The 123,121-nt window shown below is 31.8% G+C and overlaps 2 protein-coding genes across 2 annotated transcripts; one reads left to right on the top strand and one right to left on the bottom strand.

Moving 5' to 3' along the window:
* Positions 1–20,370: 20,370 nt before the first annotated feature.
* On the top strand, positions 20,371–37,223 carry LOC134725413 (uncharacterized). The gene is made up of 6 exons (XM_063589216.1): positions 20,371–20,802; positions 23,023–23,049; positions 26,089–26,226; positions 28,613–28,748; positions 29,453–29,701; positions 36,198–37,223. The coding sequence occupies exons 1-6, from the start codon at positions 20,378–20,380 to the stop codon at positions 36,372–36,374; spliced, it is 1,152 nt and encodes a 383-aa protein (XP_063445286.1). The 5' UTR covers positions 20,371–20,377; the 3' UTR covers positions 36,375–37,223.
* A 13,415-nt stretch (positions 37,224–50,638) lies between these two features.
* LOC134725412 (uncharacterized) lies at positions 50,639–111,362 on the bottom strand. The gene is made up of 3 exons (XM_063589215.1): positions 111,028–111,362; positions 76,034–76,195; positions 50,639–53,488 (listed from the first exon to the last, which is right to left on the bottom strand). Exons 1-3 carry the CDS (start codon positions 111,083–111,085, stop codon positions 53,265–53,267), a joined length of 444 nt encoding a protein of 147 aa, XP_063445285.1. The 5' UTR covers positions 111,086–111,362; the 3' UTR covers positions 50,639–53,264.
* Positions 111,363–123,121: the final 11,759 nt, after the last annotated feature.

The raw sequence follows: 123,121 nt of genomic DNA, 5'->3' as shown, positions 1-123,121 counted from the left end.
AAAGGTGCATTACAATCAGTATATATGTAGGACTCGGAGGTGCGATGGGGACGCTGGAGTGCGATGGTCACGCTGAAGTGCAATGGACACGCTGACGTGTGATGGTCCTTTCGCTGAAGTGCAATGGTATTGCAAGACGTTCCAACATTGTGACTTTTTCGAATATAACTTTCAAATACAACATTGATTTTCATACAGGAGGATAGGGTTTTGTAGATGAGTGCATGTTTCATGCTCACACAGGAAATGAAAGGAAAAAGAAAGAAAGGAACGATTCGAGTCAATATTAACAGTTTTGAGCATTACATTTGGGAGTTAAAAAAATATTTTTAACCATGTCGGGCAGTAAAATATGGGGAGCAACGGGACTGAATAATGATTTTTGTCAGCAAATGGGCTATCCTATGTTAAGAATAATACTGCACGATAAATACAACAGAAATAAAGTATACTGATATAATTTTAAAGATTAAAGTTAATTTATCTGGGCGTATTGCTTTTCCGCTAATTTTTCAAAGTCCCAATACTACGTTTCCGCAAATTTGAAATATACGTTTCCGCAATTTGTATTTATTACTTTTCCGCAAATTTACCTGGTAAATTAAAAACATTTGAATGTACATGTATGATAAAAATTATTTATTTTTTCTTTCTAATAAAGAAAATGTTCTGATCTCAGTATAGCTACACTTTACTAGATATAACTACTGACTCGGGTAACGATGAGTTAAACTTCATTGAGAAATCTTTGGTTTGGCTTACTTGCCAACTGACATGATTGAAGAATGCTTTTTTGGATCAATTGCCGATGCTCAATCTGACGATAAATGCGTGAGGTCTGCCGATTATATATTGGAATTTTATATAAATGGCAATTGAGATTTTCACCAACCATTTGGGCATCACCCCTGACCTCGAGGAAAAGAGAACACCGAATGGTGTCGAGTCTTTTCGTACCTACCTGAAGGAGCAGTTTTACGCGAGCCATCCTACTATATTTGTCTTTGTCGATGTGTTATTGAAACTGAAGACAACATCTTACATAAAGATGAGAACTCTAACTGTAAAAGCACCCGTTCGAAAATATGAAAAGGTGAAGATGGCCTTCCTTCCTAAACAAAATACAAGATTTGTAAACGGTGAATGTGCTTATATGGACTTTTTACGACGTGTTGGCTACAAATATTCTGCCAGAACTAACTGTCATATCAAGATCTTTTTGAACATACGTGTTCATACATTTTATAGATGTATTTTACTTACATGTTATGATGACCTTTAACTTAATACATATTTTATTTTTTATTATAGCTTTGCTTTCGATCAATAGGTATTCCTTAATTATTTGCGGAAAAGTAATAATTTATTTTTTCCGGAATAGTTACTTTTTTTCCGGAAAAGAAAGATATTTTTTTGCGGAAACGTAAACTTTTTTTTCCGGAAACGTCATCTTTTTTTCGCGGAAAAGTAATGCCAATTTGCGGAAACGTAAAACGCCGATTTATCTTTTAGTAAGATTCTCGTGATTAAATGTTGACAATTTAATAAAAAAAAAATGTTAATGTTGTTTAAAATCGAGATAAATCCTGATTTCTAAAGACACCGTCGCTCTAGTATAATTGTATTGCGGTTACAGTGTAAATTGTCTGCAACATAGTAGTCCGAAATTAACCTGACTGCTCCCTACGCGTACTTCGTAAAAAAATAAATAGGAATAATTGTTGTGTTTGTCATAACATTTGATAAACTGATATGAACCCTGTTTAGTGTTATCGTATAGACATACAACCTTAATAACAAAAAATCACCTCTGAACACCCTTTATCTGACTCTATACTACTGCGCGCTAATCGGAAAATGACAAATTTGAATTTACATTAACAAAATCTCAAAAAGTCTTTGGTATGACTTGAACAGAAGTTACAAGATTTTTCAAACGTGAGCCTAGCAGCTTTGTAAAATCTAAATAATTTGATTTCATTTTAACAGCTCATGTACATTTTTCTTTTTACTCAACGTCGCAGATTGACCATTGCACTACAGCGTAACCATCGCGGTTCGGACAACCATCGCGATTCCGAATCCTACATATATATCACGTCTTGTTAAGGCTCTGTCCTCAAGGTTCAGTGACTTGAATGATAAACGTGTACTAACAAGTAGTTATTAATATTAATAATGTCCAATATATTAAGTTTTCTGTTGAGTTATTAGTTTGGCAAGAACTACTTGTGATAGATCAATATTTTCTGTAAAGAGCTACTTACACAGAATAGACAACAGTATTTTCTATTAAGTTACAGTACTGTCTGTCTGCACCCAAATTGTCTAAAGATGGACAACACCATTTCTAACTATCAGCATTGTTTCCGATACATCTTAGTTTTATAATAAAAAAATAGTATTTGGTATGATTGCCGTTGAGACAGTGAACTATTTAACTTGATTTAAGGTTGTAAACCTTAGTTAAGGAAAATAATTCTTAAAATTGTCAGTGTGTTTATGTCAACCATTTGCATAAGTATATTCTAAGCTTTTACAGGTTACATAGATTATTTCCAATCTGTTTCAGGTAAATGCTTATAATATATTGATAAAACTTGACTTAAACAAACGCATTACTGATTTAAAGAGTTATCTCTCTGTAATAAATTCGACACTTTTGTTTGGAATTATATCGGCAATCGTACGACCTCAAATAATGATATAAACGATACTATATACCAATAGACGTGTCAAAAAAGGCTCCGACATGAAAAATATATAACAATTCAAATCGAGAAAACCAATGGCATATTTGATACTATTAACAGATTTTTCTACGAATAACGAATATTACAGACATGAACAAATATCAATCACTGCATGAGTCCGTTCATTGGAATCTAAAACGTCACATTAAACATGGGCATAGCGAGCTAATGTAATACGATATATAAACTACCGCAAGACAGTGCCCTAGAAATATCACCGTACACTATACGAAAATGGAAACTTTAGCAATATCCTTGTTCATATACTTCGGGTGGCGAGATAAAATAAAGAATTTGTGTAATAAAATAAAATACATGAACAGTGTATGTAAAGTGCGGATCCTAAAATATCATTTTTACTGTATATGCCATAAATGTCTACTGTAGAATGATAAATAAACAGACGAACTTTTTTTAATTTTTGAAGAAAATGAAGAAAATAAGTTAAAATGTATATGTTCAGAAATACATAATACTAATAAAACAAAGTAAGAGATGCGAGCGGGGTTTTATCGCGCCTAAAGCCATCCAGCTGTGAAATATATACCAAAATAGGTGAATATTTAGAACATTTCACGAACAGATCGTGCAGGTGCTTTTTAACTAACAGGTGAGATGTTGTGGCAGTAAAAAATATTCATTTTAATACAATTATCAAAGTTGTATAACGTAGAATATGTTTTGTCATTCAGTTTCTTCATATTTGACTAAATTCCACTATGATGATTTCGTAATGCTAGTCATGTTTACTGTCGAATAATGATACTATTCTTTCATTTTCACTGTGGAGCGAATCATTATTATTGTATATGCGGTGCATTTTCATTGTATAATTTTTTTCTTTTTTATCTATTACAGCTCATTTCTTTAAGCATGAAGAGCAAGACTTTAGTTGATTTGCTTGCTTTTTTTTTATTGGATAATCATTATGATACATGTAACACCCAATTTAATTCAAATATTAAAAAAATACAGGTTAAACTATGCCTATTCATATTGTTTAAAAATGTCAATCTTATTTACAAAGTTTGTATAAACAATTATACAAACATAGCAAGCAAGCCAAACAAAATTTTGCTTTACATGCATTAGGAAATTAGCTGTAAAGCCTTAATTTAGCCGACTTGCTCAAATAATAGATAAAGTAAGAGAAAGATTTGATAAAATTTAACTTACGGAGGAAAGTTTGGTTTTAAAACACTAATAAATTACTTCTTATTTCAAATGTATTCCATTTAGTTTCTTGTAAAGCGTATAGGGATCTTTATCCTTATTTTTTTTTATCCATTTCCATGACACTTCACCACTAATTACGTACATCTTGATAAAGATAGCACCTTTGTTTTCCTGTTTAAAAGTGTTTACACTGGAGCCCTTTATAACTTGCTTTTCGGTGTGAGCCAAGACTCTGTTGAAGACCGTATTTTGACGTCTACTTTTATAAATTGTGACATGGATGGAGAGTTGTCTCATTGTTACATACGACATCTATATATGGCTCAAAAACGAAACGAGACGGGATAAAAAGGGATAAAAAAATCTACGCTACTTTTTAATATATTTATAATGGGCTTAACATAAGTCAAAATAGAGTAAAATAGTGGGTCGCATTCTGGTATAAGCGTCACGCCGGATTGCCGTTTTTTTGCAAGCGTGACAGGTGAAAGTCAAATGATTGTGTAGTGAAAAACGGGAAATGAAGTCTAGCGGGACACGGATAATTACAAAAAATTAGAACTGCATAGTATAAGCGGGATACGGGAATCTGACAAAACAATAAGCGGAATACGGGATCAGAACACCTCAATGAGACCCCAGAAGAAGATATTTTTGTATATTCATCCTATTGTTACAGTCATGCCTTCAATAACAAATGTGTACGATGCATGCATTTTTTTTATATTTTTGGTCCCTTTTTCAATTTTGTGGGGTCCAAATTCATAGACAAAAGTCCTTTAATATAGACATTTGGAATTCGTTGACATGCTGAATCTAACCGTGTATCTAGTTTGGGGATTTTTTGCCTAGTTGCTGAAATAGCCCACATAGAGTTCCAAAGGGTCTAAAATCAACAAAAATGAATTGTAGCATGCATTTCGTGTACAATAACCCAAATGTGCATGGTTTTACCTCTGCGGTAGTATCCATTCGCGGATCTGGAATTTTTCATAAGTAGGGGCCCACTGACTGCCTAAGAGGGTCCGTTGCTGTCACGCTCCAGTGACTCCCTATATAAGTTAAAATCAAGGAGAAACGTAATCTGAAGAATACAATATGACATTTTGAGAATCGCTTTTGTTAAAAGTTTGAAAAGCTATATATTTGATGAAGAATGAATGAGGAGTTTGTATTTCAATTTGAAAATACATGTATCATAAATCCTTTATTTTTTTTGCATTTGTTGCAAGTGCATTTATCACATAATTCTACAATAAAAATTCCTCGCATCTTCGAAAATTCTACATTAATAATGACTGCACTAACAGTGATAATTCATCGCATCTATAGTTAAAATGGTTCGCTTTCAATAATCGATATGCTATATTATGATGCCTTTATAACACTTATTTGAACTTTAATGCTTTGTTTGTATATTATAAAGGCATATCACAATGAAAATATGTTAAAACTTAACTTAAAATCCTTTAACTTGATATTTTCAAAACGTAAACAAATACAGTTTTCCCATGATCCTTTATTCTACAATAGACATATCCGCATATAACAGTAAAAATGAACTAGCTGGATTCGCACTTTATATACACTGATGAACAATACAACATGTAGCTACATGTATAGATATAATATATATAATAAGAAGATATGGTATATAAATTGCCAATAAAACAACTCTGAGTCTCCACCAGATACAAAATGATGTATACATATTAACAACTATATGTCACCGTACAGCCTTTCACGATGATCGAAACTCACGCTTTTAGAAAATGTCATCACTATTGATCTCATTTTGCATCTCAGATTTTAATAAAAACTAACAGATCTACTTTGTATTTAGTTCCCGTTAGTATATGCATGCAACACAAAAGAAAGACTAGTCCAAAGAATAGTGCCAGGTCTATTTGCCCGGCCAATGCAATGCGCATGTCATATAATGTGCGTTCGGAAGTGCATGTAATATTATCTTCAGTATCACCAAGCGTGTAAACCGATCACTGATTTTCAAATTTAAGATCATGGCTGAAAACGGCGATATCAATATTTGTGATAAAGTTTAAAGTCTTCGGAATTTGACAATGGAACACGATAGTATATGAACTTCAGAGAATGATATAATCTTATAAAAGGGACCCCAAATAGAATCATTTTCAAAACAGTGTGGTCCTGGCCATTGATTGACGACCTAAATTATCCCATTGACTGGACAGATTAGGTGAACGTTTGTCGGTAACAATCACTGCTCACTATGTACTTGTTAAAGACATTGAATCTGTGGGGTCACCAAAGGTTCTCAACACCTAAATAAAGCAATTCGAAAATCGAATCCGGAATAATACGATGTGTTGATTTATATCAATGATATAAATCAAAACATAAAGGTTATTCCTGAATAATTTTTCGAATTATTTTATTATTAAAGGCGTTAAGAACCTGTGGTGACCGCACAGTTTAAATTCTATAATAAGTAAGAAGTGAGCAATGGTCGTTACAGACAAACGTTCACCTAATCTGTCCCAGTCAACGGGATAATTTAGGTCGTCAATCAATGGCCAGGACCACACTGTTTTGAATATGATTCTAATTGAAGTCACAAGGAAAAATAAACAACTTTGATAATTGATCGGCGAACTTTAGTTTTACAAAATTATTCGGCTAACTATAGCTGTGCAAATGGTGGAAAAGACGTTCAAAGCAAGAGTAGTTGAGAAAGGCATTTATAAATGCATGTCTAACTGAATAAAAATTTAGCTTAGTTACATTCCGAAAATGAATCTTACAAGTAGCTCTCGAAATGGTATAATGGGTGGGGTGATTGAGGTTGCAAACTTGGAAGTGGGGATGTTGTATATATAGGATTATAAAAAGTGGGGTGACTTTATGTCAAGGGGTCTATGTCTCTTCGACAGCTTAAGACATATAATAATTATGTACCTTTTTCAGCTAGACAAAATCCTTTACGTTAACTTAAAATGCAGGAGTCAAACACTACCCAAGTTTAATTGTTTTATAAGTATTTTTTTCTCCTTCTTATATAAAAAAAAATATGGGATACTAGTATATATGATTTTTTTCTAATTATTCGTTATTCACATTGGACTATATAATAGTATGAAGAAAACAACAATTTTAAAGTACCAGTAACAAGATAAGGTCATAACAATACAGATTACAAACATTTACTTCCCTGGTGGTATTGAAGATTATATTACGAGCACACACAAATATACTTGACATTCGCATTGTATTGGCCGGACAAATAGTCCTAGTACTGTTTGTCCGGCTGGCCAATAAAATACGTCTTCAAAACACTTCTAACAGAATGACTTGATTGCACTTTAACTTGTACTCTGTGTACTACCTTTTGAGAAAAAATGAGTTAGAAATTGTACAGTATAGTGATGAAAAATGGGAGAGAAATTGATAAAAGTTGAAATTGACTTGTTTTCCAATTCTAATGAAACTGCCATTTTTGTAATATTGATGTAACAATTTTCACAATAAAATACTATTACAACTAAATAGGGGGCCCGGTTAAAGTTATCAGACAAAGAGGTACTTTCGACACTCTTCTTCTCAGTAACATTCAGGAATTTTATCTAAGAGTTTACAATGCGATATTCAATCTGTTTTTTTTGTAAAGTTGAACTACTGATCGTATATACATTTAATAAGTTCATACAGTTAGGGCCTATATCGTTTCATTTCGCTTTTGACTTCTCTTACTAGAAATTCACCATTCCTCTTAATTTGGATATGTGCATTTCTTTATCAACTAAAATTTGCATCATTCCTAAACTGTACTTTAATTGGCTAATTCCCATCAAAGTCCATCCATGTTTCCATATTTAGATTGAGATTATATTCCATCAAATGCCTTCAATGTTTACAATAGTACTAAATATTTATCTAACGGTTGTTACTAAAAAAAATCTTTGAAAACTTTGCTTAAGTATTTTTTTGTTTTTTTTGTTTTGTGTATACTGTTGTTTTTTTAATACCACTCTTGGTTATATCATGGAGGTAACTTTATATTAGTGGTGGAAGCCGAAATATTTAAAGGACCTCCGACCTTCGACAGGAAAAACAATTAAGATCGGAATCGAACATGAGAATCAGGCAAATTATGCTTAGAATTATTGCGTAGGTTCTTCTTATGTTTTCTGACTCATACTGCATGTGTACAATCCCCGTTCATTATCACAATATTAACATGGTTAAAAGGCAACATGAATCTCTCGGCACATGTGTATTGCTGCTTTTTATCTCAAAGTCACAATGAGGTCTTCAATACGGATAAGAACAACTCTTACCTCACTGGAAGTCTATAAACATTCATCAGAAACACATTAATTTCTGTTGTCCATCGATGCTGTATTTTCCTGAAGATCTTTCTTTAATATCAATGTATTTCGCTTAATAAATTGATGCATTACAGTTTGCAAACATGTAAGTGACGTTACGCGTGTTCATTATTCAGTTGCGTAATACGTCTAGCGTTTTGTACATTGGATTGCGTATATATGATTTAAAAAAGAATCAATGGAGACTGCTAAGATGTCGTTTTTGGTGCAAGCTTAAAAAAAATACCTTGTGGATATGACAATACGGTAACGATTCATATATATATACCTATTTCTTTCTTCCTATAGAACAGTTCCAGGGGCGGATCTAGCCATTTTAAAAAAAGGGGGGTTCTAACCCTGGGCAAAGGGAGTTCCGATTACATGTCCCCATTCAAATGCATTGATCGTCCAAAAAGGGGGTTCCAACCCCCGGAACCACCCCCCCCCCCCTTCTGGATCCGCGCCTGAGTTCCATGTCAATTAGCATTTGTCAAATAACAAAAGGCGAAACGCTTAAACGCAAAACCGAAAATGCGAGGTCGACAACATGAAAACGCAGAAGCGAGAAATCGTAAAGAAAAAATATTTCGCGTTTTTTTTACTAAGCGTTTTCGCCCTATTGAATATGTAGGGCGAAATTGCGAAATAGTATAAACCAGTCACCATACTGATCTTATCAAATTGATAAAACAGAAAAAGTGTCGTCACTTCAAATTTACCAGATGCAGTTACACTCACAGAAGATATTTTATAGCTTCGAATAATACTTTTATTGGATACATTTTCATATATAGGGGTGTGCATGAACCGTGTTACTGGAAAAATGTCATGATTACAATAAATATTGAGCAACGGCGTAATTTAATAAATGAATCCCCGAAACGCGCGCAAATGTAATTCGCCCTAAAACACACACACATAAAATACAAATATAAAAATTTTAATATATATATTTATCGCTATTTTGTGCATTTTTCCTTTGATCTTTTTTTGTGATAATTTTCATATCATGCTACTCGCTTGAGATGGAAAAAATATCGCTAGAAACTAAGGACGCCACGTGCGTTGTTAACGAAATTGACATTGAAATTGACAACGTCGTCATAGGTAAAATAGCGATAAACAGATTATCATCGGTCATCTCAACTCGATTGCTTTTCTCACTTTCGCTGTTCCAGCTCAAGCGAGAAAATTATTCTCGTTGAGATAATCAACGATAATCTATAAATATCAATAAAAGGGTCAAAGTTGTTTTGTAAAAATTGACAAAAACTATATTTTTTTTAGACAATGCTTTTATTTCAAGTCTAATATCGTTTTGGTGGTTGGTTTTCTTCTTGGATGAAAAAGTGACCTTCACGTACAATGAGCTCGACGAGACTGATAAGAACACTCACACTGTAAATATGAAATTAATGAAAAATCTGTGAGGTGTATCAAGATCTTACTAATCTTTCTGAGTGTGATAAAAATATATGTGGCGTCGACACTTCAAATTTAATAGCATCTCAAAATTTTGCGATCACATTAAAAATATGAAGTTATTCATTAATTTGGGAGTTTAATCGTGAACACTTAATTGTTACATTGTCTTTACAACTTGGCAGTACATTTTCCAATTTGACAATATTGCATAACTCCGCAATGTCGAATCAGAAATTTATATAAAAGGGATATTATTTCAATAGATACTGCATAAACAAATAACCAAATGATAACTAGTTTTTGTCCGAAATATTGGGAGAAAAAAAAACTTTCTTGTGAATTAAAAGTGTCAAAAAAATTATGATCAGGAGATTTCTTTTTAAATCGAAAGGGAACATAAACAATTCACTAAAGTTTCATGAAAATTGTTGAAAGCAAACCAGAAAACATGTAAATTCCCTCATTTTTATGAATAAAATCCTTACAACCAGGAAACATAAATCTAAAATTTATAAAAATCGAAAGGTATTTTACGTCAATAGATAAAAACAATTCACCACAGTTTAATGACAAAATATTGTTCGACATGACGGACAGACAGACCGACAGATAGGCGATCAACAATGTTATAATCATATAATAACATTTGATGTATGTTTCATTATAATACGTTATTATTATTGGCCATCTGCACCTCGGGGTGGGGGGGGGGGGGTAACTTCATTTTTTTTTGGGTAGGGGTGAGCAGCTGAGACATCAAGTACCCCACCCTTTTCATATATTTGGTTTATCAAAAATATATACCTTGTCATATATTAATGAATAAAAAACAGACCTATAGATATATTTGGATATTTTTCATCTTCTTGTACATTAGAGTTTACAAAAATTTTGAGTGAGGTCCCGCTCATTTTACGTTTTTGTTTAGATGCAACGCAGTCGCAATAATCACACCTTGCTTTTCCAATAAATTCTAAACTCTGCTATTTGCCCCTTTTATATCTTCAACGGCTTTAATTATGAAGAAATTTCAATTTTAAAAGACAATAAATATTGTTTTATCAGACAAATGTAGTAACACTTCAGAACGTATCACTTTTACTGAGTTTACATTAATTAAAAACTGATTTGACGTTGCCTCTTGAAGGACGCTAACACTATATGCTATGGAATTTCTTCAAATGTTTCATGTATGCAAACCTTTCAATGTTAATTAGGTGGAAATGTCAAAATGATTGGATTTATTGCATATATATCTAACATCAGTGGAAATACCACATTGAATAAATAGAGTTTAATTGGTTTGACAAATAGCTGATGCATTTACAACTGAGGTTTAACCGCATCAGAAATAAATATGAACATTTGATTAGTTTCAGATACTTATAATATATATCCAGCAAGTGATAATATCAACCTATTGATATATTTAATCTGAATTTCTCACCCTTTTCATATATCATGAAGGCTCATCCCTACCAGTCATTACATAGGAAGTAGCCCCCCGAGATCTGCACATCTCGCGTTATTCCTTTTAAAAGCAATTGCATAACACACTAAAATTTATCATTCATGATGACACGAGGTCCCACAATAAAGTGCAAAGGTGAATTAAACAAAAACTTGATAAAAATCTTGTTTTTATGATCCTAGCTAAATATTGTAATTATAAGTATTAAATGCTTCTTTTTGTAACTCCATAGGGTCGTAAAAGCGTTGACCGTGTGCACATTTTTAGAATGAAGGGCTTCCGCGCTTCGTACAAAATGTACTTCGGTCAACGCTTTTACACCCAATGAAGTTTATACAGAAAAAAGTATTCAATTCTTAAAATAATACACAAGTAAGTCTCGTAAACGGGCGTATACAAATAAAGAACACTAATTTAGGACTTTAAAATTACCACTAATGTAATTTTACAATATAAGAATATTTTATTTCTATCATCATGCAATTTATTCAAGAAAACCTAGAGGTATTTAAAAGTATTGCAATTGATATAAATAAATGTTTTAAGATGAGAAAACTATCATAATAATCAATAGAGTACAGATATTGTTTTAAATTTAAGACGTTGAGAATATTTGCCTGTTAATGATAGATATAAATGTTATGTCTTTTTTCCTTCTAATATGCGCGGGGCTCTGATTTGCAGGCTGTGGTTAACCGTTTAACATCTTATAATTCATATTTATATATGATTTATATCAACATCATTGTGTCAATTAACAAAATCATTGTAATGAATTACTTTGCTCTTCGTGGGCCCTTTAATTGGAATAAAAAAAGATATTTTTAAATAAATATTATCTGTTGTCCAAAATATTCAGATAAATACTGCATGCTTAGGATGTGTTTTGTTTCACCCGTGATATGATAAAGACAAATAATTACATTTGATGTATGTTTCATTATAATACTTTACTGCAGATCATTTGTTATTCCGTAAGCAATTGTATCAGTCAATGCAACGGCCTGTCCTGTGTGTAATCTATAACATTCAAATCGCTGCACGCCGATCATGCTAGTGCGATAAAACCTTGAACTTTAACAATTTGCGTGGGAGTGTAAACAATAAAGCTGTCATTTCACTATCAAGTATGTAATTACCACTTAACCAACGCTTCGTGCGTGATGTTAACACGCGCCTTATTGTCAGAATCCCTTTAATAAAATTTGTTGCTATAAAAGACTATAACTACGTTCTACTAAAAAACATGTCACAAGACACAGCATACATAAGTAATATGACACGAATTAAATCGAAATTAGGTGCAATTTCATTTTAACTGCATACGATATTATATAATGCTAATTTAATTAATTGAAAATTTACAAAGATAATCATATTATTCCAGTAAATAGTCCAGAGTCCCTCGTTCACAACTATAATGACTTGGTAATGTACATTATAAAAAAAATATTCCCTTACAAATCTATATGTTCTGTTCTTTAATTGTGAACTTAATTACAACATAACAGAAAAAACAGTCAGGACGGTGTTGTACGACAGGACCGACATGGACTTTCTACACTGTCCCTGTGTACGATTACCAATTAAAAAACTTTTCACAAAAACCATCATAATACGGGGTGCCGAATGGGACTCTTGTGATTTTGTACTCGAAATTCAATTTTGTACGGACAAAAGTGACTTTTGTTCAACAAAAATTAGTTCAGTTTAACAAAATTTGTAGAATACTACAAATTTAAAATTTTGTCATACAAAATTATCTTTTAGTGGAAAAAAGTCACTTTTGTCATGACAAAATTCATTTTTGTTACACAGACTTGACTTCTGTTACCAATTTTGAAAATTGGGTGACAAAAGTCAATTTTGTATGCAAATTAGTTTAGTTTGGATTATGTGAACTAATTAGCATACAAATTCAAAAAAACAAAGTTGAATCCTGTCTCACACAATTGACTTTTGTGTTTTTAATTTCCATATCAGGTAACAAGAGTCAACTGTGTATGCAAAACTTATTTGCACACCTTTTTGACAAAATTGAAGTTCTCATAAAACAAGTCTATCACATAGTTTTGTAAGACAAAAATGATTTTGTTATGTAATAATTAATTTTGTACAAAACCACAAGAGTCCCATTCGGCGCCCCGTACATAAAGCCTTCAACAAAGAGCGAAACACTGTGTAGTAACGAGGTAGTAACATATCGGTATAGTTAGTTAGAAAGCCTTGTCATATAACCATGAATCCTTTGACAGTCTTCAAACTAAGCCCTACACAGGGTAAATTTCATATCTTCTCTCAATTATAAAATGGTTAAGTAGATACATAAATCTGTCATCAACAACTGATTAGGGACAGATAATATTGCTTCAAAACAGATGTTTAAAACAAAAGCTAAGCGTGTAAATTTTTGATAACCACTCAAGTACAGAAATAACCAGATAAATGGATATATGTACATGCTGGTGTTAAATTTAAAACGAAGGTTACCTCAGGCATACAGTATATAAAGTATGTTCAAAATGCAGTTATAAAACCAATCCTTCGACAATTCCCAACAGCAGAAAGACTTATACTTTGTGAGGAAAAATATTCCTTTACACCAGATACCTTCAAGGCAGCTACACACCAACAGAGAACTTTAAAAAAACAAAAGCAACCATTGCTCATCTGAGAACATCCCATGAGATGATAAACCAGAATCAATTTCGAAAAGAAGATATTGTGACTACCAGAGAAGGAAAGACCATCATGAGTACTTATTTGGCTGCTAATGCGAATCAACTTGAAATAGGGGCTGATTTTATTTTATTGACAGTGAATTGAATATGAAGGTTGTTCCATGTGAACATAGTGTAGAATGCATATGTCAGAACTATACTATACCAATACAATGTTCATTCAAGAAAACGTGTCCTAAGCCAATTATACAAGATCTAAATGACATACACCAAAGAAAAGGTGAAGCTGAAATGTCTCAAGTTGACTGGTTGTGTATGTGCAAAGCATAGCTTTCTCCGTCAAAAGCAGCATGTAGCATCGTTACATCAGGAGATATAGATGCCATTCCGATTCATATGTTTGCACTTTCAGACAACTGGCCCTTTGCACAAGGGAAATATAGCCACCCAGTATTTGTCGTATTACAGAAACCAAACAAAAAGATTGATGTTTACAATATAATGTCTTTAATAGAATTCTTTCACAGCCATTTTGAAGATGTTGACATTGCAAAGAAAATTTCTATTCATATATGTATTGTACTCTGCATGGGTGGGAATGATTTTATTCCTAAATTTTATGAAAATGCTTAATTTGTTCCTTAATAATGATTTCTTCCGAACAAAATTACTTCAAAAGGGTAACAGAAACATCTACCAAATTGATACTCCAACCTATAAGATGTTTATGAAGAAGTTATATTGTCCAAAAACCATGAATTCAGAGAGAATTCCTTTGATGATGTGCGAAAAGCAACTATGATTAGTAAACACCAAAACCAGAACACTGACCCCGTATACAGCAAGTCTTTGAGGAGCGGACAGTTGTGGTTGCAACCGGAGTCAGCAATTGAAAGGATTGCAGATATAATCAACCTGCAAATTGAGTATCTGTCTACTGCTGGAAACCCTATGGATTTATTACCAAACTTCCTAGGAAAAGACTGTCTACGAAAGACCGAAGACAACGAAGTAGAATATTACTTTGGTCCAGATAGTAAAGGGAATGTAAGTGAAATAATTGGCCGAAAGAGGCGTATGGAAGACACTCCACAAAAAGGAAGAAGAAAAAAAAGAATGACCACATCTACGCCTGTTAAATCCAAGTAGTCAGTTGCTTTGAATGCTCTTTGTATAGATGAAGAATGGACCTTTCCTGAAAGGTTCCAATTATATGTGTTCATTTGCATAATGATAAAGCTATATTGTTTATTTACTTCAAATTGTCATTATATACTTATAGGATAATTGTTACAGGTATCAAAACTTTTTTTTGGATTAAGTGGATCTACATAGAAGAATTAAACTAAAACAACAAGTTAAAATGCAAGATCTTATGTTTTGCCTTTACATAGAATTATCAATATTATTACAATTTAAAAATTTGCATTTTTGTCAGCAATAGGGTATTCCTAAATCTTTGAAAACATTTTTAGTATTAGTTGGGTATTTATTTCAATTGTTCATTTACATTGTAAATGATGTTTTTATACTTAATATGAATGTAATATGTGTTGCTGGACAATAAGCACATTAAATTATGCAATCATTCAATTTTTCATTTTCACCTTGTTTTTATTCAAAGAAAAATATGGTTTATCATTGTTAACTTTTTATGCCATATATATATGATATATTTTTATTAGATTATGTATAATAATTCAATTTTATTGTTTGTTCATGTTGGTTATAATTTGCATGTACATTAAAGATATAAAAAATATTTCAAACATGAAAGTGGTTGTTAATTTCTCTGTTAAATGACTTTATTTTCTATTTCAGCTTCAAAATTCAAATTATACCTTTTTTGTAAATAAACTTAACACATAATTTATTAAAAAGGACACAATTAAGAATCATTGATGTGTATTTACTATTAATACATTTGGCCAACAATTATCACTTCAAAATCAGGTTAACAAAACATGTGGTTTCTGTCAACTTGCAAATTTTAATTGAAATGACAGTTTAATTTGTTTTAAGGTATTTTCTAAGTGATGCAGATGATAAGCCCAACATCATTTTGATGTGTTTTCTCGGGCATAGATGCTGGACTGTTGATATGGTAATACTAAATCATATCGATCTCACAATAGAAATTTGTTGTTTATTTGTCATCCGATTTGCAAGTTTACGTGGTGTTCCTGGTGAAATTAAAGTAAATTGAAGAGACCAAAATTGCGATTCAGATCTGTATAATTTATAAAGAATTATTTTTATTTGTTACGTCCTTCGTTTTACAATATGCTTGTTCAGTTTTATTTTTTGAAAATTTTCAGTAACAGAAATATCTGGCATGCTGATCGTTGAGATTACACACCATTATTCCGACAGCCCATTAGTCCGACAGTCCATTGGTCCGACAACCCATTAGTCCGACAACCCAATAGTCCGACAACCCATTGCTCCGATAGCCCAATACACCAACAACCCACAAGTCCGACACTTATCAAGCCAAGTATTAGGGTATCAGGGTAAAATAAAACTTGTCTGTCTGTATAATAACGTTTAGATATGTAATAATATATGTTAAGAAATAACTCCGTATAAACATAAGGCTGGGGTAGTTCGAATACTTTCTATACACTCAATTCGAAATCTGTATATAGAATATAACAGAAAATATTATTTCACTTTCAAATTAAAGGGTATATAAACAGTATATAACTCAAGAACAACCAGTGATGGTGCGTGCTACTGATGATGCTCCCGCACAAATACATGTACTTCGTTGTTGAGTTGTGAATCTGAAAAAAACTCACACCGTATAGTGACTTATGTAAACCTTGAAAAATCATTGTATTGTAGTTACTGCGAAAAATGTGACGAAAATTGTCAACTTGGCCGTCATGTGAAAAGTGTTCGGTAAACAGGAATTTGTTCAGTAATGATTCTGAAAACATATCACACGATACAGTCGACTTCAATAAACCTATCAGAAATCCTTGTAATGTCGTTCATGAAAAAAATGCAACGAAAATATCCATGGGACGGAAGGACGAACTGACGGACGAGTGGACGGACGAATGGACGGACAGACAGAGGTAAAACAGTATATTCCCACTTTTGCGAAGCGGCGGTATACTGATTGGGTCAACATTAAGACTTTACAATACTAATATATCATAGTAATAATATGATATAATTATCTTTATAACACCGTAAGCCTCAGTCACAATCAGAGGCAAAACAAAATAGAAAAAAAACTAGCACATTGATATCAAATAACAGTCAGTATCAAACCATGTACTATATAGTTCAAAAGAACTATCAATATAATCATCATTTGTTTCCTTTATTAGTAAAGTTTTCTTGTGTATACATCGAATATTTATCATATTTAGCATGGCTAACTTTTCAAAGTTCTGACATGTGCTAGACTAAATATGCTGAAAGCCTGAGTTCCTCCCTCAAATTTTGATAATGTGAGCATTCGATTGAAAAATGACGCTCATCCTAAACTTTATCAGCTGTACAATACGATTTTTTGAATATCTGGCATTTTCAATTCTTAATGTAATGGGTGAGCACCGATTCTTAATTAACATATGAACTTCCTGCCTTTAAATCAATGATACATTGTATCTCAATATTTCCCCCCTTGAAAACAATCTTTAAATGAAAAATAAGTGTCAAGTTTGCCACAAAACACATAATTTAGCAAGTTTTTACAATTAGACAATTTGAGAAAGACACAAGCAGGACAAGAATGTCACACATTGTCTTAGATTTCTTACTAGTTGTTATTGGCTTTTACACTGCACTCGTTCTATTTGAACAGTCAAAATACTTGACTGTATATTTCTATGTCATACACAGTCACCGACCCGATATCACTTTTCCTCGTGAATATTTTTAAAAGAAAAAGAAGTTACGGCAATGTTCATGTCCGTCATATTTGTTTTTCGTTTTGTTGTAAATCATCAGTCCTGCACTTCCTTCAAACATTATAAAAGAGGCATAGTTTTCTAGATTTTGAAATAAGCTCGGGATATAAAATTGATATAACTAAAATAAATTGAGTGTCATCTCTCAGGCTATGTCAGATGAGTGATACAAGGGGTAGAAAGTGTTGCGACCAAAGAGGACGGGTAGTGTTATCCAACATCGATATATTTCTTTATGTAGTTAAAAGTGATGAAACCTCACTCCCCTGATACGCGAAAGGGGGTAACCGACGATCTAGTGAAAGAAGGTAGATCAAGACACACACAAAAACACAGCGAACTAGAACAGCACCGACTGAGAGTGGACACACAAACAATGAAATGTAAAGAAAAATAAAATACCCAGACACGTAAAACGAAAGAGGGAACAGGGTAAGGACTGAGCAGTTGCAATAAGCATGTTTATCAATTCCAATGTACTGAGACTTATATCCCGCATGGAAAGAATAATTGGGATCAAAACGGACAACCACAAATATTACAGAGAACGGAGTTGGTCTTTTTTAGAGAAAATTTACCCATACACATAAGAAAAATGCAGTGTCGGAATAATGGGCTGTCGGAGTAATGGGTTGTCGGAATAATGGGCTGTCGGAGTAATGGGTTGTCGGAATAGTGGGCTGTCGGAGTAATGGGCTGTCGGAATAATGGTTGTCGGACTAATGGGATTTTTATTTAAGATGTTTTATTAATTCATGTATAAATTTTAATCAAGAACATCTTCGCGCATTGTTATGACATTTTATCGAAAAAAAATATTTTCAAATTTTGAAAGATAAAAATCATGAAAGTTGTACATGTATATAATGATATGTGTCCATGACCAATCTAATTAAAAACCAATCTCTCATCGCTCCCGTTTTCTGATATGTCGCGTCCGTTGGTCCATGGCTGACTGAATTGTAAATCAACTTAAACATTAAGCCAAAATAAGTTTGCTTATGCGTTTGTTGTTTTGAGGCTTTTTATTGTTTTTAATTTGTTTCTGATTTTTAATTTACCATTATATGTGGTCATATGCCTTTTCTTAATTTGAAAATGTGTGTATATCAATGTATCAAAATCTATTATACAGAGAGTGCTACATTAAGATTTCAAACTTGACTATGAGTAAAGGGAGATAACGCTTTCTAATCAACTATATTACAAATAACTGTAATATAAGCCACATTATTTTTGCATGTAATATTACTGATATGCGTTATATTACTTGGATAAATAATCGCCTGGACTGATAAAGGACATATTCTATTTTCTAGAGCTGTTTTGTTGTATCTTCCACGTTCAACAGCCAACATACTATTACTTATTCTTATTTTAGCATAATTTTTTGTAACATTTTTATCTAAATTCAATAAAAGGTACTTTTCTAGTTCATACTTAACTTTAAATTTTCTGTAGGTTCTTAGTTTATTTCCATTTATTGAATTTTCATCATTAAAGAGACAATTTTTCCAAAATATAATGTAATTTTCATTGAGCTTCTTCACGACGGCTAATAGTAATCGTTTTTTAGAGAAGGTACATTGATTTTCCCAAACATGAGTGAAATTTAATTTTGAAAGTAGCATTTTAACTTTTGAAGCAAATCCATCATTTAACTGCTTGTTAGCTTTATAAACATTATATAATAAAGACTCATTTTCATTTGACTTTAAAATATGTAACCAAAATCCTATAGAAGACTTAAGGGCCTGTATACCAATAGGGTACATTCCCAATTCAGCTAATACAGCTGTATTTACTGCCTTTGAATTAACATTTAGAAGACCTTTCGCAAATTTGATTTGGAGTTTTACTGATTCCATAGATAAATATTGAGATTCAAGAGTTTTGTTGTTCTTCACAATATTTAGCGACCATATCTCACTACAATACAGTAATATTGGACTAACACAAGAATTAAATAGTTTCATATGGGAAGAAACATCCATCTTATCTGAGTAGAGTATTTTTTTTAATACAAAACAATGCCTTAGAAGCTTTTTTACATAGGAGATTTACAGCATTAGTGAAAATTCCTGATGGCTTGAATAGTATACCTAAATATTTATATTCTGTGCAACATTCAATTAATTCATTATTCAATACAAACTGGTCTTTTGTAAGTTTTTTACCACTTTTATTAAATATCATTGTTTTTGTCTTGTCAAGATTGACAGTCAAGTTCCATTTTTCACAATAAGTATTTAACTTGTTTAGACAATTTTGTAAACCTTCTGAGGATTCTGAAATTAATACTAAGTCATCAGCATATAAAAGACTAGACAATTTTATGTCATGTAATGTTACAGGATCACATGTGTTATCAAACATTGAGGTTAAATCATTTATATAAAAAGAAAATAAGGTAGGACTTAGAATGCAGCCTTGTTTTACTCCAACTGAGGAAGGGAACATATTGGTAACGCCTTCAGTGACTTTAACAAAAGAAATGTATGTCACTTTACCTAGAGATCTCAATTCTAATCCGTGTTTGCGTGTAGTTCCGTTCCGAGCTTGATTCTCTTTTATGCAATGTTTGTTTACTTCCGTTATGGCTGAGCAGCGGAAAATACGAAAACGCGTTCGCAAAATATTAAAATTACAACGTAAATCGGACTCAGAGGATGACGACGAAGACTCCCAATATAAAGTCAAATGCAAAGGGGTATTACCCTCAAGTACATCGCAATGGGATATCACATGTCTTCAATGTATAGGCATTATTTACTGTGACCAGTCCATACCCCTGTCTGAGTTGCTGGACAGTGTATATAGTAATATCGGAATGTTTAAACCATTGAATGATAAAGAGAAAGAGTATACTGCATGTATACAGAACAGTTTAGATTTCTCGTTTTCAACACAGGAAGTGGTAGACTATTGCAGAAAATATAGGCTTTCTCCAAATGAAGTAAATATTGATGTGGCAGAAAAAGTAAGAAGCAATTTGGAAAGTGATGTGTTTATAAACACTAGGTGAGTATGCTCTAAACATATATCTATATATATACAGTGTGTAAAATATAACAATACACACATATAAACAGATAAAACTGATTTCCAGATAAAAATCATCCAATTGAGATTTAATGACTTTGACAACTGGCGGGAACATATCTCTTTGTGACGGTATCGGGATCGTTCACCCTAATAACATGTTCGCCCGGGGTACGTTCGCCCAGAGAGTCCGTTCGCCCTACTAAAAAATATTGATATTCAGGGCATTGAAGTTGAAAAAACTTATTCAGATTATGATATTTCTATGGTATATATTTTTGAAATTTATGGAAACAGGGAAATATTTAAAAGTTTATGACTTGTTTAGGATCGTAAATTGTTCAATGACAAAATAATTCAGATCACTGATTTGTGATACTTGTCTTTTGATGGATTATTAATAAAAATCAAACGTTTTGTTTTGATAAAATATTCAGCTTGAAACGCAATGATGTGCGAACTGTTAAATCATGAAACGGATTTACAAGTTCATTATTATACTCGGAGACAGTCCTAGTCTCAGTTATACTGCATGCATTCATGATTGACTGAATACAATTAAGTTGTTAACAAATATCAATAAAGAGAAATACATTGTATACCAGTATACCAATTATACTCTGTAAATCAAAGAGAAAATGATAAAATGATTGCATGCGGCAATATAAATATTCTGTCAATTTGTTAACAAACTTTAACATATTTTGTTCAAATACTTACAATTATTCGACTGGACAACAAATAGAAAAGAAAAAAAATCTGGGCGAACACGTAAAAAAATGTAGTATGGCGAACGTGAATCAGGGCGAACAGACCCAGATTCCTTTGTGACAGTCCAACTTCAGGTAAATCTCCAATGTAAACAACTAATGATAGAGTGAACTCATAAGTAGAAAACAGCCTTATTATATCCAGATGGGTTCCAACATGTACTTTCTGATAGTAAAGGCTTCACACTAGGAATTGCCTGCAAAGAAAATGGAATTCCCACTTGAAACCTGTTGAATATCAGGGGCGACAATCGAAGTACTCGTAGATTTTATCAAAAGTAGAATTAGAAAATCCATTAAAAGACATCAATACGTTGAATTCAAATAATTATGACGTCTTGGAAGGCTATTTTAATTTTTGCCTTGATGCCTTCCAGCAATGTACATGATGTAAGGTGTCAAAGAAAAAATATGTACATATGTAATAGCCTTTCAAGATGTCATGATTATTTGGACTACAACACGTTATAATTTATCTCTGGTCCAGCACATGTGACATCACCAAAAAATAATAATAAATGAACTTTTCATGATTTAGAATTTTTACATCAATGTTTTTTTATTAATTCCAAGCTGACGTTTTTTTTTATGATTAATCCATAAAAGACAAGAAGGAAGAACAAATTAAGGGCGAATGAACTCTATGGATGAAAAGTACAGACACAGGGCAAATGGACCCAATACTCATGATACTGGTCACCATTCACCCTTAAACAATGAGCAAAACTAGTACTGCATAATATTGTTGTAGCCAGCTGTATGAGAATTGTTTTTTTTTAATTCTTGTTAAATCTTTTTGATAGAATTTGAACTACAAAATGTACAATGTACATGTACATGCACATTGAATTGAGAGTTAATTCTTTTTAAAAAAAATACAAATAAAAGTATAACATTTTAAATCATGTAAATGTACATTTTTGTATGTACATGTATGTATTTTCTGCAGCACTGCAACATAAACCACATGGCAACTGTAGTTTAAATGTATGTCATGTACATGTACATGAATCTGTATCTGACATGTTTACTTTACATGTACAATGTACATGATGTTTGATGTATGCTTAGCTATAAATCAATACATTTGTAGTGTGAATAATATGTAGTCAACATGGTCAATAGAAAACAATCCAAATTCAAAAGCCTTTATGCTGATCAGACGAACAAATTCTCAAGGTTCATGTCCATTGTACTGGTACATTTGTACTTGGAATAACATGCATGTACATCCACAATTTTTTCAAGCAATACTTAGTGAACTTTTTTGGAAATATAAAACAGACTAACCATACTAACGAACTATATGAACTTTTATTAACATGTATGCTCATCTACAACATGTACATATACATTGTACATGTACATGTACATGTGTGTATTTTAAGATACATTGTATCATATATTCATATATTTTTTTCATTTTCAGGGAGACACTGAAGCCTTATACAGTGGGGTAAGTATAATATTGTGAATCAGTTCACGTGTTGTCAAAGAATTACTGGAACAGTGGCAGGAAGACCCTTGTGGGTTTTGCTTTGCTGGGCTATACAATTGTAATTCTAGGTATTATGATTTTTGTTTGAAGTCCAAAACCTGTTCAAAGTATGGCAATGTAGCAATTGTTGGGGCATGGGCAGACAGATAAAAGTGGGTACCTTACAGAATTTGTTACACTATATATCATCTCCTCTGACATTTTTTCAATCCAGATCCCTACAACTTCACAGTAAGATTGCACATACATGTAAATAAAATTGAGAATGGAAATAGGGAATGTGTCAAAGAGACAACAACCCGACCAAAGAAAAAAAAAAACCACAACAGCAGAAGGTCACCAACAGGTTTTCAATGTAATGAGAAATTCCTGCACCCGGAGGCGTCCCTCAGCTGGCCCCTAAACAAATATATACTAGTTCAGTGATAATGAACGCCATACTAATTTCCAAATTGTACACAAGAAACCAAAATTAAAATAATACAAGACTAACAAAGGCCAGAGGCTCCTGACTTGGGACAGGCGCAAAAATGTGGTGGGGTTAAACATGTTTGTGAGATCTCAACCCTCCCCTTATACCTCTAGCCAATGTAGAAAAGTAAACGCATAACAATACGCACATTAAAATTCAGTTCAAGAGAAGTCTTACAGAGTCTGATGTCAGAAGATGCAACCAAAGAAAATAAACAAAATGACAATAATACATAAACAACAACAGACTACTAGCAGTTAACTGACATGCCAGCTCCAGACTTCAATAAAACTGACTGAAAGATTATGATTTCATCATATGAACATCAGGCACAATCCTTCCAGTTAGGGGTTTAGTATCATACCATCATAACATATACATGTATGAGAAGAACATAACCCGTCACATGCATACAATGTTGAAGTTGTGTATGTGCTAGATGTACATGTACAATAGGTACAATGTATAATGGTATAAAAAAGAAGATGTGGTATGATTGCCAATGAGACAACTATCCACAAAAGACCAAAATGTCACAAAAACTAACAACTATAGGTCACCGTACGGCCTTCAACAATGAGCAAACCCATACCGCATAGTCAGCTGTAAAAGGCCCCGATAAGACAATGTAAAACAATTCAAACGAGAAAAGTAACGGCCTTATATGGAACTGTTTTGGGAATTTTAACATCTCCAATTTAAAGCATTTAAACATTTATTATAGAACATTCTCCGTTCAAGTTGTTTAAGAAACAATCTGTGCATCTCAGCCATAGGGTAGATCTATTTTCATTCATATACATGTATTTTCTGAATAAATACATGTATAAACATTTTTTTACAGATGAGCATTGATAGTCATTTTCAGAGGAACAAAAGTTTCATTTTTCCTTTTCTCTAAAAATTATATATACATATACTGAGTGCCAATGAAAACGCAACACTTTTGTTTTTCAAAAAAATCTTATAATTTTTATTCATTTATATAAGAACATGAAGAACTTTGTATAGTTGGTTTAAAATGACTTTTAAGACAATTGACGACAACTTTACGGTTGAGTGATTTTTGGATCAAATGCGAAGTAAGGGTTATTTTGAACGGACATAAACCGAGTTCACCGCTTTTCAACATATGCACCATCTTCACGATTTTGTCATTTAAAGCTTGGCTTATGTCATGAATTTTCCCGCCCTTATTGTATGGAAAATGCAATAAACATCTGAGTAAATGCCAGGACTTTCTGACAACCAGCAATATGCAGTATTGGGCATGATCCAATGAAGCCTTATACTGCATACAATTACGAGAAGACTGAAGTTGTAGCCTCTACAATAACCCAAATCATCCACAAATTCAACCAAAATGGATCATTTAATGATAAGCGACAGCCCGGGGAACAAAAAGCAAGAAACGCTCAGCCAGACCGATGCATTTGGTCTTAACCATATTCGATATTGATTCTGACGGGTGTACAAAGGTCACGAGAGTTCAATGGTGGTCACAGTAGATCATTTGGAGCAATTTCAGTAGAGCACCATTTGCGCAGAAATTGTTGAAGAGCACCAAAGTCTTTCTTTAGTGACATCTAAACGGCCATAAGGCGTAAATATTGAATTCTGTAGACCAAAAATCATTCATTGTGTACCAAAAACCGTCAGTGGTGTTAACATAGACATTTGGCACCCATCTTGGCCAAAAGTCACATGTTTCGCACGATTTTGGTCCGATCGAGCAAATTTTGCATCAGATTGTACATTGTTTAGACGATGAAAACCACCACCAATATCATGAAGTCAGCTTGAGTTTGATATGTGGGACAAGTGGAACAACATTCCTTGAGATCACATTAAACGTCCGGGATGATTAGTTCCACGGCGCTGTCGAGATTGCGCTGCACTAGGGGTTGTAACATGTTTTGTTAGGACTGTGAGTTGATGATTCGACATTGGATGTTTCGTTTACCTGTAGCGTCTGAAAGATGACAATGAGACATTTTTGTTTGATATCGATCTATTGTTAGAATTCTTAATTTTCAAGAACAATTTATTTTGAAAGATTATCATTTCTAATATAAATTTTAGTATTGAAAAACCAAGTTTTGCGTTTTCATTGGCACTCAGTATACATGTATGTATTGTACATGGTGTGATCAACACATTTTTCTAGCAACTCACATACAATTAAACATGTTAAAGCTTATTTTAATAATATAAATAATAAAAGTTGGTAATGATAAATAAATAAAATTTGTTCAGAGTCTGCATTAAACAAACAAGGGCATAACACCTAATTAGCATTAACATAACATCAAAATTGATATTATCCTCTATACATGTACATTGTTTATGCTTCAATATACATTTTGTAGTTTGATAATTCACTTCAAAACCTTCAAGGACAGATAAAGGTTATGTATCTTTCATAATTTTGAAAAATATCTTTCTGAATACCAATTAGCACAAATTTTATGCCTTTACTTTTCAGTGTAAAGTTGAAGTAATTCATATGACATTATATTTTTCAGACTGATAGAACAATTTATGAGAAATGTACACCATATAATACAGATTATGAGAAGTAAACAAGGCTTGTTGAATGTGCCACAAAGAGTATTTGTAAATTTATTTTGCACTTTTGTGAAGATGTGTAACCTGAACCCAAGGTACTTATAAGGTTAAGATTTTCTCCAATTCAATCCTTCTGTTCTGTGAATTATTATGACGGGGATACCTGTCTATGTGCTTAGAAAAAAAAAAGTTAAAAAATTACCTAAACCTCAATATTTAAGCCCAATTATATATGAAAGACGAACGAAAGATACCAGAGGGACAGGTAAACTCAAAAATCGAAAACAAACTGACAAATGAAAGTTAGAAACCATCATTTGGTGTCCATATCATAGTACAAAATGTATGTCTGGAAATAAGGACTTTTTTTAAGCAATCCATGAAACCTCGAATATTGTAATCACTACATAATGGTAACAGTTATTTGATATAATGTTTTAAGTCAACTCATATCTTGACTTACAACTTGAAATTGACAATGAGGGTCAATTGAAAACAAAACTTTTCAACAAATGAGATGATTTAAGCTTCCCAATTGTGAACTTTCCATTTCTATATAGCAATATTCCAGCAGCGCCTGCATATGAAGTATCTCCAAATTGATACAATTCCGTACTTGTATTGCCTATCATGATATCCTTGATAGAGGGTTGCTGTCCACCAGGAAGCTATTAAACCAAGAGTTCCAAATGGTGAAGTTGAAATCATCCCTTTGTAAATTTTACAGATGCCATCATGAGTTGGTTGACAGTTATTGAAAAACTGTTTCCCAGAAGATATCAGATATGTTTCACGGTCCACTGAACATAGAAAATGATTAGTACATATGGGGCATCCCTGTACTATGGACACATTCTTGTTTTATGTTTGTTTAGTTTAAAGTGGATGTTTTGTGCATACATATGGCCATTAATTTTTCTGTTTGAGGCCTTCTATAGCTATCGACATAATGTGGTATGGGTTTTGCTTATTGTTGAAGGTTGAACAGTGACCTATAGTTGTTAACATCTGTGTCATTTAGTCTCTTAATTGTCTTATTGGCAATCATACCACATCTTTTTATGTTTCTACGCAGCCTATAAAAATGAGTAAACTTCATACTGTATGCTGCAATGTATATAATGTCCTTGCATGACAAAATGGGAAACACTTTTAAAAAAAAGAAGACCAACAACATTATCTGATGCTAAAATCTAATATCAATTAACAAATAAAAACAGATATGGCACACTGCAACCAACCACAATTACTGTCAGTCTGTGCTACATTATATATGCACCTGACTTGGGAATAACACAATGTGACAAGGTAAAACATACTCAACTTTCTCCTGATCTGAGACAATGGTGTAATAGCAAAACATAAGGACATAGTAAAAATCAATTGAACAAGACTCATCATATTTTCACAAAATTGGGTAAATGGCCACTATGACAGTCAAATTACATCATCAACCATTATAGGATTTTTACATTTAAACAACTGTCTGTATATTAAGAGGCTTCAAATTAACCAAAGGTGACATATTTAAATTTTTAATTAATAACAGAGCTCAGGGGCAGATCCAGCCATTTTAAAAAGGGGGGGGGGTCTAACTATATGAACCCATTCAAATGCATTGGTTGTCCCAAAAAAAAGGGGGTGTCCAACCCACAAAACCCCACCCCTGGATCGGCCACTGGAGCTAAATGAGCCTTGAACTGTACTTTCTATTGAAGAATTCTGACTATCAAAATCTGACATTGTTCAAAAACATTTGAAAACAACTTATGCTGAATTACCTTTCATGTACCTAGGGACATACTGGTATGTGAGTGTGTTAATTGGTTTTATCAGCTTTTTGTTCTTACAGCCTCAGTAGATGCTGTTAATTCCCGGAAGTATCAGAGGCAATTTGGTTCAACATTATTTTAAACATTGTCAATAAGTTTATAAAGGCAAAATAGAATTATTTAATTTAAATAACAAATCTTAAACTGGCTAGCTTTATGGTGAATACTTTAAAAAGTTGTCAGTGAAAGAACTCTTCTTTTAGCATATTCAATATGTATTCATAATAAAACTTTATTTTGTTATAAATATAAGTTTTGGTTATTGATGATATCCTGCTGTATATGTTTTGGTACATTTGTACTACAAACTATCTGTTCATTGGCAAAGATTACTCTGGATCAAGTGGTCAGCTTTTTGCTACCATTTTAGAGTGCTCTATTATTTCTGTCCTTCTTTTCTGAAAAGTGTACTAGATTTGGCATATATTATCTGTACATAGTTCAATAACTTTTATAGAGCTATATTAGCTCCTTGAAGCAGTACTAAATGTTATAAAATTTTTTATATTTCCAATTCAGTATAAGAATATACATGTACATGTATTGTGTGATTTGTTTTTAAACATCTACTTTCTGTTTGATGAAATGACACAACATAATTTCTTCATTCTAAGAATTAGAAGCATAAATTCTAATCAATCTTTTACAGTGAGGGATCACTCTGGAAAACAGATCAAAATGTTCTTCAACAAAATATATCCTCAGAGGCAGATGTTGTTATATTACCCTGTAACCTAATGGAAGCTAGTGATTATCATGCTGTAAATATAGTTTCAGTTGTGGATGTAAGTAGCAATAAAAATATTAATAAGTGCATCATAAATTCAACATTATAACAATGAATACATGTAATGAATTTTATTAGATTGTTTGAATACCAAATCCTGTATTGAGTGTAATCATATACTCGTATATGCCTTTTGTGTAGAAGTATTAAAGCTGATAAAAGATATAAACAAGAACAGAAAGACTAGACAGAGTGCCATCACAACTATATTTGTTATTGAAATGCACGAGGCTACCTTTATGCTTATATCTAAATATACACTTGTTTTTAACTATAAAAAAATGTATTATAGATGTGCTTAGGACAGCAAACTAATTACTTATTACTGTATTGCAAAACACTATGAAATTTTATTAAATAATGAAGTTTTTTAACCAACCACAGTCTATTACAATTGAACACATTCTGCATAATTATTTTAGGCATGTAAGTAGAGTATAACTGGTTTGTGAGTGCCTAATATTCCTTTAGGACTATAATGGACAGTTATCAATTATAATAGAATAATTTGAAAAAAAGTCATTTTCTGTTATCCAAATTTGATTCATAAATGAATATCTACTGACTAACCCTACACAACGTAAGTATTGATCTTAGGTTCTGTCAGTTTCACAGTAATCTTGTGAAGGTTATGATTGTACAATAAAGTTTATAATAAAGGCTTAACTGAATCATATAATTAATATTAACTTATTTTTAAAGATAAAAAAGTTGTCAACTGAGAATTTAGATACTTCAGAGGGTCTTTCATCATCATCATTGTCAGAATCATCAGATATGAATCAAGACCATGAAAACAGTACTGACCAACCATCAATTTATAGTAGAGTTTGTAAAAAGCTTCTTGGACAACATGGTGCTGAACTGGTTGTGCACCATGAGTTATTTGGAGAAAAATGTATCAAGAATGGAAAAATATACCTTAGTGGCATGATTGTTGTTGGAACACAGGTAATGTTTTATACAGCACTCAAATTTTTATCAGGAGAAAAACTCACAAATATCCTAAAAACTTTTATTTTAGCATTACATATAAAAAAGAATAAATGCACCAAAAACCATTTATGAACAAAATTTTTGGGCCCTTTTTATAGCTTGCTGTTTGGTGGGAGCCAAGGCTCCGTATTGAAGGCAGTACCTTGACCTATAATGGTTTACTTTTATACATTGTGACTTGGATAGAGAGTTGTCACAATGGCACTTATACCACATCTTCCTATATCTATTATCTGATATTAGAAAATTATGATACAAAAAGGAATTAAAAACATTTGTACATGCACTAATTAATCTCCAATTCATTATGCCCAAAATTTAAACATGACTAACTAAAATCCAAGGACAGTTGTTGGTTTCTAACAGTCATAACTGTTTTGTTTATTGTAGTTTAAATCTGGCCATTAGTTTTCTCTTTTGAATTGTTTTATATTTTGTCCTTTTATATGTTTTGCGCATTGCTGTACACATTGTAGTAAACTTGAATTGTTTACAACTTTGTCTGTTGGTCTTTAGTTTAAACATATTTATTTACAGTGGATTGGGAAACAAGTTTTGCAACTTATATTAATCCCTTTCCACTTTGCGGTTGCGAGTGCTGCCTTGTTGGTCTTTATCACATCTCCTTTTTTTAAGGAAGCTGGCTTGTCATGTTTTGGAATTTTGGTCAGATTTTCAGAATCCTGTGGTTTTATCCATTTAAATGCCTTAACATATTATGCCTGGTGACCCCCATTTTTAGCTCACCTGTCCCAAAGGGACAAGTGAGCTTATGCCATCACTTGGCGTCCTCCGTCGTCTGTCGTCCGTCGTCTGTTGTCGTAAACTATTTCAAGAATCTTCTCCTCTGAAACTACTGGGCCAAATACTTTCAAACTTTAACTGAATGTTCCTTAGGGTATCTAATTTATAAATTGTATCCGAAGTTTTGATCTATCAACAAACATGGTTGCCATTGCTAAAAATAGAACATAGGGGTCAAATGCAGTTTTTGGCTTATAACTCAAAAACCAAAGCATTTAGAGCAAATCTGACATGGGGTAATATTGTTTATCAGGTCAAGATCTATCTGCCCTGACATTTTCAGATGAATCAGACAACCTGTTGTTGGGTTGCTGCCCCTGAATTGGTAATTTTAAGGAAATTTTGCTGTTTTTGGTTATTATCTTGAATATTATTATAGATAGAGATAAACTGTAAACAGCAATAATGTTCAGCAAAGTAAGATTTACAAATAAGTCAACATGACGGAAATGGTCAGTTGACCCCTTTAGGAGTTATTGCCCTTTATAGTCAATTTTTAACCATTTTTCGTAAATCTTAGTAATCTTTTACAAAAATCTTCTCCTTGATCTGAAACTACTGGGCAAAATACTTTCAAACTTTAATTGATTGTTCCTTAGGGTATGTAGTTTGTAAATTGTATCGGAAGTTATGATCTATCAACAAACATGGTCGCCATTGCTAAAAATAGAACATAGGGGTCAAATGCAGTTTTTGGCTTATAACTCAAAAACCAAAGCATTTAGAGCAAATCTGACCGGGGTTATATTGTTTATCAGGTCAAGATCTATCTGCCCTGAAATTTTCAGATGAATCAGACAACCTGTTGTTGGGTTGCTGCCCCTGAATTGGTAATTTTAAGGAAATTTTGCTGTTTTTGTTTATTATCTTGAATATAATTATAGATAGAAATAAACTGTAAACAGCAATGATGTTCAGCAAAGTAAGATCTTCAATTAAGTCAATTTGACCAAAATTGTCAATTGACCCCTTAAGGAGTTATTGCCCTTTAAGGACTTTTTTCGTAATTTGTTCATCATGTTGACTTACTTTAAAAAATCTTCTCCTTTGAAACTGCTGTATCAATTTCAGCCAAACTTAGGCTAAATGAGTTTCAGAGTATTTAGTATAAATTTTATATTTTATTTCCTTGTATGTCAAGAAACATAGCTACTTTGGCTAAAATAGAACATAGGAGAAAATGATTATTTTTTTTGGCTTTTGAAGAAAATAGGACGATCCAAAAAACATTTAAATAAATTGAAAAGCCAAAATAATCATTGATGAGAGATTTAACCAAAAGAATTAAGGTGAGCGATTCAGGCTCTTGAGAGCCTCTTGTTTTATTTATAATTCTTTTATATGTATAATGATAAGTTGTCTGTTAAAGTCTTATAGAATTTTGATTATTTTTTAATAGTTTTTTGGGACTTACACTTGTCAATGATATAGCTATGAATAGTCAAGTGGGGACATTTTCCCGCCAAAATTTCAATGGCTAATATATCGAAAACAAGCAAGGTGACCAATATACCTTTTTTACTCTTTGGATTCCTTTTTTAATCCCCTTTCAATATAAACTAGTGTTTTGAAAAGTTAATTACTTTAAAACTGAGAAAGGAACTCCCTTAAAATGAAGATCTGCAAATTCATATCATTTGTATAACTGTAAAATATATAATGAGTCAAATATCCCCAAAAAAACAAAAGATTTAAAAAAATATCAAAATTGTTACCATATAATAAAGTAAGCTATAAAATGTTATTATATTCTTTAGGTGTAATTCCACCAAATCATGCTTGTACACAGGTAAAATAAGGGAAGATATTTGATTGGTTAACTTCCAGTGAAAGTTATTTTTATGGCCCCACAAAGAAGTTGTCGGTGCCATATAATTTTACCCTTGTCCGTAATTCCGAAATTTTGTAATTCCGTCATACCGCAACAAACCTTTATACAGAGTTTTTTTCTATACGCCTTCAGATATTGGGCTGATTTTTGGTATGTGAGTTAACCAGGATGAGTTACAGATCAAGTTTAAATTTATTCCGCTCTGCTAATTTTTGTCGAAATTATGGGCTTTTGACTTTGATAAATTGTTGAAAATCACAGTCATAGACTTTTTCTCTAAATTCTTTCAGATATTGGGATAATGTTTGGCATGTGAGTTAGTCAAGATGAGTTACAGATCAAGTTTGAGCTTGGTTCCGGTCTGCTAATTTTTGACGAAATTCAGAGCTATGGATTTTGATAAATTGTTGAAAATCATAGTTATACAGACTTTTTTTCCAAATGCTTTATATATTGGGCTGTTTTTTAGTATGTCAGTTACTCATGATGAGTTACAGATCAAGTTTAAGTTTCATTCTGCTCAGCTTATTTTTGCTGTAATTTCGAGGCTCTTGTCTTTGATAAAAAAAAAAAAATCCCAGTTTTAACGGCCCTTTTTTCTAAATGCCTTCAGAAATTGGGCTGATTTTTGGCATGTGAGCTAACCATGATAAGTTACAGATCAAGTTTAAGTTTCATTCCCCTCCGCTTATTTTTTGATGAAATTATGGGTTTACAACTTTGAAAATTTTTGAAAATCACAGTTATATGGACATTTTCTATACACTTTCAGATTTTGAGCTGATTTTTGATATGTGTCCACATGTATTATTGAAATTGCAGATTTTATAACTTTTTGAGAAGGGGCCATTCGTGTCGCTTTGACACATCTAGTCTTATATGCAATGAAATGTTAATTTAATGTTTTTCTATAGCGGACAGGATAAAAATTAACTCATGCCAAGTTTTTCTTTATTTAAAACAAAGATAAAGTCTGCATAATATTTAAAAAGGGAAAATTAAAGAAAAAACTAACAATTTGGAAAATTAATGGTTATATTTACACCTTAAGAAAAAATAATTTATATTTAAAAAATGTTTGTTACTTAAATTAGTTCTCATGAATTTTACATGGTGGAAAGTGTATCAATGACAGTGTCATCTGGTATTTTGAACCCCTAAAAATTGAACCCGGGGTCAAAATACCATGCGGTAAAATGACCCCGGGGTCATATTTCACATATGGTATTTTGAACCCCCCTGCGGTATATTGAACCCCCCTGTTTTTGAGAAATAGTATTGCAGATAATCTTATTTACAATTTATTGGCAATTTTTGTTTTAATTTGAGGTTTTGAGTAGGGGGGTTCAATATATCGCAGGGGGGTCAAAATACCATGGCTAAGTAAAATTTTCAAAATATCTTTTCCAGCTTGTTAAATACATACAAACTACTTTTTGGAGTATTATTACTATTTTAAGGAGTTAGAATAGCTAGAATTTTTTAAATTGAAGGTCTATAGTAGGGGGTTCAATATACCAAAGGGGGGTCAAAATACCATGGAAATTAAAAAATTTCCTAATATCTTTTCCAGCATTATAAATACATACAAACTACTTGTTAGAGTATTATAACTATGTTAAGAAGTTAGAATAGCTAGAATTTTTGAAATTTAAGGTCTATGGTAGGGGGTTCAATATACCGCAGGGGGGTCAAAATACCATGGCTAAGTAAAATTTTCAAAATATCTTTTCCAGCTTGTTAAATACATACAAACTACTTATTGGAGTATTATTACTATGTTAAGGAGTTAGAATAGCTAGAATTTTTTAAATTGAAGGTCTATAGTAGGGGGTTCAATATACCAAAGGGGGGTCAAAATACCATGGAATCATTTTTTTTCTTCAAAAGATCTTTTCCAGCATGTTTAATACATACAAACTACTTATTGGAGTAATATAACTATGTTAAAGATTGATAATAGCTGGAATTTTTTAAATTGAAGGTCTATGGTAGGGGGTTCAATATACCATTGTCAAAATACCATGGAAAATAAACTCATCATAGATACCAGGACTAAATTTAGTATATACGGCAGACGCGTTTTTATAGTTATAATACTCCAACTTGTAGTTTGAATGCATTTAAAAATGCTTGAAAAGATATTCTGAAGAAGAAAAAAAATCCATGGTATTTTGACCCCCCCACCTTTCCATGGTATATTGAACCCCCTCCTATAGACCTTGAATTTAAAAAATCCAAGTTTTTCTAACTCCTTAACATACTTTCAATACTCCAATAAGTACTTTGTATGTATTAAACATGCTGGAAAAGATATTTTGAAAATTTTACTTAGCCATGTTATTTTGACCCCACTACCATGTATATTGAACCCCCTATTATACATCTCCAGACCTTTAATGTTAAAAAAAACTTGCTAATTTAACTCCTTTACATATTTATTATACTCCAATAAGTAGTTTGCATTTATTTTATTAGCTTGAAAAGATGTTTTGACTAAAGTCTACTATTCTATATAAATATTTTAAATTTCAAAGAATTAATGTGTCCAAGCTACATGGTCTAGTTATAATGCTCTAAGAAGTTTTTTTCAATGAAATTTTGTTGGTTAAGACTTCAGAGCACTTATACCAAGCAAATATTTTTCTTTCAACCAATCATTGAAAATTGACCTCCCCTTCTTGTATTAATGAATTTTAATATTTGATTAGCTTTTATATAATGTTAATAAGATTAACGGTACCAATTTTCTTGCACCAGATGCGCATTTCGACAATACATGTCTCTTCAGTGATGCTCGTTGCCAAAATATTTGAAATCCAAAGCTTATATAAAAGATGAAGAGCTATAATCCAAAAGGTCCAAAAAGTATAGCCAAATCCGTGAAAAGAATCAGAGCTTTGCACGAGGGAGATACATTCCTTAATTTATAATAATTTCTATCATGTTAAATGTTTTATTAATCATCTAGTATGAAAAAAACAGGGGGGTTCAACTTTCCATACAGGGGGGGTTCAATTTACCATGGGGGGGTTCAATTTACCATAGCGGTATTTTGACCCCAGGGTCATTTTACCATGGGGTTCAAAATACCATATGACAACGGTCATTCCTTATCTTTTAAATGTATGAGGACTGATTCACACAAACTATTGTCATGCAGATACACATTAATTTCTGACGTGTCCCAAGACAAATTTCAAACTTATGCTGCTTTCTTGGCCATAACTTTAAGTGCTTCTTCCCATTTTTACAGGTAATTTTGGCGCTTGAATTATTTTTGCTATTTCTGTTTGAAATCTTCATTCCACTGACCAGGCTTTAATAGCTTACTGATCAGTGTAGGGATGCTATAACTGAGTTGTTGTTCAAGTGCAATGTGAGAGATGGTATATACAGATTACATCTGATTGTGGTAACCCTTACAATACATAAATGATACATCTTAGCATATAATTGTATAAATCCACTATAATTGAACTTTTGTTGCTAGCTGTCTTACCAATTGATATCATGCTTATTGGCAAACATGTTCCATCTCCTTATTGTTATAAAGAGATTTGACATGATTGCTAATGTGACAGCTATTCCTCAAAGACCAAAGTATAAAGATCAAATAAATAGGTGCCACCGAACAGGCTTCAATTATGTGCAATCTTATACCTTACAGAAAAATATATTTGTGCATGGGATGAAAAACATGAATCAATTTAAAAGACAACTCTAGTATTGCCAGAAATATCATACTTAAATATAACACTATTGCTTTTGTATAAAGTGTTTATATACATTGTATACATGTATTTTATGTTGTAGGTGACTTTTACCTTACTAGAGTGTAGTGTTGATCATATGGTAGATATTTTAAATGAAAAAGATGTTGGAAGGAAGACCAGTTTTATTTCATACTCAGAGCCAAAAGATTTGCTGATACAAAAGGAACGTGATGAATTGCTGGAGGCATTTTGGAGACTAAACAATACAACAGTTTGAGCAATAAATTTCTTCATTTCATGTCCATTTTTTTTTTTTGACTCTTTCATGTTAATAACATTTGTACCAACATTAGGTGACAATACTGATCACTGTCCATGATTAGTCTCTATAAAAATATGAAATGTTTTTCAATTGTTGTCTATATGTGTCTAAACAGAATTATTTTCTGATTGTATAATGGAAAAAAAAACTGATCAAAAAGCTATATTGACTTCATTAATGTATACATGTGTATTTATTAAGCATGCACACCATCCAGGCATTCCTGATTATGTTCATGCAAGAGAAATGAAAGACTTTTATCCAGATAAGTACAAAACGTTTCTGATTTGCTTGACAACTTGGTAGAATTTTAATTTAGGTCTCATTAAAGTGAATTCACCAGCAGTTATTTTACAGGATGCTGCAAACACTAAGAATCTAATGTATCCAAGCATTTAGCTTAGAATAGTTTACTTGTAATAATAATAAATTGAAAGTGTCAAACAAATAATAGGTATCTTGTTAATAAAAGAGATATTGACATAAAAAATATTGAAATCAGAGTAAGTTGTAAAGACTTTGGGATGTATTATTTCCATATAACTTCACACTATTGAATTGCACTTTTTGTCAGCATATGACCCATTTGTTTTACTGGTGAAAGCCAGATTATACTTGTGTAGTTTTGTCTCCATGAAAACCTAGAATTTTTTTTACAGTTAAATGTTTGAGCTGTACTGTATATTAAATATATGTATATATAAAGTATATAAAGCATCACTGAAGTGACATTTACTGTCAAAATGCTCATCTGGTGTAATACACTTGGTGCTGTTAATTTTTATTAAAGAATAGTCTTTTGAATCCTTCTTCCTTTTTATGCTGCCTTGTCCAGTTTGGTTGCTGTATCATTTATAATCGTTGGACAGAGTTTTTTTCAGCAGAAAATGAAAATATGCTGATTCCAAATTAGTTGAAGAGGTTCATTGACCTTTCTTCATTCAAGTGTTAATGATTTGTCTAGATCTATCATACTTTTCTGTCGTTAGTTATCTGATGTATTTTGACAGAAATAAATGTGATATCAGAAAAAGGCTATTATAAAACGTGGTTCTACACCTAATTGATTCTCAGCCCATATCTTATTTCATTGTATGTTACTTTGAATGTACTGATTGTTTTGGTTTAACCTTGTCTGACTGTCTTCTCAGATTAGATGTTTACTTTATATGGGACTTATTGACATCTTTATATTATGGATTCCATTCAATTATATTAATGTCAAAACATGTCTTCCTGACAAAACTGACATTTCTACATGATGGATTATGTTTCATTATAACTGGTATTTTTAGCAGAATTGCGACCTTGTCCAACGTTTGTTTGTGCATTTCAATGTCCAGACAAATTCTTTTGAGTCATAAAAAGTAGAATGACAAAAACACTGAACCCAAGAAAAATTCAAATCGGAAAGACCACTATTAATTGTCAAAAGCGAAAGCTCAACACACCAAAAATTGGATAACAACTGTTATATTCTTGATTTAGTACAGGCAATTCTTTTTATAGAAAATTGTGAATTCAACCTGTTTTTTTTATGATTACCTTAGCCGTATTTGGCACAACTTTTTGGAATTTTGGATCCTCAATGCTCTTCAACTTTGTACTTGTTTGGCTTTATAAATATTTTGATATGAGCGTCACCGACATGAGTCTTATATAGACGAAACGCGCATCTGGCGTACTAAATTATAATCCTGGTACCTTTGATAACTATTTGCCATAGTTGGTCTAAAAATGGCCAAGTTTGAAGAAGCACATCCCTTTTAGTTTTAAAATAATTTGGCCAAAAAGAAAAGTTTTGTCTTATATACAATTATATATAGTAAATTTTTATTTTGCTATTTTAAGACTGTGAAGTTTTGGGAGAAGGTGACCATGCCTGATGGCAGCTTTAAAAAAACACATTGTGAACAGATCATTGGAAAAAATATTAAATGATAATAAATTGTCGGAAAATAAGGTAAAAATATCAGTATATCCTGTAATGGCTTATTAAATTAATTAGATATTTGATAAAGTATTAACACAAGAAATTGAATTTCACTCAGGTTGAGCAGTTGTAATGAAAGTGGGAGCCCAAGACTATAGAAAAATAACTTGAAAAAAGAGAATTTCCTCATTGTTTAGTGCTTCACCTGATATTTTGTATTCTTAATTGCTTTATTATAATTCCAGGGTTATACCTAAATCAGTTATAAGGATATGTACAAGATGTATTCATACTTTGAATGACAGATTGACTTCGATTTTCTGTCCCTGTTGGAAAAATTTTATGAAGTTGTTGAATTTGAAGTTAGAAATTTGATAGAAAATAGTGGAAATTTATCAAGCCTCAGTGAACCAATATTGACCTGAAGCAGGGACGATGTATATATTGAGGTCACTTGGTCAAACGAGCAACTGATAGACCGAATTTGTGGCAACCTTTTTGTTTTTTTCAATATTTGACTGATGAACATCATCAAACCAAAGTTGTCAAAAACTAAAACAGACACACACAAAAAAATGTTCAACTACAAAATCCATTAAGCCCTACACTCGGATAATGCGCTCATGTTCTTTTTACTTGTATGTTTAATTTACTATGAAATATACGAGGTAGCTATGTTTGAATTTGAATCAACTTGTGCATGTTAAACACGCCACAAAATATTCGGGTATATTTAAAAAGTTTAGGAGCCTGTGCAGTTGTCGTTTGTTGATGTGTTTGTTAATTGTTTGCCGTTTCTCGCTCGACGAAGTCAAAAAGCGAGACTTACATGTAGGTGTGCTTTTTCCGTCGTCTGCTACCACTCAGACGACGGCGGAGGCGTCACTAATGTATAAGTTTGTGATTTGCTCTAGTTTATGGTGAACCACTAGTGGTAAGTCAAAGAAATTTGGTATGCATGCAGTTGTATTAGTATTGGCCCATCTTATTACCACATAGATTATATGGCCCCACTGCCTCAGTTATGGTCTACTGACTTTGAAACTTATGCTTATTTTTCATGTACTAGTTTGTGATTAAGTCAGTTTAATGTGAATCACTAGTGGTAAGTTAATGATAATTGGTATGCAGTTGTATTTATATAGCATTGGCAAGTCTCATTACCATGGAGATTTTTTACCCTGCCCCCTCAGTTATGGTTTATTGACTTTGAAATTTGCTTAGTTTACATGTTTTAGTTTGTGTTAAGAATTAGGTTTGTTGAAAGGAAACTAGTTAAGATAAGTCAATGGTACGAGGTATGCAGTTTTATAAGCATTGGCACACCTCACTCAAACATATACTAAATTTAGTCCTGGTATCTATGATGAGTTTATTTCGATGGAGATTGTTTAGCTATGTACCTTTAGCCATTGGTCACTGACTTTGAATATTTGCAAAACTTAGATGTTGAAGTATTGCTATTTTAATTTCAACATTTGCATTATCAAAATTATAAAAAAAAAGAGACATATCCCTGTGATTACAGTTTATTAAAAATATTAGACCGTTGATCTCGAATTCCTGTAAGTATTGTTATAGACTAGTCATTTAAGGGCCCTTTATAGCATGCCTTTCTGTCTAAGCGAAGGTCCCGTGTTAAGGTCGATCTTTGACCTATAATTGTTTTTACTTTACACAAAGTGTTTCGGTTTGAGTGTTTTCTCATTGGTACTCATACCACATATTCTTATTTCTATATAAAGTGCTTTCTTATCTGTAAATTTCTGAACCTGGGCTAATATGATAATCTATAAACAATTTGTTTCGAGTCCATCTGCATATTATATTACTTTTGCCCGCTGACACCAAGCTTTGAAATAGAAACAGAGAATTCTATTACCAAATATGAATTAAGTTTGAAGCAAAATAGCTAATAGCTAATGACGTTTCTCATTCATTTGAACTAGACATCAATGTAAATTAAGGTACAATTTAAAGATTGAAATATTATATTAGACAAGGGTTAATTGAACACACTAAAATTGAACATCAAACATATGACCGATCTTTAACAGAAGCATGATCAATGATTTATTTTTTTGGAATCAATATATATCCGACTAAAAGAAAACAAATGTATCGTTGTATATTACAAACCGATAAACACTGAACATAAAGTATCCATAAAAAGAAGTGTGTTGTTAAAATTTAACACGATTGTAACTCGTTGACATTTCGTTTAATCAATTTTAAAAGTCTAAGCAGGAAAACAAATTATTTTTAACCTATGTAAACGTAAAATTAATGTAGACTCGTGTTATCTTCATATTTTCTTAAAAGAAAATATAAAACCGATGGTCTTACATCCTGTCTATACAATTTACTTGTTTTTCAGTAGTGACCAAGGTCATGCTTTTCTGTGACGTCTTTTCGATCATTTCATTGGATGTGCACTGCTGGATTCTTAAGACTTGGAGAACATATTGAATTTATTAGTAGAAATTCGATTTTAACTCTTCAATTGATATGCCATGTTTTGCTTTATAGTAGTAAAATGTCGTAAGTTAGTTAAGACTAACTGAAAGACACATCGTATAGATTAACCACTTCGTGATTGTGTACATAAATTTACGAAGAATCCTATCTAATCTTTCCTTCTAATGATAAACTCGGTTGGAGCAGTTTCTGTATGAAATAAATATCAAAGGTACCAGGATTATAATTTAATACGCCAGACGCGCGTTTCGTCTACATAAGAATCATCAGTGACGCTCATATCAAAACAGTTAAAAAGCCAAACCAGTACAAAGTTGAAGAGCATTGAGAACCCCCCCCCCCCTAAAAAAAGACGTTGTGCCAAATACGGCTAAGGTAATCTGCTCCTGGGATATGAAATCCTTAATATTTCGAAAAATTCAAAGTTTGGTAAACAGTAAATTTTAAAGAATGACCATATAATTGATATTCATGTAAACAATGAAGTGCTGACGACTGGGCTGGTGATACCCTCGTAGACGAAATGTCCATCAGCAGTGGCATCGACCCAGTGGTGTAAAATAGTTATCAACTGTAATTCAGTTGTTGTCGTTTGTTTATGTGTTTCATATTTGTTTTTTGTTCATTTTTTTTATACAAATAAGGCCGTTAGTTTTCTCGTTTGAATTGTTCAATATTGTCATATCGGGGCCTTTTATAGCTGACTATGCGGTATGGGCTTAGTTCATTGTTGAAGGCCCTAATGTGACCTGTAGTTGTCAATGTCTGTGTCATTTTGGTCTCTTGTGGACAGTTGTCTCATTGGCAATCATACATCTTTTTTTTTTTTTATATCAAAGGTACTAGGATTATAATTTAATACGCCAGACGCGCATTTCGTCTACATAAGACTTATCAGTGACGCTCATATCAAAACAGATCAAAAGCCAAACAAGTACAAAGTTGAAGAGCATCGAGGACTAAAAAAAAAACACATTCTTTTCTATAAAGTCTGTATATTGTGAACACGCACGAGCATAGCGTTTCAATTGAGATGTGTAAACACCATACTATGGGAAAGAAATTATTAATGCTGAGAAATGAGAAGTTGAAATTATCCTTTGTCCTATCTTTAGGTATGAAGTCGAAAATTTGAAATATTAATAGACTGCTTGAATCTGTTTTATGAAATACGCATGGTATTCATCTGAAGGTTGAAAACCCAAACCTCCAGATTGCTTATTTTTGTCGTCTTCAGTCACATGTAGTCATGCTGTTCATGCTATTTCCATAGACCTCGATATCGTAAACAATTCAGAATATAGAGAGTTTATTCCCAAAATGCGAGAAGTATCAAATTCCCCAGCATATTAACTTCTGGTTATTGATAAACGTAGTTGACTATGCTTGAAAAGATAGATTCGCGCGAGCCAGACGTACCATAATCGAACAAGTTATACAAATGAATTCATACTGTCGTTTTATGCATCCAGAAAAGTACGATGTTTCCATGTAACAAGCACACATATATCTAACCCTTTCAAAAACATCAAGGATATGTATGGTTTATCCTGCTTTCACGACACATATATCTTGTTGTTTCAGTTTACTAACACTATGGCTTTAATATGTAAAAACTCACTATTTGAAATGCCTAACTTAACTACCTAGACTCACAGTAAATCGATAATATGACACAAACCACTACTTCATTTACGAAAACCGGAATTTTGAAAACACAAACCCGTTCTATTGGAAATCGACACTAAATTGGATGACACACATTTTTCGTCTTTTTACTGGAAACCTGAACTTCTAAACAGTAAAATAACTAGCATACCGACTCCCGAGTTTTTACTACCATTCTTTTTTTTTACAGCAGGTGATAGAACGAAATATTGCGATTCTGTATACTTAATCAGGTCTGGGATTAATATTCTAAAATTACTACCGTTCAACATTGAATATTTTTCGCCTTTCTTCTTCAATCACAACCATGACAATTTTACAATTATATGAAAACTTTTAATCTACGTTTAACACTTTTATTTCCCATACTCAAATAAAAACTTCTTTTCCTTAAACCGTGTTTTTTTTAACATGGAATTTTGAATTTATGTCATGAACAATCTTATTTACCAACAATAAATGCATCGCAGATTATAACATACTAATACTATATACTATTATCTTTTTGTCTAGTTGCTGAGTTCGTCTGATCGGTATCTAAACAAATAGTCAGTTTTCAAATACGTACTGATTGTATTCTGATTACCCCTAACCTACTACTCAATGTGTTTGTGTATTCCCTTATTATACACAGTTGACCTTCAGTGTGTTTGTCTATTCTTTTATATTCGGTTTTGTACATGTATGTTGCAATGTTCTCTCAGTTTTTTAATTACTCTTTGTAAAATATTGATGATATCATAATTCTCAACAACCTACATTACAGTGACTGCTTGCATCTCATATATTCCAGTGAACCTTAAATCAAAGATACCAACGAAACTTGTAGATCTGCTTAATATCCTGATATTTACATTTATACTGATACAGATGGACGAGTCAAACTTAAATGTATTATAAATCTGATTATTGAAGCTTTCCTATTGTCCACCTATGATTTCCTTGTAGTAACACGCCTTCTGTGTGGTGTATTCGTATCCCCATTGTGTCGTAGATCAAATTTATTAATTCAGTGTATGTTCACTTGTGTTATTATGTCTTTAGATTGAGTAAAGCTATTTCAATTGATTTTTTATAGTGTGTCTATTTTATGTTGTGATGTTACACTATTGTTTGAGATAGGGGCGAAGTTTTGTACCTTTTGAAACCATTAAATCCACTGTATTCTATTGTAATGTCCTTAGTCAGGAATCTGAAGTTCAGTACGTAGTTTTCATTTGTTGATGTGGTTCATAAGTCTTCTAGAATTTATATAGATTAAACCGTTAGTTTTCTTGTTTGAATGGATTTACACATGTATTTTTTGGGACCCTGTATAGCTTGCTGTTAGGTGTGAGCCAAAGCTCCATATTTAAGACCGTACTTGACCTATACGTACAATTGAGAATGGAAAAGGGGAATGTATCAAAGAGACAACAACCCGACCATAGAACGACAACAGCAAGTTGTACCTTGGATGAGAGAGTTGACTCATTGGCACTCAAACCACAAATCATTTAGCAGTGTGAATGTTAATAATAGGTAATTCTAGAAAAGCACTAAGAGCGCACGAAAGTGGTGAAGCTTTTTTTCTTTTTTAGTTTGTTCATTTTCATATAGAAAATCTGCATTACTGGTCTGAAGTTTGTATTGCATGGAAGTTTGAATGAAAAATATTTCATATCTTGCCAATATGTAGTATATATTGTGATATGTTCAAAAATATAATAAAAGGTTTAGTCACTGTAGTTTTTCAGCTATAACATAGAAATAAAAAATAATAATATGCAGATCCCTATAGTTATATAAAGTAACTTCCCTTTATACCGTTATTTAAAAAACTGAAATCAAACGAAATATCTTCCTTTATAAATTAATATTCGAAAATTGTTTTCAATCAAATGAAAATCCACATGCGGCACATATAACTGCGTGTTGGAAAATCTATACTCTTGTACTGATATTTTACAATCCAAAATAGCAAAACTCTACCTTAACTTACAACATTCAATAGTGTGGAAATAACCAGTTTATTGTAATAATTAAAATAAAAGTTATCGTTCTTATTGGATATATAAGATGGCAAAAGAAAGCTAACTCCATGATAAAACAGCGTTTATCTATTCTTCTAGAATGGCTTGGTATCTATGATGAATTTATTTACAACCACTGGGTTGTTATCACTCCTGGAGAAGTTTTTTATTCCCTCGGAGATATCACCAGCCCAGTAGTCAGCACTTCTCTGATATTGTCATCATTAAAAATTAACGGTTTACAAAACTTTGAGTTTTTTGTTTGTTTACAGTTTTTCGAAACGAGAAATTTAAGTTTGAATACGGATAGAAAAATTAATTTTTTTTATCTATACTGCCCTCCCACTCCCCTATCCTAAAAAACGAAATATTTGAATAAAGGCAACAGTAGTTTACCGATGATTGAAATTTATAAAGCGATGGAGAGAAAACAAATCCGGGTCACAAACAAAAACTGAGGGAAACACATCAAATATAAGAGGAAAACAACAAAAACAACAGAAAAACTGTAGTGCAACAAATAACAATGCAACTCACAGAGAAACCAACTGTAAAATAACAATTGCCATCTAATCGTATAGCTGCTTAGAACCTAGCCTGTAAAGATAAAGTAATTCCTCTTTAACAGACTTTGGGCATACCAGTTGGAACCAATGTGCCTCTCTTTTTGCAGACTTGTTTCTTAATTATTAAGAGGCTGATTTCATACAGGAACTTCTTAAGAAGAAAGATTAGAAGTTAACAATATGCTTTTACTTTACTCTCCGCTATATAGATGATGTTCTCTCACTAAATAATGCAAAATTTGGCGACTATGTTGAACGCATCTATCCAATCGAACTAGATATAAAAGTCTGCCTCATATATTGACTTACATCTAGAAATTGACAATGAGAGTCGGTTTAAAACAGAGCTTTACGACAAAAGAGTTTATTGCAGCTTCTCAAGTGTGAACTTTCCATTTCTATGTAGCAACATTCCAGCAGTACCTGCATACAGACTATATATCTCCCATTTGTTACAATATTCTCGGGCTTGTATGTATTTGAGCTGGCCTATCTAATAACTTAATGATGTCACCCGACTACAAACAACACATTCTATATTTCTCTTAATTGAACCATCCGCAAATCAGAAACCTTTTGAAATCTACATCAAAGAAGCCAATCAGTAGACCAAACGAAATAGCCATTCTCATAAATATAAGAAGATATGGTATGAATGCCAATGAGACAACTCTCCATCCAAGGCTCAGTTCGTAAAAGTAAACCATTGTTGGTCAAAGTATCTTAAGAATATATAGAGTGTCCTATGTTAACGCCACAATTTTGTCCGTACTGGATATAACATAGTGTATATCCGGTATTTGTTACACTATTGGATTGGGGATGTAAACCAATATGTCACATAAGTTGTCTTTCTTTTGCCGTCTTGCGTTCAATGTAATCGGCAGTCTGGATTGAATTGCAATACATACGTAGTTTTATTTAGACGTATATATGAAGAGGAGAGTGAGAATCATGTGCACTGAATTTTAAAGACCTCTTCCTTAGAGTGAGAAAGAAGGACAATAAGGAAGCAAAGATATCTAAGTACTTCAAAGAAAAATTAAATAAATTTTAGGTTGGGAAAGAAACACTCCTCCTTCATGAACCAACTTAGAAAAGGTCATCATTTCCTGCTCCAATTGTAGCTTAATATATGTTGCTTGAGGGAAGTTTCACCAATTTTATTTTATTTTGAAAGAAAAGTCAATTTTTGTTTCGGTTTAATGTGATGTTTTCCAAATGGTTTTTTTTATAAATGATATATATAATAGCTCATTTACCTTTTAAAAATTGTTCGTTTAATAGGTTCCTTGTGAGCAGTCACTCTTATATAGAACAAGCATTCATTTCGTTTGTTGATAATGTCTATCGTTTGCCTTGGAATATGGTATTTTTGTTTTTATGTATTTCATTCCAAGACACGATATCCAAATCCCGTTTACAGTAGTTTTCTTTTTTGTCTACGCAGGTGTTGCTGATATAGTATAGTTAGTTTTGAAATAGTTTTGTTATGGTAGGAAAACACATAAAAGGTATTTTATAAAAATGGTTATTGAAACATTGGAATGAAATTTGTATTGTTGTTGATGTCTGATCTATTTTTCTAACCAGCCTTCTCTTTCACCGATATATATACACGCAAAAGTTACATTCTAATTTAACTACGCAACGATTGCACTCTAATCTGTTAACAATAAAAGCTAATTACCAATACAAATGATCGGAACCACTTGTGAAGTGAGACGTTTTTGTATATATCGCTGCAATGATCATTATAATAATTAACAGATCTGTTTCGAATCATTAAAAAAGTATCCTGAAGCAGAATAGTACACGATCGCGTCAAATGATTACTATAATAGTGCGTCGGATGAAAATTGTAAATTAAATTTTCCCGTTTTAACAATTGTGCAGACACCATATTGTACGTTATTTGATACCTGTAACTTACAAGGAATATGTTATATTTGTCGAAATTATAATCTTGTCCTTCTTTCTGTTAGTTATATATACCCAAACTTCTTATTTACGTGCTTTCCCGTGCTTGCATTTCCTATCATGATTTTCTTGATAGAGGGTTACTGCTCACAAGGAAGCTATTGAACCAAGAGTTCCAAATTGTGAAGTTGAAATCATCCCTTCGTAAATTTTACGGACGCCATCACGAGTTGGTTGACCGTTATGAAATAACCGTTTCACAAATGATATCGGATATGTTCCTTACGTCGTAACTACAATCCCCTTCCCTTTCATGAATGTGACCTACCGAATTAGACTACCGGATTTGTAATCACATAAGTAACACGACGGGTGTCAAGTGTGGAGCAGGATCTGCTTACCCTTCCGGAGCACCTGAGATCACTCCTAGTTTTTGGTGGGGTTCGTGTTGTTTTTCTTTAGTTTTCTATGTTGTGTCATGTGTACTATTGTTTTTCTGTTTGTCTTTTTCATTTTTAGCCATGGCGTTGTCAGTCTGTTTTAGATTTATGAGCTTGACTGTCCCTTTGGTATCTTTCGTCCCTCTTCTTTTTCATTGTTGCACTCTAATCCGTAAACAATAAAAGCTAATTACCAATACAAATGATCGGAACCATTTGTGAAGTGAGACGTTTTTGTATATATCGCTGCAATGATCATTTATAACTAACAGATCTGTTTCGAATCATTTAAAAAGTATCCTGAAGCAGAATAGTACACGATCGCGTCCAATGATTACTATAATAGTGCGTCGGATGAAAATTTGAAATGTCCAACTTATTTGCATTAGATTTTCCCGTTTTAAAAATTGTACAGACACCATATTGTACGTTATTTGATACCTGTTACTTACAAGGAATATGTTATATTTAATGTACCGATTATCAGGTTATCTGCATGTTGATATCGTAAAATATCAGCTGCGAGACATAATATGAAGCTTTTTGTCGAGTGAGCGTAGCGAACGAGATCAAAAAGCCTTCATATAATGTCAAGCAGCTGATATTTTACAATATCAATATGCAGATAATCTGATAATTGATTTATCGGGCTTTATTTGCGTGTTTCAGAAGTGTTTTCTTTGTTTCACCAGCACACAAAAGATGACTTGATAAGTTCGGGTCAAAGTTATTAACGTCGGTTCAAACATTATGTCGTCGCTGATATGTCCGGGTAAAAGTTATTAAGGACGGGTCAATGTATTTAACGTCACAATGACATGATATGGAATAATATTCAGAGCTGAATAGAGTGATATAGACAGTGGGACGACCGATAATATGTTATATATGTCGAAGTTATAATCTTGTCCTTCTTTCTGTTAGTTATCTACCCCAAACTACTTATTTACGACCTTTTGATTGCCATGAAAAGTGCGACAGGGTTCATAAGAAGATCTTTAATTGCTCACTCTTCCAAAGATCACTGAGTTGTACATTTCAGTTTGTTGTTTTCTATGGGCCAGTTTATTTGTATCGGTCTAGGTCTTGTTTATATTCCATACAACAAATCTTCGTATTTACCTTTCAAATCTTTTTATCGGTCAAGTATAATTAGTTACATAATGTGCTAGTTGCCTTATTCGATAAATACAGGGTTAGTTAATTCCGAAAATGATTTGAAGTGTCCCATGTTAACGCCACAATTTTGTCCGTACTGGATATACCATAATAGTGTATATCCGGTATTAGTTACACTATTAAATATAGGATGTAAACCAATGTGTCACATAAGTTGTCTTTCTTCTGTCGTCGTGTGCTCAATGTTATCGGCTGTCTGTATTGAATTGCAATACATACGTAGTTGTATTTAAACGTACCTGTGAAGAGGAGAGTGAAGAATGCATGTGCAATGAATTTTAAAGACCTCATCCTTAGAGTACATGCAACAAATATTTACCTTTCAAATCTTTTTATCAGTCTAGTATAATTAATTACATAATGTGCTAGTTGCCTAATTCGATATATACAGGGTCAGTTTATTCAATATAGGTTACGATTGCAAAGCTCAAATCCCCATATTGAATTTACTGACCCCATATATATCGTATAAGGTCACTAGGAACGCTCTTGAAAACCTACTCATTAGCTAAAAGTGATGTATCAATACGAAGATACGCCAGGAGGCATATGACCGGAAGGGACCTTAAAAAAATAAACAAATCCATCCAAGATCTTGTAACTTACATATTGCATGGTGTTGATAAATATTTATAATATAGTTAATTGGTACAATATGATACAGGGGTTTATCTTTTTCAATTTGTGTTTGGGAAAACGCACAAAAATACAAAAATATTACTAATTACTCCAATAGTCATTGCTACATTTTGATATTTAATACATGTTTGGTCTTGTGACGTCACTTGCAATACAAATAAGATCAACACTGAACTATACTGCTAACATCCACTTCATTTGAACTATGGTGGAAAGTTATCTCATTAGCAATCATACTACGTCTCCTCATTTTCAAATTTATGCTAACCACATCAATTCTGATCGCAGAATCGGTGTTGAAAATATGTATTCATATGATAACAAATAGCAAAGAATATTGGTTCCTGAAAGCTGAAAAGGTGTTAACACGCGATTTTCTCTCAAGACCAATTTATCCACATACACTTTCTATCAGTTTAACAATGCGTGCATTGCATATTTTCATTGAAACTTTGTTTGAAAATATATAGATGTTAGGATAAATCAATAATCGTGTATTGTTCATAAACCACAACTTTGTTATGTATTATAATAAGTAACAGAAATAGTAATTTCTGATTTTGTAGTTCCGTTTTTTTTTTTTAGATTTCTTATAAAGTCGTGGCATAGAGTTTACTCATTGCTGCAGGCCGCATGATATCAGGCATATCTATACATGTATTTTGTCTTATTTTTTTTTTAATTTTCTCATTGGCAGTCATGTTTACATCTTCATGAATACAAACATAGAAAATGTATTAGGGATTAATAATTAAAAAGGAGTTACGGAGTGGATTCATATTCGATAACCACCTGTTGAAAACCTCTTTAGACGCACGGAATTGAAGGATATTTTCAGGAACTAGAACTGCAACCACAGATTAGACATCAACACCAATATAAAGGCTATTCCTCTTCGTTAGATCTATCTAATGCAAGTGCTTACCATAACAATACACTTCCAAAACGTACAATACTGGAAACAAAGAGACAAAATAAACACTTGTGTATTTGGAATTGGAAATTGTGTCTCTGTATGTTTGCAATATAATTTTTGGTGGATCCCTTGGGTATTATCAACTCAGTGCACAGTTCTTCGGTATTGATATGAGTTTAACATACTTTTTTTTAATTCTCAGTTGAAAAATTCTGAAAGTAATCAGGAACTAAATTTCCAAATTCCTCAAAGCCTTAGATATTCTTTAGTCTATTTTCAGTCATTTAGTTCGTCAATTGTTAAGGTTAATTACACTATTTACATCCTAATATTTGGGTTTGAACGTTTCTGAAAATCCGGAAAAGCTCTTTGGATGTTCGAAATAAATGAGTTATATTTTCATTAGTTTATAATCGTGGTTTCTGTTTCACAGGTACACCATAAATAATAAACAGTAACAAATTTAAAACCTTGACGCAATTTAATATCATAATAAGAATAACGGCAAGCAACAAGTGATATTAGACAAACAACTGGTGATAAAATATATTGATGATACATACAATAAAAATCTTTTACATATCATAAAGTGTCAACCTTCTTAAATTATGGCACTCCTTTAACATTGTCATGACTTCAAGCATGTAATCCAACCAAAACTAAAATATAACATGTTACAAGATATGCAAACAACAGAAAAACACAGGGGTCACACTGCATTATGGGTTATTCAGTAGGAAAAAAGTATATATATCTTTTATCAGACAAAAATTTGAAAATGTTCGTGTATTCATTAATTTATAACCAATAAGTCATAGTCTCACTTAAACAGCTTCCTCTGTAAGTTGGACTCCAAACATGTTTACCCATCAGACTTGTATCTCACAATTTCATTTAGATTACAAGTATCAGGTTCGGTCGACAGTAATGAATAGTTTCCCAGTGAACAGTAATACCATTTAAGATATCACAATGAGGAGTACATTTGTCAAAATGTGAGGACTTCGCATTATTGAAGCAATGTACCAGGTTCCATGATTTGACAACCACAGAAAAATGATCTAAAAAAATGGGGCGCATTTAACAATGAATTTTACCGACGTTTAAAATCAACCATTGTTTTGGTACGGGTTTCTATAGATAACATGTACATTTATCTAGATTTCGATTTTCGTAGTCATATATTATTTCATCGTTGTCTCGTGGATATTTTTCCTTACATGTGAATGGAGAAAAATATCGTGAAAAAGTTAAGCTATAATCATTTAACCTCTTTCAAAATTTATTAGAAAATCTTTGACCTAAACAAAAATCAACCTCACGCTAGTTGCAGAAGCACATGTCAAAATGAGACTCCAAAGGATAAAAAGATTTAAAAAAAATCAACTGGAAAAGAAACAAATAGGACGGTCATATATGCATATAAGAACGTGTAAATCTTTACTAGTCATTGCTTTTGCTTTGAAGAAAAGAACTCAAATCGTCGTCCTAAGAACGAAACAGTAGGAGTCATCAAATTCCCATTTTACTTTTCCGTAGAGTACATGTTAACAAAAACGAAGCCAAACTAAAATTCGATTAGAAGACTCAGTCTCTTACAAAAGACAGATGTCCGCATAAAATGGCAAGTTCACTATCGTCACAATAAAATGAAGTGAATATATTTAACAGACACCTGTCAAAGATAAGCAATGAACACATATTCTCTAAACACAAAAACACATCAAGATATGGCGGCATACGACAATAACTGATGAGGTAGTGCAGCAGTATGCAGAATAGATTAATATCTAACAGTATACATAGGTAGATAATCTCAATTTAAGCTCCAAACATTCCACGTCTTATCTCATCTGACATCGGAAAACTGTGTGAACATCAATTTTAGAAGTGTCCAGTGTATGATAGCTCAAGTTAAATCACTCATATTTATTATTAAAAAAAAAATATCAGAGCATGTCTCCTTCATCCGACAATGCCAAAATCACATTGCTGACAATCCATAAAAAAACCAGTTTCAACGAAGTTGTTCAAGTAAATTATAATTTGTTATATGTAACAAAGCTCACAAATGTAAATCCTTGCACCACTTTTGCGTCTATACGTCTATGATCGTGTCTTCCTATGGGAATTCTTTTGGTATGACAATAGAATAGTTATAGAAGGTACACGGTATCATTGCGTACAGAAAAGTCTTTGAAATATAATTGGAATCAAGTCTTGTAACCTGAGGTAGTATACCCTCTAGTGTATAAGTATCAAAGTCATTGCTGCAAGAGATCCACTAAAATAGTGCAAACCAAAATTACAAGATGAGGCGTCGTGGTTTGAACACCAGATACTGACGCCCTTCATTTGATCAGGCAAGTTCTTTGTTTTGCTATTGCAAACCCAAAAATTATTTGAATTTACAATGCGATAAAGGAGGTACACCGTTGCATTATGTCCTAAAGATGTTTTATCGTTCTGTCAAATTATAAAACATTTTTAGGAGGATTTGCAAATGTGAAGTGCAGATAAAAATCCCGATACACACGCTTTTATGAGCTAAGGGAGATTAACACACTATTGAACTTACATCGCAGCTGCTAGTCTAAGCACAGGGGAAGTAATAAGGCTAATAAACATAGAGTGTCGTTTCCCCTACTCTAAAATGTGCCGTTAGTAAATATGTTTACACTGATCTCTCGTTTTAAAGCTAATAGTTAACCAGGCATTATTCAGGTTGCAATCTCCATCAGTAAAGTGATTCAATAATTACAAATTACAAGGACGACAAATTTGTGTCAATGACAGTACACAACAACAAAATGCATAGATTATAAATATGATACATTTGAAAATTTCGGAAGATAAAAAAGTAAATTTCTCAGTCTGTTTCTGGCTTTTGACGTCTCTTCGATGCTTCGTTGTTTTTGCTGTTGACCTTCATCATACTTCGAATGTTAGCATAATTTGTACACACTCTTTGTTAACGACATGTTACAAATACTCTAATCCGTTTTTATAATACTGAGTTCAACCCTTGGATTATCTTCGAAACGTAATCCTGAAACAAGATTCACCTCTGTTTTTTTAAATGCACCAATAATTATCACAACCGAAATATGCCAAGCATTAATGAAGGAAGTAAAGTGAATATACATGTTTGAAATGTAAACATTTGGTTTGCAGTATTGCATCCATCATGGTCACATGTTTCTAAACATCCATTAATTCGCTCTGTACCCGAGTCGCCATTTGTATACATGATGTCACCACAATGGCTACCCCAATCATTGTCACCACACTGTCGAACTAATATTTCTGTTCCATCCTCTACAAAAGAAAATGTAAGATAAATCTATAGATTTATAAGAAAAATAATGAACAGAACAACATACAAATGCATGACTTAAATGGTCAAATTGAGTTGTGGTCAATTTCTTTTATTTCTTAAAACTAATGAAACTTGAATATAACAGAATCTATACTAGAAACATGAAAATAGCTTCTGCGTGCAGTTAAGTTCGTTTCTATGTGTGTTGCATTGTCGTTTGATTTTATGTTGACCTTCAGTGTTCTGTTGTTTCGTTGTTTCTTTTTATAGTTGATGTGTTTCAATCGGTTTAGTTTGCAACCCAATTTGTTTTCTATCAATTAATTTATGACTTTTGATCATATGTATCCTACTTTTGCTTATAACAAGAAAGAGTGTTTACTTACTTTTAACACAAGGTAAATTGTTCAAAATAAAGTACAAAGTTACAGAGAAATGAAGATCTACATTTCAGGATGGTTTGGTCAAATATAGCTAAGGTCATCTATTCCTGGGGTGGAAACTACTTTGTACATCGAAAACTCTTAGTTTTATTTATTGACAATAATTACCATTTCAGTGATTTTTTATGTCTACACAGAATTGCTGTTTACTAAGCTAGTGATATCACCAGATTTAAACATCAACAAGCAGTTACACTGACCCAGTCTTTGTTAATAAACTCATCATAGATACCAGACTTAAAATTATGTAACACAGACGCGCGTTTCGTCAACAAAAGACTACTCAGTGACGCTAGAATCAAAAGAATACAAATGCAAGATGAAGTAAAAAACCAAAAATACCACACTCCAAGAAAAATTCAAACTGGAAAGACTCTAATCAAATGGCAAAACGAAGTTGAAGAGCATTGAGGACTAAAAACTTCACAATGTTTTTGACAAATACAGCTAAAATATTCTATTTCTTCATAATTATAAATTTACTGTCAACATTTTTGAAAAACTAAGGTTTTCCTACCTCAGGAATAGATAACCGTAGCTGCATCTGTGAAAACCTCAATGCTTTTTAACTTCGTACTGTATTTGATTTTTAACATTTTTTTATTCGAGCGTCATTGATGAGTCTTTTATAGACTAAACGAGCGTCTGGCTTAAATAAAAAAAAATCAATCCTGATATCTATGATGAGTTTATCTATTCAAAATTAGCTTATCGAATCCGCTCTTTTTTGTATTTTTTAGTAGTTTCTTAATTTCCTTCCTTGTCCAATAGTTATCAAAGGTACTAGGATTATAATTTAGTACGACAAACGCGCGTATCGTCTACATAAGACTCATCAGTGACGCTCATCTCAAAATATTTATAAAGCCAAACAAGTGCAAAATTGAAAAGTATTGAGGATCCAAAATACCAAAAAGTTGTGCCAAATACGGCTACGGTAATCTATGCCAGGTATAAGAAAAAATCAAAGTATTGTAAACAGAAAACTTATAAAAATGACCACATATTTAATATTTGTTCAAAGACGTACTTGCCATAAACTTGTTTAACTCAGTCGTCTGTAATTGTAAAATATGTGTGCACTATCTTGAACGGAACAATATATCAGTGACATGTTCAAATGCAATGTTCTGACACCGAGGCTTACACTTTTGTAATTAATGATATATTAGTAAATTGACGATCAATCATTTATATTCTGCAATCCATATTAGGATTCTTATCGATCAATGAAATTGCCAAATTCTAACAGTAAACTATTGAATTATGTAACATGTTTTAATAATATAAGTTCTGACTCAGCTCCTATTTTATGCAAAATTAACAGTTTCTGAAAGAGATGTAAAAAATAGATAATCTTTCATTGTCATCGAAATGATCATTTAATAATGGTGCTGACGTGAGAATTATCCTAGGGAAAAGATAGACTGGTGCAAATTGTTTCTAAAGATGATCCATTTCCTGGATGAATATCAAAATCTAACATCCATTATATCAATAACAATAGGTGCTTTTATTATTCTCTTTCCGATTTTTAGACGCCTACTATATTTAATTTTACAAACTGACAACTTGAAATTAAGGCCTGTTATTGTCAATTTTCTAATTGGCTTAAACATACGAATCAATGGAGTTGACGTTTTAAAATTGATAACAGTTGGAGTTAAATTGAAATAAAAATTAAGTTAAAAAGTATCCTGTGGATGAACGTAATTATATTTTAAAAGAGGTCGTTGTTCCACACCGTTATTTCTAAAAGGAGAGTTGTCATCATAAAAGTGATCCAATTTGATAAAAAAGCATGCATTTTCTTTGATCACGAGTTTCCCAATATTTTCGCATTAATGTTTCATTAAATATCACGTATTTGTATATACGGATCTGTTTACAAATGTTTGATTTTTTTTAAATACTAAGGCTTTTCTACCTCAGGCATAGATTACCTTAGCTGTATTTGGCAACACTTTTAGGAATTTTGGTCCGCAAAGCTCTTCAACTTCGTACTTTATTTGGCCTTTTTAACCTTTTTGGATTCGAGCGTCACTGATGAGTCTTTTGTAGACGTAATGCGCGTCTGACATATATACTAAATTTAGTCCTGGTATCTTTGATGAGTTTATTCGTAATTTCGTGAATTTAAGTGTAGAGTTTCACGTGTAAAACTCAAATATCTAAATCTACGAAAGGAGAGTTCTCACCATTTATATTTGATATAATTAAAGTAAGTTTCGTAAAGTAAATTTGTTGTTGTTGAATTTATTCATCAAATACAATTAAGATGGGTCTTTAATGAGTTTGGTCATGCACTGTGATTCATAACAAAACAAAAAACACGTCTGCTATTTAAGGGGCGCAATTGGTACCCATAGGAATTCATATAAAAACCTGTCGATATACTTTATTGCCGAAACGTACATAAGTGTTATCAAGGAGAACTATTATATATTTAAGTAAGATTCCGACTTTGCGACATCTTAACTTACTCCATGATTCCCTCAAGCAACTGTAGGTTCAATACTAATTCAGTGTAAAGATAAAAACCCTTTGCAGATACTTTTGAAACGTAAAAATATAAAAACCTGTCGATATACTTTATTGCCGAAACGTACATAAGTGTTATCAAGGAGAACTATTATAAATTTAAGTAAGATTGAAGGACTTTTAAAAAATGACTCTGATGTTAAATACATTCAACGAAATTTGTCCGTCTTTGCGATATCTTAACTTACTCCAGAATTCCCTCAAGCAACTGTAGATTCAATACTAATTGAGTGTAAAGATAAAAAAAAAAATGCAGATACTTTTGGAACATAAAACCTTTTCTACTTGACAAACGATTACAACTTTATATCCTTAAGATTTAGACCAAACATCAAAGCCTTCCTAAATATAATATAGAAGCTGATAATTTTTATTGCCAACTCTTCATAAATGAATGAAAATAACTTTATATTGGGTTCAGCTCTATCAAAATAGGTAAAGAAATTATACCTTGTAACCAATTTATGTTTAAAATACAATGTCCAAATTTGACTAGCAACAGATACTTTCGAGACCCTAAAATCCTTTTAATAAAAGAAATGATTAATGACATAAAATAATCCCCTTTTGATGACGTTCAATACTTTTGTTCTTGACTAGATCTGTGGTAAAGGTTAAACCATTAAACAATTATATGATATTATTTCCCGGACCTTGTGCCTGCTTTGCTAGAATTTCTTAGCAAATCTTCATTTAAATCATTATCATTGGAGTTTTATCTGTTTATTATAAAGCAACACATTTTTATGACATATTAATAAAATTAAGTAGACATTTCTCTCGATAAGTACATAAGTAATGGTTCATCTAATATGTGAATATTTGCAACACAGTGGTCCCCAAAGGAACAGTAGTTACACAATGTTATTGTTAAGTATAAATGTAAACAGCAAATATACATTTTACGATGCCCAAGGGTAGCCTTAAAAATACTGCATATGTTACGTGCCGAATCTAATAATATTAACGATTAAGGAACACAACAAAACCACGGATGCATTATATGAGTAAGTCTGTTTAAAAAACATTTCATATAATCCTAGAAGGCATTTCAAGTAAAAAAGGGTCAAAGGTTTGATTAGTTTGTTTAGCACTTAATCCATCCAATTTTCATTTCGACCAATGAAATGACCATCAACTTAATAAACAACAAACAAAGAAAGGTGAGCGAAAAGATAACAAGGGATTTATATATTTTGTTGATAGATATCAGTATTGTCATGATTTTGTAAAATTTGACCGTCATACAGGAACATCGATGGCCAAGTTGCATAAGTTGTTCAACTAATGAACTCACTAGCCAGTCAACAATAAGGTTGATAATAATTCCAAATTAAATAAACTTTAAAATATGTGCTGTGTTATAAATCATCTACATCAGATACGCGACGAAATGTTTTTTTAGTCTTACCATTGCATATAGTTATCATTGACATTTCATCCCGTTTCTCAACCCGTTTATTTTAAGTTGTTATGATATATATTAGTTGAATATTTTATTTTACATCAATTTTACATGCACTTGTCTGTGAAAAATAACAGAAACAGGTATATGTGCCCATGTTCAGAATTATGAGGATATTACCTCGCACAGCAAATATATTGTTCAAATATACAGCCGTCTGGAGTTTAAGTTTTCTTTGTAAGGAAAATGGAATATTATTTTAGGGATGTCGTTAAGAGTTACTACTGCCAGTATTTATAAGTTATTATTAGCAGTCATTCTTCATTTTTTAATTAAACGATTTATTATCTCAATTTATTTGCAGATAAAGATATTGGATGATTGGGGCAATCATGAAGGCAAAATAATTCCGGGTTAATGAGAATATCCGTATTCAGTGTAGTTATTACTAGAATAGTTTTAGTCAATATAACGGCATTGATTGACTGATTTAGTTTTGGCTCGCGTGCATATACGCTTAACGTCTATAGAAGGTAATTTGAAGGGCTCGACAAGTGAAGTATTCCGTCTAGAAATGTATGAAAACTAAAGTGCCGCGTTCAAATGAATAAGGTCGTCTACAAACTGTTTGTAATAAGCTTTGCTAAATTGAAGAAATCTCGATTCTTTATAAATTTATGAATCGCTATATGGGGATGTAAGTAAACGTCTCGTCTTCATTTTATATAGCAATTTCGTTATTGAATATCACAAGCTTACAAAAAAAGCACTTATTTGACAAGAAGTTAAAGCGAACAATTACAATATACAGATGAAACTAGTATGAACTGCGAACTTCCTCCTGGGGTGAAAGGATGTACATCTATCACGAAAGTCAATTCAGTAATGCATTTCATTTTCACCACCTACTAACGATACCCAAGAGGTTTCCGAGTTCCTGTCGAGTCGGATATCTAATTTGACAAATATGAATACGATTACAGACAGATATGAAAGAGAATTCCGGACATGGTTAACAAAGCGTAATTAAGTACAGCCATTGACGAATTACAGCGCATTCTATTTATCTTTACAATATGTATTGACATAGGAGTGTGAAATGAAAGAGGTGATTGGGGATTTGGAATTCATTTTATCGAAATCATAACTCTTGTTACTGCAATAATATAATAAATAAACACCAGCTTGGTGACAGTATTATATTAACCATTATCTATCTGAAAAAAAAAGGATTCCATTTTTCATAAATACAATGCGAAAGGTAGACTCATTTTTCACTTTCCTAAGCTATAGAATAAAATAGACAAAAACAAAGAACTGTCACACTAGCTATGGAAAATATGTTTTTCTAACAAAAAACAGGAGGCTCTAATAGAAATGTGTCTTTCTAGCATATAAATGTACGATTCAATGAAAATAATACGGCTTTTTATCAAATACAAACAGGTATAACAAAAATACGGAACTTTAATGCAAAATTCAAAAAGGGAAGGTCCTTAAAAAAAACCTGACAAATTCATTCGCTGTCAATCAACAAAGAAAGCATAGAACTGTATATTCCAATAAAGCTTTGGGGAACGAAAGAAGTATGCAAAATAATCATGTTCATTCAACACACAACTTTAATGTATAATTAGTTATCACAGGTATCAGGATTATGATTTAATACGCAAGTCGCGCGTTTGGTCTACATAAGACTCATCAGTGACGCTCAGATCATAATAGTTATAAAGCCAAACAAGTACAATAGTTATCAAAGGTACCCGGATTATAATTTAGTACGCCAGACGCGCGTCTCGTCTCTATAAGAATAATCAGTGACGCTCATATCAAAATATTTATTAAGCCAAACAAGTACAAAGTTGAAGAGCATTGAGGACACAAAATATAAGGCAGATAAAGATAAAGAATCTGGCATGTTTTGCGGATTTTCGTGTAGACGTATGATTTGTCTGAATGTTTAGAGTTCTTTTACTAGCGTTCTTGTTTTAATTAATCTGTATGATTGTTAAATCAATATTAACAAATTGTTTTATGCTGGTGGAGATTTATTTCCCCGAGGGTATCAATAGTCCAGTAGTCAGCACGTGGACTGACATGAATTATCATTGATATTGTTACGTTTATAAATTAACAGTTTACAAAGTTTTGAATTTTTGAAATACATTTGTACTAAGGCATTCTACCTCAGGCATAGATTACGTGAGCTGTTTTTGGCAACACTTTCAGGAATTTTAGTTCTCAATGCTCTTCAACCTCGTACTTTGTTTGTTTTTTTAGAACTTTTTGGGATTCGGGTGTCGCTGGTGTGTATTTTTGGCGCGCGTCTGACGTGCATATATTAAGATTTAGTCCTGGTATCAATGATAAGTTTATTAACAACCACTGGGTCGATGCCACTGCCGGTGGAGATTTATTTCCCCGAGGGTATCACAATCCAAGTAGTCAGCACTTTTTGTGTTGACATGAATTATCATTGAAATTGTGACGTTAATAAAATAACTGTTTACAAAATTTTGATTTTTTTGAAATGCTAAGGCATTCTTCCTCAGGCATAGATTACCTTAGCTGTATTTGGCAACACTTTTAGGAATTTTAGGTCGCAATGCTCTCCAACCTCGTACTTTGTTTGCTTTTTTTTGTACTTTAAGGGATTCGGGCGTCGCTGGTGAGTCTTTTGTTGACGAGGCGCTCGTCTGGCGTGTATATATGGTTTTGTCCTGGTATCTTTGATGAGTTTATTTTATAGTAGAGATACAAGTTATAGTAGAAAAATAATTTTAAAACAATGCATTACGAGGTCAATATATTCATAATTTTTATAAACTAATAAGTTTCCATATAATCGACCATAGTCAAGAAAAGTCTTTTAGTTAATAAACTTAACCTTGAGCGTTCATGATGAAAGTATTCTAGAAAAGACCTTCGGAAGCACTCATTTCATTAAGGGTTATTTTCGTATTCATTAACGACGAATAGCAATGATCAAACATACCAGCGATTATCAAAGATCTGTAATAATAACAGGATTCTAAATGGACTTATTCACGAAGATTCAATAACGACAAAAACAAACCATGGATGTGATTAACCTGTGCTTTGTAAATTTTACACTGGTTAGAACTATAATACCGAATGATTCCCTACGTTAGTGATAATATTCGGATCAATTCTTCACAAATTTCATTTCTTTTTTTTTCATGAAAGCTTTTATAGTAATGACATCATTGCGTTAATATTGTTATTGTATTATCAACAATTACCTGATTTTGTTTTCTCCCAAACAATTTATGTCTTTTGAACAGCAGTATACTTATGTTGCCTTTATTTGACATTTTGATTTTGCCATCTCATTTGGAACTTTCTGTTTTGAATTTTCCTTGTTATTTGTAGGGTTGTGTTGGTCTTCATGTTGTTTTGTCTGACTGTGTGTGTAGGATGAAATTAATACATTCTCGTTAAGTTGAGGTTTGGAGAATGGTTCCTGTATCGTCTGGTTGGAGTGTATGATTTAGTACTAGTATGTTTAAACTTTGTGCAGGTAAATTTTAGTTGTAATCGACAAACAGTTATAGAAATAAATTGTTGCAACTTAAGATTAATATTGATACAGGGGTTATACTGTGGAAGTGAAACAACATTGTAAGTTTCTTTTCCATTTACGATATTTAGCACAAACTAAAATTATCCAGTTATCTTAATTTTATTCTAGTACTCTTTATTATTGCGCATTTTTATTCTGTTTTGCATGGCATTATTACAGTAAAAGCCATTATGTATCGTCTATCGAATCAATATTAAATCGGAATTAAGTGTTTTTTCTGCCCTAGGTTTCATTTTCTGTTCTTTTATGTGGCTTTTATCATTCCTCTGATAGAGGTTAAAAGAGAAATGCTTGAATATCCGAGTGATCGTCTTCGATTAAATCTTATTTTCTTTTAACAAATTTGGACTTGACGACATATATTTGTTAGTATTTGTTAAATTCATTCTCAACATGTGAGTCGGACTGATGAAGAACAAAAAATCAAATGGTATACTTGTGTTATATTGAAACATTTATTTACCTCTTTTTTTATATCCCATGGTTTTCTATTGTTGGGTTTTTAATTTGTATAGTTGACCTATACCCCTTATATTTTTTTATTTATATCCAAATAGTTTAGTGATTAGATTAATACTTGTTTAGGAACTGACACTGACGCCTGAAAGACTTGTCTCATCTTCAATCTTTACCTAAACACTTTGACTGTCCTGTTTTATTAGACGAACAGTAAACCTAAATTATTCTTTTGTCAGCTTTACATATTAACAAAATATCTTTCAGGAAAACAATTGAAGTCGGCAACCGCAATCTCGTTTTGATCAGTCTGATTGCTTTATACTGTTAACCTATTCAACTTCTATAAAATAATCTTCTTTTTTCCATATTGGAAAATGTCCATTATACGACTGCAATTCATCAAATGTTTACCATCCTGACTTAATTCCTACTAAAGGATATTTCCTGAAGATATATAGCAGACCAGTGACACGTGCTACAACCTTTCAATTTCTAATCAACCAATATTTGGCTGCCTTATAATATTGTAAAGAAATCTCATTATTTATGAAGAAAAGCCATTGTTATATGTAATTGCGGTAGATTCAGGAAAAATCAAGCACGAAAATCGATATCAAAATTGTTTTCAATCATCTCTGGCACAATGCAGATTTATTATGTGACCCGACAGCGTTAGTAAGCATCAGACCTAAAAGATCGCTACATTTGCAGCGTTATATTGCTTGATGGTTTATTAATACAGATATAGCGATGATGCACTTGCATGGACGTCACATGTATTATTCAAATTAAGTGAATAATACATATAAAAAGGTTCTTCGAGTGCATAGTAAACACAAATGTATATATATATATAATAGATGCCTTTTCTGTTAATATTTAGTTCATTTGTTTGTATGCCCCATTTATGGGCATTATGTTTTCTTGTTTGTGCGTCCGTTCGTCCGTCAGTTCGTTCGTTGAGCTTCAGGTTAAAGTTTTTGGTCGAGGAAGTTTTTGAAACTTAGTAAAGATGTTCCCTATTATATGATCTTTCTCATTGTAATGCCAAATTAAAGATTTTATTCCATTTTCACGGTCCACTGATTATAGAAAAATGATAGTGCGGAAGGGGCATTCGTGTACAGGGGACACCTTCTTGTTGTTTTTGTTTGTGTTTTATATGTTGTTATCCTGTGCCATTTTCATACCAAATAAACGATACATCAGTCAATCAATCATAGAACACATCAACTTAGTACTTGTTTAAGGATTCAATTCGGGAAAATGAGCAATAGTTAGGTTATCAGGAATACTCTTAAACTGAATATGTGCAAATGACTAAACATTTCTAGAGCATATATTTCCTGTACATTCTGAATATCGCCAAAGATTTGCCAGAGTAACATTCAAGAAATACGGTACGAGTGTGCTCTATGTTGAAGACTGTACGATACATATACACTGTTGCTTATAGTAGTCTATGATGGATTGTTGTCTTATTGGCAAATTAAACCACATCTCCTTTATGTTATAAGTATAAATAAAATAAAAATGAAGATGTGGTATGATTGCCAAAGAGAAAACTCTTCACAAGAGGCCAAATGACACAGAAATTAACAACTATAGCCTTCAACAATGAGCAAAGTTCATATTTGGTCTTTGCAGTGATTATGTTGTTTTTTTTGTTGTTTTTTTATTTCTATGCAATATAACTTTGAATTGCCTTTTAATTGATACAAGTAGCAAGTACTGTTCTACAACATGAGTTACAAATCATGTCTATTTTTTTTTCTCGAAAGTTAAAGGAACCACTTTCTCTTTTAAGAAGTAATAGATTTATATAGAGACAAAATTTCAGCGTACTTTTCTATACCAATTTCATGTATTTAGTTTTGTTGTTATATTGTAATTCTCATCGGATTTGTTTAATGCTTAGTTCGTTTCTGTGTGTGTTACATGTTAATGTTGTGTCGTTGTTCTCTTTTAATAATTAATGCGTTTCCTTCTTAGTTTGTAATCCGGATTTGTTGTTTTTTTCTCTCGATTTATTAGTTTCGAACAGCGGTATACTACTGTTGCCTTTATTTGACCAACTACATAGCTTCTTGAATATTTTTTGGAAATCAACTCCTATTTACGAAATATCTGCTACTTGAATAGGAAGTGAAGAGAGTAATATATTGAAATTTGAAACTTTACCTTTATAACGATTATTTCAATATATAATTTATCAAATATTCTTTTACACTTACACGAAATAAAGCGGCAACCTCATAGAACAATAGAATACAATAAAATTTTACACCGATTCGTGTTCTGTTTCACTATTCATCAACGTTTCATGTTTCCGCGGAGGGTGATTAAATGTTTAACCATCAGAAAATAATAAATGAAAATTTGTAACAATTTTTTTTAAAAGATCGTTATAAAACATATTGTCAGTTTTCATCTTATAACTTAATATTTATGAAGTGAAATGACACTTTTGAGATGTGAAAGCCGTCAAAAGAACGATTTCTATTGCGGATAAAGCTTTTGTATGGTTTCTCGAAACCAACATAAAACTTTTGCAGTGTTTATAACATTATTGAACAGTTTTCTATAGTTAAAATCAATACTATAGTTAGTAACTGATACATTGAAATAAATTGCGTATAAAACATAATTCGGCTCAATTTGCTGATTAATTCCACAGAATTGAAATTACAGTTGATGTATTCCTGAATTTGTTTTTGTCTAAAACTGTTTTAGAATCAATTCTTGGGTAGATCTGCCAAAATTTGTTCTAGATTATCTGACAGATCATTCTTCATGGTAGAACTTTCAAAACTATTTAGGAGCAAAGTTGTCAGATGTTTTTTAAGGTAAATTTTAATTTTTGATAACTCAAGTACTTGTACGTAGCTTTATTATCCCATTTTCTATCGTGAAGATATTATTACATAGTTTAATAATGCAGATTCTTAAATTAATTGCTTATAGGCTACAATTTTCTGTCTTTCGTCAATTTGGATAACAAGATAAGTGTATACGAAGACTGGATCATTATATCAGACGTCACGTTTGAACTTAATAGAAAGGCTCACTTTAGTTAAAAGGTTTTCCCTATAAACCTATTGCATATTATGAATGATCCATTAACTACTGCCATATATAGACTATTTAGAGAAAGGTCAAAGGTGATGAAGGATCTCCTACATTCATTAAGAGTTTTTATGATGTTTTTGATAATGAAAATAGTTATAAAATTAAAAAAAAAAAACTTTTAAAAGCTTTAAGGTGGTGTATGTTTTATGTCATAGATGAGAAAATCAATCGAATACCATTTTGATCAAAAACTTATTAATCTTATATTCCATCAAAAATATAACGTCGAGCTGAGGTTATTCAAAAGAAAAAGTTGAATGTCATTATAAATTGGAGTTCTCGGCATATTTTCAAATCTTTCGATATAGTATTCTATTCCGTCATATGAAGATATCATTAAAATATAAATGTGTATATAAACCGTCTATAAACTCGTCATTGATACCAGCACTAAAATATTGTATGCCAGTCGAACGTATTGCCTACACAAGGCTGATCACTGTCATCGTGCAGTGACGTGACACTCAAGTCAAAATAGTTGAAACGGGCAAATAAAGTACAAACTTGAAAACTATAGAAAACTTACAATTCCGAAAGACGAATAAACTCATTGCAAATATAAGAACTATAAGCCAGATGCGTGTTTCGTTTACAAAGGATTCAACAAAGGCCAAAGATTTTGATAAAATCCAGCTAATAAAATCCATTCCTGGAGTAGAAAATCCTTAGTTTTTTATAGTCTATGAGAGTGATAGCCCGATGAGCAACACTTAAATGAAACCTAGATATTATGGATAGTTCAATAGGATATGTTTCATAAACAGTCAATTCGGCAATTTAATCTTATTTTACGATAAACGGTGAAAAATGTTGAATATCAAATTCAATGTAATGCCACATTGATTTAAATGATAAAATATGTTTCTTTTAAACAGTTCAACATGTCTAATATAAAAATAATAAGTTATATGAATTGATAAAATATTGAATGAATGAAGTACTAAATTCTGATTATACTCAAAATATCCTTTAACTAAATGTATAAAAAAAAGTGATACTACTGAAAAATCCATCTGTCATTTCGATTCGCGAAAAGAAATTATCTAAAGCAGCTATATTGCATCTGGAGTATACATTGTTTTATCAATTTCAGTAATTATGCATTGGACTTTAAAACAGTTACACTACAGTGTAGTGTGCTAGAACGAATTTCAAACACATGTTATCTTGTATATTTTATTCTTTAACAAGTCATGAACGATACATTACGTTTATATAATATTTATACTAGCTGTACTTATCTCGCAGTATAAAAGCAACTTACTTTCCGTACCCGTGACAATTATTCTATTTATATTATGCTTCATCAGGCTTAGCAGAATGCATCGCTGACGCATAGTTTTTTTATTTCTAAACAGTGAAACAGTTTTTACTTAAAAGTTAGAGAAAGTCTATTACAACTCTTATCAACTATCAGAATGGATGTTATACAACTGTTATGTTCCTGGCTCAGTACAAACGTGAATTAACATATAATGTTAAAAAGGATAATCATTTAGCACAATCAATTTGGAGTTCAGTACATTTTTTTTACCAAGATTTTCTAATTCTAAATTACAATAAATAACATAATTATAGTATCTCGGATCTTGCACAACTTTTTACAGCAGAAATAAGTCTGATTTTAAACAACCACTCCTTGTTATATGTATTAGCGTGCTAGATCGCATTAATTTACTGATCCATACAAATGGGACGTCAGCTCATAAAATAAGATTTTTCTAAGTCTCTACGGAAGTGTTTCGGGAAAAGTGAGGACAAATATACCGTCAGCCACTTACTGAAACAATTTATTGTGTTTCAATTATAGAAGTCGGCAGCAATAGTATAATCTAATTGATAAAAGCCAACAAACAGCTCGTACGTCGAAAATAAAATTATTCTTAACTTAAAGAATGAGGACACATCTATAAAAAAAAACATTTGCTCAGAATAGCTTCACAATTCAGTAAGACTACCGTATCGTATTCATTTGCTCTCAATCAAGTATTTGTTATTATCATTCGCAATTTCATCGTTTTAAAAAAAAAAAAAATGTTATTGTGTTTTTCTTTCAACATATTACAACGGATGCAATTATGTACATTAAAAGATAAAGATTACAACATACAACTGGGAGATAAAACCTCCATATGCAGACGGTGCTGCTACGTTCATTTTCATAGAAATGGAAAGTTCCTATTTTAGGTCTTCAATGCTCGAGAACGTTTTCAGTTTATTTTCAATCTATGAGTTTGACTCCCCCTCTGGTATCTCTCGTCCCTCTTTTATGAGTCTTTTGTTCACGAAACACCCGCAAGGAGCATACAACTTTGAGCCTGGGTTCTATGTTGAGTTTATTATAAAAGGTTTCTTTGTCAGTAAAAACATCAAACTGTTAGCGGATGTAGTCTTAGTTTTATCCCATACGATGGACAAACAACGATCATGTAAAACAAATATAAAACATTTGAGTGTTACTGAAAACGTTTAATTGACGGGGTTAAACGTCATTTCTCCTTCGTACATATTTATCGCATGCTCGTAAATCAAGTTCGTTTTGCAACAATCTGAGCCCAACAAGATCTCAAAATATGACAATGGTAGGCTGAAGACATATTTATACAAATAGATGTTTGTAATAGACGTCAAAGTATTAATTATTTGACCACTTGACAATCGAGACCTTTCACTTGATTAGGATTTGGCAATTTTATAGTTTATTGCTTTTGACGTGTTCATTCTAGTGATCAATCTTTTTTTTTTGTATTCTAATCTCAGCAAATAACTGAAAGTTGAGATAAAATTTTGTGATCTGCCTGAAAACTGTTTTAATGAAAACCTACATTTTTACAATAATTTTGCACGTCCCCTATCCAATTTATCATTGACTGCAATATAATGTTATTTTTGAAGATTTAAAAGATTGTCTTTAGTGTGATTGACAACGATAATGGGATTTCTCAAAAGTGTTGACTTCAAATCAAGACAAATGATTATATTCTGAAATCAAAGATCAACGAATCAATACTTCAAACCGGAGTTACCGTCTATACTTCCAAACAAAAGACAGAAGATTACATGTTTGTATAACTAAATTTTAAATGTTTGAATGAAAGTATCATCCTCAAATGTGCAGGAATGTACAATTAACAACAAATGATTATGAAATATCTGAACGACGATCTGAACTAAAAAAAATAATGTCATCTACAAGTAATGTAGCGGACACATGATCGAGACGTTTTAAACCGCTTAAACAAGTAACACCATAAGGTTTTGTTTGGGACATTTTCAGTTAGGAAAATCAGGCGTAGGTCATTGAAAATTTACATGAAATTCAGCAACTACTCCAATGACACCAAAAAAAGCGAAAATCAATAACAATCAAAGGTCTGATTAAAGTTCCATCCAAATTTTGAAGAATTTTTATTATTTGATTTGCTGGACGACTTTCTCTTTGACGTCTATCCGACATCCATCTGTTATTCATAATAAAAACTGATTCAGAAATGAAGTCTTTTGTTGAGGGCATACGATACAGTTTCGAGCCAATATTGAATTGTATAAGAAAAATTGCATACAAGCTATTTTTCACCTAAATAATCCAATTATGTAATAAAAAACATAATCTTTATGTACTGCTTTAAGAGATAAAAAGAGGTCAACCTTTAAACATTTATTTCGAAATTTTACTTTGTGTTTCACATTTCTATCCTACGGATAGACACATCTTACTTTTTTACTTCAACAGCTAAACACAAGCGGATTTTTGTAGAAACACTATGAATATCTTCTTCACATAAACACGCTCTTAATATGTACAACATTTCTTCGGATATAATTATGTTTGAAACAAAGTTTCTGGTTTTTAGGTTGATAACGGCATTGTTTGCGCTATATTTATTAAATTTTTAAAAAATCAATGTTTCATTAAAATTGTTACTAATAATCTTCATATGTAATCAACTCTAATGATTTTTAAAAAGAAGGATTCATGTACTCGTTTTATCAGTTAAATCAGTTTAAATCATGAAAAATTACAAAAAACATGCATCTTTTGCCCATATGTCGTAGTTTGACGTCGCGAAAATAACATTACATGAGCAACGTCATTACATCCCCAGTAACTGTATCGTAATCCCTATAGTAGAGGTTTTGTCAACTTTGAATTGTCATTGGAAAAGGACACATTATACTAGAACTAGAAAAAATTGACAAGAACAAAAATATCCCGACACCGTCATCATCAAAGTTTCTTGATTTTATTTGATTATCACAAACATTTTCTGTTTAGAGAATAATTTTTCATCATATATTAGACTATAGGAAAACTGTTCTTGTCTGTTCAATGGTGTTCCCTATTTTTATGACTCATACTTTGTAAAAGGACAGCCGACAGAAAATAAAATAATCAGTGTTTTCCTTGAATAATCAATCACAATATAGAGGAAGCCCTCTAACTAAATAATTCAGAGTATCGTACTTTGTTGATAGCATGTCCAACTACATGTATACTTCGAATAAAAAATACAAAAGATACATTAAAATATATATATCAAGATATCGAATACATTGACATATGTTGTTAAAAGAAAAAGACAAAAAAAAAGACAAAAAAAAGAGTTCTGACAGACGTCGAGAGAGGTGGTGTATTTAAATGAAGAATGAATACCTTGATGGGTTTAAGCTGATAAAAAACATTGGTTTTTCATGTTATGTCAAAATCATAGAAATGTTTAAATGGTGATTAATTTCACGAAATCAATCTTAAAATGAAACAACAATCCTATTGCAATCGAAAATTACCTCATTGCATAACATCTAATTAAAATCTATCTGATATAGTAGAATCTGTTTTAATGGAGTGGTATTTATCATGCATACTGGAAATATTCAAATTACTAGATGGATATTTAGTTTTCCACCGAGATATCAAAACAGATATAATTGATAAGATATTTTACACATTTGTTTGGATTACTGTATAGTCTTATGAAATTTAAATTATGACTTCAATTAATTCAGTTTATTAATCAAATGACTGTTTTTATATGGGTGTATGTCTTTGACATGTGTGTAAGATAGTTAATCTTTGGTATACATTTTCTTATTTGTTGCCGAGCTATGTCGTTATCAAGATCATGGAAAGAGGTTACCTGATTAAAAACTCAACAAGCATTTACCTGTAGACGTTGCACGTTTGTCAAATACGGCTCTAATACTGTGAATGAAATTTTTACCACAGTTCGTAAAAGCTGTTATTTTAATTATGGGATATAATAAAATAAGATAACAGTACCGTAACATTGACTGTAGCTTTACACATTACATGTACATTTTCTGTTATATTTGGTATAATTCTATTTAAATGTTACGGTTTTACTTTGAAAAAAATGTTTGCAATCATTAAAATGAAAACCTGTAGAGATTTTTTCAATCTGATGATGCACCTGTATGACAACATCTGTGAATCAATATTCCTGGATTAACCATTTTTCCTGACACTGAACGGAGATGCGATATAACAGCACACCGCTTCATTGAAATCAAGTGATCGGATTCAAATTAAATGAGATTACTTTAACATACAGCCTGCCGTAAGACGTAATGCTCTAATGAATTGATTTAGTAGAACAATCGATAAACCTGCACAGAAATTCTTCAGGAAAAAAGATCTAGCTATACATTGATTTTCAATCGTGCTTGTTAGCTTAAAAGTTTATTTGCATCGGTTGTTCTTGGGAAATAATGAAAAATCCAAATGTCCGGAAAATGCAATGCTTAGAGAAGCATTCATTTATACCAATGAAATGAGTAGATGATCATTCCTGTACACTTATAAAATGCTTTATATGTTGTTGTAATCGTCATGTCTTTTCAATAACTACAAAAAGATAACATCTCTAGAAACAAACGCTGATTATCGTCAGTTGTAGTCGGCTTTGTCATTAATTTAGGGAGAAAGTACAGGTTCTAGTCTCAGTTGGAAATGTAATTCTCTTACATTTTTAGATTGATTTTCTAGGCGCTATATATATGTATGTGTGTTTTATATACACCTCCCTATTAATTTAGTTGTTCATGCGATTGTTTCATTGACGTATACTGCATACAATTTATTCTTATATATATATTAAGCAAATTTACAGATCTAACATTGTTGGGTTGATGTTTAGACGAGTTGTATATACATTATGTACACAGCCATGTATCACCATCATTGATGGCGATCCGATGGATACATCTGTTGTAGGGTTGTCACTGACTCAGACGTACTTATGAATATAATTATTTTCTGTGACTGTATCTTACATTAATTTGTAGGATCCTTTACTATAGATAATTTAGCTGATCTGTAACAATAACATCTTCATGCCTTATATATCATGTACTGTAGTACGCCGCTAGATTAAAACTGACGTGGAAAGGTAACACATGCCCACCGAAAGCTCTTTTTTTGAGAGCCCAGGTGGTCGTGTGGTCTAGCGGGACGGCTGCAGTGCAGGCGATTTGGTGTCACGATATCACAGAAGCATGGGTTCGAATCCCAGCGAGGGAAGAACCAGAAATTTGCGAAAGCAAATTTACAGATCTAACATTGTTGGGTTGATGTTTAGACGAGTTGTATATATATATATATATATATATAAACGAGTCTAAATTCGATTCCCGTTTGGGATGAAAATTTCAGGAACTCAATTTTCGGCTCTCCCTTGACACCATTCGCGAGTATGGTCTTGAGGAAACGATGATAGTCCGTCGGACGGGGACGATAAATGGCTGACCCGTGTTAAGAGAGAGCCATATCTCTTGCACGTTAAAGACACCCTTGTAGATTTCGAAAAAGAGTAGGCTAATGCCGCTACAAGGCAGCACTCGCACCCGCAAAGTGGAAAGGGATTAATATAAGTTGCAAAACTTGTTTCCCAATCCACTGTAAATAAATATGTTTAAACTAAACTAAATTAAAAACTACGTTCAAACCTATGATTGCGTTGGATAAAAACCGCAATTTTTATACGTGTGCATGTCAAACAAATTTCGTTGTAGAAGGATCTAAAAACAGCACAAACAACATTTTCCAAAAGACCAAAAACGTGAGAAAGTATATTTAAACAAAACGCATTTGACTAACAGGCCGAACAACTGATGTTCTTTAACCCTGCTGACTGCCATTGACGATTGCCAAATAAAATTGATCACAAGATGTAACAAAACGGATCTGAATATAAATTTAATACGTCACAGAAAAAAAAATGGTAACTAGTGGCTACGATGTTGTGCCACAAACATTCGGTGCCAATATTTCTTTAGTACACCAGATCTAGATTTCGACAATATATGTCTCTTCAGTGATGTTAGGGATCGAAACGGTATTTGGAAGGCCATATAATTTACTTTCAATTTAAGATTGACTCTTGAATTTTAAGAGACAATATAGGATGAACGGATCATATAAACCGGAGGGAAAATATGATACATGCCCAAACAAAAAATATAAACGAGTCTAAATTGAAAACTACGTTCAAACCTATGATTGCGTTGGATAAAAACCGCAATTTTTATACGTGTGCATGTCAAACAAATTTCGTTGTAGAAGGATCTAAAAACAGCACAAACAACATTTTCCAAAAGACCAAAAACGTGAGAAAGTATATTTAAACAAAACGCATTTGACTAACAGGCCGAACAACTGATGTTCTTTAACCCTGCTGACTGCCATTGACGATTGCCAAATAAAATTGATCACAAGATGTAACAAAATGGATCTGAATATAAATTTAATACGTCACAGAAAAAAAAATGGTAACTAATGGCTACGATGTTGTGCCACAAACATTCGGTGCCAATATTTCTTTAGTACACCAGATCTAGATTTCGACAATATATGTCTCTTCAGTGATGTTAGGGATCGAAACGGTATTTGGAAGGCCATATAATTTACTTTCAATTTAAGATTGACTCTTGAATTTTAAGAGACAATATAGGATGAACGGATCATATAAACCGGAGGGAAAATATGATACATGCCCAAACAAAAAATATAAACGAGTCTAAATTGAAAACTACGTTCAAACCTATGATTGCGTTGGATAAAAACCGCAATTTTTATACGTGTGCATGTCAAACAAATTTCGTTGTAGAAGGATCTAAAAACAGCACAAACAACATTTTCCAAAAGACCAAAAACGTGAAAAATTATATTTAAACAAAACGCATTTGACTAACAGGCCGAACAACTGATGTTCTTTAACCCTGCTGAATGCCATTGACGATTGCCAAATAAAATTGATCACAAGATGTAACAAAATGGATCTGAATATAAATTTAATACGTCACAGAAAAAAAAATGTTAACTAGTGGCTACGATGTTGTGCCACAAACATTCTGATATAATTGTTCTAAATATCAGCACAACAAAGTAAAATCTACAAATTTGCTGAAGCTTATTTTGGTTTTCTCTCGTCGAGATAGGAACTCGTGCTATTGATATCCAGCGCTATAGACCACTTGTCCAACTTGACTGAAATATATTTACACCATATTAACGATTTGGTATTAACTACGTTGTCTATCTTGGGTTTTTTTCTGAAGAAACTCTAAACAATAAATGAGAGATTACTATTCGCGAACTTTATATAGATGCATGTATATATATGCGTATAAAATTTATTAAATGTATAATTTCGATCAAAGACTTAAAGCGCAATGCAGACCTCAGATGTTTTTTTTTGTTTTGTTTTGTTTTGTTTTTGTTTGTTTTGTTTTTATTTGTATTTTAATTTTTATTATTTTCACGAATATACAACAAATACATCACATCAAACAAACAAACAGTTATATTAGCAATACATTTGACTATCTAATTTGACCTCAGATGTTTTTGACTTAAAAAAAAGTTAAGATGAAATTTAAGCTGTGCAGATATACATACTTTATGTTTAATTGTGTTTTCACTTTAATTCACAGAACAAAAAGAAAAATCAAAATCAGGAACAACTCAATCAAGTGCGATTATACTGGAATACCGTCCGTCAACACATAATATTGGTCTTGTTTATATTTGTATTTCAGTACTTAAGAGAGCCAATTTAAAATTGTTACCATACTGTAACCATATTAACGTTTACAAGTTTAAGTTTTATAACTCATTTAATTGCTTTTGTGACCACTGTTTGCGATGAGGTATAACGACAACACTAATTTAGACTTGAATAACTTCTTCCTTCATTAAGAAAGTTACTTTGCAAATCATAAAATCTGCCAGTAAACACATGTCTAATTAGTGACGTCATTTGTTCATTAAAGTGAAGATCGGTTTGGTATAGCACTTCTTCATGAAGAAGTTATATAACAGATATAAATCGGTTAAACAAGATGTTGATACCAGTGTGACTGATACGGATTAAATAATATCATTCCTTATATTTCATAAATCATTAACTTTCTTATTAATTATTTGACATTACTTTTGTTACTGTAAATGACAACATGATATCTTGATCGACAATGTTATGAGTTATGAAGCAAACCACTACACTGAATACAATCTATAAGGAACATAAAATAATTGGTTAGATTGTATAGATTTTCAAAGGAATAACAGGTCATTTGTTCTTTTCAAAACATGTTCTCTGCAATTATTGGTGAAATGCAAAATATCAAACTCTCATTAACAATTAGGAACTGAATTCCCTCTCAAAAGACATTAAAAATTGATAGTTGGTTTATCGGGTGGGGTGAAATTGGGGTCATTTTGGGAGGTTTTTTTTTTTTAATCTGTAAATGTAACTTGATTTTTACTCATTACATTTCGAATGAATGAAAACGAATAAAATGAGTACCATGTATTAAAATTACAATACTTAACCCATGTGGTTTCTTTTATTTAGCTGGTGGTATTATTTGATACGAAATATTGTTTGTATTGTGTTTTTTGTGGTTTTTTTTTGTTTTGTTTCCTAATATGCTGCTATTATTGATTCAATGGATTTTTTTACAGATATATTGTGTACTTTCATTTATGAACCCTATATTATTTCACTTATTCAGATTAAAAATAGTGAGAGCAACCAAATAGCTCAAACAAAAAATTAATCATATGTGTGTCCCCAGTCAGGAACCTTATCAATCAACCGCTCACATGACTTTTGGTATATTGTGTTGTTAATTGTTGTCTCATGAACGTAAGTGTTTGTATTTATCATTTTCTTTTATTTATTACAAATCTGCAATTTGCGATTTTAAGATAAAGTATTGTTATTTCCATTGTGTTTCTTCTGCAGTAACGTAACATGTATATTAAAAGAAAAAGTAAAAAAAAACGTCCATATTTATGTTTATTTTATATCTTATTCAGACCTAGAAACGTCAGGGAGAAAAATCTAAAATACGATGCATAATACAGCGAAGTTTTTATGCAAATTAAAGTAGTCTCGTTTTTAGTTAAATGCAAAGATGTAATAAATACACTTTCTGCTGTTAAATAACAGACCAAAAGCTTTCTCGTACAATGAATAAAACCATATTTATTAAATAGCGTGGCCATTTACCATTCAACCAACTACTTTTTTTATATTTGTTTATATCCTTATTTCAGTTTCGCTATGCATATGTTGAGCCATTAAAATATGTAATATCAAACCTTCATTTATCCCACGCTGTTTCTTCTTATTGAACAATAATGAGAGGTACCGTGATGCATTGCTGTTATGTCAATTCCTTACGGATATAATTTTGTTTTTATAATAATATAGTCAGTTTAGTAAATGGGTTGTAATGTTATTTGTCTTAATAAAGAAGGAAGTGGACGTTATACGCCTTAGACAGGAAAGCGAGTCTTCAACACTGGCCTTTTATAACGTAAATTCTCTTTCACTTGATGGGCATTGATCAAGTAAATTTGATCTTGAGAAATATAAATTATACAATTTCAATAATTTCAGTTTTTGCCTCAATTGGTAAAAAAAAAGTAAAATACCTCTCACTCCTTTGAGCTTTATACAGTGAGTAGCCTTGAAAAAATCGAAGTCACATTTTCGAGATATATAGATTGATGTTGCTAGATTCTTCTTAAATCCGTCCATGCATAGTTTATTATCTTTATCTAGCGATGTGCACACATAGCAGTCTATAGCATCAACTGAAAAAGATAAAAAAAAAATATCTTGAATCACATTACAGAAACTTATCAACACTTTGTGTGAATCGAAAATATATCATATGGTTTAAGTAAATGTGAGTTTATAGTCAAAATTATGTTCTCAATTTTAACCAGAAAGTGAATAAAATTATCTCAGAATGATAAAAACTTAACTGAATTTTGCTTTTCTTATATTTTTCATTCCTGCAAAAAAAATGTTTAAATGAACTGGGGAAAATGCTTATCAAATTCCAAGTGAACTTTAATTAACCATCACACAAATATTTTCTTTTCTTTCATTTCATTAACAGCGAATAGACCCCACGAACCAAAAGAATTATCAGTCAAAAACGACAATATGTCAGTATTGGTCTATGAATCATTCAGTCACTATACTCATGTACAGTTTTGCACTTGAAAAGGCCAATAAAAGTATTGTTTTAAAAACATTGTCAACTGCCAAAACAAGTACCTTTATTTTAAGCCTATTCAGAAGACGCTTTGATGTTGATACTTATAACCATAACAGTTATTAAACCGTACGAATATAAACAACAGGTCGATTTGTAAAACCTTTCAGTTGTCTTTGTGTTTGAAATAAACTGTGGAAGCGTTTAAACTTATGATCCCAGACTAAAATAATAAATACCTTTTATAACCTTCTAAGAATATCATAGAATATAATACGGGTTTCTATGATATGATAACATTTCATCCAGGTTTATTATAGATGATTGATTTCACCATTTATCGACAATTAAAATTATGACAAAGCTGCATCTCGAATTGCATATTTCTCATTTCAACTGCCTTAAAAGTCAATTTGTGTCCTTTATCTGTTGAAAAGATTCACTTAACTTTCTTTTTCAATGGTAGCAACCATACAATTTAAACCAATTCTTTTACGAATAAAGCTTTGGGTGTCTCTTATCATTGATAGAAATTTTAATTTTCTTTTTCAATAGAAGCAACCATACAAATTTAAACTAAACCCTGTATAAATAAAGCTTTGAGTTTCTCTTATCATTAATAAAAATTCTTCTAAAACTTTCACTTTGAATTATTTGAGACCATTTGTCTCCGTGTTTCATGCAGCCTATGTTTGTTTGATTTATATTGATGCTTAATAGGTTTGCGATGTTAAATAATGTTATATAATTATTATCCTTTTGAAGGTGATTTTACTAATATTTACATTCAACTACATGTAAATGTATAGTTGAGACATTTGAATAAAGAATCCATTACACGTTTAAAAGGTTTTCAAATAAAGGCAATAATAGTACACCGCTGTTCAGTTATCATAACTCGATTAAAATGAAACGCATCAGCTGCCATATTCATGACTTGGTACATGGCGGTTTAGGGCAAAATGGTGGCAACAAGTTTTGTGCTCAACGACATGACTTTTACTGCTCTTGAAATTTACTTTTACATTATACTACGGGCCAGAAATGCCTACTTCGTTGGTAGCATCTTTTTTATGCCCTTACTTAGAGAGATATATGGAAAGTACTGTTTCAAAATTATTTTTTACTCTTTCTGTACACAAAAAGTGTTTCGAATAGTTACTTTCCTAAATTATATCCATACGTTTCCTGAAAACATCTTCCTGCATTGTGTCATTTAACAATACCTTACTTAATAATCATACAATGCACTCTTTCTTTCATTCTAAATACACGGCTTACGTCTTCCGAAAATGTCCAAGAACCCCGATGAAATTGAATTATAAATTGTTTAAAACACTAATCAAGTAAGACAGACGATCGCAATCAGTGTTTAAGTAAACCAAGGTTTACTAAAATGACTGCCCCTCTACATATACTGTGTTTTGCTTTATAAATCGTTCATATTGTAATAATTGAAAAGAAAGGACATATCATGTGTTGCCAGTCAATATGCAGATTTAAACTATTGAATTACATAGAAGTACAAAAGATGCAGGGTACCCATCCATGCCACAAAATCAGCATGTGCACAGCAAACAAAATAATCATTTGCTTCAAGCATTCGACGTTTTCATAAATAACATACTTTTCCTTGAAAAATGCGATTTACATATACATTAAAGAGTATGTTAATAAAAGACCAATAAACTCAGGTCGTTTCAAGCAATGGAGAAACTTAATTCACACTAACAACATATTTTTGTCTTTGTATTATTATTGTTTAAGTGCTGTCCATGATAAACAGTGATCTTTGCCACTATTGTGCCGGCTTTAGCGTAGCCATGAGAATGCTTTTGTACGAAAAACCCAAACATTTTGTAACAAAATCTCAGATGAGAATAAAATTCGATTCCATAGGTGTTGCTTGTCCCATTTGTTACTTTAAACCAATACTTCGATGCGACAACTACTGTTTAGATACACTTAAAATAGTTACGTGATCTCCGGATAATTGTTTAAAGTTGTTAGGTATCGTCCATTAGGTTAAACTTGACACCTCCCTAGCATTAAACCAATATAATATAATGCCTAGACGCTACCACGGTTTATCTAATGTTCCGGATATTAATTAGTCTGGGTTCATTTGATAGTAAATTGTCTATGAATAGAATGAAAATATCCAATGTACATTTATCTTGTTCTGTCATCAGGCTAATGTTCCATATTTATCATAATTATGTATTTGTAAAGTTAAACTGATCCAATCCTCTTGGGATAAGTTGTAAAAGCAGATATAATTTTAAGTTAAGTTATTTCTAGACAGAAGATGTCAAAAGTTGTCTGCTGTTTATACTGGTGCATGACTTTGTTATCAGCTTTTCCGTTTTCTTGTTTTGTGTTGATTCTGTCTTGTGTTGTCCTTTGTATCTTGACATTTTGATTTTTTATTGAAGCGCACCTGCTGTTGAAACAACATAACATGATCAATACAGCCAGATCATACAGGTTGCATGATATCATAACTTACTTCAACTAGTCGCATTTCTTATTCAGTTCTTTAACCGCTTAACAATTTAAATACAAAACATGTTGTACCAAGACGTGTGCATGAAAAATATTTGTCAGCAAATATATAACTCATACGGGTATTGTCTTATTGGCACGCATAACACATCTTCCTATATTTATTAATATTCCTTCGTCATTTAAGTTAATTGTGTCACCTCGTTTTCAACATGCGCTGTTACATAGTTTATCAGGTGATTCTATGGTTAAGATTTCGAGAAATCGCGATGAAAAATATTGATTTCCAATTACCAGACTAAAGCATTCTTGGTTTTGTTTGGGAAAAGGTGACTTCAATCATCATCATGTATCCTACACGACATTATATCACAAGGAACAAGTTATTTGAATAACGGTAAAGCCATCATCAGTGGATGATTGTGTTAACAAGTTATATAAATAAAAAAATATTAATGAAGCTAGCGGTTCCGTTTTCATGTTTTCTAATGACCTCCATCGATAATAATTTCATCATTTACCTTCATAATGATCCAATAAATTTTACTTTTAAGCTAAAAATTTATATGAAAATACCGTGTCTTATTTCCGCTGACGTCAATTGGTGGACTATCTTTAGTAAGTCAGCTGTACTTGTGCTTAATAGGAATTAATTTTTTTATATTTAACAATAGGTTCAGATTAATGTCTGTCACGAAACGTAATCTGTTTACAGAAATGAAGTATGAAGATGGCCTATTAAAATGCCCACTATGAGATGAATGAAATGAGATGTGTTAACCAGACAGCAGTACAACAACAAAATACAACAAGAGAGCAACTTACAGTCTTTAACAACTGACAGCTGTCTTTATCAATATAAAGATATCTTAAGTACAGCTCTTCGTAAGAACCAGGCAGGGTGCCATATACATGTGATTTATGAGGGTTTCAGATTTTATCTTTAAATGGCCTAGAAGAAGCAGTAACTGAATACTGCTCAAAAAATAAATATGAGTGGGAAAATACAAGTGGTTGCCATGGTAACGGACACTCTATTTTTTGGTTGTGAAGCATGGTAAAATCTTCCAAAAATCAGCTAAATCAATATAATTCAGAGCCTGATTAGAAATAGAATCAAGCATTTTTCATTAATTTTTATATGTAACGTTGATACAACTTGGTTTTAACATCATTTTAGTTTAGATTGCATGTAAACCAAATTTGTAATTTTTTTGAAAAATTTTGCCAAAAAATGCATATTTTCAACTTTTCTGAATTTGGGATTTTTGCGAAATTATCAAATTTTCTGTGGTGATTTTCAGAAAAGAGCAACTGTGTATAGCATAGTTAGCACTTTAGTAATGAAGTTTGGATACTACTTTACCAAATTAAATAGAAAAAAGCTTGGGACTTTTCTTAGTTTTATCTCCATAGCAACCGATTTGTTCCTTGGAAACGGAGTTATTATTTCCAGAATTTTGCAGTTTTAGAGCTTAAATGTACTGAATTGGTCCATACTTGATAAAAAAATACATTAAAGCATAAGCTTACTCCAAATTACCATCGTTAATAGTTGCTGACCTAAATAGTTACCATGGAAATACATATTACCCATAGTAACATCTATTTTAAAATGTATCAATTGAAATTTATGTAAACAAATACATATATTATATATAGACGGTGTTTATATTCAAATTGGAATATGACTGCATGCTTTGCTTCACTCACAGTCTTGTCTGTATATAATATATAATGAAACATTGAGGTAAGAACCGAAGGTTAGGGAAAAAGGGGGGGGGGGAGGGGTAGGTTTATTTTGAAAAAAAAATCATACATGTAGATTCTTGAAAAGATAACGTTTGGTTTATGAATTATTATGGATTATGAATAGAATAATGATAATGAATAGAATCAATTTCATATACATATATGACATTGATATAACTTGGTTTTAGCTTCAGAGCTTAGTTAGTTTTGCAGTTCAACCCCAACGTGTAGATGTTTTGTTAAAAATACTTAAAAAACATTATTTTTTTTCGAAATCATGAAGTATTGTGAAATAATCAAATTTTCTCCTGTGTTTTCCCAAAAATTGAGAATATGTAAATCTTTCTAGCATTGTAGTATCAAAGTATGAATACTACCTGACAAAAATAAATAAAACATTGCGTGCGGCTCTCATGAATTTTATCACCATGTTAACGTATTTTCCCCTTGGAAACAGAGTTATTATTCATTTGAATTCTGCGGTATGGGGAATTCAATGTTCTCAATTAATTCCAAACCCTTATGAAAAGACATGCATTGAGGCATATATATCAGCTTTTAACTGCAATCGTGATGTATTATTACAACAGTTGCCATGGTGACAAATATCACCCATAACAGTCAATCAAATGATGTATAATATAGTTTATGTAAAAAATTACATATAATTATGTTAGTAAAGTTCATTTTTTCTAATGGGAATATAACTGCATGCTTTGCTTTGTTTCACTCTCAGTACTGTCATGACTGTCTTTGCTCATTGAAAAGACTTAACAAATTTTAATATATACACTGTTGCATTTTGGGGGAGGAGTGGAGGTTGGGTAGTTTTTGTTTGAATCTTTCATAAATCAGGATCATGCACAGCTAAGGTGTGCATTAACTACCTCAGGTATACTGCAAAGTTCAAATGTGCTCTTAACTGATCCTAAACTTTGAAAGGGTATAATTCCATAAAATTAAAATAAACAGTTGCGCCATGAGCACATGTTACGCCCGTCGCTTTTTCAAAGAATATTAAAAAAAAAAAAATATTTTCTCAATGTTATATCACAAATTCATGAAAAACTAATGGGAGGTTATGTTGATTAATGTAAACCTGGCGTCACCAAAGTTTTATAACTGCTCAAAGCATTGTCTGAAAACTGGCATATTCCCCCTTTTTATGATTAAAATCACATTTATCCGTGACCTCAAACGTATACAAATTAAAAGTGAACTCCCGTCAATATATATAAACAATTTATTGAACGAAAAATGGGGAGAGTTAAAGATTGCAAAGTGAAATTTTTTTTCGGTTTATTTAACTTTCTAAATTGAGGTACATTTCTCATTGGTTCATCTTTCTCTTAGCATATATCCTAAGGGACGAAAAGCAATACATCTATGTTTGGTTATGATTTTGCATACACCTTTTTGTAAGTACACCAAAATGGAACTAAAACTGTAGGAGATGTAGGTTAAACGTCAATTACACAGCAATCAAACGGAAAAAAAACCCCATTGAACTAATGACATTTAGCAGGCAACATAAAGATGTCAACAATATTAGAAGTTATAGGTGTCTACACATTATGTCAAATTCTTAATTATTACTGATTTATCTATATAAAGATTTTCTCGAGGATTAATTTATATAATATTCTTTTTATCCACGAACAATTATAAATTGGAACTATCTGCCACAACAAATAGTATCATGCAGTACAGTAGAGGGATTTAAGAGTATGATCACAGATTCTGCTCTCATCCCCATATTCTATCCCTAACTATTCTGTTATCAAATGTATATAGTTTTATCAAAATTTATTTTTTTGAATGTACATACGTTATTTTGTTTTTCTTGATATTGTTATTTTTAATTTTTTCCTGCTATATATAGATTCTTACATTGATACCAGTGGATTATCGGATTTATCCAATCGAGATAGTTAAATTATCAATTTTAAAGTTCGAGCCGCCTCGGCGAGTACTTTAAAATTTATAATTTAACTATCGAGATTGGATAAATCCGATAATCCACGAGTAACTATGTAAGAATCTGTTTCTCTAATGATTAAAAAGACACTTTCTTTTTTTGTTTACCGAAAATCCCCTTCGAGTGCCTTTCACATTGCACGAAGTTGTCAATTTCATTAACACCTGTTATCATATTTTGGTTCATCCAGTCAGCCAAAAAGGTCATGACCCTTAAAATCATCCAATGATCTTCTGAGATCACCAGCAACCACACGTTGATTAAAATTTTTTATACAATGGGTTCGAAAAGGGATAAATTTCCATAGAATTAGAGAAAATGTAATTTATAAATTTTATAGTCGACGCCCGGCAAATAATCTTCAATAATTGAAGGATCGCTAGAAACCTAAAGAAGAAGAAGATATATAGTTGGGATCCTGCTAACATATTTAACCCTGCCACCTTCTCCTTGTATGTGGCTGTCCCAAGTCAGAAGCCTGTAATTCAGTGGATTTTGTTTGTTTATGTGTTACATATTTGTTTTTCGTTCCTTGTTGGTTAATACATAGGTTTTCTTGTTTGAATTGATTTACATTGTCATTTCGGGACCTTTCATAGCTGACTATGGGGCATGGGCTTTGCCCAATGTTGAAGGCCGTATGATAACCTATAGTTGTTAATTTCTGTGTCATTTTGGTCTCTTGTGAAGATTTGTTTCAATTTGGCAATTATACCACATTTTTTTTTTTTATTTCAACCGAAATGATAAAAAAATAAATACATGAAAGTCGAAAAAATATTATATGGTATGTATGACAGAAAAAAGGGTTCAGAAAGGTTTTCTTAAATATCAACTGGTCATTTAGATATTTCTTCACCTAACCAGGTCATTTAAGGTAAACTATAATGTTTTACACTCAGTGGCAGATCCTGAACTTTGTGTAAAAAGGGAGGGTTGCTCCAGTTACACTTCAGTGATTACCTTTATGATCAACCATATGTTTCCCACGAAAAGGGGGGGGGGGGGTATCCACCCAGGATCCGCCTATGAAACTGATCTGGTTCTCAGTTTTAACAATTTTTAAAGTATAAAACAAAGAAAAGTAACGTGAAACGGGCATGACTCGGGAACAGTTACAGTGACGCCAGCTAAGTAAATTCAAACTTGATCTCTGTTTTGTGGTAATAAGTAATTTGTATATGTTTCATAGCATTTGGTTGAGGCAAACTAAAATTAGAAAATGGAAACCAACTTCGTGACGACTAAAGTACTAAAGTTTCAAACAAAGAAAAGTAATGCAAAACGGGCACTACTCGGGAACAGTTAAAGTGACGCCAACTAAATTCAAATTGATCTCTGTTTTGTAGTAATAAGCATTATGTACAAAATGATGTATATGTTTCATAACATTTGGTTGAGGCAAACTAAAATTAGAAAAGAAAAGGGTTGGTGTTGGTTGGGGTTGGGGTTCCGGAGGTTGGAAACCCCCCTTTTTTGACGATCAATGCATTTGAATGAGAGCATATAGTTGGAACCCCCCCCCCCCATTTTACTCTGGATTGGGCCCCCTTTTTAAGATGACTGGAACAGCCACTGTTGTTTAAGTGTATTATTTTAATAAAAATTTGATACACTATTTATTTGCAAACTGGTTTTTTTTCTATAAAGCGTACCTTAAAATAAAGAATAAGTCAGATAGACAGAGGTATACGTAATATATGATTAAAAAATCATTGAATTTGTTAATCTAAAATTAGAAATGCAGCATATATGATAATTTATCAACACAAACCACTGTTGTTTCCAATACACACAAAGTATCTGGAGAAAAGCACAAGGAGCAGGAATTAAGTTCTGGTATATGTCACTATACTGCCTTCAACAATAAGCAAATTACATACTGCATAGTCAGCTACAAAGGGCCCCGAAATCACAAATGAACAAACAAATATATTGTTTTGATGTAACACAACAACAAATGACAACCACTGTATTTCAGGCTCCTGACTTGGGAAATGTACACACATATGGAATGTGGCAAGGTGAAACATGTAAGTGGGATTCCAATCCTCCCTGTAAAACATAAACACAAAGTGGAAATGGCCTGCTACTTGTATATACCAACAACAAAAAGACACTAAGAACATATCCGGAGTACTTCAGTTACTGAAGCTAATTTAAAGCCAAAACAACAAATAAAAAAATTACACAACTAATTAGACTGCATACTCTTTACTGACTATGAAACAAAATACTGATGGGATCATTTCACAATACTGGGGCTGAGACTACACATCATCTAAAGGAATGGCAAAGCAAGTCAACGAAACATTCCAGAACTCGCGACCAAACATTTTAACAAATAAAACTACTGAAACATGAGGAATCTAGGCCTCAACCATGATTCACTATGCAGCATTAATGCCCCACCAAGAAGTAACAACAGTACAGTTTGGCGATGCAGCCACCTACCTTATTCACGTTGAATAGATAAATGAACTTTAATAGGCTAATATACTGTGGATTTCTGTGTGTGTGCTACAATGTGTGATTTGCTGTAGTGCTGTTTCTTGTATTGTTTGTTTCATATTATAATGCTTGCGTGACTTTACTTTTGAATTTGTGTTATAAAAGAAATATTAGACAATTTGCTTTATTTCTTTATTTCGATTGTTTAATGCTATATAGTCACGTTTTTGTCTCTTTCACTTATTCAGAATTTCCATTCTCAATTTCATTCTATTACTTTCATTTTTATTTGAATTAAAAACAAAAAATTCAGACATATAGAAAAATAACCTATTTCCTATCCCAAAAAACATTGGCCAATTAAAAGTTGATTAAGTGTAATCCTTTGTTTAGATAAGTTTTCCTCCCATTCCCACTTTTCTTGCCATATTTATAAAAAAAAAAAAAAGTGGGAATAGGAGGAACGAACCATTTTAACAATGTTGAACATCTATTTATTTAAGATTATTTTTCTACAAAATTAGATATCTATCTCTGCCATAATATGTAAAAGTAATATACATAACAGCACTCCTTCTAGTCCTTAGTGGCATTGTATAGGTCTTTAGTGCACAAAGGAGTCCTTAGCAGTGTTTAGACGTACCGTTTACTTTTACGATTATAGATCAAAATAAAATTTGAATTTGGAGATATTGAGAAAAATAAAGGAATACAATTTTTTGAGGAAACCATGTACCAAATTCAGCAGACCTATATAATTATTAACTCTGTCTCTCCATCTAAAATTTCTATACCGTACTTTGTTATTACAATAAACAAATGACCCTTTCATGAAATCAAGAGATATGAGTTGTAAATATAGAAAAATATAATTTTTGTTGATTATGGTTGAAAGAAGTCCATTTACAGGGCTGCAAAACAGATATTATAAGGTACATAATGGTTTGTATCAAATCTGAACTTTTTTGTTCCCATGGTAATCAAAAGCAGATCAAGTGTAAATTAACTATCTAACTGTTGAGTATATTATTCAAACTCCATTATTCATATGTATCCAATACCTAGAAAACCATGTATTTGATGCTGATTCTGAATTAATTTAGCAATTTCAGACCAGTTGCTAGGGCTTTCTTTTGGTTGCTATGGTCTTTCAGCCACTTATATTAAAGCTTATACATTTTTTTTATCATTTTCAAACAAATCATAAGTTTTATTGTCTGTTAAATTACATTAATACAAACAAAATAGCAAAAAGTTTGATAATGAACTAGTATTATTTTTTGTCATTTTTATGAATTTTACCAATTTTTGTTGCCATGGTAACAAAAAATTTCAAAATAACCCAGATGTTTTTTTCCTGTTTTTAATAATTCAATGTACAAACTTTAAGATGCAACCATAGTTTATAATGACCTTGTCTGCTCAATGTTATTTTTTCTTCATTTAAAGTATGATATTTAAGCTATTTTCAGAAAATGTCAAAATACAGATTTTTGCACCTTTTTAAATACCATTTTAGCCTAATATCAATTTTTTTTTTCACAAACTCAACATCAAAATATAAACTTCAAATAATGCCTAATTATATGTTGAAATTATTTCTTTTATTGAAATTGTCATTGTCATGAAATTGCTGCAACCAAAAAGTAGACATTTTCCAATTTCCATGCCTGATTTCATCATAAATTCCTCAAAAAAATGGCTGCATGTTTCCATAGCAACCGTTCAAGAAAATTAAAAAAAACAACTTGCAAACTTTATTTCAATCTTAACTGCCTATTATATAAAAGAATAACGCAGTTCTGAGACATATGATGAATCACCCCCTGCCTGGATCTTACAAATAGCTGTACTTAATAGTCCCGTGTCCATATATTATAAGAATTTAAGCTGAAACTATTAAAGCTCTGTTAAGAGGGCCAAATTCCCCAAGTATCAAGACCATTAAGATCTGACTGACAAAGTTTCTGGCTTTAAAACAGAAACGGGAATATATGACAGGATAACACGTAGCATTGACTCACACGAAGCTATTAAGGGTCCAAAAAATTACTTGTGTAAAACCACTCAAACAGGGAAACCAACGGTCTAATCTATTAGAAAAACAGAAACACTTTTAAACAATATCAACAAACGAAAATCACTGCACAACTGGTTCCTTAATTAGACAGATGAAAAACATGCAGCGTGTATTAAGATTTGAACAGACGCCAAACTTCACCCTTATTTGAATCAAGAGCACAATATTACAACATAGAAAGACACAATAAAATATAAAAACAATTATAAAAGATTTTTGATTTTGAGAATTCAAGTGGGCCTTAAGATTTTCGTCCGTTCTTTGTCATAAAGACACAGAGAAAGTCTGATATAAGCGTTTATTGTTTCATTTTGATGATATTTATAAAAAGTATGCATACAAGTTTTAGTTAAATAAATATTTGCTAATTTGTCTTTAGTTTTAAAGTTTGTCAGCATATTATAGGATCGTACAGATCATAGACGAATCCGGAAGTGTCTAATCATATTCTCTTAGCTTGATTTCACACCATACTTAATACCCTTGTCACATGAACTGTAATTGAATTGCAACGTTTCTGTCTGTTCTGGTTTTATCAATTTATTCCGCTAATTTTCGACGATTCTGTGACGTTTTATTTGTATGTATGAGGATACTGCTCCTGTATGCTATTGGTATAAACCTATAATTTGTTTTTCAGCATACATGTTTTTTCAATATTTTGGGTTGTTCGTCCTTCAACAGACATTCTTCTTTTACATTCTTTTTAAAATATATTCTTCTATTTTCTACATAAACAAATGCCTGTACCAAGTCAGGAATATGACAGTAATTTATTCGTTTGATGTGTTTCAGTTATCGATTTTACCATTTGATTAGGGACTTTTCTTTTTGAATTTTCCTCCGGGTTTAGTATTTTGGTGAATTTACTTTGCACTGAAATGATAAAAAACTATTTAATGTCTGTCTGCAGCCATATTAGACATTTAGGTCATCTACTAAATAAACAAAAGGGTTAAACCACCCGGTGAACATAAAGTCAAAGAGTCACAGATTTTATTAATATCAAATCCAAAATCTGGATTATCATCAACACACAAACAAATAACGATTCTATTATAAGTATACAAAACTATAGTATATATATTTAATATTTCAATACAAAGTAAAACATGAAAGAAAGTACGAAAAGATATACAGAATTTTTCAGTTTATTATTCTTTGTTTTCCCTTATATCTATTTAACTCAGAAGGTATCATTTTACATAATAGTTATACAAATTAAATCTCCAATACTTCAAGTTCTAGTAAAGATTGACTTTTTTGGGAAGGTATCTTTTTAGACGTTGATTAGAACTAATTATTTGTAACAATGAACATCAATTTTGTTTTTCAATCTGTATTGTTTTCAATCAAACAAGTGATAAAAGAATGTATAGTTTAAAAAGTAAAATAGATAAAAAAATACTGAACTCTGAGAAAACTTCAAAACGAAAAATTACTAATCAAATGGCAAAATCAAATGATAAAACTCATCAAACGAATGGACAACAACTGTCATATTAATGACTTGGTACAGGCATTTTCAAATGTAGAAAATGGTGCATGAATTTTTTTTACATGTCAATATTAAATATATAAGATTTATTTTCGACCATCTAGATCGCTTACAGATGAAAAACAACCGGCCTGGTTGTTAACAAAACAATGTGCAAAAGAATAAATACTTTGGGAACCAGGTAAATGTACTGTTATCACCACCACATTCCACGTCAAAGAACAACAAAAAAGCAGACTTCCAAAAACATTTCCACAATTCTATAACATCACTGTTCACTGAATCACTTTCTCGAATACAAATACCGAATTTGAAATGTTTAACGGGATTTTCCAAATATACACGATGAGGCATATTGGGATTATTAGCGTGCAGAACACTATAAGTCAGTTTGTTCTGCTCACAAAGTAATAGTCGGGGGAAATCAGAAGAGCAAAATTCATGTCTAATTGATTAAGTTGTATATCAAAAAGAAACTACGGTAAAAAGATTTTTACTCGAAATGTTCGGCTTGTGGGTAATTTCATTATTTGCATTCTAAAATAATAATTGGTAAACTATCAATGCTTCAGATTGGTATATTACCTAGAGTGATTCTATAATGAAGTAGTGAATTGACTATACATTATAATACAATTGTAAAAGGGTTTTATTTGTACTATGTATTTTTTGGAGACAATATACACGGATTGTATAAAACTTTTACGTCTTTAATGTTTGCAGTATATCCTTTCATATATATTGGATCATCTAGTCATAACGAAATTCCTTCACCTGTACACTTTGAAATACATATAGTATAACTATTGAGTATTTAAAGGTCTACAAAGGTTAGGGAAATATATATTTATTTAAGGTGACATTTTTTATATACTTTATCAAATGTTTTTGTCGAGCAGATTGTAAATTTCAAAGATAAAGACGAAAAAGAAAGTAGTGAAATCCCAATAATACCGAACGCCGAGAATATTCAAAACGGAAAGTCCCTAATCAAATGACAAAATCGAAAGCCCAAACACATCAAACGAATGGTAGCAACTGTCATATTCCTGATCGACTTGAAACGTTGTTTTCTTTTATAGAAACCGAGTAGTTCGTAGAGGAGGTGTCTAATGGCTTTTTACCTGATTTATCAGAATAAGAAACATAAATGCGCCTTATATACTCTAAGGTAGTTATCATCAATATTTAATATTTACAAATGCATTATCCTTCTACCAAATATGTTCATAGAACGTAATATATCATTATTAATGTTTGTATATAAATGATAATAATAAGGAGTATGCAGACAGAAAACTAAATAAAATTTAAAAAAAAAAAACATAATACCTTCTTATAAACAACAAACAGCTAAACTATAATGAAAGGTAAGTATACGTTATCATATAACAGTTTTGTAATAAACAACAGAAATGTTGTTAAAACTGTTTTAAATTTGCGTGTAGTGAATTTGCGTCATTATTGATTTTAATAAGCCATGTCTTTCCTTTTTTCCTTTTAATATTACTATTAAGAAGTTTCTCTCTCGGGCTGTGTGAGGATTAAAATAATCTATAGCTTGTGGTCTATGCTTTAATAAGTTTACGCTAATGTAGATCTTATTCCTGAAATAACCTCATTGTTTGCATGTTACTTTGTTTAAAATTTGTTGAACAGTTCATCCGTATTGTGTGTCTTACTCATACTACTTTCCTGCAAGGTATTTAAAAATGTATCGATGTTGTCAAATGTTTTGTATTGTTCAGTATTTTACAGGAAAACTATCGAACAATTTATAACAATATGTGTTTGAATTCAGTGTCAGATATAATTTATAATTGTTTATGTTATCCTGAAGCTATGTTAATCAATAAAAAATATCTAGCGTGGTCAACATCCAGCAAAAAACAGCCTTCCCGGTGTCTCCTTGAACAGTTTTGCTGTTTGTTGAAGACTTCGCAGTAACTTTGAAATGGAAAACAGGAATAAAAGAGCCGTGCCATATCTTCAGATTTTTTTTACCTTGAGCACGTATTGACTTTTTGTCATGAATTGATATACACATTTTCGCTGTTTTCCATTGAAATATTTCAACAATGAAAAACTGTTAGCAATCAATAAGATGCTTAAAGATAGAAAAAGAAAAAAACATCCAATGAGTCATTTTGAAAACAACCAACAAACAACCAAAAAATTTAACAACCCAACAAATAATTATATTATTCAATTGCTAAGCCATGATCATAGCTATTAAAACAGACTACAAACTAATGGACAGTGACTTTCTCTTAAAACTACAATGAAAAGCCATATTAAAAACACAACCAACAAACTGTTTTTCAAAAACAAACTAAACTTCAAAAACTGAACACATATTAAGCATTACTGAACATTATGAATAAACGACAAAACCATAATAAATAAAGAACACATATACTGACATTCGTTATGTTATGTTATGTTTCAGCACATGTCAGTTGAATATTTCTGAAATGTTTTTCATTTACAGTGAATATTTAAATTTTCTGTCATCCAATTTGCATTATTAGGCAAATGATATCATAATCAAATATGTCTAGACGCGTAATGAGAACTTTCGAACAATATATCCATGACATCTCTAAACAAATTTGACGAATGATTCGTGAATGATGTTGACAAACACTGTAAGTAGTCTGTAAAGGTGTTATCATCTCCAGTAAAATATAAATTGTACTTTTATAATTGGTTTTTAAACATTATGAAAGTTGAAGGCGAAATTAAGGAAATTGCGAAAGGATTATTGGTACGTAAACATCAAATTGAAAAACAGAATAAGCACTTCCGGAAGTCACAAATTAGAATTGCTAGTTGTATACAATACCGCTATTGGTTGTACAAGATAAAGATGCAGATAAAAAGCTTATCCTTAAAAACTAATGGCTTTTTATATCAATAAGGAGATGTGGTATGATTACCGATGAGACAATTATACACCAGAAAGGATATAAACAGCTATAGGGCACTACACAGCCTTTTAGACAATTTAAGTTGACGAATTGCTGAAACATTAAATGTTGACACTGATCATTCTTTCATTTCTTTTTTAATTATCATCGCATTTTTTTTAATTAAAAAAACAAGAAGATAACGATTAAGCAATAAAAAATCGAATGTCCAATAAAAACAAACAACATCATTTTCAAAAGGAAAAAGGACGAAGATACAAACAAAAAATTAAGAGGTTAGATCATATCTAATCAAGTTACTGGTGCAATCGGTCAATTACCGATATATGCCTCAGTAACCCCAAAATTTTTCCGTCGTTTAATATTTTTGAAATTTACACCAATGAATAGGTATGCCTCAATACATGTTCTGGACAAGTTTAAACAAAATTGACCGTTTAGTTCTATTTTATAGAATTGATTGAATATGGTCAATTTCGGCCATCATTTAAACCAGGCCAAAATACCAATAGGTAAATACAATGTATATTCGTTTATTCGAGAAAATGCACGGCCTAAATTATGACTGTTACTATTTGATTGTATTATGGCATCATATTCTAAAGTAAATATAACCTATAATTGGCATATGTGATATTTTTTAATGAAATGTAAGGTAGGAACTAACAGATACATGCAAAACTTGGGTATGTCTCATTTGACACTTTTTATATATAAATACATGTGGAAAAATATTTTGTCGTTTAATTTGCATATAAAATTACTGGAACACATATTAGTCATATATTTTTCATATGACAACTTTTTATAAATTTTCACCGTTTGAAATTTTACGAAAAATTTGATCCAAGTGACCTAATGGTCCCCCTAAAATAGGGTATTTTGAAGAAAATAACCAAAATTGACATCTATAAACCCCATAGCCATAATTTATGGTATAACAGTTCAAAATGTTGTTTACACAATGAATATATATATATGATAATTCCGTTGTTCATTTCAAATAGTATTTATCTTCAAGATGCGGACCCTGGACGAAGAAAAAAAGGGAGAGGGTGCCAAGAAAGAAACGTCTTGAGTGGGACTTTGATAAAGTCTATGCATTTACCGTATAAGTTACTCCGTAAGTGAGTGTTTGTTAGGTGACACATCCTTCTTCCACGTATGAATTAACTAAGTAACATTATTACATAGGCCCAAACATAAATAGTGTAAAATTTCGTTTCATTACAATGACATTGGTTTCATTCCCCTGGACTACAACCGCTCCGTCATATTTTTTACTTGTGTACACCAACAAGAACCCAATCCTTCACTTTCAAAATACTTTCTGTGTGCTAATGTGAGTAAATTGTTAGCTTTAGTATTTTGATAGTAGTTGAGATATTATCCCTAAGAGCACAACCTACAGTAGGCCGATAATTGCTAGATCTTGAATCTGAAGACTTCTGATTTTGATTCGACTTTTCAAGTTGCATCCACATGATGATCATAAAATTTTGGTAAGATTGCTGAATTTGTAATCCAATATATTTTATTTTTCAAGTCTGCATGTCCCTTTCTGCATTATTCAAATCTACAACCTGTCTGCTCAAGATGGGGTGGGTGGGGGGGGGGGGGGGGGGTAGGTAGGCTTTAAAACTCAATTGATAGGTGCCGCTGTGTTTCTTTTGCCCCATCCTTTTCATAAAATTTAGGTTTACAAAAATGTAAACCTTCATGTATTGCTTAGGTAAAATGTTACCTTTTCCCATATGGTTTGGGTATCCTGTGGTGTGTAATGTAGAACATATGTAGAAGTGGAATACCAAAAATGCCAAAAATTGGTTGATAACAACATGAACACCAATACAGACGAAGTTATGAAAACTTATATACCTTACCATATATTTCTGATAGTTTTCTCAACTTATTCACATATTTTCAGGCTTGAAAAGGTGACCTATTCCAGGGGCACGTCCTATCAATTTCCCTTTTGAATTGTTTTTCAGTAGTAATTTTGGGGGCCTTTATAACTTGTTGTTAAGTGTGAACCAAGGCTCTGTGTTGAATGCCGTACATTACTATGATGGTTTACTTTTTTAAAATTGTTTTTTCGATGGAGAGTTATCTCATTGGCACTCACACCACATCTTTCTTTATCAATTGTATATATAGGAAGTGAACCCAAGCCTGTCTGCATGAGATTTGATCTAAATGTGTCACTTACCAAGAGAAAAATAAAATATTTCTCTATTTTTTTTACATGCAGTTTGAAAGTTCTTATTGTCTCAGTAGAATTAGTATGTTTCAAATATAACAGTTTGTTATAATAACAATATACTCTTTAGTTCCAGCAGGGTGCAACAACTTGCCAATCATTGCCTATCACCATTCCTTCGATTTCATCCTCCACTTCCTCTTCAGCCCCGATATCGATGTAATTATGTTTTACATAAGTGTGGTCATTAGTGTTTTTTAAGTTTATAGACCTGTTTAAATTAAAGTTCGAGCGCTTGGATTTTATTTTCGATTGGAACAAACCTCTCATTGTTGTTAATCAGCGTTTTTCACAGTATCCAAGGTAAACGATCTGTGTACACAGATGCTTGAAATTAAGGGCCGTAATAAAACGCATCAATGACACCAAGTGTATGTGTACGAGTTATTCCTCTTACCCCAGGTCTACCACCTTACGTGCAGGAATATTAGTGAACCTAAAAGGAATATCAAATTATAACGATACCAATGTAACTATACAATATGCACATTTTGACAATGTTGAACATCTCTTCAGTGATCAGTCATCGATGACAAAACATTTGAAACTTCAAAACCTAACACAAACGTTGAAGAGCTGAAATAGCAAAAACACAACAAAGGAAAGTCAACCCAGGACAAGCAATCATAGCTTTGCATGAGGGGGATATATTGAGAAGTGTAACATAATACAAAATAAGGCACTTAAATGTCCCAAATACTTCAGAGTGCAATAACCATAACAAAAAACAACATCCGGCCTATCCGACAAAATATCAGTACAAACCAAAACACATTTTACAGAAATTAAGACACAAAGTCAATGTTTGCCGCAGATGTTTTGACCTTGGTAAATGAAATAATATGAGAATAAATGAATCCATTTCAACGATAACAAAATAAACGTTCATTACCAAATCTAATATAGGTTGTCTGTGGTGTTTATCTTTTCTGAAAATAATTAAATTACGGTTTGTTGTTTATTCTATTGTCACATCTGGTATAGTTACACAATTATAAGGAACCAAAACAGATAAACCATTAGAACGAACGTCAAATATTTTTAACCGTTTTGATATTGAATTATCTCTCAATTTGGAATTTTGACCAATGGCTGGTATACAATATGCAATACGATGAAGCTTTAATAAATTTGTACTTCATCTCAATACAGACAAAATATATCTTTCAGTTATTCTTTTTATAAAGTCAGTGAAAAACAAATCAATAAGGAATAAATAATTGAAAACAGCATGACAAAGCTGCTGACTCGCAGACACTCTTGTTTACTAGATATCAAGAAAGGTTTCATTTCAGAACACAATACAGAACATTGAGTTTTATTATTGAAGTGTAGACAAGTGTAGAAAAAAAGTTGTGTGGAAAATCTGCTGAAAAATTAATAGCCTTTTAATTCAAAAGTGTTGAAGTGCAGGTTGTTGTTATATGCAAAAAATAACGAATTTCCATTACGAAACAAACAGTTTCATCTTATTTATATGTGGATATAATGTGTGTTGATTCTTTTATTTCACAGTTGAAAAACTTTCTATAATTTTAATTGATATTAGCGTTATTTGTTCAATATGGAACAGTATGTAAGCAGGATATGAATTTGATGTCGGAAAAATCGTGTATCAACAGCTAGAAGTATTTCGGTACAATTGTATTTTAAATGTGAGGGTTTTCGTTAATAAAACTACAAATAAACAACATGCATGTCATTTTTGTTCTCAGTTTGATTTTATACACGTGTTGGTAGCCGATGCGTAGGTTTACTTATTAAAATACTGTTTCATACAATTGTTTCGTGCATTACAGTAAAACTAAAGGATAAGCATAACATAACATTATGAAAGCTGTAGGCCAAATTGAGGAAATTGCTCAAAAATTATCGGTACGTAACGACCAAATTAAAAAAATATGCATTTATGTCACAACTAGTTGTATGTAATAACCTAATGGTTGTAAAAGATAAAAATACAGGTAGGAAGTAACATTTTACCTAATGACTATGTATATAAAAATGAGAATATATGGTATGATTGCAATTGAGACAATTATCCACCAGAGTTCAAAGGATGAGAATGTAAACAGCTATAGATGACTATACGACCTTCAAGTCAACGTATGTTCGAGAATTGCTGAAACATATAATGTTGATTAACACTATTCTTTAATACCTAAAAAACTAGATATGATTGCCAATGAAAAAACTCCCCACAAGAGACCAAATGACACATGCCCATTTAGTTATCGTCACATGTCTTTTCAATAAAAACCTAAAAAGTGAAATCACAAAAATACTGAAATCTGATTGAAAAAAAGAAGAAAGTCCCGAATCAAATGGCAAAATCAAAAGCTCAAACACATCAAAAGAATTGATAACAACTGTCATATTCCTGACTGGGTATAAGCATTTTCTTATGTACAAAATGGTGAATTGAACCTGGTTTTATAGCTAGCTAAATCTCTCATATATATGACATTTGCATCAAATTCCTATTGATACAAAGGGACAATAAAACAAATCCTACAAACACAAACAATATCATTACCAAAACGGAAAAGGACAGAAATACTAACAAAACTTTAAGAGGTTGGATCATATCTTATGACATCAAGTTACTGGAGCAGTCATTCAATTATTAATATATGTGTTATGCTTAAGTGCAGGAATATTAGTGAACCTAAAAGGAATATTAAATTATAACGATACCATATTATTGAAGGAATATTACATCAACGGTACTAATTTAAAAAAAATACAATATGCACATTTTGACAATTCTAAATGTCTCTTCAATGATCAATCATCGATGACAAGACATTTGAAAATTAAATATCTTATACAAACGCTGACGAGCTGAAAACAAAAAAACACAAAACAGGAAAGCCAAACCAGGACAAGGGATCAGAGCTTCGCATGTAGGGATACATTCCTTTATTAGAGATCAGAAGTTTGTTGGAAAAAAAATACTTGACAGTTCAATTACCATAAGAACCAACTACACCCGACTTATAAAAAAAATAAACGTACAAACAAAAACACAGGATCTAGAAATTAAGACACAAAAAATATGTTTGCCTCAAGTGTTTTGACTATTGTAAACAAAATATTGTGTAAAAAAATAAAGCCATTGTAAGCAAAAAGGAAGAAAATTGTCATCCCTTAATCTAATATAGCTTGTCTGCGATGTTTATCTTTTCTGAAAATAATGAAATTATGGGTTGTTGTTTATTTTATTGTCTCATCTGGTACATTTATACAATTATAAGGAATCACAAAATATTTTAACCGTTTTGATATTTCGTTATCTCTTAATTTGGAAATTTGCCCAATGGCTGGTATACAATATGCAATACGTTGAAACTTTAAAATATTTGCACAAAATCTATTACAGACAAAAGATATCTTTCAGTAATCTTTTTATAAAGTCAGTGAAAAACAAATCAATAATGATAATTGAAAGCAGCATAACAAAGATGCTTATTCGCAGCAACTTTCGTATACTAGATATCAAGAAAGGTTTCATTTCAGATCACAATACAATATGCTTATAATATAGATTAAAATTGTTGAAGTGAAGACAATAACTAGGGTAACTATTACTTGAAAAAAAGTTGTGTGGAAAATCTACTGAAAATGAATAGCTCTGTAATTCCAAAATGTTGCAGATTTTTGTTAATTGCAGAGAAAATTGTAGTAACAAAAACGAAACAAACATTTTCAGCCTAATCATACTAGGATATTAAGAGTGTTTATTCTTTTCTGTCAGCGTTGAAAAACATTCTATGTTTCATAAATACCATCGTTATTTGTTCAATATGGAACAGTATGTAAGCAGGATATAGATATGATGTCGGAAAACATCAACAAAACGAATATCAACATCTAAAAGTATTTGCTCGGCACTGTCTTGATTTATAACATACCTGTCTTAAGGGGAGAAGAGGACGAAATATAACAGAGGAAAAGTCAAACACATCACTCGAAAATAAACAGACAACGCCATAGCTTACAATGAAAAAGACAAACATAAAAACAGACAAACAAAAGAACACAAAACACATAGAAACCTAAAGACACAACAACTGAAAAGTTTGATTTTTAGGTGGCAAATGTCAGCATACCCGATGAAGGAAAACCCAGAAAGGCACTTCGTACGCACTATTTAAAATTGTTTCTTGCATTTTTCTGGATTTTTTTTATTTTTTTTGCTGGTTATTTTTCTTGTTGCAATTATCATGGCGTTGTCAGTTTGTTTTAGATTTATGAGTTTGACTGTCCCTTTGGTATCTTTCGTCCCTTTTTTAAAGAGTTTATTTCCCACCTTTTCACCCAATAATTATAATATCATATTAAAATAATCAAACTGATTTATGCATGTGAACTTATGATTAAACAAATAATTATTGAATAACAAACAATACTTATTTAACATATTTGCATAATACAAGATTTTAGATTCTATACAAAAAAGTTCATTTATTCACACAAAATTGCAATTCTTATTTTAAATTAATTAATCCATTTCAGTTTAAAGCATTATCAATTATTTTATGAATCTCGGCGTTATTATGCAAATATATAACAGATGTGACAAAAATATCTTTTTTATTTGAATACATTGGTGTGCTTCTCATTTCTATTTTCTATACTATAAACATTCATAAGCTTGGTGGAAATTTTCCTATGGATTTTTCTCATGAAAATAGATTAAAACAATGTAAGGGTATACGTCAAAGAAGACTTATTATGATGATTATGACTGAGTTGTACAAAAATATGACAGAGTTCTGATCCCTTTTGCCATATTGTAAACATTTACATATGTATAAGTGATAATGTTAAAAGGATTTTTCCCAAAGAATATTATTACGCAAATATATGACAGAGGTGCAAAAACAAATATGACAGAGGTTGGAATTCATGGTAACATTGTCTACATTTATAAACCTTGCTGGTAATTTGCTCATAAAACTAATTTTGAAAATGTAAACGTTAACGTCCATGAAACTACAACTGGAGCAATTTTTGACTCCTCAAACAATATAAGTAAACCTTAAAATAATCTAACATTAATGGAACCAATTTTACCTCACAAGATTTGACAATTTATGCTGCAAAAGATGCATATTTTCAAGAGTTTAAATATCTCTTCTGTGATCGACGTTTGAGATCAAATATTTGAAAATCAAAAACATAATGCAAACGTTCAGGAGCTGCGGGAAACAAATCTCACAGGAAATCCAACTCAGAAAAAGGAATAAGATATATGCATTGTGGATATACATTTCTATACTAAGATTAAAAAGTTTTACATAATGCATAAAAAAAAACACAGAAGTTACGAAAATATTGTACAGTACATGTGATATAGCCCAGAGTTGTTTAAATTTGGTAAATGAAATAATATGCACACAAATAAATGTATTTAAACGAGATAAGGAAGAAAACGTCCATCATTAAATATAATATAGGTTGTCTGTGATGTTTTTCTTTCTGCAAATATTGAAATTATGGTTTGTTGTTTATTCTATTGTCGCATCTGGTACATTAACACAATTATAAGGAACCAAAACAGAGAAACCATTAGAACGAACGTCAAATATTTTCAACCGTTATGATATTTCATTATACAATATGCAGTACCTTGGAACTAATCTAAATTTCGCATGCACAAAATCTTCATAGAAACAAAAAATATCTATCGGTTATTCTTTTCCTACAGTCAGTCAGTTAAAAAACAAATCAATAGTCAATAAATAATTGAAAGCAGCATGACAAAGCTGCTGACTCGCAGCAACTCTTGCACTAAATATCAAGAACAATTTCATTTCAGATCACAATATATACTATAGAGTTTTATTATTGAAGTGTGAATAAGTTTGGAAAAAGAATTGTGTGGAAAATCTGCTAAAAATGAATACTTTTTTAATTTAAAACTGTTGCAGATTGTTATTAACTGCAGTAAAAATTGAAGTAACCAATACGAAACAAACTTTCAGCCTATCTATGTGTGGGTATTATGTGTGTTGATTATTTTTATGTCACATATTAACGACTTTCTTTGACTAGCATTTTAACTATCGTTATTTGTTCAGTAAAGAACAGGGTGTACGAAGGATTTAAATATGATGTCAGAAAACATCAAAGGAACAAGTATCACCAGCTAGAAAAATTTGCTTCCGCACAGACATGATTTGTAACATAGCAGACCTGTCTTATGGGAAGAATAGGAGCAAAAGACACCAGGGGAACATTCAAACTAATAAATCGAAAATAAACAAACAACACCATGGATAAAAAAAGACAAACAGACAATAGGACACAGAACACAAGAAAAAATGCCTAAGATGAACTACACCAATCCCACCGAAAATTTGAATTCTCCGCTAACAAAAAAAACTTATAAAAAACAAGAATGTGTCACCGGTACACGGATGCCTCACTCGCACTTCCTTTTTCTATAATCAGTGGACCGTGAAATTGGGGTATAAACTGTAATTTAGCATTTTGATTAGGAAAATTATTTCATAGAAAACATTTGTACAAAGTTTTTAGTTGATTGGAATTCAACTTAATAAAAAAAAAATACCTTGAACAAAAACTTTAACCAGAAGCGGGACAGACGAACGGACGAACTGACTTACAGACCAAAAAATACAAAATGCCCCTCTACTACCGTAGGTGGAGCATAAAAACATTTCCAATTACTTCATGCAGATCTTAGTTGTTTTGGTTCTTCATTTCAATTCCCTTCCGAAAAAAAAGACTTAGTATAATATTGAAGACTGAGATGTAAAAATAATATGACAGATGTGTGATACCTATTGCTATATTGTAAACATTTAAATATGTAAAACTTTGGTGGTAATGTCAAATACGATTTTCTGTATGAAAATTTATTATGCAAATATATGACGGAGGTGCGAAAAACAAATATGACAAAAATGGGAATTCATTGTTATATTGCCAACATTTAACACTTTGGTTGTAATTTTCGAGTGTATTTTTTTTTATGAAAATAATTTTTAAAATAAAGTAAACAATTTGCATGTCATTTGTTTTTGATTTTGTACACGTGTTGATAGCCGAGGCATATATGTTTACTAAATAGAAAGTTTGTAAAACTGAAGGATTGTCATAACATAACATTATGACAATTGTCGGCAAAATTGAGGAAATTGCTGAAAGATAATCGGTACGTTAACATCAAATTAAAAAAACAGAATAAGCACTTACGGAAGCCACAACTTAGAATTGCTAGTTGTAAATAATAAAGATTTCGGTTGTAAAAGATAAAGATATAGATAGAAGTTATTTTTTTCTCCAATAGCTATTTATATAGATATAGGGAGATATGGTATGATTGCAATTAAGACAATTAGTCGACAGACTTCAAATCAAGATGACGCAAACAGCTATAGGGTACTGCACGACCATCAAGTCAACTTTAGTTCAATAATTGGTGAAACATTAAATGTTGAATATTTGTTTTCCTTGATTCATATACATAAAAAGAAGACTTGGTATGATTGCCAAAAACATAACTCTCCAAAGGAGAACAAATAACATTATCTCATTTTATTATTATCATAAGTTCTTTTTTAATTTAAAAAACAAGAGGATACTGATAGTGCAATACAAACGTATGTCTGATAAAAGAAACAACATCATTACCAAAAGGGAAAAGGACAAACATGCAAATAAAACTTTAAGGGGTTAGAGTAAATCGTATAACTTGAGCAATTATTCAATTACTGATATATGTGTTTTGCATATGTGCTGGAATCGGTGACTTGTCAACCAATATAACTTTAACGGTAAAATAATTGCTACAAAAGATGCACATTTGAAAATATTAAATGTCTCTCACTCTCGATGTCAAATATATGAACAATCAAAATCTTAACACAAACGTTGATGAGCTGCGAAAACACAAAATAAATCCCACAGGAATGCCAAAGCAGGACAAGAAATCGGAGCTATGCATGAGGTTGATACATTCCTTTATTAGAAATCAGAAGTTTGATCAAAATACTGGACAGTGCAATAACCATAACAACCAACTACACCCGTCTTATCCAAAACATAAACGTTCAAACAAAAACACAGGATCTACCAGTAAGACACAAAATACATGTTAGCCACAAGTGTTTTGACTTTGGTAAACGAAATAAAGTGTTAAGAAATAAAGCAATTGTAAGCAAAAAGGAAGACAACGATCATGACTTAATCTTATATAGTTTGTCTGCGCTGTTTGTGTTTTCTGAAAATAATACAATTATGTGGTTTTTTTTTATTCTATTGTCGCATCTGGTACATTTACACAATTATAAAGAATCAAAACAGAAGAACCATTACATCGTACGTCAAATATATTAACCATTTCAATATTTTATTATCTCTCAATTTTGAATTTTTCCCAATGGTTGGAATACAATATGCAATACGTTGAAACTTTAATAAATTTTGCATGTACAGCATCTCAATTCAAACAAAGAATATATATCGGTTATTCTTTTCTGCAGTCAGTGAAAAACAAATCAATAATGAATAAATAATTGACAGCTGCATGACAAAGCAGCTGACTCGCAGCAACTCGTGTACTAGATATCAAGAAAAATGTCATTTCAGATCACACAACAATACATGTATGTTATAATATAGAGTATAATTTCTGAAGTGCAGACAATAACAAGGATAGTTTCTGCTTGAAAAAAGATGTTGTGTGGCTTATCTGCTATAAAAATTCATTTTTATTTTAAAACTTTTGAAGTCTATTGTTAACTTTAAAGAAAATGGAGGTTACCAATATGGGCAGATTTTTGTTGTTTCAGTTCTTTATTTTTAGTCACTTTGGGTCATAAACACCGAGGGTATCATTATCCCAGTAGTCAGCACTTCTGTGATGATATGAATTATCATTGATATGGTCATATTTATAAACTAACTGTTTACAAAACTTTTGATTTTATGAAACACTAAGGGTTTTCTACCTCATGAATATATTACCTTAGCTGTATTTGGCAATTTTTAGGAATTTTGGTCCTCTATGATCTTCAACTTTATACTTAATTTGGCCTTTAAATTTTTTTGGATTAGCGCGTCATTGATGAGTCGACGAAACGCGCGTTTGACCTAAATACAAAATGTTATATATGTTGGGTTTATATACAGCTCTATGCGTATTCATGCATTTATGTTTTTATATATATCATTGACTTTCAAATTGTTGTTTGTAAATACCAAATGAGGGTAAGTCAGGAAAAACGCTACAAACTTTTTAATTCATAAATTGTAACTAACATTATTTTATTTATTTATTTTTTATGTTGTGTAGAGGTTATTTCGATTGATGCTATTATCATGTTTGTTGGTTTGTTCCCAGCCTTTTCACCAAACAATAATGATATTGTATTAAAATAATTAAACTGATTTATGCACGCGAACATATGATTAAACAAATATTTAGTTAACAATAATACTTCTTTTATTTATTTACATAATACCAGATATTAGATTCTATATAAACAAATTCATTTATTCACACAAATTTGCAATTCTTGTTTAAAATTAATGAATAAATTTCAGTATAAAAGCCTTATCTAATATTTTATGAATCTAGGTGCTACGTTTTCCCGAAGAAATATTATTTTGCATTTATTAACTGAGGTGTAAAAAATTTAAAAAAATTAAAATAAACAAAAACATATACACACGGGTGGTTCTCATTTCTTTATTGCCAACATTCATTATCTTGGTGGTAATTTACCATTAGATTTTCTCATAAAAAAATAGTGTGACGTATAACGTCAAAGAAGTCTTAGTATGATTATATATGACGGAGATGTCAACAAAAACATGACAAAGGTGTGATTCCTATTGTCATATTGTAAATATTTTTAAAATATGAACAACCTTTGTGGTAATTTTCCATTGAATCTTTTTCTACGAAATCTTTTGTCTTTCCGTAGAAATCTATGACGGAGGTGCAAAAAGCAATATGATACAAGGTGTGACTCTCATTGTCAACATTTATAACCTTGCTTGAAGTTTTCCTGTGGATTTTTCTAAAGGAAATAGTTTGTTTATAAATCTGAGGGTTTACGTCAATGAATCTAGGCAACTTAACAACTTGCATGTCATTTGTTTTGCTCAGTTTGATATTTGCACGTGTTAATAGCGGCGCTTTATGTTAAATTGAAAAACAACCGGTTTAATAGTATCATGCCTTTTACTAAAAAATAAAATATTGCCATAACACAAATTGATCAAAATTTAGACTGAAATTTACCGAAAAATACATGGACATAGCATGGAAGTATATGAAAAAAGTTAAATCACAAAAATACTGAAATTAGACCGATATTAAATTGGTATAATTAGGGCATTATTTCAACATGAAGGTTAAAGGCACTTTTGATTGTACTGGTAATGATACAAAAAAATGTAAAAAGAAGTATCAAAATTTGCACAGTAAGCTTGCTATGCTACGGTTTTAAATCAGTTGTATTATTGATTAACTGTCAATATAAAATTAACATAATGAGGTATTAATGCCATTGAGATAACTTCATACCACAGAACAAGTGACGTAAAAAATGATAAGCAAACTACAGTTCAACGTACAACTTTCAGCGAGCTACACAAAAGCATCAAATTGACACGAATGAGAAAACTGACGGCCTGATCTATATACAAAACAATACACGAAAAACAAATATGGTATACAGTAACACACGACAACCACTGAATTATAGGCTCCTGACTTTGTAAAAGCACTTACAGAATGTTGCGGGGGTGAAAAGGGTTTGCAGGAAAGTGATGTAACAGCACAACATAGGAACAAGCTATAAAAATAGTTGATAAGAATCATCAAATAGATACACAGCACAAAAACAACTAACGTAAAGGCTGAATACACACAGTATTGACCTTCGCACCAAGAATTTCAGGTTTAAACATTTTGGAATATCAGTAATTATCATGTGTTTCTTAATTATTTTGTTTCTCTTAATGCTGTGTGTGTGGTGAATTAAAATTGTCTTAGATTTATTTATCTTCATCTATATTAATCTTCATCAATAATAAACACTTGGTCCGACCAACATATTTCTTCTTTAGTCTAGCAAATCAAATCAAATCAACAAAAAACATTCATGATAAAGATAATCCTAGTATGATAACATTTTATTTTTTCAAAAAATAATGCAGATTTGAGGTCCTGCGGTAAGTTTATTCAATCATGTCAACTCCTGTCACCATATAGAAAGTATAAAATAAAAATATAACCTGAATCTTTAACGGAAATTACCACACAAACATAAAAATTGATTTTATAATTATTTCCCCTACATACCAGATTTAAAACATTAATTTCAATATATATGCTAGATGTCTTATGGGTAATTGTGTCGATGATTTGATGCCTCGTTGACCTTTACCCTACATCTACATAGTACTCCTTGTACATGTATTAAAACTCTAAATTTATGCACCATATTAGACTTTAATAAGTGGGTTTTAAATTTTACTGGTATTTGAAATTTCATCTAAATAAGACTTTAAATAATGTTTTTATAATTATTTTATCAAAACGTATAAAATATAATCCTCGTGCATTTTTTATTTTCAAACTGTTTACCTGAATAATGTGGATTAAATGTTATTCAAGGGGAGTTGTGTAGTCTGTGAGACACATTTGACATACGCTTAATATGGAACTAGGTTTAATCTGCCATTTCCAACATAAGAAAAAGCCTGTACCAAGTCAGGAATATGACAGTTATTATCCATTCGTTTGATGTGTTTGAGCGTTTGATTTTTTCCATTTGATTAAGGACTTTTCGTTTTGAATTCTCCTCAGAGTTCAGTATTTTTGTGATGTTACGCATGATATATAAATCAGGACGGGTAGAATGCCATTGAACGAAAAAATCATACAGATATAATAAAGTTATATGTTTCTCTTGTATGCAAAAAGTCTTCGTGACACGAGTGCAACTGTTGTCAGTTTCAACAAGAAAATTGTTCTGTTGTTTAATCAAAATGATTTAAAGTGGTCTTTTTTAAATTCTCTTTCTTCATATTACTTAATTGAACAATCTTTATTGCCATGGAAACTAAGCATACTATTTTTGTAATTGGTGCTAATATAGTTGACTGTAACCATGCATAAGGCGCTATATACATGCTGATGTTGTTACAGTTTTGGCGTTATTTCTTTATCTAATGATAAGTGTTAAGTGACCACATGGGTTTACTTCCAATTATTTTTGCAGTAGTCCTTTTATAAAAAAAAATCCTTGCAAAATCTTACTGTACAGTTAGAATAAACAGTTTGTCGTTTTAGTTGTTTTACATTATCTTATCGGGGCCTTTTATAGCTGACTGTGCGGTATGGCTTTGCTCATTGTTGAAGGCCGTACGGTGACCTATAAATGTTAATGTCTTGGTCATTTTGGTCTCTTGTGGACAGTTGTCTCATTAGCAATCATACCAAATCTTCTTTTTTTATAGATTCTTCTTTTTACATCATGTTTGACCAGTATATGCCTCTACTCTGCGTTGGCATGTTAAATATTTGGAGGAATACTCAAACCAACCGGACTTTTTATATATGTGTAAATAACTAAAAGTATCGCTCACATTATTCTTAAGAAAATAAGCGGAAAATACCAATGAAACATTCTAACTCATCAATCGAAGATAAACTGGCAATGTCATTACAATAAACTACAAAAATAATATTTATTCCTTAAACTATCATGTAGAAAACTAAAGATCGATCAAAAGAACCCCGCAAAAATGGTGTGTGTGTGTGTGGGGGGGGGGGGGGGCTGGACTCATGTGCTCCTATGGGATTAGCATTTCCTGCTAATGTGACTTCTCCTATTAGGGCTTACATGTCATTTTAAATGCAACACATTAAGCGAGATATATGGCCGAAACACAGATTCGTACAATTCTGACATACCAATGAAGTTAATTCCTTGGTTTTTTTCTATAATTGAATTTTAAGTTGACCTTTATGACTGACACTGATTTAAGTCCGATCAATAAAAATCCACAGAAAAAAATAGAAATACCCACTTTCAACTGTGCAAAATATACATTTTAGTATGTAAATTCAATTATGTAAATTTGGTTGATCATTTCGTTAGTCCTTAATCATTTTATCTGATGTAAAAGATGTTTATTTCTAATGCAACAGATGATTAAATATACATCTTGTTTCTGGAATCTGCATCGTCAAAATGAAACATTCAGGTAGTAAAGATAAAACTTTCGCTCTTGTGTATCAAGTAAATTAGCCATGCTTTACAGCTTCATTTACATAGATTTTTTTTCGAGTTGTTTTTTTTAGGCCAGTGTAACTATGTCAACATATTTTTTTAACAATGATGAAACGAATTTTGTATAGAAATTATAACTTGAAAAAAGTCAAAGCTGAATTCAACAAGGCATACAGTTTTCTCAGATTATCAATAGAAAATCGATACGTATATGAACTGTTCACAGTCTAAAGGCTTTGGAAATTCTTACATTTAATTTTTTTAAGATCTCGTACTGCATAGAATAATAAATATGAAAATTGCATACATATGAACTATTGAATTTTTGATGATTTACCAAATTATATATTGCCTAATTCTATAGAATCAATAGTATTTTGTTTTAAATTTTATTGTTCATTAAAACTGGTGATAAATATTCATCATGAGATATAATTTTGAATGGGTTCAATTCAGTTTTTAAAATAAAGACTTTTTCTGAATATTTATTTGTTATATCGTTATTTCAATGGTATTAGCATTTATAGAGTGTGGTACCTCTAGAGGGGGAACACTTGACTTTTCATGCACTAATAGAGATAACTAAATGAGCACTAGATACGCATTGAAACATATGTCATAATAGTTGCCTAAACACCAATTGGCTACATACAACTATGGGAATTTTAATTGTGTCGGAAATGCACACCTTATATGTAATTGTATGTAGACAGTGGCAAGATGCCATGCATGCATGCAGAATCAAACGAACAGTGTTTTAAGAAATAAGTGAATAAATGAAATGAATGATAAAAGAGTGAATGAAAAATGTAGCTGCTTGTTTGGGTAACACATAAAGAAATAATGACATATTATTAAAATTTTTAGATTAAAAATTTAATTTGAAGGAACTTCATACGGAGTTTTTATGTAATCATTATATTCTAAACAAGTTATTGATTAAGAATATTGAAAATGTATCTTTAAAACAAAAAATAAGTAAGAAAAAAGGTATTACTTTTATAAATTGTTACTTGGATGGAAAGTTGTCTCAAAGGCAATCATACCACATCTTCGTATATCTATGAAAACATTATTTGAAATCATAAAAAAAAACCACGTTCATTTAGAATGCAGATAACCGCATTATTATTCTTAATCATAGTCTACGATATTTGACTTATATTTGTGTTATTTACAATTGTATTTTATTCTCTCAAAACTCTTTTATATATAGAGTGTTCTCCTTGTTGGTAACCTGTGTTTTCACGATGTTGTATCTTTAAAAAGTGGCCATCCTTAAATAAGTTTCACCACTTTCTATAAAGATTAAATAAAGTATTTGTCTTGTCTGATAATAATTGTACTTGAGTGAAAGTCTATGAATGTCATGGAAAAAGTGTAAACGACAACCGACACGAAAGAAACCTGTTGGTACTTCTTATTGTTTTGCGTACTGCTTTTATTAATTTCGTTACATTGTACCTGGCTGTTTTAAGATCTGTGTTAAAAAAAATATATAGCAGAAATCATCAAATCGCAGTTCATTTCATATTGGATTGAGATCGTTGCTATGATCACATGTCTCTTGTAATAATTGTTGTTCACTTATTGTAAGATGTATAAGGGGGTTCAGCATGCAGTTTGAAATAAAGAACTAAAATGTCTTGTATTTTTAGAGAAAAATTTTGAGTTCGCCTGTCATGATCGCTTATATTGTTTTCATTGTTTTTTGAAAAACGGAATATTGTCTATACTCTTGCAATCTTTCAAGTACAACCAACAAGTTGGTCACTATGATCTTTTGTGTTTGCTTTGCAGGGAACTTGCTTTTGGCTTATGCTCATACATTTTATTTTTTAAACAGAATTTCATACAGCATCTTATGGAATTTTATGAATGAGTAATCGTTTCTATGGGATTCCATTTCATTTAATGGCCATTTAGCTTAAACTTCGTATTTTCATAGTTAACCAGATTTACATAGCAAAGCAATATAATTCGCTTTTAAAATTTAAATTTAGCTATTCAACTGTATATGCAATGCATGATAAACAAATATTGTGTGAAAAAAAAGTTGGCATAATTCAATTGTTTGAAATGAATCATCCTGGGAAAACACATCTAGACCTTTGTCATAAAAAGGAATATATATCTATCAACTAACGATTGGAGTACTGACTAACGATGCATAACAAAAAGGATTATCGAATGTCAATTCACTTCTTAATTATATCAATAAAAATGTTCTAAGATTTGAAATATTGATCTATATCTTACAGTGTGTTGGAGTATGTATTGTAAAAAATCAAGGAGATATGGTCTGATTATCCATGCATCAAAATAAAAAAATAAACAGGTACAAAAAGATTGTTGCGATGTTTCACTTGTTTTGTTAGAGAAATAAAACAGAATAAAGGAAAAAACTATATGAATCAGCTAGAAACGGCTTGACTCAATAGAAGAACACGTAGCACCAAAAACAAATATCGAAGGGGAAAAAACACACAGTATTCATTTGATAGTTTTTTAGCTTCCCCAAAATAGTTAATTTTTCAAATTGTTTCATTTGTATGTTTTAAAGTTTAGTGTAGCGTCCATTTCGCTGAACTAGTATAAATTATTGTTTAAGGGCCAGCTAACGCCCGCCTCCGGGTGCATAATTCCTCACTTTACTGGAGATCCATTGGGGCCCTTGAGCTGTTTTCTGATCTCTAGTGTGGTTGTCTTTTTGACACATTCCACGTTTCAATTCACTATTCTAAACCTCTAAAACAATGATACAAAAGCTAGACATTGAGCAATAATTTATTACAAAATAAAAGTATCGACAAGATGTAGTAGAACCATAACAGGTCTTCATTACTGTATAACAACGCGTGTGCATTGGATCATATTTTCTGTATGAAGCGCGCACTACATTTGTGATGTTAAATATATTTTGTAGTTTTGAATTATTTTCCATAATATTAACTTTTCATGCACTCAATTAATAGTGAGACATCGAAGTCAGCAATTTGCTCTTCTTTGCAAATGGCCCTCACTCTTGAATCATTTTGTTATGACGTTATTGCTACCCGTATTGGAGAGTATATATGTTTATCATTAATTGTGAAAAATATACTGACAACAATCACAAGGATGTTCGAAACAAAATTAAAAAAAAAGAAAACCAATACAAATGTATTTATACTTGCAAAGAATTAAAACCACACGACATTACAATTCGAAATAGAGCCCGTTCTCTACTGGAATAACGTAGTAAAGAGACCACTTTCATCAAAACTTTTTTTTCTTCCTGTAAGTTTAACCTATAAGTTGGGGTAGAGTTGTTTTAAAAGTTTTCTTTTGAAGAATCATAACGAGAAAGATCAAAAAAGAAAATGCATACCATTAAGGTAAAAAATAGCGTTCAGCTGTTTTTGTCCAACAGTGAAGCAAATTATATATAAAAATACAGATTTGTGAACATAATGTCAATATTATTGATATTTTAACAACTATCAACAATAATATCGAATTTCAATGTAAATTCAAAACGGGGAAGTTTAGAAAATCAAACGTTCGACCATGTCATACAACGGAAGGAATTGAAAACAAGCGTCATATTCATGAAATAATTTTCATTATTCTAAATTGGTGGCCGACATTTTCTTTGAAAAAAAGAAATTATAATTATATGTTTTAACTTATATAGAGAACTTACCGGTGTCATAGAATAAAAATAATAAAATCTGAGCTAAGTAGCAGGAATAGACATTCATTCTGCATTGTCTAAGAAACAAACAATTATCCAATAGTCATAATACAGTTAATATGTACTAAACATAGTTCGTAATCTTTTTAATCCATATCACTATCATCTATATTCAGATACCAATTCCAGCACAGCAAGATCTAAAACAACACAAAAATTCAATTTATAGAACAGCATTAAAAAGTTGTCACATGACCAGAGACAATCAATCTGAGTTAAGAAATAACCCTGCGTTATTGATCCCTTTCTTGTCTTACTGTATCCACCACTCACCTGAACTGATGTTGCTTTTCACAATTTGCGTTTTATAATCAGAGTTATCGAAATAAATAATAAATCTTATCGAACCGAATCATTCATCAATGATAATTATATAACAATGAATTTGTCAGCTTGGTAACGAGAATATCACGAGACTTCATCAATGCACATTTAATCAATTGCAACCTACTAATAATGGTTGTCGCATGCCCTTAAATAAATTTATTGATATGAGTTCTATGATAATGTAACTTAAAAGTCAGTATTTCATTTTATTCCTATATCAAAATATCATTTTCGGTAGAAAACAGGCATTAATTTTTTATATATTGAACAATAATTACGTTTGTCAATATTAGCCTGACAGCGGAAAGGTCAAGAGGATGAACTTATCTACATGCTTGCATGTTATTATCAAACATTAATCAGAAGCTGAACAAATGAGAATATTATAGAAGTCATTTCAATAGGAGAATCAGCAGGTGCAACGATTCTACTTTATATTAAGACATGCCACTATTGTTTGCTTAGAAATGTCACATCGTGTTTAAGTCTGGATTTTGCAACATATGAGCTCAAAATAGAAAAGTCAAAAAGTAAATTATAACAGAGGGTTTATTGTGTAATATTGTTTGAATAAAATAAGGTGATGCAATATGATTGCCAATGAGACAACAATCCAACAAAGACCAGATGACGTAGATGATAGCAACTATACATGTATCATATAACATCATTGTTATAAAGGATGAAAGAAGTACGAAACTGTGGTGATTTTAAACCCATAACCATATATTACATAGACATTCCAAAAGGGTTTACCCAATCATGATGGCGTCCTATAACTTTTAAAAAGATGACGTCAGTGACAGGTTTATAGTAGTCTCAGGTTGTACCATATAGAAACCCTGTTTCAGTAGTTTCCTTAAAAACAGAAACATTAAATCAGGATCTTCCTATAAATATTCAGACACCGACTTTGACTGTTTTGTAAATGTTGCAACGTCCTCCTGGTAAGTAAGTTCGGAAATATGTTACTTGTTTGTTACGTTACAACATAGTTTATAGTAAACAATTTATAGATATAAGAAGATGTGATATGAGTGCCAATGAGACAATTATCCATCCAAGTCACAATTTGTGAAAAAAAAATCATACGTTCGGTCTTCAACTTGGAGGTTTGGCTTACACCAAACAGCAAGCTATAAAGGGCCCCAAAAATTACTTGTGTAAAACCATTCAAAACCAACGGTCTAACGAATCAATATAAAAAACGAGAAATAAGAAACACGTATGAACCACATCATCAAACGACAACTTATGAACCTCAGGTTCATGACTTAGGACAGGAGTAAACAAATGCAGCTGGTAGCAAATACGTAGTAGTGGTTGTACATCTAGCCCATTTAGTTGTACTTTAATGTGTATCTTATAATATTCAAATACAAGTCATAAGCTAAACAGCAGTCAACCTGACTAATAACTTCTTAAATGTAGCTAAGGTTATAATTATTTGTAAATATGATGATGCATTATCATTTGAAAAAAAATAGATACGAAACTCAAATAACCGTTATTTAAAGATTATAAGAGTTCAAAAGTTTTAACAATCTTTTTTTCTTTTTCAACCATCACGAAAACTTGTGAAAATTAACTTTTAAACCAGACTTCTGATATTGGCAACAATAAATATTTGATTTCTTTAAATCGTAGATACCTTTTTTGAAAATATTATCCCAAATTTGCAGCAATTAGTAAATTGAAAACAAAGTTTAAGCTTTAAAATGAGAGGTGACAGATACCATAAAGATGTCAAAAACAAAAAAACTGACTACACCATTGCTAAAGAAGAAAAGGACAGACAAACATTAGTACACAAAACACAAAGAAAACAAAAGACTGACCAACATCAACCCCACTTAATTAAAAATTGGGTTGATCTCGATCTCGATCGCGTGCTCCAGAAAGGTAAGCATGCAAATGTTGCATCCGTCGATTTGTTCATGTTAGTAAAACCCGCTAATAAGTCTAACTTAGAGTGGTTTGTTTTGTAATATTCGTCTTAAACTTTAATTTCTATTCAGAATATAATATATTCTTTATATTTGAGAAGTATCTGGTTCCAATTTGAACCTAACAATCACCTTTTCCAATCAGATATGTCTGAAAGATAAACAATCAGTGGCAAAAATATAACACAGAAAATAAATGTTTCACAAAACTACCAATCGTTGCTTGTTGACATCTACCAGACGTATCCAGGGGTTAGAAACGTAAATACCAAATGATAACAAATATCCTACTCACGAAATAAACTTACAGTTATTGTTGATACAGATGAACTGTAACATAAACATATAAAACACAACTGTTGCCTACAATAACTACGGCTATAGATATTGATATAACACACTATCTGTTAGCATTTGTTAATACCAAGTTTACAGTTTGTATTCTTATCTGTAAGGTCTTCTTTAATATAAAGTTTACAGTTTATATTAGTATCTGTTAGCTTTCTTTAATATAAAGTTTACAGTTTGTAGTGCGTATTATCTATACAGAACGTCTTGTAGGATCATTAGTAAAGTAAACCTTCTGCAACAAAATGGCACTGCCTATATACTGTAGAAACTAGGTTGTTCTTAGAAAAGAGAGGGAATATATACGAAGAGGGCAAGCAAAGGTTACTTTAAAGAATAGAATGACAAAAAAACGACGGAAGACAATCAAACCTACAAAGCTCTTTACAGATATATAAAGACTGAGAAACAAGAGCAATGTGTTTTGTTGAAAACAGTAGAAAGAACTATTCTATTACACCATTACAGCGTTAAAAACATACACTTCTAATTGCCCCTTCTACGTCATTGTGGTCTCTGATGGAGAGTTGTGCAATTCAACAAGATATTATTGTGACACAAAAGATTTAGTTAAAATCGGAATGACAACAGGTACACTGAAATGTATGAACTCAAAAAGACCTGTTGGTAAATATAAAGTGCTTTCAGTTGAGACACTTTCAAAAGACAACTAGAGTCTCTAAAGAGCCTGTGTCGCTCACCTTGGTCTATGTGAATATTAAACAAAGAATGCAGATGGATTCATGACAAAATTGTGTTTTGGTGATGGTGATGTGTTTGTAAATCTTACTTTACTGTACATTCTTGCGGCTAACAATTAACTATATCTATAATGAACTTGGCCCTGTAGTTTCAGAAGAGAAAAATTTTGTAAAAGATTACTAAGATTTACGAAAAATGGTTAAAAATTGACTATAAACGGCAATAACTCCTAAAGGGGTCAACTGACCATTTCGGTCATGTTGACTTATTTGTAAATCTTACTTTGCTGAACATTATTGCTGTTTACAATTTATCTCTATCTATAATAATATTGAAGATAATAACCAAAAACAGCAAAATTTCCTTAAAATTACCAATTCAGGGGCAGCAACCCAACAACGGGTTGTCCGATTCATCTGAAAATTTCAGGACAGATAGATCAGCACCTGATAAACAATTTTCTCTAGGTCAGATTTGTTCTTAATGCTTAAGTTTGGTTTTTGAGTTAGAAGCCAAAAACTGAATTTTACCCCTATGTTCTATTTTTAGCCGTGGCAGCCATCTTGGTTGGTTGGCCGGGTCACGCCACACATTTCTTAAACAAGATACCCCAATGATGATTGTGGCCAAGTTTGGTTCAATTTGGCCCTGTAGTTTCAGAGTAGAAGATTTTTGTAAAAGGTAACTAAGATTTACGAAAAATGGTTAAAAATTGGCTTTAAAGGGCAATAACTCCTAAAGGGGTCAACTTACCATTTCGATCATATTGACTTATTTGTAAATCTTACTTTGCTGAACATTATTGTGTTTACAGTTTAACTCTATCTATAATCATATTCCAGATAATAACCAAAAACAGCAAAATTTCCTTAAAATTACCAATTCAGGGGCAGCAACCCAACAACGGGTTGTCCGATTCATCTGAAAATTTCGGTCATGTTGACTTATTTGTAAATCTGACTTTGCTGAACATTATTGCTGTTTACAGTTTATCTCTATCTATATTAATATTCAAGATAATAACCAAAAACAGCAAAATTTCCTTAAAATTACTAATTCAGGGGCAGCAACCATACAATGGGTTGTCCGACTCATCTGAAAATTTTAGAGCAGATAGATCTTGACCTGATAAACATTTTAATCCCTGTCAGATTTGTCCTAAATGCTTTGGTTACGACGGACGACGACGAAGACGGACGACGGACGCCAAGTTATGAGAAAAGCTCACTTGGCCCTTTGGGCCAGGTGAGCTAAAAAAAACAAACATATTATGATATACAGAGGACAACCTACGGCTTTTATTATTTATACAATATCTCAGGCTCTAAATAAAAGTCAATGTAAAATTTAAGCATTCAATCTAAACTCGAAAACTCGTATGTTCTGGGTTGTCGCTTAACACGCTCTATCCAGCAAAACTGTAAGAGAAGACTAGTGGTTTTCATGTTGAATTGTTTTACATTGTCATATCGGGGACTTTCATAGCTGACTATGCGATATGGGCTTGCTCATTGTTGAAGGCCGTATGGTGACCTATATGTGTTAATACCTGTGTCATTTTTGTCTCTTGTGGACAGTTGTCTCATTGGTAATCCTACCACATATTCTTTTTAATAGTAAGCTAATATATTCGGATAGTGTGAAATGTCTTACTGTGGACTACTCTTGAAGCTATCTAACGTTAATATCCGTCTTTGTTTGGTGTCCGTCTTGTTTCATTTCTGTACAAAATTGACCAGAATAAATTTAAAATCATAGTAGCAGTTACCAAAAATAAGCGAGTAGTTAAAATTGAAGAAAGTATAGTCTTTTAACTGTTTGTTTGTAATTTAAGGGACCAAATCATAACCTCCACTTAAGCAAATTACTTGTATTCACTTTGATAAGAGTTTTATTGCACAATTTTAAAATTTTCATTCATGGTGTCAAAATAAAATACGTGGAAGTAATTTCAAAATGTGTGTTTTCCATAAGAAAATTCTAGATGATTGACTTACTGACAAAAACTGTCTCATTATTCTAACATTTGAACTTTAGAAATGGAAAACCACATCACACAAGTTGATGTGTAAAGACAGTAACATGATTGAGGCGTAGAAGTATCGAATTTAAATGAATCGTTTTACGGATTTAGAATGGTTGAGTTCGAAACATAGGCTGAGCTGATTGTTACAAAGTATAGAAGAGTAATTTTGTTTAAAATTATTTCCAAGCGAAAAAACATTCGGGATAAACGAACACTACATTAATGGCCTTATAATAATTATGATAATTATACATTCTTGAATGTCAAGTTTTGCATTTATTCCTGATTTTTTAAGAACAGGAATATATGCAAAACTCGTAAAATCACTTCCTCTGATATATAAAAAAAAAACGCGGGAGATGCCAAAAGGGAGAATCGAAACTCATAAATTGACGGGAAACCGACAAAGGCGAAAAGATTGATTGGTTGATTGTTTGTTGGTCAGCTTCCAGCAGCAAATATCATACATATTCAGGACGAGAACAAATAAACAATAAATGGAATAGGTAGGTCATGTTATTGATGTCACATGGGGTGAAGGTAGGAACAATTTGGAATGGCAACGAAATAGGAACGGTATATTAGATAGATTGCCTTGCAACAGGCCACCTACGGGCCCTCACATAGTTTGTGCAAAAGTTCACAACGTGCAGAAACAATGACACTCTCTCTCTTCGTAAGGCATCGTAGTGATCGTCTCTATTTTTTTCGGATTCGGCAGCTAACTTGTACATCTCCAAAGCCAAACGAACGACCCACTTTGGTAAAGGTTTTACTGATGGTCGGAAGAAGACATAAGTGACCATATTTTTATTCTTAAGTCATCCTTGAAGGTACACAGAAAACACAAACACAATTTAAACACTACATTAAAGATCGAACAATACCAATACGAGATAAGTATCCGGGTTGATAAGAAGATCCTGCTCCACACGCATCTTTTTTTAAAAACGTTAAAGAAAGTGTTCAATATAAAAAGTCGAGTAAATATGTTGTCAAATATATGTTTGACTTCCTTTAAAACTTTGGGTGTGAGAGACTTGCCAAATTGAAATCATATACTTTACAAGTTAATTTTTCGATCTCAAAATGTAAGTCACAATGTTTCCCAAAATATATGGTTGATAGGAGTTTTACAAAAAGACTTCAACGAAATTGACCTAAATTTGAATCATATCCATTTTAGGATTAAATTGTTTCTGTCATAGTTTGGGTCATACATATTCAACAAAATGTTTGCAAGAGTTTGTTTTCTCTGTCATAATTTCCTTAGTAAAGCATTGATTTTTTACGGGAAGCTATTGAAATAGCTGCTTTCGGCTGTTGTCTGCTCTATGGTCGGGTTGTAAAGTCTCTTTGACACATTCCCCATTTTCATACCTCTTAAAGTTCTCTGGACTCCATTACGATTACGTTGACTGTAATGGAGTATCTGTATCACAGACTACCTCGAATTTGCTTAAAATGTTGTAGCCACAATCCCGGCCTCATTTCCTCGATTGTGATGACAAACCATCGACTTCGTTCTTGTCGTGGGCGTCACTACGAATCCAATGAGTGGAACAAGAACTTGTTACCCTTCCGAAGCACCTGAGATATGTAGTTTTCTGTGTAGTGCTTTGTATAGTGTTGTTTATCTTTTCGTTTTTTGTTTCTTTTTAGACATAATAAGGTCTGGTGGGTTTTTTTCGATTTAATAATTTATTGTCTTTAGCATCGTCTGCTTTCGTTTTTAATGTGATTTTCTCATTTCACATTTTTTTTAATATTTATTTCTTCTTTTTTAGAAATTCATTCAAAAGTTGCCTTCGAGACTGTTCTTGTTAGATTTTATTTTTGTACTTTTTTATGAATTCATTTTAATCATTAGCCTGTTAAGATGTAACAATACTTTATATATGGAAACGGTCCTGAAATTGAGAGGCCATAATAAAGAATGTTGAATGTCAAGGTCCGTTATTTGGGGTTCCCATGTAAATTGCTCACAAATAAAAAATATGCGGGTAAACATCAATGGGACAGAATAGACCACTTTCGAGTTCATCCGTCACCGGCAAAAACTCGTCAATTATGCACGCCTTTATGACGTCATTTACCAGATAGAGGGGCTCGCCTGTATCCCTGCACTATTTACGTTCATCAAGCGTCTAAGTGATCGTTTTTGTGCAGGATAAACTAGAAATAATGGTTGCTCTGTAGGTACTTACTGACAATTCCCTAATGACAGCAGTGTTTATTGTCTATTTTCAGAATTCAATTTGCCGAATAATTCGTACAATATAGAATTATCATTTTCCAACCACTCGCTCAACATTGTAAGGAAGTGACGACGCCCCTAAACGCACAGATGACGGTGATAAAGGCGCGTATAATTGATGAGTTTTTTCCGGTGACGGATGAACTCGAAAGTGGTCTATTCCAACAATACAGTTATCCATAAGACATCACTAGTCCGTCATTTGAAGATCAATAAAGGATATAACATTCAACAATGAAGACTTTTACTACAGCTTAGTTTGCATTACATGAATTTGCCTCTGTTGTACCAGTCCACTATAGACATCAAGAATATAAACATCCCCACGTTCCTGGTGTATGGCAGTCGGTCAGGTAATAGCTTTGTTCGCGATTTAAGGTTCATGTGGACCCTATGGCTAAAATGGCCGTATTTTCACCTCAAAATTTTCTCTGAGTACAGGCAAACCTGTGCATCTGGAAAAGTTTTAAGGCATAGCATGCCCTAGATAAATGAATTTTAAGTATGATTTATGTTTTAGTAAAATAAAAACTTACCAGGATTTTGCCGTGCACTTTTTTTCATTCCTCCAGAAGGTGCCAAAATAAACTAAGTTGTGAAACAGGTTTGAGAACTTCCCCACAGGTAAAAATTAAAGTGAGCATTTTTAATTGACATGGACATTAAATGGACAATAGATACCTGATTATAATTGGTTATTTAAACTGTGTACCTGAGTGGACCATATCAAGGTAAACTCAACTGTTTGTTGATTTTATCATCTTCTGCAGAGACGAAAAAAAGTGTACGGCAAAATCAAGTTTAGTTATGAATTTTCTAAATCATACAATGCATTTGAATTCTATTTATCTAGGGCATGCTATGCCTTAAAACTTTCCCAGATGCACAGGTTTGCCTGTACTCAGAGAAAATTTTGAGGTGAAAATACGGCCATTTTAGCCATAGGGTCCACATGAACCTTAATTTATACTAGAACACACCCGTGATCTCACGGGTCCGTGACTGAATTAATTAAAAGAATATAACTATGCGCAAGCCTTATTTTAGTATTAGCATTGTCATCTGATAAAGTCATGCCGATTATAAGATACACAATTTTCTCTGTTTTCAAATCTTTCTGTTTGAACCCGTCGAACTGGAACTTATCAATTATTGGTAAAATTTATTATTTGGAAATCAATAGGTCCTGGAATGGAGTCAACAGCATTGTCCTATATAAGTTATAAATAAATTTGAATTCTTTGATTCGCTGTTTTACGTCATGCCTACTAACAAATTGAAAACTGTACCTATACGTCTAATTTTTAGTCCAGATTTTTAGTATTCGTATTGTTATCTTAGAAAGTCTTACTGATTAAAATACTACAATAGGTAGCAATTTGACAATTTAGTAGTTTCAACCCTGTGATTATGACCCGTGTATATAGCATATTAATCCTGAATACACCGTTTGGTGGTGCGCCTGTCAGATACGGAACGTACAGATAAGGCATTAGGTAACAGGTGAATATACTATTGGTATCGGTATCGGACTCGACCCGGAACTTCTTAATTATTGGCAATATTAATTTCGTGGAAAACAAAAGGGCCTGGAGTGGTGAAATTTTTAATCTACACCCCTGTCCTATATTAGTTATATATAAAGTTGAATTCTGTGATTCGTCGTTTTTACGTGATGACGGCTGACAAATTGGACCTCGTAATTTTAGTATTATAGATTTATTTTTATTTCCTCGTTCACTTTGATATCACCAGTTCAGTTGGTATTTGTATGACTTGCATGAAGCCATCTTCATTGCGTGAAAACTCTCCTTACATAAATATAGTTACCGACCTATTCAGCCGTCATCAGGATAATATTAATAATTAAACAGTAAAGTCTGATAATAAATGTATCGTACGTTGTCCACTATTCCTCTTTGTTTACCGTCACAATGCTACAAACGAACCATATGTGTCTCATTTATTGTTTAATTAGAAATAATACACGCAAAATGTCCATTCAAATAACCGTTATTGTCAGAGAACGAACAATCCTCACACGTCTTCTGCTGTAAACATATAACAACAATTCTACTAATAGTCGACGCTAATCAAATGTCCTTGAAAAGATCTATCATGATAGCTTTTTCAATCATCAGCTTTTAACTTCGTACTTTTTGTTTTGTTCTAGTAAACTTTTTAGTTCGAGCTGGTGAGTCTTTTGTAGACGAAAAGTCTGTCTGGTATACAAAATTTAAATCCTGCTATCTACATCTATGATAGGTTCGGGGTCATTCAAAGATACTGCGAAACTGTAAATGGAGCTGAAACAACTTTTTTGATTTCCTCTTAAATAAAATATAGGGCCCCTTACTGGTAAATCTCATAAAGCAACATCAAAATAATATAAGAAAAAAAATAAAACGATTCGATTTGCTCCTTATTAAAGGAGTAGGTCCAGTAAGACCCCTTTTTGGCCCCAAAATATATCAGTTTTACAAAATTGTTAAAATGTAAACATTTAGTTATTTATCGGACAGAAGAATGCTTCTGCTTCATAATTATGGGCTGTTTTTGACAATGCAATGGACATACATCGGGTAGTAGCACCATTAAGTCATGCTACATTACTGAAATCTTCACAATTTTAGCATTTTAGTTAAATTTTAGACAGTTTCCGTGTAAAACGAAAGTGGCCGCATTTGTGTTCATCCTTAATTTTGAAATGTAAGTGTACTTGATGATAGAAAATAAGATATATAAAGGTTGAGGATGAACACGGATGCGGCCACTTTCATTTTTGACAAAAACCACTAGAAAAGTGACATTTTTCGGCATATTTGGTAGATATTTTATATTTGAGATTGAATCGCACCGTTTTTAATGACTAAATCAGATAAACTCTTTTATATAAACTAATTGAATCAAATAAAATAGGCACTTAAGTGTTTAAAAAGTGGTCAAAATCTTTCGTCGGATGAACCTGAAATTTGAGGCCAAAATCGGGCCTTACCGGACCTACTACTGTGAAAGTACTTTTATTCGTGGGGTACCAATTTTCGTGGTTTTCGTGGATGACTTTATCCACGAATTTAAATGTCCAACGAAATGAAACAACCTTTGATCGAATCAAGACATGGGAAGATCCCCATCGGTAGGTTTGATTACTGATATGATCTAGAGAATATATTGAATAACGCCAAATCTAAGAATTCTTGAAAAGCAGTCATAGAACTACAACCGCATGCATAATTATATCCATTTAATCTTTAATACCTAAACTGTACAACTTTTGATTTTTTACTTCTCTCAAAAATATATTTGATCGAATGGATGAAAGTCAGATGTCCAGTATTAATATGCTAGTATGATAAAGTGTTCATTTTATATCCTCGTAGTTCTCGTACATATGGGAAATTATAATTTCATGCTGGGTTTGATTTTGATAAGAATTATTTGACAATTCAAGATACGTTTATAGCATTTGTTTATGTTACTGTTTTCTTTAGGTGACATGTTTATGGCCTAATTAACACCTTCAATGGTCTGTAATCTGTTGATCACTTTATCATGGGTTAATTAGTGTTATCACTACGATTTACACGGATCAATGTTTACTTTGCAATTTCCTCAATCCAGATTATTTGTAACCTGGCTTTAATTTTTTTTTTAGAAAACTAAAATCCACGAATTTAAAAACCCACGAACATGTAAATTTTCCTCAAACCACGAAAATTGATACCCACGAATTAAAGTACTTTCACAGTATTAAAACTGTGTATCGTTGCTAGCTAGCTGCAATATAAGTCCATGGAAAAACTAATGAACGAATAAGAGATAAATTGAAGCTTGAACTGAAAACAAAAACATCAGCAGGACAAGTATCTTACGCCATGCTTGGCCTCGAGCATCACTGAAAAGACATTAATTCTCGAAAAGCGCATCTGTGTAGTAACATTCGTACCGTTAATGTAATTACACAACCTATTTTGCGATTACAATATCATATAAATGTCAAGTGCCAATACAAAAAACATGAAAAGCTGGTTATGTCTAGATGCCTTTAAGCTTTGTGTAGTTGATTTGCTTACTTCACCGTGACACATCACTTGTATAATAACTGACAAAGAACTGAAATGGTTATGTAGAAATTGACACGGAGATAATGTCTTCGGTAAAAATGTCAATCATCTAATAGATGTTGTTGTACCAAGTGTATCAGAAAAAATCCTAATTCACCGAAAAGCTGTACAGAAGCTTAAAAGACCTTCAAGCTGCAACACTGTGGCTTTTATCGTAACCTTATAACGTAATCACTTAGACTTATTATAGAGAGAACTGAGTAATGATTTAGGGTTACGTTTAAGAGTAGCTATTTAGACTTACCTGAAAGAGAAATCATTTAGACTTACCTAAAAGAGTTATTTATACTAACCTTTTAGAGAAATCATTTAG

Source organism: Mytilus trossulus, chromosome 7, assembly GCF_036588685.1.
Source record: "Mytilus trossulus isolate FHL-02 chromosome 7, PNRI_Mtr1.1.1.hap1, whole genome shotgun sequence".
NCBI lineage: Eukaryota > Metazoa > Mollusca > Bivalvia > Mytilida > Mytilidae > Mytilus > Mytilus trossulus.
Note: the sequence above shows the minus strand (reverse complement) of the source record. Positions and strands in the feature narration are given on the sequence as shown.

Bases quoted from the DNA above. Each gene is read 5' to 3' on its own strand.
- LOC134725413 (XM_063589216.1), top strand. From the start codon at position 20,378: ATGGCTGAGCAGCGGAAAATACGAAAACGCGTTCGCAAAATATTAAAA. The intron at 26,227-28,612 runs GTACTTATAAGG...AATCTTTTACAG, and splicing joins ATGTGTAACCTGAACCCAAG to TGAGGGATCACTCTGGAAAA. The intron at 28,749-29,452 runs GTAAGTAGCAAT...TTATTTTTAAAG, and splicing joins ATATAGTTTCAGTTGTGGAT to ATAAAAAAGTTGTCAACTGA.
- LOC134725412 (XM_063589215.1), bottom strand. From the start codon at position 111,085: ATGAATGTCTATTCCTGCTACTTAGCTCAGATTTTATTATTTTTATTC. The intron at 76,196-111,027 runs GTAAGTTCTCTA...TATCTTTTTCAG, and splicing joins ATTTTTATTCTATGACACCG to TTGATGCTATAGACTGCTAT. The intron at 53,489-76,033 runs GTATTTTACTTT...TTTCTTTTGTAG, and splicing joins AAAGCTCAAAGGAGTGAGAG to AGGATGGAACAGAAATATTA.